The sequence below is a fragment of the Enoplosus armatus genome, chromosome 2 (assembly GCF_043641665.1).
Source record: "Enoplosus armatus isolate fEnoArm2 chromosome 2, fEnoArm2.hap1, whole genome shotgun sequence".
In the NCBI taxonomy this organism is placed as follows: Eukaryota; Metazoa; Chordata; class Actinopteri; order Centrarchiformes; family Enoplosidae; genus Enoplosus; species Enoplosus armatus.
Genome location: NC_092181.1, coordinates 24,484,314 through 24,605,490, shown reverse-complemented (window position 1 = coordinate 24,605,490; position 121,177 = coordinate 24,484,314). Strand labels below are relative to the sequence as shown.

Genomic DNA, 121,177 nt, shown 5'->3' with positions numbered 1-121,177 from the left:
CATCTTGTGCCTTTTCTGTGACACTTATGACGCTTTGTTCCAAAATTAAGAACTTGGGTCCGAGTTCGTTTTTGTCTGTTTGCCCTCGTGTCGGGAAAACATACCCGGCTGGAAAGAGCTGTGGTCGTGCCTCACTGAAAGTCGTTCATCTCGAAAGGTTAACTGCCGGAGTTGGAGAGGTGGGAAGCACAGGTGCAGGAAAGTTTTGAGTTATTTCAGATCTCTGAGCCTTCAGTCTTTTTTTAAACTGTGTTTATGTGAAGAATAAGGAGAGGAAAGACACTAAACTGCAGCATTTTCAGATGGATGTACAGCACAATGTCTTCTTCAAGACAGTTTAGCTCTACATGGCTGCTGCAGAGATTGCATCAGTGACATTTCAGTTACACAGCAGTCTCTCTAACCTAACCCCTGTTAGTGTTTGGGATGGTGTATTAAAGGATATCAATGTAATCCAAATATGGGGTTCTATTTCCTAAATGCATCTTTGCAGACACACTGTGAACTAGTCACCAAGTTTAACATGACCTAAAAGTAAAACTGTACTTTTGAAAACTGGGTTCTAGTAGTACATTTCTTATATCTAATTAACTTGAAAAAGGGGTAGCAGAGAGGTGGAGGGCCTGAGTGAAGGAGGTGCTTCCCCGTTTCAAGGCCATCATTTGTTTTTACAACGGAAAATCCTGTCAAGGCTTCACTGCGTTAATTTGCAGACAAGTTAGACCAACATTGCTCCACACTCCAATGAAAGTCTCAGTCATTACTTTCTCCCCTTTTTACTGTTAAGATCACATGAAAAATGGAGGAGAAAGACAGGGACCCTCATTGACACTTGACAACTCTCCTTCTTCCTTTAGGCTCTTTAGCAACACAGTGAAGATGTTATGAAAGTGCATGAAGGGGCTGTTTGATGAATGACACCGAGACCTTATAGGAGACGTATGGAAAACACATGGTGGCCTGGTTGTGAAAGGATCACAGGGCGTCGAACAACAGGAGGATTGAGTGTGGCTGGAAGAGGAGGAGAAGGAGGAAGAGGAGAGGAAGAAAAAAGGGAGTGAGGAAGAGGAGGAGGAGTGTGCAAGTCTTCCAACCCCAAAGGGCTCGTGAAGCTTCAGAAGACGTGACGGAAAAAGAAATAGAAGATTTCTTTGTTTTTTGGGAAAGTAGAGGAAGGAGACCCTCCAACAGCAATACAAGGGGAAATTCCCACCAATTGAACGAACCACCCCTCGGATCAAAGTGTGTGTGTGTGTGTGTGTGTGTGAGCAGAGCCACCCGCACCTTGAGAGGCGAAGAGAAGAGGAGCTCAAAGGTGGGGAGGAATGTAGGCATTAAAAGCCGCTTGGAAATATGACACTGTCATGTTGCAGCATAACCAAGCAGACCCAAACACTGTCTGTTTTCATGGTAATAACACACACGCTCACATACTGTACACACCTGTTACAGTTCAGTGCTGCAGCATGTCTGTGTCAGTGCGCTAACAGTCACTTGAATGGTTTTATTGTGCTGTGTTTTAAATGGAGCTGTAATGTACATTTCAGATCTGAAACTGAAAGTTGTATCGCTGTTCCATCATATCAAATTATAGTATTGCTTTGCATTGCATCATATTGTATTGCATATCATCATATCCCCCTGTATGATATTACATTATATTGTGTTATTCCTCCACCTAAACAATGACAGAACAGAAATCATGATCAACTGGCCTAAAAAGTATTCATCCGCTTTGTCAAACAGCACCTTCAGCCTTGATGACGTTATTATCATTATTCCAAATCCAACAGTTAAAAATCTGGGTGTCACATTTGACTCTTGATACTTTCCTCCACCTCCAACACAGTCAGATGCAGAAATTCTCATTCGCGCATCCAGACAATGCCAGAACAATGTTCAAAATGCAGCTGCAAGAATTCTTACAAACCATGATTCTGTTCTCAGGTCCTGCCACTTATTACATTTAAACTCTTCACGGATTAACTACTCTGTAATTGGAAGAACTCATCAGACTTTACGTTCCCCCTTATTTTCCCTCTCCTGCAATTGAATTATATAAATGTTACCTTTTTCTGATTTTTATTCCTTGTTTACAACCTTTTCTGTTTATAAGCAATGAAAACCTCTTTGTTATTTGAACGTATATTTTAGTTTTTATATATTTTACATTGTTAGAGTAAAAGTGTATTGAGACACTTTGTGATTTCACCCTCAAAATAAACTTACCTACGATTGTGTTGTATCATGTTGTATTGTAATATAAGATATGTCATACTGCACTGCATTTATTTACAACTCATTGTATCAAATCAAGGTCCCACTGTACAAATCACATTATATCATGTTGTGTCACACCATACCATGTACAGTAGTATCATAACTTATTGTACCACCATGTATTGTATCATGTTTTACTGTATTATATTGCATCACTTAAATCTCATAATGGCATATTGTACTGCATTAGAACATACTTTTGTATTCTATTGTAAAATTCCCTAATTTTACAATAGAACATCTCTTAGTTGCATGTTTTTCTCTGGTTTTCTAACCTTCTATAACAGCAGTGAGCTTCCACCTTCATCTCATTAACAGCAGACTGTCACTCCCTCACTCACCCTGTAAGCAGTTTAACTCAACACAGCTTTTTTTGCACGTTTTCCCTGCAGTTCGTTATACCGGAGTATTTAAATATCAGTTGAGCTCATGACAGATGCCACTGGCACAATATCTGTTTTAGTACACTAACGTGTTATTAGTGTTTTATGTGTGTTCTTATATGTGCCTGTGTTTGCATATGTGGGTGCTTGTGGGAGTTGCTGCCTTCCTAATGTGTGTCAGGTCTTTTTCCTCTTTCATGTCAGATGTTATGAGACACTAAAGGAGGTCAAAAGTCAAACGTCTCTCTCATTCACACACGTTTGCAGTCAGTCTCTCTTATTCTCTCTTCCAACAGTCATGATACGCTGGAGAATCATGAACTCTTCTGGTGACAATAACATCATGTGTTGGAAGGTTTTCTTTAATTCAGATGATGCAAATATGCTATGACATGCAACAGCAAAAACTCCTGCGACATCTGTCTATACTTTCCCAAGTAATGCAGTTACTAGTGGGGGTATAGCTCAGTGGTAGAGCATTTGACTGCAGATCAAGAGGTCCCTAGTTCAAGTCTGGGTGCCCCCTGCATTACACCTTTGGTTCTGAACTGGACTGTATATATAAATTCAGATCAATATACATAACATGCAGAGATGTGTCTTATGCTACAAAAGTGCTTTGAGAAGGTCAAAGACCTAAATCATGCGCTTGATGCTTTTGCTCGACGTCTCCCTCTGGACAACATTTGTTTTAAAATAAGTCTCTGCATCCTGGGGTTTATTGCTGGTTACATTACCATAGAGACAATTGGCAGGTTTGCTCTGTTGAGGTTGAAAATACGAACTATTTACAGCTACCTTTCTAGCCTACCAGAGGTGATGAGGTTTTTGATACTGAAAAAGACAAGAAATCTTTGACACATATGTGGGCACAGACCTGGATTTGGTCGGTGGTGGTGGTGGTGGATTCCCAATCACTGCTTTGCTGATGAATGAGGACAATGTCTGTTTTTAAATAAGTCACGTAAGTCAAGTCACAACCATATTTTCGTACCTCAGTGGTAGAGCATTTGACTGCAGATCAGCAAGATCAAATCTGGGTGCCCCCTAAACTGGCAATATGGTTTTACCTTTACCACACAGTTCTACCGCTCATGTAAGAATTACTTTACTATTACATTGTGTGCATTCACTTGTGTTTTTGTTAAATCCATAGAGCTGGCACAGTCAGCCCACTTCAAGACACATACTTGAATATTGAGATCAAAGCTGCAAACAGAAAAACCCAGAGGGCACAAGGGACCTCTTGATCTGCAGTCAAATGCTCTACCACTGAGCTGCATCCCCACGTGAAAAATATTGCCTTTATCAATCAGCAAAGCAGTGTTGATAGACCCTGATAAACTGGAATGGATGGTTGTGTCTCAGCAGAAGAACAACAAGTACTTTAGTTGTGTTTTTGTGAAATCCGTAGATCTGGGGGGCCTCATGCGCCTCAGCTGGCCCAGTCAACCCAGTTCAAGACATTAAAGCATAAATGTGGGGATCAAAGCTGCCACTTCCTGACTAACAAAAAAGCAATTCAACCTCAAAGGAATCTTAGGGCGTACCCAGATTTGAACTGGGGACCTCTTGATCTGCAGTAAAATGCTCTATAAATGACCTATACCCCCTAATACAGAGAGCGTGTTGCTGCTATCAATCATTGATTTACGGTAGACCTAGATAAATTGGAGAGCTCTGCATCATCCAAATGAATTCCATCAGACTGTTCGAAATGATCATCCCAGTTGGTAAAACACACATTTCTACTCAATCAGGGCAGTTTATTGTATCTCAACCGGCAATTGATGACAATACAGGAGCCCTACATGGTACCTGTGTTTTTAGTTGTTTTTGTGAAATCTATAGAGCTGGAGGCCCATGGGCACAGCCGGCCCAGTGAGCCCAGTTCAAAGCTCATGCTTGAATGTGGTTGTCACTTCCTGACCACCAAAAGAGCTTTACAATAACACATTCAGGGGGCACCCAGACTTGAACTGGGGACCTCTTGATCTGCAGTCAAATGCTCTACCACTGAGCTATACCCCCTACTTCTGAACCATATGCTTTGAATATCTAAGTATTTTATAATAATCATATAATTATCAGACTGTTCATTCTCAGAAGCCTGCTGAGAGCAGTTCAGGTCAGCAGGCAGTCAGAAGGACAGCACATTTAAGTTATGACAACAGGACCTTTCAGGCTGGACTGCAGTTAAAACCATCATCACCACCAGTCATCAAGTGATAGTTTTGATTCAGCTGACCTCATATGATTTCATGGAGGACTTTAGGTCTTCCTGACCACCAAAAGATAATTATTATTATTAACAAAAGCATTCTAGGGGGCACCCAGATTTGAACTAGGGACCTCTTGATCTGCAGTCAAATGCTCTACCACTGAGCTATACCCCCTTGACATCGCATATACATGCTTGTTGATTAACATTGACTGATCACTGAGTCTAAAACTATATTACATGTAAGCTGACATGTGAAAACCGGATTTTTTCTGCTTCTCCCTCCAAGCAAACGTGATTAAGTTGGACAATCATGGACAAAGAATGGACAATCATCCTACATTAGGGTTAGGGTTATCTTTGAATATGCTGTTAAACATATCATGAGTTAGGAGGGGACTAATATAGAGCCTAACAAACTGTTTCACAAGTATTTTAACCAGCAATGTGTATTGATACAAACTAAGTGAGCCAGATGTGCAAACAGGTGTTTGTTCCTCCTTTTAAGAAAAAGCTTCTGCTCTGTGATTATAATCCAATATTCCAGTCAGTCGTATACCAAAAGACACACATTCCTTCTTAATCATCCCAGTTCAAGCCCGAGGCTGTGTGGTATGCTATAACATTTCCTGCACAGCCATTTGAAGGAAAAACCACCTCTCTGCTGTTCGGGGTATATCTCAGCGGTAGAGCATTTGACTGCAGATATCCTTAGTTCAACTCTGGGTGCGCCCTACAGTGGAACTGTCTTGTCCTTCTTGTAAGGATGTGTCACCTTTAATCCTTTCATTTAAGCATGGATCTCAAACTAACTGAGATACTATAGTGTTTGTAACATGCTAAGCATATGTATGAATGCAATGGATATCACTAAATGTTTTTTCTGTTGAATTCAAGCTGATAACAGCCACAGTTCTCTGCAACGACACTGCAACCTATTTAACATTAAATCTAGTTGTACAGGACAGCTCATTGCCTCATTGGGACTGAATGTCTTTGTCTTTGAACAGGAGCCCTACATGCTGCCTGTGTATTCAGTTGTTTTTATGAAATCTATAGAGCTAGAGGCCCACGGGTACAGCTGGCCGAGTCAGCCCAGTTCAAAAAGCGTACTTGAATGTGGTTGTCACTTCCTGACCATCAAAAGAGCTTTACAAAAACAAATTCAGGGGGCACCCAGACTTGAACTAGGGACCTCTTGATCTGCAGTCAAATGCTCTACCACTGAGCTATACCCCCTACTTCTGAAGCATAAGCTTTGAATATATAAGTATTGTATAATAATCATATAATTATCAGACTGAAGGTTCATTCTCAGAAGCCTGCTGAGAGCAGTTCAGGTCAGCAGGCAGGCAGAAGGACAGCACATTTAAGTTATGACAACAGGACCTTTCAGGCTGGACTGCAGTTAAAACCTGTCATCAAGTGATAGTTTTGATACAGCTGACCTCATATGATTTCATGGAGGACATTAGATCAAAACAGTGGTTATGGGATTTAGAAAGACAACCAAAGTGGAATATTATGTCATCTGGATGGACTCGAAACTAATGGTGGGAATAATTGTGACGCAGAAGAAGAAGAGGAAAAGGGAGATTTGGATGGGGGAGAAGGATAGAAGGAGGAAGAGTAGAGGAAGATAATAAAAAGATGGTGAAGGAGGATGTGGATGAAATGATGATGATGATGGTGACGTGGGGCCATACTGCTCAGCCTCCTGTGCTGGAAATTGTAAGTACTGCAGTCAGGTGCTGTGCTGTGGCTAAAAGTGTCCTTTAAATGGCAAATTTATGTCAATACAGATGAAGATGATGTTGTCCAGTCATGCTGTCATGTGTTTATCACTAATCGAGTCATGCTGCTGTACAGGTCCTTATAAAGTCATAACAACAAAACAACTGCATCCGCTGTTGCCACATTAATGAGGAAAAAACGTCTGCTGCATTTCTTCCTGTTTTTTCCCGTGGCCGAGGTCCAATTCCCCCATGACCTGGACACCGGGAAACCGGACACACACACACACACACACACACACTCACAGAATATACCAGTGCTACATAATGTCACGGCTTAGGTACTGTAAGTCGAGACATTTCCTGCTATTTCAGGGTTGAGGGGATCCTTTCACCAACAGTTTTTGCAGTCTCTTCTTTAAAGTTATTTACATCTGGTGTAATTGTAGAGTAAGTTCATCTATGAAAAAATCTAATATGAAATTAATGTTTTCGTGAGTCTGAAAATGTATGGAAGCAAATAATTGTCATAAAGCAATTCAGACCACATAAGTTGAAAACAGCTTTCGAAGTAAAATACTTCAGTGCTAAACATAAATCATTACATTTTAGGGTACGGTGAGATTTATGTTAGGTTAGAGGTAAGGGTTAAGGTTAGACAAGTAGTGGTTAAGGTTAGGGTTAGGGTAAGTCTCCAGGAAATGAATGTAAGTCAATGTAGAGTCTTTCTGAAGTGATGGAAACATGACTGTGTGTGTGTGTGTGTGTGTGTGTGTGTGTGTGTGTGGTCTCACCCGAAAGTTGCTGCTAGACAGTGCTGAAAGCTTGGTGACATGTTTGACTACTTGCTGTGGCTGGTGGGCTAATCACTAACATAGCACTATCCAGCCTCAGAAGCCCAGCAAGTTAACTGGCTGTCAGCAGCTAGCTAGCTTGCCAAAAGCCAAAGTTAGCCAAATATAGCCGGCTTTTCACAAACCAGCTTAGTTAACTTATCTGGAGTCTTTGTGTGTTGTACTCTGTATGAACGCTGTGCAAGCTAATTTACAGATCATGTGTTTTTGTGTTTTTGTGCAATTTTGTTTACACTTTTTTGAGATTTAGAGTTTCATTTTGAATGTTTTGTGTTCAAGTCTTTGTTTTTTGAGGCTGTTTGAAGTCTTTCACTTTCAAAGACCAACAAAAACCAAAATTAAGCAAACCAAAACGAACTATGACTGCAAATCAATCAGTACACATTATTCTTATTCACAATATACAAAAACACTTACTTTGTGTCCCCTGGGTTTGACTTCCTCGCAACATACCTTGAAAATGCGAAGCAGATGTCTCCTAAATGTTGTATCTCAGAAGTTAATGTACCAACATGAACACACTTTTGTAACAGGGCTATACAATAATAATGTAGTTATTCCAACAGTAACTAAAACAATGAATGAAACAGAATGAAGGGTCACTTGGATGGAAGATAATAGATTGTGGATGTATGTCAAGGGAGGTGTGACAAGGAAGTGATAAGTAACTATAAGTTTTGAGTCTGTTGATACATATTTTTTAGAATATCTTTTCACGTTTTAACGTCAATTTTATATTTTAAATGTATGCTTCTTGACTTGTATTACTTGCTTTATCTTTCTTTATCTATACAGTATTTTCTACTTACTATATTTATTATTATGCATCAATATACCAAGACAAATTCCTTGTATGTGAAAACCTAAACTTGATTCTGATTATATTAGTGTATTGAAATGAATGAAAACCAATGGCAGCTTCAAAGATAGGGGCAGTAATGTAAAGTATAGAAGTTAATGAGCTAAATCATGTAAAGCTGTTGGTATGTTCATCCTAACCCTGACAGACTGTGGTTGTACAGTGGAGCTCCGAGGTGTGATTGTATGTGCGAGCCTGTGTTGACCGTCTGGATGTGGGGGTGTATCTGAAAAGCAGCGTGTACTCTCAGTCAGCTCTTCCTGTATAAATAAAAGGCGGTCCTCAGTGTTTCACACTCCTGAACCGGGTGACAGCCGTGTTCCACAGCTGCTCCACGCTCGCTGCCTCATTGTGCTGTTTGTATATTTAGCTGCTCAGATCCACTTCCTCTGCTGTTGACGGTGGGAAAACACTCAACAATACAGCCGTGATTCTGCCCTCCCTCCCTCTCCTTTCCTCTCCTCTCAGCATCCTCCCCCTCCTCCCCCTTTCCTCCCTCATGCCTTCCCTTGACTCAGTGCTCCCTCATTCGCTTTCCATCTCATCAAAGCGTTCTTTGAGAAAGAAACCGTAAAGTGATTCACAGAACCACAACAATGCCAATGGGCAGCCATGTTTTTCCGGATCACACTTACTATTTGATTAACACCAGCTCAAATACAATATGAGAGCCTGTAAAATCTAAATCAAGACCTGGGAGGGAAACACCACCAGATATTACTCATGCTCACAATTTGGCAAAGTTGCTTGCTTGTACTTTACTATTCTTGGATCCATTGTAACGAATCCATTGCCAACTTCAGGGTACAGAACAACTATTTTTTGCACCGGTCATGTTAGGTGGTGGATTCCAAAGCTTACTGCTCACTTTATTTTTGAAAGAGTTCATATACTTGGTGATGCACATGCTCAGATCATTGATTGATGTTGGATCAGTGAGTTTTTTGGATCTCTCAACATCACAAACCCTCTCCAGGACAACCCCTATGGGATTGATCAGACCCCCAGGGATGTAGTGGAAGTAAAACTTAATTGGCATAAATTCCCAGAATACATTATTTATAGATAGATAGATATGTAATTATTGATGGCTTATTTCAATAAATCATTAAAAAAAACAACAGTCAGTTTCATCCTTTGCTGATATGATGATGATAAAGTTCCTCCATGACTGCAGCTGCAAGTCTAGACAATGCAGAATGAAATTGTATTTTCTTTGCCCAGCTATTCATTTCATCATACAATTACGTTTTCTTCATGAATTTATTACCCTTTCACTGTAAAGGCCAACTGTATCTCAGACACTGCCTATTCAGTGTTTGTGTCTCCAAACGCTGAATCGGCGGGGGTGTCTGCATTTTGCAGCTGGTAATCGTCAAAGAATTTCATTAGTCTGAGTTTCAGTGAGAAATGTGTAGTGCCTTGTAATTTCAGATTCCCAACAAGAATGAAGTGAATACATGTATTTCTTTATTTGAAAAATGTTGGATTCTGGCAACAAAACTCATCTAAATGTCACTGTGGTCTAAACGCATCAACTTCAAAGTCTTCAAACTAAAATTAAGCGTCAACGCAATTAAAGATAAATGCAGTACTGGATATGATTTCTCTGGTCACATTTAATTTGGACAATCTACTCTTACTATACCATGACTACTGTGTCAGTGGAATCTATTAATCATTTAAGGTGACAATAGTGTGAAAGGTGAAAATGTGGCTGAACCTGTAAGGGTGGGGGTTAGACTTAGGGATGGGTTCAGGACTAGACAGACTGTATGTCAGATGTATGTTTGAAGATGTGGTCAAGATTACAGGTTGAAGCTCAGGGTCAGGTTTACCACAGTTAGCAGAAATAATTGCAGATTGTTGAGTATGAGGGCGACTGTAGCTCAGGAGGTAGACCAGGTTGGCAATTAAATATAAGGCTGGTTCATATCTCTGTCTGCAAGTTGAAGTGTCCTTGAGCGAGACGCAAGTGATTGAGTTTTTCTCAGTTAATTCAATATCAGAATTTTAACTACAGCACAACTGTTATGCTTATGCTTAAGTAGTCTCGTTGCTTACATAACAACATGTTCATGCGTCAGTCCATCATTTGGTGGACACTTTTTGTCCAAAGTGCAATTAAGTGCATTCAACTCCAGAGGAACAACGTTGTCAATGCAAATTATTAGTGCATCAGAATCTTTCACTACATTTGATTTGTTCAAGTTTAATTTAAGAAATTAGAGGAATGCAATCTCAAAATAAAGGTATCTACTTGTAATGCTTTGAAGAACCTCGAATGATAATGCTTTTCTGAAAATATGATTGATATTTTTGCAAGTTCGTGGTTGTTTGTGGCATGATCATTTGTTGCAGCTTGCAGTTTCCCCATGTTTTGTTTTTCATGACATCACTGGCCTCAGACGTTACTTGGATGTGTAAACAAAGTACAATTAGAGTGTAAACAAACCTAGCAGCTAAAACCAAAGGCTCTCTGCTATTGATCCTGTGGGACTTATCAGGGATGATCTTTGCTAGAAGATCCACTACAGATCTAATATGGCCTGATCTAGTCAGACTGGCCAGACAGCAGCAGAATGAGTTGCAGAGGTCGTGTGTTGAGGTTGTGACCTGAGTTTGAACTCTGGTGGGAGGACAGCGGCTGTTTGCCTCATCCTGCAACTGGCTGCGGTGACAGAGGAAGTTGGCAAGAGGAGAGGAGGAAAGCAATTCTCTCTATTAATTAGATCAGGATATTGGACAGGAAGTTAATTAACACTCTCACACACATGCCCAGTGAGATTTAAAGAGGGAAATAGTGAAGTGAGAGGAGAGTAGACAAAACCAAATAAGTGGAATGAAAATGATTGGAAAGACGCAGCCTTCAAAGGAACTAAAGCAGACAGATAGTCTGACTTGGACTAACCCAATATAAGCCACTTTTACCTCTTTCAACTAAATGTGACTTTCTGAAAGCTCCTTTGATTACTTCTGTATTGGTTGTGTGATCAGGAGAAAAATGTCTTTGTTGCTCTAAAGTCATTATAGCTTCTGAAATCAAAAGCATCAAAACCACATTTATCCATGTCCCATCTTAACACACTTACTAACACTTACAGTAAGCCTCCTAAACAGATTCTCTCCCTCTCCCTTATTTGTTTACTGTGGGTTGCCAGGGTTACGGCTGCAGATTACGGCTTCTTAAATTTCAATGTTCTTTGTTGCAAAAGATGTCTGATTGAAGGACTTTTTAATATTGTTAATTAAATGAGAATTTATGAGAAGTTATTTGATTTGGTATGTATTGAGTGTGATTTAAGAATCAAGAGGTGTTTTTTTCAAACTCCAATACTCAATAACTTAATTGCTGGCTTGGCCTTTTCATGGGATTTGTAGATAAAAATATATTTAGCCTTTATTTCATTTTACTTTAACGAGGGCAACATCAGAAAATACCGATATATGTAATTTATAGAACATTCATACTTTATTCTGCAATTTGGGGAAGTTTGAAGCAAGTGAGTTTGCAAACACGAACACGGACAAACAATTAATTCACAAACATGAAAACAACACAAGGGTTAATGGCAGCGGCCAATCTGTCGCTGCCTTACAATGTCCAACACCACATTATGTCAAAGGTGCAAAATCTATACAAAAACGGCCCCTCTCTTGTACTGCAACTGTTCACAAGTCTTATGGCTTCTGGAAAAAAAAAACTAACTTGTTTCTATTTGTTTAACATGCAGGCAATATAAAACACATTCCTTTCATATGCGTCATTTTGGAGCACTGACAAAAGGCTTACTTCAGTGGTAAGCAAATAGCGGCCCCAGGGCCAGATCTGGCGCTTCAAAATGTTTTGGCCGACTGACGAAAGCTGAGGTCTTCCCTTTTATTGTGTATATCAAAACATGATTTTTCATAAAAATCCCAATAAATATGACCTCATAGCATTTAATACTGCTCCAGTGTGAAGAGAGGCGGCCTGTTGTAACAGTGCATGGTGCTAAAATGATGTCTAATAGAATAACTCATAAATAATATAATTGAGCCTATTTGACCAGAACAGACTTGAGTCAATGACAGTGCTTTTATCCAACCATAAATGAAGTAAGCCACTGCATCTCCGAGCGCACCAGAGACTATACGTTCACACTATACGTTTTTTTTTGTCTTATGTCCTGTTTCATTATGTCTCAACTCAATTTAACTCAAAACTTGCACTTTTTGAAAATGACAATGTTGTGGCCTCCGTGCTTCCCTTGACGTTGCAATGGCACAAAAATAGAGTCTATGATATCACACAGCTGTGACTTCCAGTGTCACACACAGCTGTGCAAGCTGCGGATTTGCTCTACATTATTTCACCTGTTAAAACACAAACACACACACACACACACACACACACACATACATGCATGGTACAACACCTTCCTTTCGGACATACTGCAGATTCCATGTTGCACATCGAGGACTGACAGCAAGCAACACTGTAAACCTGATACCCTTTAAAGTTGTCACACACACACATACTGTACATGTATTATTGAAATGAGGGGTCGCACTTCATCCTGTCAGTGACAGCAGTGTGTCCCCTCAGTCTGTCAGTCACTGCGTACCCTGTGCATGAAGGTAAAAGGTCAGCGTGTGCTTTGGTACGTGTGCAGTCCAGGAATAGCAACACAGGGATGCATGCTTCCTCTGTCTTCCCTCTGCGGGGAGGAAGAATCTACCGTGACCCCCGGCTTCCATGGCGACCCATCCAGCCGTGACCCTGAAACGAAAAACTGAGCTTACTGGAAAACAGTTGCAGTCTTCTTTGAATGTAAGTATATTTGTCGTCTGGTCAGTTCTCAGTTCAAGACAAATCATATTTATGAGAGTGAACTTAACAGACCAGCAAATAGAGACAAAAACTAAACAGCAAACACATGGAAGGTGTTTAGATTGTGTACGCAGGAAGTCAGAAGTGTGTGTCCATATCTTTCTAACCTCTGCCCAATAAAAGACACGTTTCATTTTCACTATACTGAAGAATGTATGTACAGACTAATATGCAAAGTTTGTCACTCGAAGGAGGGCAGCTTTCACATTCCTTTGCTCATTTTGTTGCTGTAATGTTACATCATTGCAATGTTGCGGATAAAACGTTGTACCGAAGAACCATTTGAAAAGTGTAAGCACTTCTTGAAAGTCTAATAATACCATCAGTGCTTTTAGATATTCAAAGTATTTCCGCTTTATCTCCGCGCCATCTGAGTACGATGACCGTAATTTGCTTCCAACATCAGTCAGACCCTTTGCAATCCAAATGTCTTCCGAGCGCAGACGCAAAACAAACCTTATAAGAACCACCTTGTTGTGATGTGCGTGTTACTGTTGCTAGTTGTCACGTTAAGTGTAACAGCAGTGGTGGTTGCACCTCTATTTGCCTATTGTACATTATGAAATTCTCAGTCAAGCATGAGATCTGCTTTTGAGCTCTGGTGTTTGTTTTTGTCAACAGGTCACGTTGACAAAATATTATTCAATGCATATTATTGTCGCATGTCTGAAATGTATCTGTGGGGTATCTTGATGATTTTTAAAGCATATTCTTGGTTTCACGTCTAACACTATCCTAAACTCTTGATGGTTTCTGTATGGCACCCTAATGTGTTTGAGGTTTGAAAGACGAATCATTTGGTGGAGTTGACCTCGTCTGCACAATTCAAACAGCAGAGTTTTCAGTGAGTGTAATAAAGTGATTTTGAAACGCTGTCCTGGGATTGTCCAAACTTTCTGGTCCTCTTTGTTTTGCTCTGTTTGCCAACCCCCGCCCTTCAATCCAAACAATAATCCAAGAAGATTACAACAAACGCTAGTGTTGTTTTTTTTTTTTTTCTTTTGCAACCCCCCCCTCCCCCCCCGGTCTGACTAATAATAAAAATCCTTGTGGGAATTACTGATGATGTAATGCACTTTCTGCATTTTACATTAGAGGAAGAGAAACTAAACTATCCATTGTGCCCTGAAGGTTCTTAATATTCCTCTTAATATTATAATCCAATAAAGGTTGCTTCTGTCTTTCTGGTGTAGTCCAAAGTGTATTCATGGTGAGCTCATTATATTTGAAAGATGCACTTCTTGATCAAATAAAGTCTTTTATACAGAGTCTAATTCAACTAAATCTACATTTGTTATGTTTTCTGCTGATGTAAAAGGTTTGTTTACTTCATCACTGTCTGTAAATAATAAACCTTTGTTTCATAGTATGATCACTTGAGAAAATCACACTGTTCAATTTCCCCAAAAAAGAGAATTTCATTATTTTACGTTATTATGATTAACAATTCGTATCACGGCTCCAAACTTTCCCTTTAAGAGCACCCACGGGCGCTCAGGTCTCCTTGCTCCTAATAAGGAGATGGCAAACCCTGCCTTCAAGAGGAGAGGAACGGGGCCCCTGGCACAAATTTGAGGACCAGAGTCAAGTCAGCCACATAGGAAGTTAGACTTCCAGTAAAAAACTTTCAAAGTAAAACTTTTAATTATTTACCTGCCACATTGTCAGTCATTGTAATTACAGAAACATAAAGTGAAAATAATAATGGCTGAAAGTGATAAATGAACGTTTTCTTTCTGGTTTCATTTCCATCCATAATATGTTCCCAGCATAAATTACGAGCCATGTAACATGGCTGATAGATTATCCAGTCTCGAAATATTTAAGATTAAATGTACACTGTTTTATACCGTCTTCTGGGCTCTTTTCAATGTAGCACACTTTCTTAATAAATTCTGTGTTTTGCCTTTTTTGGGTAATTATTTTCCACATATCACTCAAAATGATGTCAATCTAGTATAATTACCATATTTATTTATCTCAGCCTCTGTAGTCTCAATTTATCACAAACATTTTCTTTGTTTATAGTGCGACAGCACAGTTTCAGCACAGAGATCATCACATTTTCATGCAAATTCCAATATATCCTCTTATTTTGAAAGCCAAATCGCCCAATTTCCGGTATGAATCGGGTTTTCTCTGTCGGACTTGATGGTTTCAAACTTCAGGAGGGGAGGCCCTGTCTCTGAGTGGAAAAGCTGCACACCGATCAAGAGGCAACTAGAGAAGAGCAGCGCGTGGGGCGAGAACAAGCTGATCCAGCGGAGCCGCCGAAGGGAGAAACACCGGGAGAAGGAACAGAGACAGGGAGAGACGGAGTGAGATATGTGCAGGGAGGAGCCATCGATAAGAGAGACGCTTAGATTAAACAGACCTGATATTTGCAGTCAAGTGAATCGCGCAGGGATGAGAGTAATCTGATTTTTGCAGCGGAGCGTCCAGAGAATTACGCACGAAAGCGCCATTCCGAGGTGAACCAACTTTTACGCACGGACCCTTGGAGATGCGTGGTTTCACTTATGAGGAGAATGCTGCATCGTTGTTACATTTGACTGCGATTTTGGAACCGGAGCTCGTGATCTGATCATTTTTGGCCGGAGTTTTGGCCGGAAAGTGTTGCACTTTTGCTGACGAATATTTGTTTGAAAAACCACACATTTGGAGACACATGACATCTTGGAGTCTTCGCGGGGGCTTATGGGACTCTCTCTGACACTGCAGGCTGATATAATAGGAATCGTGTGGCTGTAGCCTTCGTGTATCATAACACCCTACATTAGGCACCTGTCCCACAGCACCCTTGACGTCTCCTCTTGTGAGTTTTCAAAACAGCAATATGGACAGAGTCAGACGTCTAGCCTGCGTGTGAGTCACCGTGAGCAAACATTTGGGCCAGCGGCGCATATAAGCAGTGACACATTTGGAGATATTTAACAGTGCGTGCCTTGCACAAGCGGCCAGCACACGACACCGGGACGAGGCTCGGTGCAGCCGGGGGATTGGACGCCGAGGTGCTAAATGCCCAGCCGGTCGCTTGCGGCTCCTCAGGCTGGGCGGCAACATGAGGTCCTGGGTCCTGCTGCTGCTGCTGGCTGCGCTCTCAGCGGCCCGTCTGCGGCTCGGCAGCGCTGAGGTAAGACCCGGGGATGTGCCGGTAAACATATGACCTCTAGTCGGTGATGGTAAACTAACAGACATGGATTAAACATGCATAGTACTAAATGACGAAACTAAATTACCTTAATAGTTCAGTATCGGAAAATACGTGTATACTATTATGTCTCAAACGACCATATGATGGTAAATTTAGTCAATTTTGATTTGCAGCCTCAAATATTTCTGTCTCTGCCAACTCTATAATGATAAAGGTTGAGGTTCCACTACGTTCAAGTTGGAAGGAAGATTCCAGTGTGTGTGAGACATACTGAGAAAGAAAGATTAAAAAGATCAATATTTTGGACCATTAAGTTTCCACCTGTCTTGGATATCTGATATATCTCCCTGTCTCATTTTCTCTGTCTGGATCTCTTCACTGATCTTTCACTAAACTGGCAATAATGAGTAGTTCTGAGAAAGCTCTTAAAATTTATTTCCCTAGAACATAACAGGAAAAAAGGTTGTAAATTCATGTTCTGACTCACATGTGTCTCATGGTTGAAGTGATATCTCTTGTGAGAATATTCTGCACTCATAGTTTGACAGAGATCATCCCCTGAGGTCTTTCTACTGACGGTGGGCTGGATGATTTGTGTTACAGTTAAGCTGCAGGAAAAACAATGCACTGTTGAGTGTGTGTGTGTGTGTATATGTGTGACAGCCGTCTATAGTTTGCCCTCTGTGACTCTGCAGCTTGTGCCATATGAGGGATCTGTTTCTCTCTGCGGTTCCTTTTCATGTGTCAAGACAGTGATTCTCCTGAAGTGTTTCAAATAAGAGTCACACTGTCAGAGAGAGAGGGAGAGGGAGAGAGGGGGTGAGGCAGGGTGAGGCAGGGTGAGGCAGGGCCTTGGCTGGGAGCCCAGCCGCAGGAGTTAACCTACAGTATGAAGCCAAAATCCATCCATGAGCCCAGCTGCTGTTGACACTGTAACACCAGAATACTGCACCACACTGAGGTCCTGTTGTCACTCCACCGCTGAAATAATTTTCTCTGGGACGTATTCTCTCAGTGCTGTTTGTGCTGTTAACTTATTCAGCCCAGTGTTTCCACCCAACACTACAAACATATGTGAATGTGTTTAGCCGGCAGAAAGCAAACAGAAACGTTCAGGTGACCAAATACACATTGTGCACATAACTCCTACTGAGTATGTGGCAAAAATTGGTCAAATTGTCCAGCAGCAGTGTTATGTGTATGAATGGATGTGCACTTACTTGGGGTTTGCTCTGTGCCAGTGATGCTTATCCACCTGAGCTCCTCATCTTGACATGCGTAACCTACAGTGTTAACTTTTTTTCAAACAAAAAGATGTAACCTTACACATAATGTGGTAAAGTGCCTCTCAAGTCCTTCATTTGGTGCCGTCTCCAAACTGGTCGGTCACGTGGATGAGCTGTCAGGTGACCTCTGTAAAACCTAGCAGTGATAGCTTGTTGGGTAGCAACTATATTAGGCTGTCTAAAACTACCCATGTGAGCATTTTCTGTTGTGCCACCTCTATGGTCTAGAAAGAAACCAGCTGAGCCTGTTGGTAAGAGATGGGGTATGATCATTGGTCTGTGGCCTCTCGTGTTTTGTACACCCAGACATCCACTCCAGCCTAAGACTTAACAACACAACTCTGTGTCCGTTCTCAGCTTTGAGGTGACACCAATGTGGACAGTCAGAGTCTTCGTTTGTGTTTCTTACCACCGTTTCACAGAATCTCTTCCTCAAAGACACCACATCCTGAAACTGTTGAAACCAATGATTGGAGAACTCCTTGACATTCAGAGGGTAACAGTTCACACAGTGCAAATAAGATGCTACAAACACTCTATGGTGCCCATTGAGCAGCTGCAGGCTGCCTTGCACAAGGGAACTGTGACCATTGGGTGTGAACTGGCTGTGTTTGGAGTTAAACCTGTGATCCTGTAGTCTGCACGATATATTAGCACACTTGACTTTGTGTGCATGATGAGTTAAACTGCAGCTTACTGTAGCGCTGGCATCTTTTGGACATCTGACATCTTTTTTTTTTTTATATTCAAATGAACACTGACCTGCCATGTGACCTGAGAGTGAGTCCAACGCAGACTCTGTGAATCTCTAATCCTCTTCTTGTCACAATGTTCAGTCCAGTGATGGAAAAAATGGAGACATCTTTGACGTCTTAGTTCTGCCACATCTGTCTGTGGAAAAGACGTCAGTTCGCACAGTCACACACAGACACACACACACACACACTCTCACACGCAGATTATTCAGCAAAGTCACTACAGGCTGACGTAATAAGTACATCCAGAAAACATTATCATAATTTACGAGGGAAAGATAATTTTCTACTTAGTGTGCAGCTGTTGTGTCTATGAGCAATCCAATCAAACCTTTCTGCTTTCCAATATGTTTACAAACACACACACACACACACACACACTGAGGGTTGTTACGGTTCATTTTTAAATCCATTTAAACACAACTGGAGTCAGATACGAACACATAAAAGCACTCACACACCAGGTCAGACCTCAATTCTGTCATCATCTGCTGTTCAAATGACAATTGTTACATCTACACACACTCACAGTGACACACACACAGCTGATTGGTGGCTTTTGAACAGGTTGTTATCTGACTATTGTCTCTGTGGGTGAGCTTGGATGATTTTCTGCTGCCAGGCTTGATCCATTTTACATAAGAACAACAAGTAATCTGCCAGGGATTTCACGAACGTTGTGTGCCGTGTAGTAGTGTGTGTGTGTGTGTGTGTGTGTGTGTGTGCGCGCACATCTGGATGCAGCTGTGTATGTGTTAGTGGACATATGTGCTTGTGTGTGTGTGTGTGTGTGTGTCAGATAGAAAAAAAAAGCAAAAAAAAAAGCGCAGTGGCACTTAAGAGTATTTGTTTGTAAGCCTCATGTGGTGCAGTATTAGAGGAATATTTGAGTCAGAGAGTCCAGTGCACAGTTTGAAATAACAGGAATAATAATAATAATAAATGATGAAAGTTGATCACATTTACACCTTTTTTTTTAAAAAAAAGAATAGAAAATACATAAAATCACGAGATAAGAAGGTTACAGGTATAAAAAAGTTTGTCAGAATCAGGGCTGTAGAAGTCAGACATTGCAATGAGATAAATCAAAGTTTTATGGACTGTCTGTGTGCATTTCACTGTGTCTGTGGTTGCTGGAATCAAAATAACTTCCAACTTATTTTCAACTTTCTGTAACGACAGACAACAATATTCCGCTGGAAGAAAGTACAGAAAACACTGCAAATATACAATAACTTTACACCAACTTTGATTAAGCGGTGAGACAACACTCCAACACCTCCGTGAATGTGCCTGCAGCTGCTTCACAGTAAAAGTCCCAGCAGCTGGAAGACTTTTACTTTGAAACAGACATGCAGGTAACGGTATCAGCTAGCCTGGAATGCTAATTATTCACTCAAAGTGCCATTTTTAGGCACTTTTTTGATTGTGAAAGATTGTACAGGCGGACTGGACTTTACTACGGCGAAGAGGAAGCCTGAGCTACTCTGAATATTCACTGTTCTGTTAGTGCAACTATCTGTGTTGTGTAGGGCTGCAACTAATGATTATTTTCATTACCAGTTAATCAGCTGATTAGTTTCTTGATCAGTCGATTAATTGGTTTGGTCGATAAAATGTAAAAAAAATTGTGTGAAAAATGCCCATCATGATGTCACTTTACTATGATATAAGACAAAGAAAAGCAGATGGAGTGAGGGAATGATTTGCTTTAAAGGTGACTTAAATGATAATTCTTTGATCAAAGTAACTCCAATCAACCACTTGTTTCGGCTCTATTGTTGTGGTGCTGCGTCTGTGCTTATTGTGGATATTCATATTGCCGTTACATACCTGTAGATGAACTCCCATAGGTTTTGGTGGTCTTATGAAACACTGTGCAGGGAGAGAATTGAGCAGGCCGAGAGGTTTACTGCCCAGCCCTCAGACTGCTCCTCCTCCTCCTCCTCCTCCTTCATTATCGTCATCTCGTCTCCTCTTTTCTTTCCTCCTCTGCCCTCCTTGCTGCTCCCCTCCTCTTGTCTTGGGAGGGGGGGGTCTATCTGTTCTGCCAGCATGTGTGTGTGTGTGAGAGAGAGAGAGCGTACCCACCGAGCTCTTCAAAAGTCTATCAAGTTTATGCGACAGTATGTTGGCCGTCTGCCATCTCTCTGAAGTGTTGTGACAAAACAGTTGTGATTGTGAGTCACTCGTCACACACTTGGATTCAGTCGTTTTGTGTGTTTACTTTTTTCGAGTCTGTGACTCTTTTTTTATTGCATGTTTGTATATGTATGACTCTGTGTGTGTGTGTGTGTGTGTGTGTGTGTGTGTGTGCAGTCAGCTGGCCCCATAATTACATTCCATTACACTTCACCTTTCTGCTCAAACATTCCTTACAATCTCTTTGCCTTCCAGGCTTCCTCCAAGGCCTCATGCAGTGTGTGTGTGTTTTTGCATGAGTGTGTGTGTGCATGACCTCCTTGTAGATCATGACATCCTACCACACAGTCTTCTCCACCCAGGAGCTTAGCTGCACACACTCACGCAGTGTAAGATATGAAAAATGCCAAACTTTCCATAACAACGTGGACCAGAAAAAAGGAATTTACAGGCTACAGAGACTAAAAACAACACGAGAGGCCTATTTTTGTGTGTATGCGTGTGTGTTAGATAGCTGATAAGGAACTTGGTGTCAGATCCATTCTGGGTAATTTAGCTCCTCTGCTCAAACCAGTATTATTAGCTTGTTGTCCAATTCTTGGCCTTTTTTTAACCAGCGGTTTGTTGTTTGTCCATGTGAGTAACTATTTCCTGTCTGTATGTTCCACTCTCTAATTTCTATGTATGTGTTTGTGCATGTGTGTGTATGTGCGATTAACACTGTCACTGTAATGATAGCTTGTTACATAGTGAAAACTGTCTCTGAGTGTGTGGGAGTGTGTGTGTGTGTGTGTGTGTGTGAGACTCTCTGGACAAATTGGGTGGACAGTTAAGTGGTTAAGCATCTGTATGTGACCTGGAAAAGAGGGGGCGAGTGTGTGTGTGTGTGTGTGTGTGTGTGCGTGTGTGTGTGTTTGCTTAACTAGGTCAGCCAATGGCTCGTGAAAGTCATCCAGGTGTCCCGAGCCACCGCCGCCCACAAAACAGACAGACAGAGAGGGAACAGGAGGGAGAAGCTAGATGGAAAATGAACTTGATAAATGATAAAAGACAAAAAATGGACCTCCAGTTGGTCGGAAAACATCCGAAATATGAACAGAATTAAATGATACCTTCAGAAATATCAATATTTTCCCGTCCTTTAAAGACTTCATGTACCATCTGTTTGATAGTAGCCTACCAGGGTTTGACTTGTCTAGATGAATGAACACCAATACAGATACTTTTGACATATGTTATGGATAAAATCTCCTCTCAAATTCAGAAACGTTTTAAGAGATCAATCTGTGTACTTCATCACAAAATTCCTGTAAATTCCAGCTCATTGATTTGCATCATTGCATTGACTTAATACAACCAGAAATATAACATGGAAAGCTACGTTGACAGATTTATCATATTATTATACTTCTACTCTTTTAATGAAGTCGTCTCATTGCACCGTCTTCTTCTGCAGTTATTTAACTGCACATGACTGGAGAATGAACACCACCAGCTGTTTATATCAATACTTGCAAAAAGGTCGTGGATGGAAATGCACAATAATTAGCATTTAGCAGATTTTCTGAAATTCAGTTAAAATTTGTTCTAAATTTGGATGGAAACTTTACTAATAACACCATATGACATTCTGTAAATGTCAAGTCCAGTCAATGTTATTTAGATAGCCCAATATCACAAATCACAAATTTGCCTCAAGGGGAAAATATTGTACGAAAATGTTTTCCTTTTAGATGAATGAGCAGCTTGTTGATGCAGGGTTAAATGCAGGTGTTAAGACCACCCTGCATCCTTAATCCCATCCTCATCGCCTTCATGTCATCACTAACTATAATAACGTTAGCTTCAACAGGTGGCTACAAAGAGTCCAGGTTAACCTGCAGTGCGAAAGTTGGTAGCGTTACCGTTTGGGTTCACATTATAGATTTTGTGTTGAATGACTGTTGATCAAAAACAAAAAGTTGGATGTGCAATCAAACAAACTTTAACGAAGGCAGAAAGTGCTCAGACTGTTCAGACACTGTATCAGTTTTTCCATTAAAATCAATGTGGGCATCTACAACGTGGGGACATTTGCATTCACGAATAACGTTCAGGAATGGAAGAGCACAATATCAGCAAAGGAAAATCTAAGGAGATTGTTCTGCATTTCAAAGTCTAAATCTTCTGACAACCTATTTAGATTTGTTTCATCCCAGTCTTTGGGGAGTGATACTTGCCTACATCATTAGAGGAGCCAAATGTTTACTCGTAAGATACTGTAAACATGTTAACATCCATAGTCATGAATTTTGTATCATGATTGCAGTGAGAAGATGAATGTCTTTACTTTTCTCTCCTGGCATCTCAGAGAGTTATCCAAAATATTTTCTTCTCACATTCTTAACACTCCTTAATTTGTTTTGGCATCTTTTCGGCATATGACTGTATCAAATGATGGTCCAACTGCTCTGAGATAGTATCAACTTACAGCCAACCAAAGCAAAATGTGACACAAAACACTGAGTAATCTGCCTTTGATCTCGACAAAGAAACCACAAGTCTTTCCTTAACAACAACCATTGAATCCATAATTAATTCCTGCAATGGCATTCATTAAACGTTCACTAACCTTCATTGATCTTTTCTTGACATCTGGTGCTAAAGCATGTTAACCTGAGCTGAAGTTGCATTGAAAAAGAGAGAGAGAGAGAGAGAGAGAGAGAGAGAGAGAGAGAGAGGCTAATTTCCTGTGTAACACCGGGAGCAGCAGCGGTGTTTGTGGTTAAACAGACAAGGAGAGAGTGACAACAGCAGCATCAAACACCAATCACAACCATCATTTCCTCTGCAGGAGGAGGTGAAACTGGAGCAAATGTTGACTGGTGATGAAGGAATGAGATATTCTACATCAGCCCTCTTTCTCTGTATGTCTCTCTCTCTCTCTCTCTCTCTCTCTCTCCCCTTCACAGACCTCTTTTTATTTTTCAGAATGGTAAAAACTAGATAAACTTCTACCCCAAATAAGACATCTAGTGTCATAGACACCAAAACTAATTACGAGTCCTTGAGTTTTAGAAATACAGATCTAAAGGGCTCAACCCCTAAATTGGGACACAGCTACTGTTCACTCTGTTCACTCTAATAACAACCAAAACTGTATTGGCATACATTACGATAACAGCAGTTTCAAAGGTAAAGGTAAAAATGCATTACAACTGTTTGTCTATCTGTCTCCACAGGGTGATCCGCTCCCTCCGTCGCTGGTCGACCTGGTGAGGAACTCTCCCATCTCCTCTGTGGACGACCTGAAGCTGCTGCTGCAGCAGGAAACCAATGCAATAGGTACTAATGACCACCACACACACACACACACACACGCTAATAACACAGACATGGAGGAGGTAAGCGTGTGGGTGTGTCTACAGAGGCCTGATGAGATAGGAATGCAGTGAGAGAGAGCAACAGCATACATGCCAAGCTCCATGTTAAGGCAATATTTACCAGAGAGAGAGAGAGAGAGAGAGAGAGAGAGAGAGAGGTGACCTTGGTGTGTGTTGGACAAACTGAGAGAGAGAGAGAGAAACTTCCAGCACAAGGTCACTGCATTGTTCTCCTGCTCTGGATTCCTCTCCAAGTTTTGAAATATGGATATGTGTGTTTGTGTGACAGAAAGTACCCCCCCCACCCCACCTATGCCTCCACCCCCAAACAGAGTCCAAACAAACTCGTGCACATAGTCAGACACATGCACACGCTGCTCGGCGGGTGATTAAAAAATTCATTAATCTTATCCTTCTGAGGAGCCAAGTCACACATACATATATTAATAGACGGCCCTTTGATCATTCCATAATGCATAAATAACACGGTGACATAACAGCGACCACAGAGAGGAACCAACAGAGGGAAGGATGCTCAGAAACAGGACACGAGGAAGTGACTCAAAGTGTATGTTTTTATCAAGAATAAACTTTTTTCTTTTTCTTTTTGCTGAAGTCTGTGAATTTTGGAGTTTCAGCAAGTTTATCAAGGGTCTGAGTTGAGACAGCAGAGGAATGATTCATTTTATGGATGTTTTTGTCGCCATCGTTGTGTTTTATACGATGCCGTGCTGTTTGAGCTCACATTGTCGACTGTTGATCCACCACTTTGGTTCAGACTGAAATATCTCAACAACTATGAGATCCATTCTCATGAAATTTGGTACGGATATTCATGGTCCCCAGAGGACGAACCCTAATGACTTTGGGGATCCCCTGACCTTTCCATGAGGTTGACATTAGTGGTTTTGTCCCAACTTTTCTTTTAGTATCATGTCCAAATACCTGCAGAACTAATGACATTTCCATCAGCCTCAGCAAATAAGCAAACATTAGCATGCTAACATACTAAGTTAAGATGGTGAACATGATAAGCACTATACCTGCTTAGCATCAGCATGTTAGCATTAGCATTGTAAGCATGTTGATGTTAGCATTTAGCTCAAAGCACCCCATGTTTAAGTACAGCCTCAGAGTTACTTTCACTTTAGTTTTTTCTTTCTTCGATTTGTAGTTTCTTCTATTTGAGTTCACTTTTTTGCTATTTCTTCATCTGCCCTGCGCCAATTAAAGTTTCTTTTATCACTTTTGTGTTTTATCACCATGCAAATGTAAACATGACCATGTAAACTTTGTCACATGTTAATACATTAAAGAGCAAGAAATGAATCAGTCTTACAAAACATTTGGACACAGATAAATGCACAGATAAAATTAGAGCGTAGCTTCTGAGAACAATGATAAACTGTTCTCCTTCTGCACCATGCAGTTAATTAGGGCTAACAAGCAACCAAATAACACCTTGTACATCTGTGTGTTGCACACACTCACTCACGCACGCACACACACACACACACACACACACACACACACACACACACACACACACACACACACAGAGTGACCAAAAGCAATCTACACCAGGGATATAATTAGGACTAAGGGGCTACAGTATGAAACATGTGTGAGAGTGCAAACACACACACACACTCACAGTTCCACACATGAGCTATATTTAACAACTCATATCTCTCCTCAACAGTATTCTTGACAGCACTGGGACAAATTGGGGCAGACAATAGCCTAATTGTTTTAGCGGGAGGAGAAAAAATGGTTTCCTGTGTGCAATGAACAATGAGCTCTGCTAAAAACTGCCCGAACAGCTTCATATGCTTTACAGATTTCTGTCATCGCTTGTAAAAGTGCTGGCTCAATATTGCCCGGTTTTCAGACGTTGGCTTTATTAACTCTCTGTTTGTGCTTTACCTCATTCTTTCCCCTTATCTCTCACCCTTCCATCATCTCCCCTCCTCTGTCGTCTTTTTCTGTAGAAGAAGAAGAAGACGAGCATGACATTCTCACAAACCACACCCATGGCCGATACACTCGAAGTCTTGGTAGGTTTACGCATCTGTGCGTGTCCCTTCCTGTGTGCACTTTGTGTCTTTTTTTGCAATTCCTACCAAAAATCCCCCTCTTATTCTCTTCTCTCTCCTTCTCGTTCCCCTACCAGTAGAGGCGCAGCCGGCCCAGCAGGCGGTGTGTAAAGTTCGGACGGAGGTGATGGAGGTGACGAGATCCATGCTGGACCGTCGCAATGCCAACTTCCTTCTGTGGCCACCCTGCGTGGAGGTGCAACGATGTTCGGGCTGCTGCAACACCAGGCTGCTGCAGTGTGTCCCCACCGTCACCTCCAGCAGATACCTGCAGGTATACAGTGCATACAGCTGCAATGAAAATGCTATTTTATTTTTATATTATGCTCTTACTAAGAAAATGTCTCACCATGACAATGAATGATGTTGCTGTACCATATATATAATACCAAATGCTGTAAAAGTTTATTTTATTGTTTTACAAAGTTCTGCTGTCCAAATTAATTGTGCACTGAAATTTTGCATACATTTGCTATATGGTGACATATATCGACATCAGACAAAGAATTTCATAAATATTGTCATATTGATTTCAGCCTTTTCAATGCAACACAAAGGTCCAGATGCTTCAAAAACCTCTGGTTGCAATTTTAATACTAATACTACTTCAAGTGATGGTTTACAGTTTTGGGAAGACTTTACAAGACTTTACAAGATAAGATGCAGAACCTGATTCTATACGTGATATGACAGTTAATTCAGCATTTCATTCTTTAGAAAATTACACAATAATGTCACTGCCAAGTAATACCTTGGTATGAAGCCACCAAATTTCATGGAATTATTAGCTTGTCTGGAAATGTCTTCACCTAGTCAGATTGATTTGCTATTTAAGATTAAGATAGACTTTATTAATCCCACAGCGGGGAACAGCTACAGTGTGTTCAGTTAAGTGAAACAAAACATTCACATTGGTTTGTTGGAGTTCTGTTTGCATAGTTTCTGTTGGATTTTCCATCATGTCTGGACCTCAAACTTCATTAATGATTTACACTTTCTGTGTGTCCGATTTTGTGTGCTAATGTTTTTGCTCTTTCTGCCTCTTTTCCAGGTGATAAAGATCCAGTACATTAACAGGAAAGCCCACTACGACAAAGCCATCATCTCAGTAGAGGACCACGTCAGCTGCAGGTGCCAACCTCCTTCATCTTCCTCATCTTCTTCGTCCTCTTCTTCCTCCTCGTCTGTTCCGATCCATCGCTCCACCATTCAGAGCAACCGCAACCCCAACCCACCCCAACCACAGCAGCCTCCCCCATCCTCCCACCTTCCCCTGGCCCTCCCCCGGCCCATCCACCCCGCTCCACCAAAGACTCAAGCTTCCAAGGCCGACCTGCATCGCCATGACGACCTGAAGCACAACCAACAGCACTACCACCCAGATGAGCGCGAGCCAGTGGCGAGGCAGTGGCAGCAGGGCAGTTACACCCAGCTGGTGCACTGGACGCAGCCCAGGGTGCACCAGGCGCCGACACACGTGCAGCCCGCAGTGCGCCAGCCAATTGTCAGCAGCTGGCCATCGGAAGCGAGGGCGGAGCATAGCATCATGGGAAGTACACAGCAGGTCGGGCACGGCAGCGGGTATGACGGGAGCAGGGAGGAAAGCGGCGTGCATGTAGCAAACAGCGATGGGGAAGCGCATCATCCAGATCACATGCAGAGGCAGCAACAGTTGTTACAGCATCAGCAAAGACAGCAGCTTCAGCAGCAATATCAGCATCAGCCACATTATCCACAGCAGTACAACCATGGAGGAGCGGAGGACCAAGAGCTGAGGACACAATACAGACTCAACGCTCCCCAATCAGACAGTGCCTCTCCGCCTGTCAGCCCAACCCAGCCGTCAAAATTAAAACAAAACCCCAACCCTCCTATGACCACCAATCAGAAAGACTCAGTGACCAGCCAAAAACATACAGAGGTCACAAATCACAGACAGACTGAGACTGAAACAACCAGTCAAAAAGAAGGGAACATGAGGGAGGAAAGTGGATCGACCAATAGTGGGGACACAGCCGGGGCGGAGCTGGCCAATCAGGGGAAGGAAAAAGACTCAAAACTGACCAGAGGGGATGGTCATTTAACAGAGGAGGAGAGGAGACTGAAAACTCTGGAGGCGGTACAGAGGGAACTAGATCGAGAGACTCATCTTCATCCACATCATCCTCAGCAAAGACCAAAACCCACCACATTTAAAACAGGTACCGCTCAACTGTATGAGAATGTGAGTGTGGATGAGAGTTGTTTTAAAGGTCACTAGTTGCTTTTGCCAAATGTGTTTTTATATCAGTTACATTTTTCAAATAGGAGCGATACATTGTGCTGACATAAATGAATCAAAATGAAAATAAGTAACACAATTTTGATTTTGACAATAATTTCCAATTCTTGGAACCTGAATAGATTTACAGATCTTTTAAATCACAGACTTGCAGCAAACAACAGTTCAATCAAAGTAATTAGTAATTAGTTAGCAAACAAACAAAATGCTTACTTGTCAACATTAAGTCAAACTCATATGTTATATGCATACAAATTATATATATATATATATATATATATTATATATAAGTATACCTGCAGTTTTTATGTTAAAAAAAATTACAGATTGGGCCTTTAAGTGTTGGGGCAGTTCAGTGAGCATTGCACTTCCCCCAAACTTAATGTAATAGGCCAGAATTTAAGCAGTAGAGGCCGACATACCCAGTATTGGTCAAGCTCCAAAAACACTGGATCCTTCCTTTCCCATAATGCAACTCAATATTTCGTAATTTCATGAACCCCCCTTACTTGTAAACCACATCACAGGCTTTCTGCAAATATCTACAAATGTGAAGTCTGAAGCCCAATCTGAGATTACCCTGATGACATAACTATGACATCACCAGGGTTATTTTCTCAGACTTTACACGACTGTTTATACAAGGTGTACTCGTCATGACAAGTATACTGATCTATATGTGTATAGTTGGTGGAGTGGCACTTCAAAATAAAAATAGTAGAAGGAAGATGCCTATGTTTACATTGACAGTGCACTAATGTGGCTCCAAGCCAGCCTGAAGAGTAAAAGTTTGTGCAGCACTGAATGCAGGGTGCATCGATGCAGAGTAGAGGATATGTATTACGATTGCTGCCCTTGTCAAATTTAATGCAAGACAGAGGAAGGGGTAACCACCACTACTACTACCGCTACACTGTGTTGGAGCATGCTTTGTAATTTTAGCTTTTAATCAAGTTCCAGAGAACCAATGGGAGAGTTTCCCGTGCAGGAAGCAGCCCCACTGTACATGTATGACTAAACAAGATGCCCACGTGTGTCCTGCTATTCTTCCTTGACCCCCCCTGAGAGCTCTGCAGTCAGAGAGCTGGACTTTCCACTGCTTCATGTTGGACTTAAACCTGCAGGCAGTCACAGGCTTACGTAGACTTCAAGGTTATCAGCTGCCCTTCAGAGTGCAGTTAGAGCCACAACAGGAGCTACACACCCTGTGTTTATTCTTCACTGGTGCTATGTACTGCCATTGAAACCAAGATGAACTGTGGTTCATGTGATTCATTTGTGACATGCTTCTTTATTTAATTTGTTCATATGTTATTATGGGTTTTTGTTATATCGAGTATCGAGTCCTCATACTTCAACGTCAAAATAGGTAAAACAGCAAATAAATGTATTTATTTATTTAGTTAAGCAAAGATTTCTTTCATGATATAAAGAAGCCAATATTTACTGTCGCTACACAATGGGACACAAACCTCAGCCTCCGGTGTCAAAGTCAGATGATTTGTTTGTATATCCATCCCATCCATATTGGTGTCACACTTATTCCTGTCTTGCTGTTGTTTGAATAAATGACCAGTGATGTGATTTTTCTGCTAATCTGTCACACACGACATGTTTGACACCACTTACCAGATTTCAAAGTGCTGTGTGAAAAATATAGCTCAAAACTAGCTGTTTGGTGTTAACTTTTGCATTTAACGTGTCCTCTATCTTCCCTTGGTTTCTTTCAGCCCTCACTACGGTGGCTCCCGTCTCACCCTCAGCCCGTCGGGCCCCGTTTCGACCAGCCTCGCCTCGCCGCAGGAGGAAACACCGCAAACGCATCAGCAAAGCAGCCATAAGAGCCATGATCATGTAGAGCTGCAGGTGAGAGAATGAACCTGAGGGATGGAGGGAGGGGTGGTAATCCTGACCCAATAAGCTGAGGCAGCATGGGGGCATAATGAGAAGGAAGAATGTCCTTTAACCTGGGGATGTTAGTAAAAATGGTGGTTAAAAAATGTGATGCCTTTGAATGCCTACCAGTTGAAGCGACGCTATAGCAGAGCCTGACCTCTGACCTTCCTGGAGGTCAAGGTCAAACTCTGTGAGGCTGCATGCCAGAATATGAATGTGTGAATTTGCAAATGTCTTTACCTTACAGGTTTATTTTCTATGGCATGTATTCGACTTAATTTCTGTGAATCAACATATTTACCACTGCCGTAAAAGTAGCTTGCCAAACATTTCTTCTTCCATTTGGGCATTGTAATAAGACATTATAGGTAGTTCACTGACACTGATTAATTAATTAAAGTTGGTAGAAGTCAGAAGAGGAATGGTTGTAAGATGAATTTAGACAAAAGTTGAAAAAGAACACATTTATCTTATGATTTTCTCTTTCCCTGACAGGAAATGGTAAAACTAACCAAAAGCTTTTGGCCAGACACGTTGAACCAAAGGAATATAGAGAGACAAGACACATGGCATTCTTGAATGTGGGATGACTGACTCTGTGGACGGATGCTGTGGAATCAACGGAGGTGGCGGACACTGCTGCTGTTTTCAATGGACAGCTTTAGAGAAAGTCACCTGTCCTGCTGCGGAGCTGCCGCACAGCGTCCAGCTTCATGGATATCATAAAAGTGCAATCCTATGAACTCCTTGGAAGGGAGGATATTTGTCACACTAAACACTGGATTTCATTAGTATGAACCACAAATCTCATTAACGTGGATCAATGGAAGGTTATCAGACGCCCGAAGCTAGACTGGTGGTCTCTTCTTGCAGCCATTGATTGGCTGCTTAAACACTTCTAGCTCAACTACTGATTGGATCACAAATGGAGGACTTTAACTTGGACTAAGAAGTCATAATTGGGGGCTAAATGTGGAGCTCAAGATGAAACTGGAGACGTGGAGAACTGGATTTCTACACTGGGACGATAACTGGAAACTGGAGAGTGCAGCTCAGGCCTCAATGCCAAACATTACTGTTGTCCTACTATGTCTGAATCTAACTTTATCTAACACTGGAGTAGCCATACACTGATCATACTACATTGACTAGAGAAGTGCTCTACTGTGTACTGTAGCTTAATATACTGGAGAATATCAATAACCTGCTCAGTTTGTACTACTGCCAGATCAAAATGGAATAACAACCAAATGCCTGCCTAGATAACATGCTATGAATATCCACATTAAAGCAAGTCTTAAAGACCTGGCTTTTAGAGATCGCTGTGAGCCAGTTATAGCCAACACTGTATGTATAAATGCTTTTAGAAAATGATTTCTGGGGGGAAAAAGAAAACGTTTATTTCTTAACTTATTTAAAAAAAGGAGGATGTGAAGTCCTCCAGTTCTCAAGTGTAATTATTGTTGCAGACATGTTTCAGATTATAATTATTGGTTGTACAACTGTTACTGTTATGAATGTTATTTTTAATAAAAAATAAAAAATATTCAACAAATATACAGTTTGTGTACTAGTGTTTGAGTGTGCACTCATGTGTATATCTGATGAAATGTGGTAAATGGACATCACAGTACAGTAAATGCATGCATGTGAGTGCATGTGCATATAAAGTGTGTGTGCATGTGTGTTTGGCTGTGTACATGCACTCCTACAGTAGACTCCTCTGCTGGTCTTTGCCCTATGACTGAACGTCCTGCAGCTCTGTCACGCAAGGCAAGGCAGGGGTCAGCAGAAATGTCTGGTTGCTATAGGAACTCGTCGACGGACACGTCAACAGAGAAGTATCGCATGGTGAAAGAGAGACGAGGTGGGAGGGGGGGGGTGTCAGTCCAGGAATGGACAGAAGATGAACGACAGAGAGGGAGAGGGAGACTGAGGGGGTAAAGGCCCAGTTAGGGGTGGAGTGAGCTGAAACATCACAGCAAAGTGAGAAGGAGAGAAAGACAGCAGGGACAGAAAAATAATGGAAATAATAGTAATAAATTAATTGGGCTGTAAAAACATAGGATGGAGTAGAGAGTGCGAGTCAGACGCCTGTAAGAAAGATCATTTAAGAAAGAGAGCCAGTTTAAATGTCATTCTGCTGTGTAACGGGGTTTCCCCTTCAAAGCTAATTTTGGTCAGCAGATTCTCTTCTTTAAGAATGATGACTCAGCGTGTACTTTACCGGCCTTGAGGTACATAAACACACAAACACACACACACACACACACACACTCTGAGACTGCCTGGATATGGGAAATTTGCTATGACGTTGGACTGCAAATCCAACTCACTGTTGACACCTGAAAGATTCAAACCTGAGATTTTGATGAGATTCATGTTATTCAACTTGAAGAAATAAACATGACAAATGTCCTAGTTTTCAATACTGTAACTGCACTGTAACTATTTTTATAGTATCACAAGTCATGCCGGAGGGTGTAGTTATGAGTCACAGTGAAATAGATGGCACAATTAAAACGAGTAAAAGTCTTAATTGTGAAACCTAATACAAAGATGACACAAACTGCACTAAAGTTACAGTTATTACTGTAATAGGGAAGAGGAAGAAATAATAGGAAGAAGAAGATGATTTATACCCAGTTTGTTCCTCATATGAAACAAGGGAACCGGATGGAGAGATTCGTGTTTTTGAGCAACACATGAGCAGTTTGAATGAAGAGGTGAATATGTGCAAGCTTCCAAAACAAGTGACCACTGTCGTTAAGTGTTCTCCCAGCCATCCATCAGGTTCAAAACGACAATAGAAAACAATAAACAGTCCAGAAATCCTTAACTTGGTATTAGATATTTGATGATATTTGATATTTGATTTCAAATGATACATTCTGATTCACTTGGTCTGCTCAAAGTTCAAATAAGGAAGGGACAGAACATAAACATAAACAAAGCATGGCGAGAATTGAATAAAGTTAGACAGAAATAATGTACCCCAGGGGTGCACACACTTTTTCAGCATGCAAGCTACTTATAAAATGACCAAGTCAAAATGATCTACCTACTATAAAAATGTTTATTTATAAATATATTGAATATTCTTTATATGTACAATATATGTTGGTGTACCTTGCATAACTGCATGAACCCATATTGCACAATATAACTCTGTACATTTTTTGTCATTACATTAGTCTGATGACTTGCACTCAATGGAATCAGCCAGGGATGCATAGTCCGGACAGTAGTTTTGCCGCACTTGGCGCGCTTGTACGCGCTTGCGTGGTGACCCATGTGTCTGAAAAGATCAGATGTCAGACTGGCTGCCCTGTATGTCAATCAAGTGACAAACTTCATAGTGAGGATGGATGATAGGCTGACGTCTATTTTTTTAATGCCATGCGATCTACCCACACTACCTTTGTGATCGACCGGTAGATCGCGATCGACGTATTGGGCACCCCTGATGTACCCCAATGCAACATATAAAAAGTGCAATTAATCACATAACATGTTCTTAACTAATAAAGAGTACACTGAGGTACAGGACTGATCATAAAGTTTGTACAGTGACGGAAAGTAACTTAGTACATTTACTCAAGTACTGCACTTCAGGTTAATAATACAAAATATAATCAAAGATAAATGATGATGTATTATCATAGGTAAAAATAAAAATTAACAAGCTACCCAGCAATATATAAAGTAATTAAAATTGGCCCCACCTTTACCAGCTCCAACATTAAAGTGATGTACACATCAGGCATCAATTATAATCCAGTCATATATTTTGTTGTCAAATGGGCCATTCTGCATAATGAGTACTTTTACTTTTGGCACTTTAAGTATATTTTGATGGTATGTTTTACTTGAATGCATGACTTTTACTTGTAACAGATTATTTCTACACTGTGGTATTGCAGCTTCTACTTAAGTAAAAGATCTGAGTACTTTGAGTTTGTACAAATTCTTAGTGAGAGCTTTTGCACGCTACGATGATTGAAACCCAGTGCTTTCCTTTTTGTCAGAAACCAGTCATGAGGACACACAGATTTACTCTTTGCTTAAAGGATAACTTAACTTAAATTTATTTTTGTAGCTTCGACCATCATTTCTACCGGTTATGATAATATCAGACAACAAGGCAGGTTGTAAACAGGTCAACAATGTTGCCATGTTTTCAGAGTTTGTCAATTTACTTGGTGAGTATAAAGGTATCATTAATGACGGGAGTGAAAATAAGACCCCTCTTACAATAAACAGGAATGATCCTTTAACAGTCATTGATTGGCTGCTCCTTCCCTCGCCTGTCCTGAAATGCCCTTTTGTCAGTTGAGAAAATTCTCCAACCAGTTTTGCTGACAAAACTGTTTCAGACACCCGCTGGAAAATAAAAAAAATACATTGTCATCAAGGATGTTTTTCTTAGTTCCTCTTAAGTTGACATTTTTTAAGATTTCCACCAAACAACAGCATGCATCTTTTTTCTTCTCCTTTCCTCTCACTCATTCTGTTATCTATTTTGTTTGTTCTCTCCTTCTCTGCTCGTCTTTTGTCTCCTTTTTTTCCTCCTCTTTCCATGTCCATCTTCCTCCAAAATGTTCCTCTCTTTTTCTTCTTCTTCTGTTCTCTACTCTTCCCTTCTCCCTTAAGTCATGACCCTTGCAGTTTAGTCTGCCAGCCAATAGGCATATAGGTGTGAGGTTGTGTGGTGTAATGAACCAATGAGGGTGAGCCAAAGTTCAGCCAGGTCACCAAGGCCAGACAGACTCTCTGCTACTGATGAACTGATGAACTATGATGTGTGTGTGCTCATGCAGAAGTGTGCATGTGCATGTGGCTGCCTGCCATACCTGCGGTGTCCCTCTGACGAGTGTGTGTGACTGTGTCCGTGTGTTGTGAAACAAATGGAGAGTGTGTCTTCTGGCACGGTGTCCCCATGCGAGCGGCTTAATGAGCTGGTAGCTGGCAGCCAATCACGGTCACCGGCAACCTCCGAGGTCACACCATGGCGTCGTGTGCAAACAGTGCGGTCGGCCCGCCTACATTTGACGCACACCTGACAAGACGCACACACACTTAGTGGAGAGGTCACAGTGGTTAGGGCACAGTTTTAGCAGATAAACACACACAGATGCTCACAAGCATATATGCAGACAGGATACATTCACACACACACAGACAGACACACCTTCCTGACTCACCACTGTGTGTTTATGTTTATGTGTGTGTGAGATGTCATCCCTTTCACCTGACTGACTCACTATGAGCTGACTCCAGCTGAACTTGCACTTACAACACAAACACACAAATACACACCCTGTTCTGCGTCTCATTTTTTTTCATATATCTCACACATTCCTGTAAAATCAGCATAATTATCTGAAGTTTGAACAGCAGGGTAAAAAAAAGACTAAAGCAAGGACAAGAAGACAAAGAGAGCAAAGAGATTAAAACAGAGCAGAGAAAATCAAAAAATCAGGGTAATCTTTCCATTAAGGTTACAATGTAGTTTGCATGAGGTAAGGAAGTCTGTTTGTATACAGTATATTTAGATTAATAGTGACATTTATAATTATCTAAGTTAATATTCTCAGTTCTCAGGTTAGTTTAATGTGAATATGGAACACCTGTGCCAACATGGATTTTCAGGTAGAATAAACAGAACAGCATGTGCACCCGTGTGGCTGACTATCTGCATTCCTTTTGAGTATATCAAACTCTACATTCTTCTTCACAGAGCAATTTGGCACCAGTAAAAGTCTTTATCTACCACAGGACAAGGCTCGTAGAGGTCACTGTGTGTAAGAGTTAAATCCAGGCAGAGTGTAGCTTTTTAGCTGAGCAAAGCTCTATTTCCAATTGACAACAATGACCTTTTCCCTGTGCAATGTTGTGTTTACATGTTTGGTGTAAAAGTCCAGTGACTCAAATTACCATGAGTCACCGTAACGACTCATGTAACGAGAAGCCATGTCATGAAATGTTTATGTTAAAGTTAATATTCTTTAATTGATTCTTAAATTATCCAAGAATATTTTACCAGCCAAACAATGTGATGTCTAAGATTTACAGCACAGATGCTGATTTTGACTTTGTTCCCAATAGCCTCCGAAATTCCCACAGCCTCCTAAACTTTTTCCTTCTGCTCAGTGTTGATGTTTTGAAATTGAATTGAAATTACGATGATGATGATTTAGCAGTTGGCCACAAAGGACCAATAACAAAAATTGGTGTTTTGTCAGTATTTACATGAGGCAGGTTTTTTGGTATCTTGTTTCTTCTACATCCACTAGGCAGTCATTGAGGTAGTTCAGCAGCCAGCAGCAAGGTTGTCAGGTTTTTTGGGGGAAGAATAGGTGGATGTCATCAGCATAGAGTCGTAACAACTGACAAAATCTAACAAAAATCTGTTTTTGTTAGCGCGAGATCACACCTACAGTCGGTCTGACTGAACACGCCATTAAAGGTTTTATTATTTAGGTTAATTTAGGTTAATTTTGATTGTTTTCTAATTTGTTTCTTGACAGTAAAAAGTCACATGGACTCAGATTTAGTTCATTTGTTGGACAGACAAACCAGTAAACCTTTCGTACTGGCAGGTTAGAAATTTTGGCTCAGTCTGCCTCTTATTGTGACAGACTGTGTCAATATTATCTGTCTGTCTCAACGGGGAAGTGAATCTCCCTCACTCCGTTTGTTTCACTCTCTAGAGGAAATCCAGAAAACCACCCCACCCCACTGACAACACACTCATACACACAGACACAGCCTCCCTCTTCCACAATAGTGTTGTCATGTGGTGAGAGTGTGTTTGTATGGGCAGGGCTAGTAGTTTGGTCTCCCTGTTGTTTGCTGTGGGGGTGTTGTGGCTCCATGTGCGGCCTTGTCTAACCTCCTTCGCTTTGTCCTCAGTCCGCCCTCTGTCACAGGACTCACACATGCACACCCATTTGCAAGCATTTTCAAATGGCTTCTGGGTTTGTTATGGACACTAGCTGAGAAGATGGATTTGTCTGTATGGAAGCCGTTGTGTTTTTCATTTGAAATCTGAACGTTTGTGTTTCTGCATTTGTCAAACTGCCCCCTGACAAAGCCCTTAACTACATACCTAACTCCAACGCTTACTTTACTTGAGCTGTTTTTACATATTCTGGGACAAGCAGGTCTCAAGTCAAGTTTTAAGTTGCTGATTGCAGGTAAAGTCACAAGTCTTGGTAAGAAAACTGCAAGTCAGTTGCAAGTCTTTCGGGGTTCTGAATACCAACCATAACAATAACATGGCAGTGGTTTTATACATTGCTGAGACCAAGTCCTTATAATGCAAAGGACTACAAATTAAATTAGTTAGGTCATGAAAGGCTTGTCCGATACTGTCTTTTTCAAAACTTGGAACTTGCCTTGAGGTCTTTAGAGAGTCAGGTCCTAAGTAAGCCAAGTCTCAAAGTAGTCGAGTCCAATTCTCTGAGAAACTCTTGACATTTACTTACAGGGCACTTGGTGTATTGCCCTAATCTGCCTAACTTGTACTATAAAAGCTTTGGCAACAGCTCAGAAATAAAAAATGCCACCAAATTCCAGGCATGTACAGGGTCAGGTCCCAAGTCAGTCTCACAGTAGTCAAGTCCAATTCTAGTCTCAATTCAATAATTTATGTGACTTAGATCTGTTGAGAGTCCAAGTTTCAAATCTAATTCCAACCTTCACTCAACAAAGTCTTAACCACTCAAACATTCCTTTAAAGAAGTGAAGACCGCCCAAAATGACCTCACTTTCCAAAAATGTCTCAATTCAAATTATCAGGTCCTCCCAAAGGTTGAAAAGAAGTACAAAAGCACACACACAAAGTACATCTCCATATTGCTCCTTATTTGTCATCATTCTAGCTTCACACACAATAGCTTGGTACTCAGTCTTCCCGCACATCGTCCTGCTATTTCCTGTTATTATCTTACAGGGAGCTGAAGTCATAATTACTGGAGTGTATGTGTGTGTGTGAGAGAAAATCAATAGAGAGGAAGATCATTTTCTCTTGCAGCTATCTGTCACACTCAAAATCAATTTTCTCTCCCACAAACAGAAGAAAGACAAACATTCTTGCTACATTTCTGCACATTATTGGATAAACACAAAAAGCATTCAAGGATATTCTTTTTACTTATCTATATAATGGCCAGAAGGTGTCATAATGAATATGTTCTTTGTCCATAGGGAAATTAACTTTCCTCCACTGGCAGCTCAGTTCACAGGGTCAGAACAGGGTTTTGACCATGCCCTCATGCTCGGGCTGAAAATACTTGAAGAGAGTTTATTTGCTCTGGGACCCGAAGTAAGTTGTTCATTAACCCTGATTTCAGTCCTTGGAAAAAAAAGCTGGAATGGCACAAGAGCCAGCAGATCCCCGGGACAGCTAGAAGTATTTTAAGAACGAGTTTATTTGTCCCAGAGCTCTTGGTTACGGTAACTAGGCATTAGCTCATTTCCAGATATCCAGTGAGGTTTACAGAAGTGAAACGAGAAGTGCATGCTCTCTATTTCTTCTCCTCGTCCTTTTGTTAACGAAGAAGTGCAAAGATCCATTTTTTTCCCTCCTATAATCCCTCTTTTTTTTTTATCATGCTCTTCTCTTCACGCTGCTCTGCACTTGTCCTTCACATGAAAACTGGAGAGAAAGAGGAACTGTTCTTTCTTTCTAACCAGAACTATATTTGTCTCTGTTTTTTGGGGGGATGTGGTGTAATGTGGCACCCATGTTGCAACATTTTGCATGTACTCACATCCTCAAAACACACACACACACTTTTCCTGATGGTTTATTATGCAGAAATCTCATCATTGAATTTTTTTAATGACTAAATAATCGAAAATAACCTTTAAAACTTCCTGGTCATATCAGTCATTTGGTTCATTTTCTTTACATGGAGATGTAGTGTCTATTTGTTGTGTGCAATCTGAAAATCTGAAAAATATATAATATATATGAATAATAAATACTAAAATGTAAAAAAGAAGCACACAATGGTGACTGATCATCTCCCGGAAATGCTCAATTTAAGATTCATGAATTTGGTTCAAGCTGTTTCTGTTGATTATGAATTAGAAGTTACTAGGAAGCAAGATAGTATACTTTGACCATTAAATAAATATGTAAGCACTGAATAGTATTTATGTCCTATTATGACAACAAAGACATGGAACATTCTCACATTGTCATATACATAATCTCTACATGCTTTTATGTACTTTTGTTCTTGGGCTGGTTTTCATGGTTTGGGCTAAACCCATCAGTTCCAATGAAGGGAAATCTCAATGCTACAACATACAATGATATTTCAGATAATAGAGTGTTTTCAACTTTGCGCAACAGTTTGGGGTGGGCCCTTTCCTGTTTCAACATGACAATGTCTGTGTGCACAAAGCCAGGACCGTCAGAACCTGGACGCCAAACATCAACACGGCACATATTCTACAGTCACATAATGTATTCCACCACTTGAGTTGGCCGACTTGAATTGGAGCAAATCCCTGTAACCAGGTTCGAAAATCTGGTGGGAAGCTTCCCAGAAGAGTGGCGCTGTTATGGAAGGATACATGGTTTTTGTAATGAGATGTTCAACAAACACATATGGGTGTAATGATGTCCACATACTTTTGGCCACATTACTGTGTGTTATCTTCATCAGTGATGATCAGATGCCTAACAGGCTGGGCCAAGAACAGATTTAAAAATCTTTTCTTTGTGCCTGAATCAGAGTGCCTTATTTTCAAATAACACTGCTGCAGTTTGACTTCCTTACCTTCGTCTTTTTTTTACCCAATCACCTCCTCATCACTCACTCTTTGGTTTTGTTATCAGTCTGTCTAACACTCAGCACTGTCACTCTGTAATGACCCTGATCTCTCTCTCTCACACTCTGTCACTCTCTAATCCGGTGTTGTCCTCGCTGGCCCAGTGGTTATTATGCTGTGGCTCAGTTGCCCTGTCATACCCTTTCCTTATAGGACATGTGTGTGCATGCGGTGTCCCATTTTCTGTGTGAGTGTTTTCTCTTTGATTAAAGAGGGCTCAGTGCTGATTCAGCACGTCTCGTTGGTTAAACTATCAACGATCGAGTCACACACTATTAAACACGTGAATTTAAGCCCAGATCCAAAAAACACGAGACCGCAGCTCTGTTTACGAAATACAAAGAGTGTGTGTACACAGTGTGTGTATAAAAACAAAACATTTACATATAGATATTGTATAGATATGATTTTGAGTGCACAAAGTCAAATGTCTGAATTATGTCACGTGTGTCTGTGTGTGTTCATGTGTGTGTATTACTATATTTGTGCATAATTTTGTGCCCACTTTTGTGCATTTCTGGGCACGTGTTTGTGTGTGTGGTGCATCTCTACTGTTTGTGTACTTGTTCACATGAATGTTTGTGCACTGTATACTGTATTTGCGTGTGTGTGTGTGTGTGTGTGTACGTACATGCGTGTGCCTGCATGTCATCAGTGTGAGGTCAGTCCAGTGGAAACTCTGACAGTGGAGGTGTGCCACAGCCTTGGAGGCTTTAGCTTATGTAAGAAGCCAGGTGTATCTGTTTATTACACACGCCCAATGCACAAACACACACACATATAAACATAAATGGGATTAACACACTCTGGGTGATGTAAGACAAAGAATGAATGTAATTAAACAGAAGAAGCTACTAAAATACTGTCTTTTTAAGTGTTCCCCATTTTTCTTCAAAGTTGTTATTAGCCCCTTCTTCTCACCAGCCATTCTGAATCTTCATCAGGGATGTGGGGTTAATACTGTGGTCGACAACGACAAATGCGCAATAACGGCTTAAAAAAGGTGGAACGTGCTTCAGAAACGATGCAAATTCAAAAACACACATGAAAACCCTGAACAAATACAACAACGGAAAGGTGCTGCAGAAAGCCAAAACTAATACATTAAGAGCAAACACGCTGCAAATACAGAAACGATGCAAAGTCAAAAACACACAAACCCTGAAAACAAATGCAACAGAAAAACGCTGCATATCCAGTCAACACAACGGAAGTGCTCCGGCCTCTAGGGGGAGCACTAAGTGGAACGGCTTGATTTTCAGCCTGAATGAGAGAGAGACCAGATGAGGGCACGCTAACGCTAGCTACATAAATCTGTTGCTCTTTTATAATATTGTAAAAGGCTACGGCCAAATCTAGTTTGTGATATGTCGCCTCTTTACTCCACTTTTCTCCCCGCTTCAAAAACAAAGTTGTCGGCCACCGCAGGTTAAAGTGAAATTATGCTAAATGTCTAACAGGCGAGACCGATTCATTGTGCAGAGGACAATACCATCTCCTGTGCAGAATGCCATTTCTCATCCCAAACATGGACTAATAGAGGGACATTTCTGATTCTATCAAACACTTCAAACTGATCATCAACCTTTAACACTTCACCACTAGATCCAGTCGTTATCTCTCTGACGGCTGACAGCTGAAAAATACGAAGCCAGGCTTTTCAAAAACGTCACAAGTCAACACTCAACATCCTCTCTTTCTTTTACCCCCACTGCAGCAGTGCCACCGCTCCCCCCGTTTGTCTGTTTCTCTGGATGTTGACAATGGCATTTTCTGTGAGCAAGTGACTAAGACTCAAAGAATGTGAGTCTGTGTGTGTCCCCCCCTCCGTACTGTCACAGGCTGTCAGGGCCAGTGAGAGAGAGAGAGAGATGAGTCTGACAAAATGACAGCAGGACTGTATTTCAGCCTCCCATTGTGACCATGTTGGGGTCACGAACCTGGTGTGCCTGTCAAGAAGGAGAGAGAGGGGGAGAGTCAGAGAGAGAGAGAGAGAAGAAAGCAAGGTTCATTTGAATGCTCAAAACGGGCAATTCAAGAAAGTCATTGTTCTATAGCCCTTTTTCTTGTCTCGATAAATAATCATGTCAAGCAACATTTGTAATACATTATTAAAATAAGGTAACTGGGAGAAGAGGAGAAGCAACAAGTCTTAAAAGTGAATCACATGGTTGCCACATTAAAGCTGAAACTTTTCATTGCCATGTGGCATTTTTCAGCCACACGGCAGCTGAACAACCTGACATGTTATCACCTTATCATAAGGTTGTTATGATGAATGTGTTAGCAAACAGTCGCCTATTTACACATCCAACAGACACAGAGCAATCAGCATATTCTGGAGTTGTGTCTCTGTCCACTTGATGAATGTATGTTCAATATGAACTCTGTTTTTTGTCCTGATCTTCAGCCACTAGATGCTCCAGTTTCTTCAACAGCTAGTAAAGTAGCTAACTTTGCCATTTGGCGCTGGTGCTAACGTACATTGAATTTGTCAGAGCTTAAACTTCACTTATACTGGACTTCATTTATATAGCGCTTGTCAACATTAACGGTTCCCAAAGCGCTTTACAGATTAGGTCTCATTCACCCATTCACACACACATTCACACACCGATGGCGACCGAGCTACCAACCCGCTCTACCCTGCTCTACCTACATCAGCAGTGCTTACCACTGCACCACCATGCCAACCCCAGAAAACCAAAACAATAATCTTAAAAACTTGTGGTGGTAAATCTCTCTGGGATTGTCACTAGGAGCACCACTTCCACCGTTCATATTCATTTTTAATATAACAAAATATTGATCAATAACCAGCGATGCACTAATGAGATCTATTGGATCTGTATTGACTCCAACACTGACCTTATTAAGTGGATCAGTTATCGGCCAGACTTATCCACATGAAATACTTAAGCTATTGCTGTCCCTCATCACTGTCCCTCATCATGTTCTGCATGTGCTTCACAATAAATGCTTTTCATTTTCATGTTCTTTATAGTAAAACCGGAAGTGTTAACAAACCCATTTGCCATTAGCTAACGTTATCAAAGACTGACTCAGTGCAGTTTTTTATATTGCTTTTCTTTTTGTTGGGACATCGTTGGGAAACATTTCCTGGATGAGGTAACACACCATTTTATTTTATTTTTTATATTTTTGTTGCATCTCTACCTTTGTTGGACAGTAACAGTGTAAGTGGCAGGCAGGTAACATAGGGAGAGAGAGAGTGGCACAACATGCATGTCTAAAAGACAAATACTCTAAAGAAGTTTTAAAGAACCTTTTTCATTATGTTCCAATGCTTCTACCTTCTAAGTCTCTAACTAGTTTTAAGGTCCGATAGTGTTTCGTGGTGATTTTTATGCTAGTTTCAAGAAGTAAGTCATTTTTGCTTAGCACATTGTCAGATGTATATGTACGGTATGTATATATACACACATACACAAGTAAATTCCTCTACAGATTACACAATATCTTGCTTGTTTGAAGGAGAGAAAGAAATATATCTTAACATGTGCATGTCAGTTCATTTTACTGCCAAAATACATTAATACCTGCATAGCTACAGTGTGTTTGTACAAAGTGGGCATGTGTGTGTGTGTACAGTGTGTTTGGGCTCACGTATGTGTTTTGCAATTGGAGCATTGGTGTTTTCCAGCTCCTGAGACAGGAAGTGCTACCTTAGCAACATGAGGAAAACACAGGAAGTGCAAACTGCGTGCCTCGAATTCCAGCGTTTTCTTACACCAGTGATGGAACGAGAGCCAGAAGCAGAGAGAGCCAGAGAGAGAGAGAGAGAACAATGAGCAGCTCACAGTTTCACCAAAAAGACACAAATGTTCAAACTGGAGGGCTGGAGTCACACAGATGGCTAGACACATACAAAAGGTCAATTATGAAGCTGTGGAAAGAAAAGACAATTATTGAAGGCATGGGCGAATACGCACATATCTCCAGAAACAGTCGCAGCAGGAATGTCAATCCTGTCTCACAGCAATATTAAACCCGATGCACACGTCCACGTGTGCCTAAAATTTAGACAGAAATCCTGAGACTTCTAATCCAGATCAAAATAAAACTATCACCTGGAATTTTGAGCAGACCAACATTTCTTGAAAAATCATGAGCATCATATATAAAAAGAAGATTCATTTCATTTTTGAAGACAGAGATTGATTAAGGTTGTTGTACTGATGGATTTGCACATAGTGGTAGCCCATTGTTATATAAAGAAATATACTGATTTCATCTTGTTCTACTGTAATAGAAACTTTCCTTCCTTTGAAAAGTGCAGTTTAGGAACTTTGCCCAGGGTCAACTTGACTGATGAGAGTACTCACATTAAAGTCCTCCACGTGTCCCTGGTCTATAATGTGCAGAAATGAATGCAGAAATAGCTGCTGATGTTGGATTACTGTTGAAGGTGTGAGTGAAAAATACTTCATATTGGTAAAAATGCAAACTTGGAAAATATATCAAGTCCTGTGGAACAGACCGACATGAACGTAAAGGCCAGGATAATGGACTGAGATGAAAACATAGTTGTACTCCTGAAACCTGAAATAGAGCTAAAACAAAGCTGTAGCCGCTATTCCTAAAAGCTTTAAGCTACGAAAAGGTCTTTTACTGTCAGTAAAGTATTTTTGACTGTATGTTTACTTCCAGAAGATGAGCTTGTCCCCTCAAGGTGTTTAATCATAACTCAAGCGTGAGCTTTAAAAGTAAACTTTCCTAAATCTTAAACATAGATGCTTATTTTTGCCATTTACCACATTTGTTAAATGTGTTGATCAGAATCTTTTAATTTCATCTTTGCTGCATGGATGCATGTGCATTTCCTCTTGTGCAAATGACATATGTGGTCCACTGTTTCAGGGAACTCATGTGTTCACACACACACGCACACTATGTACGTTTCTGACCACTTCAAAGTGTGGTTTGGGTGATCGGATTCTCAGTACGTCTTTGATGCATTTACACCTGTATTTTTAGCCGTCTGGCTGTTATCAGATCATCCAAGACAGATTTTAAGGGCAGGTCTGAACAGTGACTGTGTTCACCAGTAACCAGTATGCTGATCTCCCAAAAACCTGCTCTATTCCCGCTCTTGTTCTCCGTCTTTTTCACTCAGTGCTGTGTTCCTACCTCCTCCTCCTCCTCCTCCTCCTCCTCCTCGTGGCCTTGCACCACCTCTCTCACCCATCTTCTGCCTCTCACTCCATCGCTCTTTCTCTCCTCCTCTCTCTGCCCACTCGCTGTTTGTCAACCGGGTTTGTGGGTGACGTTATTATGTTGGCATAGATTATGCCGGGCCAAACACTGGCTGGATTTACTCCCCGGCTGCTGCAGCCGCTCCCCTCCCTCTCTCCATTCTTATCCTTCGCCTCTTTCTGAGCTGTCTCCCTTCCCTCCTCAGCATCCCTCTTTCTCCCCCAGCTTTCAAATTCTCTCCTTGTCTTCCTCCTTACTTTTCTATCTCCTTCCCTCATTTTCAAATTCCCTGTCTCTACAGCACTCTGTCTCTCATTATCTCACTCCCCCTTGTCTCCTCTTCACCTCCTCTCTACCTGTTTTTCTATTCTTTCCTCCCACTCTCCTGGCTCCCTCCCTGTCCTCGTCTCCTTTAACTGCCCATGACACCTTTCACCTCTCCCTCATGGCAAGAAAAAGTGTGGACACCCGTACATTACACCCATACGTGACCATTTAATTCCAAATAATATAAGACGAAATAAGATGATATGTTTTTCTGGAAATTACATTTAAAAAGTAGGGGTCATATTATATTTGAAGACTAGACAATTATGTATTCACAGCATCAGATCAGTTCAGTTAGTCCAGTTTAACCTACAGGAGTTTCTTGTGTCATAATGTTTTGCTGTCAGGGAGGAAATAAATTCCTGACAAGTGAAAACGAGGGGAAAGAGTCTCCTGGCGTCTTTACTGCAGAAACAGATGCAGGGACAGAATCCTCTATCGAGCTGCCAAGAATTAGCAATATCACAAAATGTCACGATGGGGCTCAAAAAGACTGAGAGTCTCTCTGAAAACATCCAGAAAAAAGTTATTCTGATCGCCTCCAAGAGCTCGACAAGAACGTGTCAATATGTGGCTGATAGACAAGCACAAAAGGTCGCTTCTCCTTGGACTAATAATGTCTTAGGGAAGTTTTCCCTACAGGACTTGTCTTAAAGTGTTTGTTGTCTTCAAAACGTCTTCCAAAAACAGCTGTTGGGAGCACTGATGTTAGGTGATTAGGCCCACAGTCAAAGGTGTTGGATGGGGTTGAGGTCAGGGTCTTCCCCACCAAACCAAACCAAAAATACATGAAAATATGCGGACAGCACCACTGTCTACATACTTTTGGCCATATTGTGTTTTTACCTTTAATCTCCCTCACTTTCACCATCCCCGTACCATGCACTTTAAAGCTCTTTGAAAAAAGTTGTTCTACTTGGCCTGCTCTCGGTACCTGCATCCCTCTCTCCCCTGTCCTCCTTTCCCCCACCTCCCTCGCTCTCTGTCTCTCTCTGTTCTGACAGTGTGATCCATGGGGGCATTATCTTTCCATTATCTGTCCATCCCATAATCGTTTCCCTCACCTCGCCAGGCGTCTCTGGAGAATATTAATCAGCTCACAGACAAGTCTAATCACTGCTCTGGGGCTATAACGGGAGCTGCAGTCCATCAGGCACTAACCACACACACAAAGACACACATGCAGGAACTGTTTCCAATTAGTCTGTTACTCCCTCTTTCTCTCCCTCGATACACTGTGTTCACATAAATCATAAAATAAAAGGTTTAGCACACACAAATGAGGCTATTATAAAAACTCATACAAAATATGCATTCCAACAAGTTATATATTACATTACCGTGGTGGGTGGTGTAAGTCAGGCAGACGTAGCATCAGTTAGTGTTCAGTTAAAAACGGCAAGATGGTTGGCCAAAAGATTGCTGAGATTCATGCAAGCGGTCTGGCCACAACCAGGCAAAACATGTTCAGATTTAACACCACTTTACAGAAGACATAAGAACACACCACTTAATAAGGGGACACACGTTACAATTGCTGTGCCAATTATAGTTATGATGTGGGTGTCACATAGAGCGGCCCTGTTTGGTGTCAGTAGTACAGACAGTCTGATACCCACTGAAGAACATCTGAACTACAGGGAGTATCTGAACATCTTTACTGAGCCCAATTTGGTGATTTTAGGGTCTGTAAATGCAATCGGCTTGATTTGACTTGATAACACAGCAAGTCAAGGGATGTTAGGTTTCCAAATGGTTCCAGGAATACCACAACAATTTGTATTGGTGTTTTATTGCTTTTATTTCAGTTTACTTTGACTGTGTCAGGACCTCAGCCCCATTGAGCATGCATGGGACGAGGGGGAAAGGGTTTACAGCAAGACTGCAGCCGTCCTATTTGCAGCAATGCATTCATTTTGCATCTGGCATCTTGAGAATCCATGTCCAGATTCCCAAATGAATGCTGCTCTGAAGGCCAGATGAGACACAACATAAGATGGGTGTACCAAAAAAACTGGCCACTCAGTTGTACATACTGTAACAGCAAGGATGCATATATACATATCTGGTTTGGGTTTTAAAAACTGATAAATGTAATCTATTTCAAGGACACTGCAGAACTGTTAAACAACAGAAATCTCTTCCAAATGTGTGTAAAACTGTTTTGAGATCTGCCCTTTCTCTGTAATGGCATCCTTTTTCAACTGTATTTTACTTTTTTAATATCAAGATTGTTTTTTCATTTTCATTTTTCAGTTGTTGGATATCTATCAAGACATCAAGCCAATTTCATCCCATAAATCCTTCTGCAGCATATTATTGGAGTGCATTTTAATCCAAATAGCAGAAGGAGAAAAGGGCAAAAGATGAAAGAATAGTGTGTTTTTTTTCTCCCCAACAGACCTCTTTTCTTCCAGAATGATCTTGATTATGAATGGCTGCCCTGAGGAGGATGAGAAGAGGAGGAAGAGAGCAGAGAAGAGGAGGAGAAAGGGGAAGGGATGAAAGGAGGAGAAGAGTGGAAGATCAGAGGCTGAGTAATGTTCGCCACGGGAGGACACGAGCACTAAACACACATGAAACTGTGAATGTCCACATGCATGTGCTTGCTCACATAAAAGTTATGATGCAACATACAGGCACCAATTGCCAAATGCGCAGTGGCCACATTACTACACACACACACACACACACACACACACACACATCATGTTAAGATATCGTATGCAGAGGCATCTTAGGCAATCTCCAAATGCTCTCTTTTAAACAGGTTGAGAGAGGTGGAGGACGAGTTCGGGAGGGGTGTAGCGTGAGGTGGGATGTTGTGGAAAGATAAGGGATGAAGGGTTATGTGAGGAAGTATATGTGTGTGTGTGTGTGTGTGTGTGTAGGCTATAAATCCCAAGGGGGACTGCAGCAGACACAGCTGTTTCACACCCGTCCAGATGTCAGTGGAGAAGGAGAGACAGAGTAACATAGAGAGGGAGAGAGACATGCACAGACGTATACTGTACACATCAAAGACAGGAGAGTAACACACATGCATACACAAACAAACACACACACACACACACACACACACACACACACACTACAGATGGTGTTAGGACTCATTGAGAGCATCGGAAACAGCTTTGAACTCAGTGAACAAGCTCTTCTTCCTCACTGCAGTAATGGTGTTGGAGACACAACCATAGACTATAGCATACAGTAGCTGCTGATAGAGGCTGTTGAGAACTGGCAGGCCTGTTAATGCCACCTGTAATAACTCAACACCAAAATCTACTTTATTGAGAGAGACATGAGCAAGTCCAGTCTTTGCCTTTCAGTTCCACATGTTAACTTGCTCTTTGCATTAAATATAGCTGGAGGAGTTTTTGACTACTAATGGTGTTATGGAGCTCTTTATGTTTTGATTAGCAGGCCCTTGTTTAAGTATCCCGTGCTCTATTAGCATGAGCATTTTATGTCTTTATTACATAGTATTTATTTATTACATTCTGGTAGTACAGAGATCATAGAAAATGTGGGGAAAGAAAAATTGGGAAAGGTCCCCGGATGGACAGAAACCAGGACCGTTGCTGTTCATGGCACCTAAACCCTTAGGCCACCTGGGCTTCCCACAATACACCTTCCTGAAGACAGCTTCATGCTATTTCAGATGTTTGTGGAGAAAGAGAGACAGTTGGTGGTAGTTGGTGGTGGTAACACACCAAGACCAACAACATTCTGTTTTCAGAGATTACACACACAGTGTTATCAACTCCAGCTCTTCTTTCAGCTCAGTGGATCTGCTGGTTCTGTTGAAGAAACAAAGCTCTGTTGTATTTTATGATGGCAACAGGCACTTCAGCTCCAACAAGGCGTAACAGCTCTGTTTCCACTGAGGGTCTGACACTAAAAGGGAACAAAATATTCACCACCATCTAGTCACTGCACCACTATGTTCCATCAAAAGCAAAATCATTTAGGCGCGTAAGCATCTACATACTTACAGGAAAGAAAAGAAAGGCAAGACACCAATATTCACACTTGAAAAAGTAAAACTAAATGCCATCATAATTATTATTTTCAAGTGCCGCCATGCATGCATTCATTCAATATTGCATGCACATGGACTAGACAAACTGCGATGCCTTAATGGACCACAAAGCCAAACAAAAGATGGAGAAGCCGTCAGGACGACACCAGCCGACCATCAAACCTGATGTCTGTTCAACTGTTCAAGAGTGAAGCGTCCCATTTATTTTCTCTGAGAGGTGCCGAAGCACTTGCCAGGAGTACAACGGGATCACAGATGGCCAGGGACGTGCAGGCAGGAGCTCAAAACTTTGACTTGAAAGGGGCTGAAAATCTTGGCACACTAAACACTGACACCTGACATATTTTAGTAATTTAAAATATGTCAGGTGTTTGCAGCTTTAATATTAGTCATTTGTGATCTAAACTGCATCAACCATGGAAGAAAGCGGTAAACTGTACTTGGATTCACAGCATGATTGATCTGCCCACAAGCAGCTCTCTGTGGGAAGCGTCAGCGGAGCCTGCTAGCCTTGTCGCATTTTATACCTGAAGACAGGCAGCCTGAAACACAGTGCCTCTGTATTTCTGGACAGATCGGCTTCATAGATCTCAGCCCGGTTTCTCTTTCCTCCAAAGACAGTGTGACAGGCAGTGTCACAAAACAGGTAGTTGATAATTGCACTTTGGTACAGGTTTACAACATAGAATAGGTTAATAAACACAGATTAAACGATTGCTATCAATCCATTTCTGAAGACCCTGTTACGGTGAAGCCAGTTTTGTCAGCCCTGCATATGCCGGGCCTACGTGTCACTGTGTCCTATTGAAAGTGTTAAAAGCTGTGGTGGCAGTGGAAGTGGTTTGTGAGTGAAAGAGGATCCTTCTCCCATCAAGGCAAGTTGTTGATAGGGGGTGAATGCACTTTGGCTAACGTCTTTCCTTTACACACACTGAGGGTATCACTAAAGAACGAGTGTATCTATTTCCCTCTTCAGGATGTTTTGAAAGTGAAAGTGGAGCCTTTTCTGTCTTTTTTCTTGTGTGTATACGGTTATACATATACTCAGACACACACAAACACACCAGCATCTTAACCCTCATCTGTCGCCTCTTTAAGTGGAAATGTTAATGTGGTGCAAGCACAGCTGCATGCTTGAGGCTTGTAGTAGAAGACATAACACAAAACACATAAAAAGGTGAGAGTGGAGAGTCTCCTCTTTGAACCATAACTGACATTTTTAAAGAGTTTTTAATACTTTAATATGACTGCAGGGGTCTATATGAGTTTCTCAAGCAAACCTTTCCTAAGCATGCTACTGAATTGCAGTATTTTAGACTTTTGAGTGTGTTTTACTACCTTCCAGACAGCCATTGGTTTCTGTTCACCTCAACACATCACAACATTAAGAAAAGCTTGTAGAAACCGCGGGCGGGTCAGCCAAATTGCAAAGAAAACTTATTTTCTCACTTTTTTCCAGTGGTATCTAGCCATGTGGATAGTTTTTTTGATTCATTTGTTTAGAGATTTAGAGATATCTATCACTGAGATGTCTGCTGCCACTCCAATTTGATGGAGGTTAATGGTATTTCATTAATATTAATTATTATATTAACAGCTTGTTGCTAGCCAATCCACACTCAGACATTTGGAACAACTATATAAAAATATTATTTATTTTAAATCATCATCAAATTCTAAATAAGAGCGATTAATGAAGACTGAAAAAATCCTCACATTTGCTGTAAGATTCAGTCTCTGTAAAGAACTTTAAGACTTACAAATTGGGAGAATATTGGGTAACATTTACATTACTGTGGCACACAGGCCAAATCTGGTCTGAGGAGGTTTATTTCAAAAGACATTTAGAACAGATGCTAGAAAATTTGTAGAAGCCAGACTCCAAATCAACATTTTGTTCTATTTGCAAATTAAAAATAAAACAAAAATGTGGTCATTTGGTCCTGCATTGTTTTGTTTTTTTACCTCACATTGCTAAAAGACAAAATAAATGATGTCTCAGTATTTGGCAGAAATTTGAATCCAGACATCAGTAATCATTATCAATGGGAATTGAGTGGCCATGAAGTTATAGGACAGTTAATCTATAAAATCACTTCCAACAACAATATTGCTGCAGAGTCACTCCAGTGTGCAGTTTATTCCTCTCTGAAAATCAGATTATATGCTGACGATGAGATTATTTTCATGAACAAAGCTTTACGCCTCAACCTGGCTGAAGGGGAACAGGGTCAACATGTGGTACTTCTGGTTATCCAGTGGCAATATAAGGATTACAAAAAACCTAACCTAACCCTAACCCTATCTACTGCAACACAGTGTAGACACAGCTTGTTTGGCACCTGAGTTACTACTTTAGTCTAAAAGGTGAGATAGTAACATGACCTTTTCATACTTTATTTCTTGTTGCTCATTCTGATGATTCCTGATGTTGTTTTTAATCCATATGCAGCACTTTTGGTGTCTGTTATTTGGCTGTTATCATCTGAGAATCACTTGGTAGAAGGAGGTTGTATCAGTCAAGTTTACCATAGTACATGATAAGTATGGTGCATGGCAGGTTGCACACCAAAGAGCTCCATTGTAGCATAAGAAAATAAGTTATGGATTCAGCTGTGTCACTGTGAGGCAAACCGCAGAAACCAAAATCAAACACATCTCGGTCGGGGGCGCAGATACTCAACCGCCCCCAAATAACACTGGAGGTGTGAGTCCTTCAGTAGTTTATCCACACAGGGCCCATCAAGGGCAGCAGCTCCTTGTACGGGCAAACCCTAATTACAGTTTGGACCGTCATGAAAAAGCTTCCGCTCTGACATCAAATACAAAGTCATTGAAGTACAAAGGCTTTCATTTTTTCCTTTGTTTCAGATGCCAGCACAGCAGAAAGAGTGGAGGACCGAGGAGGAAACGGCGGAGAGATAACGGGATTTGGAAAGAGCCGGCAGAGAGAGAGAATTGGACAGAGACAATAGCGGAGACAAAAATGGCACAGCGAGACAGGCGACAGACAAGAATGAACAAAAAATGGAAACATGATAAGAATGATGGATGTAGAAAGAAAGAAGTACACACACACACACACACACACACACACGCACGCACACATCAGATCAGTGGAAATGCCATTAAGGTTGGATGTGGAATAAGCATTAAGAGATGAAGCAGATCAGAACAATGAAACACACAGAGACAATTCACAAACTTCATGAGCAAATTATCCCGGTTTCCACTTTAGCAGACTTTAACAGTCATACAGTGTGTGTGTGTGTGTGTGTAATTTGGAGGGACTTTTCCTAATTGTTTTCCTTTCTCTGTCAGTTAGACCAGTTAACAATGGTCTATTCTGTGTTGCAGTGGACAGACTGACACACCCACACCCATGTCTGAGCACTGTCCCGAGTGTGTTTGAGAGAGTGTGTGTGTGGGCGTTGGATATTTTTGGGCCGTTTATTCTGATGACAGTGATGGTATGTGATGATGATAACAGTTTCTTGTCATGCGTTTATGTGTGTGACAAAGAAAGTTGGCGTGTGTGTGTGTTCCTGTTTGTCAGTAGATCGGACAGACAGTTTATACAGCAGATCCTGTGGAGGTGAGGATGTGTGTGTGTTTATGGGTGTGTTTCTGTATGTGTGTGCGTTTCTCCTTCACATAATATCCGCTTCTACCTTTGTACTTTGCCTCCAAATTTGTCTATGTTTTGTCTCCAAAAATGGACATTAAAATGGTTGAGAGAAGGATGACGAATGTCTGTCTCATTGTTGTGCTTTGACTGACATTTTCCCTCCTATCTTGTCCATTTAAAGAAAATGTAAAAGCAGAATTGGCTTATAGATACATTTTAACATCATTAAATTACATTAATTTTGACCCAGCATAATTACAAAAGAAGCCAATGAAGTTTGTTACTCTCTATCGAAGTTCTTATGGAGCAAAATTACATTAAAAATTAAGTTGAAAAATACAATTTAATATACTAGATAAACTGCACAAATTGTAACCTAATTTCCAAAACATCTGCAAAAGAAAATTCATGTGCGTTTCCACCCACAACTGTTGCTGGCAGCACCAATTCTCCAGCGAGGTGACATTAAAGAGAGGGTGCAATGAGATGACTTAAATAAAAGAGCTTCAGTCAAACCTCAAATGATGTGGAAAACGTGATGGAAATGTGGCATTTAATGTTCGTTTCATGTATTCATTTGCCGCCATTTTTCATCTCTTCAGTGGAGCCTTGAGGGAAGTTTAAGTGATGTGCTTTTATGTACGTCATGATTTATCTGCTAGGTTCTTTTCCATTGCACTTTGTCACATTTTATTTTTATTGTACACCAACTTTTCCACCTCAACCAAACGTAAAAACGTTTTGGGGAAATTTCAACTTTTGTTGTCTTGAATTTCTGCTGTTTCCACTCCGCAAATTGAAAATGTTAATAAAAATAGCTGTGTGGTAACACATTATTCTTTATTTGTGTCAATATAATTGGATTTCCATTGGATGCATTTGATATTTTGTACTACTACCACCTATTTGGCAGCCTGATTGCTTTATGGAAACAGAACAAGGGCACTCTTTTTCCAGCACAAAGAGCGAAAGCAGTCATTTTCTTGCTGTGATGAATGTTAAGAGGAATGAAGAGACAGCAAAATCACTTTCACCATGCCTGTGTAGAGTCAACTAATTCATCCAGTACGATGTACTAACTCGAAATAAAGCTATCAACTAAACTTTTAATGTGAAGTTGAATACATTTCACAATTCATCCAAATCAAAACTCTTCAACTTCAGAATGAAATTAAGTGATTTGTTTATGTCAGGTTGACTCTTGACTCTCAGAAAAGCTAATTACAGTCATTGATTTGACAAAACAAAAGTTAAGAGGGACAATGATAAAAGCCAGGAAAACAGAAATATCCCCTTTGCAGCAGGAAGCAACAAGGTTTATGGGAAATGTAGTCTTAAACTGGAGCAACATTTATGAGTGTGAAAGACCAAAATCAATTTTGTTAATGTGTCTTATTCCAAGCTTTCTCCATAAAATGCTTCTATTGTACGTGCTACAGGTCAGCCAGAAGCTCGTAAACTCCTTAGCTAGTAACCTATAATAAAGAGGTCAAAGGTCACAGCCACAGTGCCCTTACAGTGTGCACTTGTGATCCTCATGGATGGAAGAGAGGAGCAACAAGAGGCGTGATTTAATTTCTAACGAAGTACTTTTAGATTTTAGAGAATTTTTTGTTCTTTCATTTCTTGTCAGAAGTTGATCTTTGATCTTATTCTAAAAATCCCCCCCAACTCTATCACTCATGCACAAACCCACACACAAAATAATCAATTTGCCTGGCTTACTATAATCCTGGAAAACAGATGTGTTACTGTAAATCTCCTGGTGTAGCCTCTTTTCATTGTTGTCTTGTACATCAAAAGTCCCTCTGTTGCTTTTTTAACCCTCCCTTCCTTCTCAACCCCTCACTGTTTTTTTTTCTTTTTTTCTTTTTATTTCTCTCCCTCCGCCCACCTGTCTCAGCCCCTTACCAACTAGTCTTTCCCCCTTTCATATCTGAGAGAGAGACAGATTTAAGATGCAAGCAGAGACAAAAACACACCCCCTGACACCGACATACACACAGTATCCTCACACCAACATCTCAGGCCAAGTTCTTGACAACAGACTCCCAGCAGTCTCTGCCTCCTCCACAGCTTCATAATTGACCTTCTGTGTGTGTCTGGCCATCTGTGTGACTCCAGTCGCACTGTTTGAACATGTTCGCTGTGAGTGCTGCTCACTGGTCCATCTTCACTTAATTTCTTTGCCCTCTCTTTCTCCTTTTCTGTCTGCCTATCCCTTCAGCCCCTCCAGGCCTAAATGGAGATGACAGTATCGACCAATTTCTCCATACAGTACAAACTCCCCTCTCTCCTCCTCTCTCCTCAGATGGGAAATTCACTGTTATGCAGTTTTACCCAGTCATGCTTCTGTTCTGACTGCAGTAGGGTGTCAATCATATATATTATTCATTTTGGCATAAAAGAGGGGCAAAAACTGGAGGAAGATCAAAGGTATAAGAAGAAATAGCTTCGGTTACTTCATTACAAACACATCATTATAAACTGTCATGAGGCATAGAGGCGTCAGTGTCATGTGCTGTAATGTTCTGACTGTATTTCTGTTACCAAACTCCCGGAAACACAAACAAAGCAGTGTGGAGGGCGGTAAATGGTAATTTTGTTTTCTTCTCTGAGAATCTAATCTGTAGGAAGCTGCTAATGTTGATGATGGTAATGGTCCTGATGCTGACGACCTTGATGATGATGATTTTGTTGATGAAGATGTACTGTGCCTCTGCAGCATACAGTCATCTGACATCTGCACAGAGTAGACCAACGATGCCCCCCTGTGGCGAGAACCGAAAAGTCAAGCGGAGAGAAAATGTGGCTGCAAAGGGTCTTTGATGTAGGATTCACATGTGAGGTGAGCACTCACACATTTTCTTACCTTTTAATCAAATCATAAGCAACAGTCCACTACACAGACGGATGCTTTTTATTAATTGGAAATTGGATTTGTTGTACTCAAAGTTTTTGTTTAAGCATTTTTATTTTCATTTTTAGAGGCAGTTTCAGAACTGAGGTTCATCACAGCTTCGATTACTTCTTCTGACAAAAGAATCAATTAATCTGTCCAATCAGGTCACTTTTCAGGAACTCATGTTTTTGTTTTTTTTGTCAATTACCTGGTGATACTGACCAATTACAGTCTAGCTAATTTATTTTATTTTTAAACCCAATTAAGGGCCTTTAAAGGTTTTCTCTGTAAAGCCTTGACATTAATCTAAGGGTTGTTTTAATAACAAATAACATTCATCTGTCATGTGGTTTTCTCAACGTCAATATATTTAATGATATAAGCATCTAAGATGATGATGGTGATTGTGACCCTGCAGCACATAATTGTCACACACAGCCCAAAGCAGTTAACCAGTGCTCCCTTGTGTCATAAGAAGACAACATGAAGCCAAACTCACAGAATCAAGTCGTGCTAATGACTTGATGAGTTAAATTCATTTGTGAAAATAATCCATCAAATATTAATGGGACTGGATGGAAGAATGAACAATAAACTGTTAGTGTTATAGTGTATGTGTTATCTTGAGTCCTTATTACTGCTCCATGTTCCAGATTCCCCTCTCTGCACTCCAAATATCAAATGCACTCATGTTTTATTCAATATTTATAAGTCTGTCTGAAGCATGTCAGTGTGTGTGTGTGTGTGTGTGTGTGTGTGTGTGCTAGCAGCATGACAGATCTCTACATGATCATAAATGTGGATGAGGAGGGTGAATGTCTGCCGGCTGGAACAGAATAAGATAAAGATGGATTGAACTCATCGTCGAAAACCAGGAGCAGACGGACCGATCCATCTCTCACCAGCCAATGTGTGTGCGTGTGGTGATAGTGTACATTTCCAAATTTAGAGACCAAGAGAAAACATATATAAACAAAAGCATTCGCACATCTGCTTGTTTATCTTTGTTTGGCTCTATGTCACCATTAACAATCATCCATCACTCTTTCATCTGTAGAAATAAAGCACAACACTGTGCTGCTGCTGCTGTTTTGTAACCTGTGAAATCTCACCAACGTAAAATCCTGTAGACTGTGAATCAGAGGTTACTGCAGCAATTAACAGCAACAGTTACACTCTGCAGCGTCAGCTGACTCTGCAGTACCGTATACAGTCCAATGAGAGGCAGCACTTCACAGCACTACAACTGATATGTGAGAGGATCAACGCAGAGGAGAGAGGGGTATTTTTTTTTTTTTGTCAAATTACTGAGACTCCTACTTATCAGATGAAAGATAAAGATGAAGTTCTAAATTGTGCTCTCAGGGTCAGGAGCTTTCTTTGATATAATTCATCATGAAAATATACACTTGTGTAATACACTGGGTGATACATATCAGCAGGTGATGTAACTGCTGAATTGACTGAATGATAAGGCTGGAACGAGGCTGCAAGGAGAAAAATATGCACAAACTGGCTGAAGGCCTCAGTATGCTTCAAACAAAGTGTTTTTCTAACAACAAAAAAGAACTGTAACTTTTTGAAACAGACAGTCTGACAAGTTCACCCCACTTGGCGCTGCGATTGGCCGAGAATGAACCAGAGAGGAGAATTAATGTCGTCTCAACCTCTCTATGACAGCAGACTTTTTGGCTGTCTTTGAGTGTGGCCATTCAGAATAGCTTTAAACACTTTTGCCTTTAGATGTGTTTGAACAAAGCATTGCTATTTTGTTATTTTGTTCCTAGTTCTTTTGCAGCATACTCTGACCTTAAAGGGGTACTCAATTTAGTATGGCACTCAATAAAGTTGAGGGACCTATGAGAGGCAGATTAAAAAAAGAGTGGTTGAAATAAATGTGGCAGAGGCTGAGATATGCTGACTTTAATTTCCTTGTATAGATTAAGCCTCAAAAACTGGAATTTACAGTTCCCAAAATGCACAATAATGTGTTTTGTTAGACCCTCTCTGACTGTAAATCAAACTCCACCCTTTCAGTTTGTAATGTAGGCGTTTCGTTAAAGCAACAGCTTCATATTATGTAAGGATATCATGAACCTTGCTATTGTTGACAGGGCACTAGCTTGACAGTGAGCGTGTAGGAAGTTGATGTATCATTGAATTGATGCACCAGCAGACATAAATCAAACTGAGGCTGAAATCACTCCCTATTTAGGGAGATTTATTGACATAGTGCTCTCAAAAATTCCCACAATGGAATAAAAATAAGTGGTAAAAGAAGTCCATGGCAGTTCCTCTAACAATCCCACAATGCAATGCTTCGGATTTTGTAGATAGATATCCACCATTGTGCAACTCAACAGCTGTCAGTGATGACATCAATTATGACTCATAAGCGTCTGAAATCTCAATTTCAATGCTAGATTAAACCATTGAGTGTCTATTACACAGGGAGTAGTGAATGCGTAAAATGAGGGAGTGATTTTAGACACTGCTTGAGATTTTAGAGCAAATTTTAAACCTTCACAAATAGCAAACAAAAGGAATTCCCTCTGGATTCACTTTTGTAATAAATTTTCAGAGCTGTTGCTGGAGACATCACTCAACCATCCTAAATGTGGACACTATTGTGCACTATGGCACAATATTCCATATAATTATTCCAATCCATTAACACTGCACTCAAATTAAAGCAATTCTCCAGAAATCTTAAAATCATAAGCAGCTTGGAAGGTTTCAAATAATATTGTGTCTATTTCATTTTCTTGGTTTTGTATTGATGTAGCTTATTTATAATTATTTGGTACAGACCCAGATTAGTATAATAATAATCTGTTTAGAGGGCTGTGAAGTAATGTTGTTATATTGATGCATTCATTTCTGAGTTTGAATTAGTTTTGTTAACTGAGTGACGAGTAAGGCCAAGCACTGTCCAATGAAGCACTGAGGAAGAGACTGATGTTGTTAATACAGTGAATAACTTGCTGAGTGGGCGATGTAGGTGATGATTGTATTGCATTGTAATGGACTGTATTATTGTTTTTGGATTAATGTTTTTGTGTCATCTGCCGTCCTGACCCCCCCCCCCCCCCCATCCACAAAGGGACCATGTGGTTTAAATAAGCAACTATGCAGAATTAATGTGGGACAATGCTACACACTTGTCAAAGCATGCTACTGTAAATGTTTAATAAAAGTTCAGCCCACCTTATACAAAAAGCTCCAAAAAACTATTGTAAAAAGCTACATAACTAAAACTAATGGCAGGATCTACCGTATCAGGACATTTTAAATGGATATCCTCTTCACTGCAAAGCTCTTCCAAAAGCAATTTGGATCTTAAGAGTGATGTGATTTTGGAAAAAAAGCAATCTCCCAAAACAACTGCTGTGAAAAACAGCCAGAGCAGGAGCAGTAACTTATCAGGATGTGATTTAACTACCCTTTGTGCTATTCTGAGTGGATACCTACTGTAAGTGGAAAACTGTTATTCCAGTAAGTGAAGATTTATACTACTGTTGAGTTGCTAAATGGGAGACATAACAAGGGAGAGAGGAGAAGAGAAGGTGAAAGGAAGGTCAGGGAGGTAAGGGACAAAATGGAGGCACACAGGAACCAGGGTGGGGAAATTAACACCATCCACAAACCACATGTTGGTAAATTTAGGCCGAGTCTGTTACTTTTGTCTGTTTCACCAGTCACTCAGGAAGGTGACCAACCAGCTTTTCAAGGGGAAACTCTGACATGAAACCCAGTAACTGCACTAATTGCTTCTCAAATAACGACTGTGTGGAGATGTTTTCTAGCTGACCCGACTCTCTTACTCACTTGTGGAGGGTAAAGGTCAATAAGATGAATTTCCCCCTTCAGGATCATTGGGTTTTAGGCTGAATAATCATGGGGTTTAAACAGTAGATGTAAATTCACTAAACTTCTTTGCCGGATCATCTATGTTGTCTTTCTATCAGAGCATTTGATCACATTCTTCATTCTCGTTGTCTGTTACCAGTTAGCCTGTTATGTGGCTGAAACCTTTATTCATTTGGCAGGTGTTTTTGTTCAAAGTGAGGTTCAAATGAGGCCACAGTACAACAAGGAGAAGCTATTGAGTACAAGTGCCATCATGCTCAGTTTCAAATTCATCCTGACACAAGTGTTTATGAATTTGAGTCCAGTCTGTTGCTACTTTCTCCAGACTTTGACTGTGCAGTGTTGCCAAGGATGGAAACAGCAGATCCAGTGCGTCCACATGCCAGTACAGCAGCTCTCACCGCACTCCAGCTGGTGTCCTCTGAGCCCTGGTTTCTTCCTGGGCAGGCAGAGATTTTGCCCTGTGGCCAGGTCAGTCCACCGTTCCAGGTTACTTTGTTATATTCCAGTTGTCTTTCACTTCTTGCTGGTGATTCCCAGTGTTTTCCCATCAGCTAGCCCTCTGCCTGTGTCTCACTCTACTTGCTACCTCTTACTCACATCTCTTTTGGCTTTTTTCCTTGCTGGCACCTCCACTGGCTTGCATCCCATCTGCTTCACTGCTGGCCCACCTCTTTCCTGTGTCTCACACAACCTCTGCAGTCCTTTTCACTGACTCTAAAATCCTGACGTTTCAGATTCCTTCGAGTTTCCCTCGGTCCACTGTCAGCCTGCTGCTCAGGTTAACAAGCCTTCGGCGAACCAGTCAGACACCCGTCACTGGTTTTCAGCTTGTCACCTTCTAGGGTTCATGTTGACTTAGACATGCTACGTCCAAATGTGTCACATTACCTGAACAGCCAATATCCATCCATCCATTTACTTTACAGGGCTCCGCTGAGACCTTAAAGAAACCTGGGCCCAGCTGATTTTGCTTACTCACTGTATTACAATATACAGAAACCTATTCAGAATACAAAATCAAATGTCATTCCTTTATTTCCATCTGTCTCCGAACTACTTTGGCATGTGCCCCACGTTTCACTGACAGTTCATGGTGCATGGCTGGTTCGTAGGCTGACATGACTTTGGCCCTAATGACATTCATTACGAGCTTAATTAGATGTACAACAGGCCGTCGTGGCAGCAAAGATGAATGTTGATAATTAAATTCTGGGCAAAGGTTGACTGGAGAACATGCGACTTGGATAGAGTCTGCCCTTTCTCACTGAGTGGGTTATGAGGCATAGAGAGACTGAGGATGACAGACAGGGAGATACGGAGCGTGAAAGTGACAGAATGATGCAGTCACCCTCAGTAATAAGATTAATAATTAATCATCATTAATCAAGATTCACCAAAACCAGACCAGGTATTCTTGCAGTTGTGTTTTCAAAGTTTAAAATTGGTTTTAAATCAGTGTACGTTGATGGTAGAACACACTGCTAAGGTATACAATAGCATCTGTCCTGTTATTCAGACCAGTGGAGATATCTGGGTTAGCACATTAGCCTCGCTGACATTCCATTTATAAGTATATAAGCTTACAGCTTTCTAACCTGGTGAATGAATGAAATAATTGCCACCATGGCTATTTATTTATTTGCCAGTTAGCCAAACGACACACAAATTATAATGTTTTTTTTTACTTCACCTATTAAAGCAGAAATACGTAACTTTTAAATTAACAGATGGACGGTTTTACCAGACGGTTAGAGCTGTATTTATCTTCTCATCTAACTATTGGCGAACAACCATATTTCACAAACATCCTGTTATAGGAAATAACAGGATGTTTGTGAAATATGCTTTGTCAACATCAACAAACATTTCTCAGCTCCCCTTAAGCTTAATAATAACGGTTATAATCATGATGTTTTAATAAACGTTAGGCAATTCAGTCTTAAAAGTTTAACCTAAACAAGGAGATTATTTCTGACTCTGGAGAACCACCGTAGCAGCAACTCCGATCTGCCACATTGTCCGTCAGTGAGCAGTGTCCTTGAACAGGACCTGAAGCCTCGCGTGCTCACTCAGCGTTAAGTTTCCCTGGATGAAAGCATCAGCTAAGTGGAAAACGTGACAGTGGGTTAAGACCATGGTGGCGGCAATGGGCTCTCAACAAAAACAAAGCAGTGACTGAAAGCAATCACAAAGCTGCATGCGGCAAAAGCATTAACATATGCAGTAAAGAGTGATTGTGGTCATGAGGTACAGCTGAAATCCTAAAGTACCTCATAGTGTTTATTTCACTCCAGCTCTGCCAAGGTCAAACCAATGTCGCTGTGCTCGTCAATCACTGGAAATCTCACTGGCTCTTTCGAAATTAAAAAGACAATAGATGTAATTGGAAACAGAGTGTAGAGAGTATATAAAGTTACCACACAGAAAAAGTGGTTTATCAAGGACATGTCCCCTTTCCATCCATTTAATTCCCCCTGTACTTTAATTCTAACTTCAAACTGTGTGTGTTCACTGTCTTAACATGAGTGTATTTGTGTGTGCAGTGTCTGTTGCTTACCTCTTGAATTATAGTGATGTGCATCCAGGTCAGTGCCATGTAGGGCAATGCGCTGAGTCTCACAGGATCAGATCATCACCAAAAAACCCATTAACACCTGAAAAACCACCATTTACACCAACATGTGTCCAGGGATCCCAGCTGTTTTTTTAGGGCAGAGAATTAACTGTCTTTTAGCTATTCCAAAAGAACTGTGGCTTTGGACAAAATACGTTGGATTTCTCCCCAAACTGACAATAACATGTCTCCTCTCAGTATAAAAAACATAAAAATATGTATATTTGCTGTCTGCACCAATCCATCAGAGACTCAACATGCATATGTTCCTTCTGGATTTGTCATTTTTCCAATAATACAAAAAATACAAAATACACACTCGAATACTCAATAGCATAAGGTTGTTTACACTTGAGTGTGGGCAAGTATCAGTTGCCTCCAGTGCGATAAGCAACTTTTAAAGATGCATAACTTCCACAGTGCCTGCAAGAGGTTGTTAAAAGGGAATATGAGGGGAATAACTTTGCATTAGAGATGAGGAAAAACTGTCCTGCCAGCAAAGGCAATACAGTATTTGAATTTCCAGAGGCGAGTGTGAATGAAATGCAGACACATGGATAAAATGTGAATGCAGGGTGTGAGCGAGACAGAGCCCTGGGCGATAGACTTAAGGGTCCAATTTTAAGTTAAAAGATTTTCTCCTGTGGCACCAAATTAACACTAAATAGCTGTAGTTGGTTGATCAATACTCAATGATTGTTTTGTTTAGGAAAATTTAGATTTTGATCCCCCCTCACCTGTCCAAAGGCGCACAGAATTAAGCAGATTAAGTGGAGGCTAGTTGTTGAGGATCCATTAAGAAAGAGGTGGAAGGGTCAATGCAATTGCAAAAGGGCCGCAACAAATAATTATTTTCATTATCATGAGAGTGAAGACACATATCTATGATAGACATTCTAAATGCAAGGTCCAATTACTTATTCCTGGAGCTTTCGACTGTACCCCATGGCCTTCTTCCCATATATCACAACCTGTTATCACGTGACCAAAGTACACCTGAGCAAGTTCCATACTCAGAAGAAGACTGTGGGATACGGTTGAAAGCTCCTGAAATAGTAAAATGGACCTTGCATTTAGAATATATACCACATTGGATTAATTTGTTGTTTTTCTGTGGTTATTTTCCCGATCAATCAATTACTCTTTTTGTCTATAACATATCAGACAATAGTGAACATAGTCCCAAACCTTAATGTGATGTCGTCAAATTGCTTGTTTTGTCAGACAAACTGTCCGGAGATTCAGTGACAGAAAACAGAGAAAAGCAGCAAATGTTTGGTATTTTGCTTAATAAATTAGGAGTCTCTTATTGTAGCTGAATCACTTGCGAATGTGTCAGTGGAGATCTCAATCACTGTGTTCGAGAATCTCTAAATGCACATAACATTTGTACATGCATATAGTCAAAGAATCATTTAATTTAAATAGCCTTATTATAACTATTAATTAATTAAATGGGTTTATTTAAGTATTTATCTTCAAGAGCTAGAATAACGGCCATAACTCCGAGTTTATTTTGACCTGAGCTGAGGCTCCCAGGCTAACACTGGGTATACCAGGCTGTGTACTGCTCTGCGGCAACTGATAGCAACAACTTCAGACGAGAAAAACACGAAAGCATGCAAAGCGTAAACATTTTATTAAATTAGTTTATTACTGAGTGAAATGTGTTGGCCATTAACTGTGACACTTTTAACATGAAAGAGGCTGAATGAATGGAAATGACAAACCGCAAACAGGCAACAACAGAAATAATGTTCACTTAGTCAAGTTCATTGTTTTGCTATAAGAATACTACATATCTTCTCTCTCTCACGCCTCAGCGTTGTAGACAGAAAGGTCAGAGGCCATGGTCACGTGCAGTTCCCATGGAAACTGATTGACAGGTCTCTTGACTTTGCCCTGCTGACCTCTGCTCTCCTTGATCATCAGCTGGATGTCCTCGTCGTCGAGGATACGTATGAGGTCGCCCTCTGGGTCGCGGTAATTCAGGGCGATGTCGTCCATCTTGAAGACGTTCCTGACGAGAGACAAAGACAGGGAGGGAATGAGATGTTTTAAATGATGTGTATTATTTGATACTAATCATAAACGTAGTCTTTTCAGAAAATGATATGCAGTACAAAGTTGCCATGTATGCAATGTTCCAGGTAAACAACTAGCAGACGTTGGGGTCCCATAAAGATAAGATGTGTTCCAGGAACACAACTAGCAGATGTTGGGGTCCCATAAAGATAAGATGTATTGTTGTTTAGTGGTCTTCTTTGGTATGTGAAAGGTCATTCTGAGAGGTCTCTTTTCCTGACCCCTCGACAGGAAACAGAACTTTACAGACTCATGTTTTGTAGTAGAACCCCATGTATGCTTAAAGGTATAAAAGACGAGCTTGAACAGTGTTCAGGGCAGCAGTACTGATTCGGCTACGGGTGCTGTACAGGTCAAGATGCGCATGCCTGTTGATCCTGATCTTTGATGCAAATAAAGAATATTATGTGAAAAGTCAGTATCAGCGGAGTTTCCTTCCATCATCGAATCATCGTCTACATCTGGGGAATGAAGAAGAAATTGACGACATAAACCCCAGAGACGTTTTTGCTTTTAACTTTTAATACATCACAGCAGTCAGACTCAGGTTTAAACCAAATTGAATTACGTCTTTTTCGCTTGATGTTATGCTTGATACAAAAAGGCACGAGAGGCCATTTGAAATGTAGCTTTCAACATGTCATTTAAATGTCTTCAAACACATGTAGAGTAATAAAGACGAGACTTGAACAAGCAGCGACGACCAACATTAGTGCTACTAATCAAGCTTGTTTGAGATGGAGTTTTGTAAACGTTACAACTGCAGTATCAGCTGTTTAATGCACCAAAATCACTTTAAATGTACAGTATTTGTGAGTCAGAAGCTTACTCAGTTCTCTGAGGACGATGAAAGAAACAAAACCCAAAAGGGCATACAGAGAGGAAAGATCCACAAAAGCTTTTGTTTTATATTTGTTTAATCAAGCAGTAATAATAATAATAATAAATAATAATGTAATGTGTGAGTGACTAGTAATCTATGTATTAATTTAGTAACATTTCTTCCATTTCTGTTGTTAGAATTACTATTTTATGATTATGATTGTATTATTATTGTGTGGGGATTCATATTCAGACTGTTCTATGAGAATAAACGTGCTTTTATATGTTTTTTTAATATTAAGTAGTTGTTTACTTTAATGTTAAAAGCAATAAAAATATTTAATGACGACATTATAAGAAAGCCCTGCACCCTGAAGGAAACGACTGCCCTCATAAGGCCTTTGTTGATATATTACAGTTTAATTAAAATTTTGCTGTGAGAATTATCACCAAGAAAACGTGCTGGACCAAAGGGAACGGGTAATAAGTGCAGATATGAAGTTTGACAACTGCAAAATCTTCTCTATATTCACATTATTTTTTTTGCATGAACAGATAGTAACAGTAATGTTTGTGTCCAGGAATTAATAATGGAAAGACACAGGAGAAACAGAAATAGAGAAACACACTTTATGAGGTTTTCTATAAGATTCCTGGAGGCACAACATGATGAAGTATCACATCTGATGAAGGACACGCAAAGAGATATTCAAAGTCGCTTCCTGCCACCAGCAACTAAAGGACAAGTGGTATTTTGTCTTTAGAGGACATGCACTTCCAATCTGAGTATAATGTCTCTTAGCAGCAGTATGGTCACAGTGTGTACAATTACATCATTATATTGTTATTCAGTTTGGCAAATATTTGATGGTGGTGGGGGCTGTATCACCAGCAGCAGCATTGTTCAAGTCTCTCTCTGCTTGCATCAACTGGGTGGGATGAAATGTCAGAACATAATTAAGTACTTTTAAATGTGTTAATAATGTTAATAACACTCTTGCAAACTTAAAAAAACACAAAACTGGTACCAAAGAGCAAAATCAATAATAATCACAAGTTAATGTGATGTGATGTTATGTGAGAGCTTATGAAACTCACAATTTTAGACTCATTTATACTTGTATGTTGTTATATTTTAATTTATTTCATTATCTGGTAGTTTAGCAACATTTTCAGTTGCTACACTCCTTCCTCACTATATCTTTGATTCTTCCTCTTTCCTGTTTTACACGACGCAGCCCTCCTCTCTCTTCTCTTTTCCTACTTGCCATCTCCTCAGACCTCCTCCCCCACTCCCTTTATCAGTGCTAAGCCATATTAAAACTCAAGACCAGGGTCTCATCCATCCTTCTCCAGGGCACAATAGGCCTGAACTCAGAAAAACAATAATGAGCAGATAAGCGGAAGAAATGAACTGATTATGGGAGGGCTAATCACCATAGCGCTCACCTATCTAAATTACCAGATAATGAGAGATAGACGGAGAGGGAGAATGAAAGAGTAAAAGACAGAGAAGAACAGATATGATAGTGTAATGAGCATATGCATCCGGTCATGGTGGTGCTGTGGGGGGTGGTGGGGGGAGTCGTAGGTCCCGCAGGAACTAATTTGACGAGCGGTGATGATTGGCAACTGGCAATTTGCAGGTTTGCGGTGCACAGCGGCTAAATATGCTGCCCCTCAGGGCAGGCCGGTGAATTAATGGACTTTTACTCATCCTTGTTTGCTCTGGAATTAACACACAAAAAATACGGAGGGAGTGAAATGATGAAAGTGTGGTGACAAAGGTCATCGGCACATCTCCAGGAGAAACACTAGATATGGAAATCTTCTCTGCTGTGCAACGACTGAAGAACAAAACACTCTAATGTGTTATTTAAATCAGCATCTCTTAAAGTCTAATTTATTAAAATGGCTTCAACAAAACATGTTAAACACTCCACAAATGCTTTACAAAGCTGAGGTCAAGGATTACCAGTCAACAGTTTGTGCTTTTTCATTGATGTAATTCTTTGACACAAAGAACAAGAAGTAGTAGAACTGGGAAAAGGCTTACATAAGATTGTTGATGTGATTATGATGTGAAGATTTGAAGGTTTTCATGCGAAAATAGTGTAACGGTCACATGCTTCGCTGCCTTCACTTCAAGCTTTCATCAAACATGTCCGTTTTATGTTCCATTATCACATTTTTTGGATGGTGTTTTAATTCACTCACAGGTGTGAGGTTGCATACAATCATTTTCCCCTCCACAGCCAAACAACAGTCAGCTCTTAGCACCCACAAAAATTGATCCTCACATTTCTCTCAATCACCATTTCCCACATGAGTGTAAATGAAATAAAAACATGACATAAACCACACAAAAACGGCCCCAGGGCTACTAAAACAAAGCGACAGCAAGTTACAGAAAGGTCTAGATTTTGGTGAACACCTACCTCATACGAGACAGTAGGTCCTTGTACGTCGGCTGGATAGTGAGGTTCTCTTGTACGCACACATCTCTGTCAGAAGGAACACACAATCATCTCCTTAAAGCAGATTTACAAAATAACGCCAGCCTGAAAGATTCACTCCTACAGGTATAATTACCAGACATGTGACAATGAAGTCAACAAGTACACTCAATAAAAGGTTTACTGTTGGATTTCATCACATCCAAAAAATATCTGACTGAAGGCAATTAAGATTAGAAATCCCTCCAATGTAGAATTGCTTTGTGCACAGCATTCACAAGAACACATTAACAGTTAAATTTGTTATTTTATTAACTATTGAGGGATATGAATACTCCCTGGCGTGGAGTGATTCACTTTTGATTTTGCTGACTTAAAAAAACCTTTAATTCTGAGGGAAAACAAAAAAGCATTCAAGCTGTTACAGAACTAATCAAAGTAAATTTTTAACGGCCCTTTAGCACTAGTTTGGATCAAACTGTACAGTAGATCATATCAAACCTGAAGTCTGGGGTGCTGAGTTACCCCTAACTTAAGTTTCATCACAATATGTCCGGTTACTTATGACGTAAGTGTGGCATGAAATGGTTAATGGTCTGTCTGTCATATTCAACTCATCCAAAGACATATTATCTGAAGTTGACACTTTTCACCTCCTCAAAACGGGACCATTTAACAACAAACATCCTGTTAACTCGTCAGTATCAAATTATTAACCGCTCTCACATACACACACTCAGCCACCCTTCTACACAGACCTGGTGTCGACTCCGGAGGGGGTGAGCAGGAAGCAGCGCAGACAGCTGTAGGTGTTGACTTCGCCCTCACCCTCTGTGTCGCTCTCTGGGAGGGGCTTAATGATCTTCACAAAGGATTGTGGAAAAATACCAGTTTGATTGTTCACTGTGCCCTGAAGAGATGACAGGAGGACAGAAGAGGAGAGGCGAGAACAAGGATCAAGAGGTGATGAGAAACAGCAAATGGGTATCATCGCTCCAGAGGATGGAGTGATGAGGGACTGGTGTGATGATGATGATGATGATGGGTTGATCATTTAAAGAAGAAATGCAAGAAAGCAGCACGGACGTGCATCTAGAGAGAAGTTTTCCAGACTAATTATCCTGTTCATAATATCCTGCCTTTTTACTACACCCCGGTGTCTGTGTTTGCGTGTGTGTGTATCGCCATGAACACACACACACACACACACACGGCAGTACGAGGCAACACTTTCATGTAAAAACGTCCATGTGATCAATCAGACAACAGTAAAATAAGTTATGATTTGGATGAACAGTCTGAGCGCACATGCTTTTTTCAAGAGAAACCTTTCTCTGCATTAACGCCTCATAGCTGCTCAGTTCAATCGCTCTCTTTACTGTTGAAAACTGAGCACCATCAGTGCAACAACTGGAGGAGAAGTCTGTCTCTCATTGGCAGCTTCACCAGGGTCTAGAACATTTTGAAATGGGGAGGGCCAGACTGGGGCACACACTCAAAGGAGGGGGGCACGTTTGGAAAACAAGTAAAAATGTGTCACGACTGCTAGTTAGAGCTGAGTGTTTGCTCAGTGTAAGAAAAGCCAAATACACAACCTTACATCTGATATGTCAATAAATAACCACCATTTGTAACTCCAAACAGCCATGAACAATAACAATGTGTTCTTTTTTTCATTTATATGCAGAGGACATGTGAACTCAGTGAGAAGCTGCAGCCGAGGGATTAGTTTCTCGTTTCTACAGCTTTCAGTTAGCTAGTCCTACGCACAGTTCATCATTTTAATAAGGTCTGGGTTTAAAATCAAACCTCTAAGTCTCGGTTTTTGGCCGCCCCTCACATACATCAAATAGAAAGTATTTCTCTGGGAACCCTGAGAAACTGTTCAGGTTTCTCTCCACTGGTGTGTTTGAAACATTTACCTTGATGCACCAGTCTGCCAGTTGGATTTGTCACGTTTTCCACCCACAGCCGCTCTGTCCACTGACTAAATCAAAGGCACTCAGTCAACTTTTCACAAGTTGTAAGTGTTGCATTAACCTCACCCACCCCAAAAAACAAAACGCTTACTACTAAGCATGGATGCAAAAAAGAACAACAAGATAGAGCTTTGCGGTGTTTTATAAAGGTTATTATTATCAGGCTTTTTCGCTACGATTTTTGGATCTCTCTAGAAAGCCAGGGGCAGGATAAGTGCATCGTCCTCCTCCTCCATGTTGATTCTCACTCTCTCTCCCACCACATCAGCTTCCACCTCCTCCCTCTCTCCCACTCACCCACTCCCGGCTTCTCTCTCACACTCTAATCTCAACACCTTACACATTTTTATTCAGTACATTTCCTGATCTTTCTTTAAGTTCTCTGTCACAAAGCAGACTTTCTATGACAACTTGCCAACACCAGTGTTGCATTTTTATGTTGAGCAGCTAATTAAAATGTCCCACATCCTGTTTCTGGACGACGACTTACATGTGACACTTGTGTGTAATCAGGGCATTTTGTTCATTAAGTAATTGTTCCTCTAAAGGAAACTGGAGCAGGGCACCTCCAATCACATCGGTGGAGATGCTTTGTGGTCACTCTTCTCAGCTGCTGACACGATTTTTAATCTTTTTTTAGTTTTATTATATTCTGTAATTAACTTTTTGACTGCTGCAACTTGTGAAGGGACTATTTCATGTATTTCAGCTGCATATTTTAAACATTTGGCAAGGTAAAAACACTCTCAAGATAAATCATTAAGCAAAACAAAGGTAATATACATCCATAGCCAAACGTATGTGGACACTCAAAGCATGCAACAAAGTATGCAGATATGTCAAGATCACACCCATATATGATTTTTGAATATGTCATCTGCTGCTATAACAGCCTCCACTCTTCTGGGAAGACTTTCTGCAAGACTTTGGGACCTGGCTGCAGGGACCAGGCTCACATTAATGGCTCACATGATGTGGAATCATCAGGCCCGGCTTACAAGCGAGGCTCCAGAATCAGAATCAGAATCAGAATCAGAATCAGAATCAGAATCCAGTTGATCCCATAGGAATTGGATATCTAATATGGACAATATCTTTGTCCATATACTTTTGGCCATCTTTTGGAGGAGATGGAGAGCAGGTGATCGCACATCCAAAATCTCCCTCTGTTCTCCTCATTCGCTTTTCATTCAGTATTAATTTATCCCCTCACGTTTCCCTCCATCTCTCTCTCCCTCTTTCTCTTTGTTTCTCTCTCTCTCTTGCCCCGTCTCTTCCTCCATCGCTCTCCTCTTTCCTCTTTCCTTCCTTCTCCTCATTCCTCCCCTCCACCATCCCGATAAAGATGCCTCCTTCTTTCTTTCATTTTCCATTTTTTTCTCTCTCTCCTTGGCTTATGTCTCCTCTCCCCCTCCACCTCTTCAGTATCTCCATCCCTCCCTCTCACTCTCATCCGTCGTTCACTGCCTTCCACTCTCCCACTCTTTCCCTCCCTTTCTCCTTCTCTCCCTCCCTCACTCTCTTTCTCTCCCCCCTCCCACTCCCTCCCTCCCTCTCTCTCTCTCTCTCTCTCTCTCTCTCTGTTCTTACCTCCAGCCAGTCTGCGTTGACTCGTTGCAGCAGGAAGATCACCTCTCCCCTCTTCAGGCTCAACTCCGCCTTGCTGTTGCCGCGAAAGTCAAACATCACCTGGGACACACATACAGACACACACACACACACACAAATACAGAAGAAACCACACACACACACACACACACACACACACACAAGTCAGTGAGAGGTGAGAGAAACAAGAGAGGAGAGAGACGGACACCCTCAACGCAAAGAGAGAAGAGACGGTGAGAGCAGACAGGTAAGACTTAACACACTTTTTGCTGATGGAGAACAACGTGTGAGCGAATAAGTGACAGAAGAGATGCTGTATCTTTCTCAGTTTTGGTGAACTTAAGCTTTGTGAGCAAATCAGATAATTGATACATAAAGGGAGTTGAAGTTTGGAGCGTAAGAAGACCCGTGTCTGTGTGTATGTGCATGAGTGTGTTATTGAGCAACAGAGAGTGAAGGGATGCGAGAGAAGACAAAGATGCATTTATCTACTTGAAGAAGTAAAGATTTGTGAGCAAGAATTGGTAAGAAAAGGAGAGAGATGTGTGAGTGAGTGTGAAGGAGAGAGAGTGAAAGAAAGAAAGCAGGGAATGAGAGAGAAGGATCATTTCAATGTGTTCAGTTATGGAGCCGCTCTGTCTGTGTGCGTATTTACTAGCAATATGCAATATGTGTAAGTGTTTGAAAGTGTGTGTGTGTGTTTGTGTGTTTGGGCTGCAACTAATGATCATTTTCATTATCAATAAAAATGTCTTGTTTTGCTGACAGACAGTCCAAAACCCAAAGCTGGTAAATTTACAACAATGTGAAATAGAGAAAAGTAGCAAATCCTCCCATCTGAGAAACTGTAACAAGCAAATGTTTAGCATTTTAGCCTGATTAGTGACTTAAGTGATTGATCAGATATCTAAACTGTCGATCACTCTTGACTAATGTATGCAGCACTTCTGTGTTATATACTGTACTTGCTACGAATAGATACGCATTTTTGCATCTGTGTAAGTTTGCAAAAGAGTGTGTGTGTGTGTGTGTGTGAGTGTGAGCGTGAGCGAATGTCTGTGGGCGATGAAGTAAAAAGCATGTACGAGGAGTTTGCAGAATTGGTACAGCCTGAGGAGATGCTACGCTGCAATTGCAAGGGTGTATGTGCGTTTGAGTGTGGGTGGGGGGGTTGGGTTGGATGCTCGACCATCCTGGTTAGCATCAGTGCATCTGGAATAAAAGCCTGCCAGAGCTGAATTTGCATTTTAAGTACAACTCAGTAGAGTCATTACCGATACTTTAAACCTATTCGTGTCCTGTTGCAAAGAGACTCCTCGAACAGACAGATGATAAAGTAGCCTATTACACACACACACACACACACACACACACACACACAAAAGCCTTTGCAAATGCACAACCATACGCACACACATGCTACAATAATCTTTTCACTAGTAGTAGTACTTGTGCTGTGTAATGACAACATATTGAATCTGATGTGCACATGTAGATCCAGAAGCAAACATGTGCACACTCTTGCCAGTATTCATCTGCACACAGCAGCTTCACACACACACAAGTTGTGTTATCAATATCACATGACAAAGAAAGAGAGAAAGAAAGAAAAAGAAAGAAATTATATTGGACTAAGAAATTGGGGAGAGAATTACAGCCACAATCACTCGAGACGGTGAAACTAAAAGAGAGTTGGAGAATCAGGAGATGTACAGCGAGACCAAAAAAGAACGAGGAGCGGTTAAAGCAGTGGGAGGGAGGTGAAGAACAGGGGGAGGAAGAGGAGGAAGAGGGGGAGGAGGAGGAGGTGGAGGAGATAAGGAAAGTGAAAGTTAAACTGAGGTGCAGGGCTGCAGAGGGCTGATAGATCGCTGCTGGTTTCATGTGGTTGTTTCAGAGCGAGTGACTCTGTGTGTTAATCCTCACAGGACAGTGAGTGAGTGATGCCTTCTTGTGCCATGAGTGTAGAGATAATGAGCGAGATACACCTCCAGTTATAGTCCTTAAAGCTGGACTAATCGATGTTTTCACATTAACTTTAGATCAAATGACCATGTGTAATGTGAGAAGTTTGGCTCGTAGCAGTGAACCCACAGATAATCATGGACTCCCCTCAGCTCTGCAAAGTGTTTCAGAGTCATTTAGCTCATTGTTTTGGCTTTACGGCTTGCAACTTTGCTGTTCTGGTCCAGTCTCACCGCTCTCATCAATATTGTTTCCAACCACAGCGGGCAGCTCAGCAGTTTTCACCAAATGACTGACCAGCTGGTGAACATAGTGGAGCATTTAGCAGCTTAAGACCCAGATATTTCCATCAGCAGTTGGTTGAGACCAAAAACAGAGCTAAAAGGAGAATGAATATTGGACTTACATTCGCTAGGTGGACACAAACACAACTCAGAATAGACTACTGTTTGCTAACATGTTGGCTATAACAGTTCTATAAGGTGATAATATTTACGGCTAGTTGCGCTGCCCCAAATGGCCAAAAAAATTTATGCACGTCAAGATTTCAGTCCTGGTTGATTTCGTTTTGTAGTGGTAACAGCAAGCGTGCATGAAAAATACAGGTGTGTGTCAACCACTGGGGGCAGCAAACACACTTTTTTTTTTACAGCTATTCAGAAATGCAGCAGAAGAAGAGCATTTAAGAGTATCTGTTTACAACTCATCAAACAAATCATGAGCTGAGAGGATTCATCACATCACGCTGTTGTCAGAAAGAACAAAAGAAAAGACAGAGGACAACAGCTACAGTTCCTCTTCAGCATCAGCCTTTTGTCTTTCACATCACCTCCACTATCTGTACGCATCCTTTCCCTTGTGTGTGGGTACGCAATTTGAATCCTGCCCAGGAAAGGTAGATTCAGCCTTTAACAATTTAAACTATTACTGAATGGAAATATATTGAATGTCATGGCTGAAAAAAAAGCTATAGAGAGATAGTTTGACATGTTGGAAATCTTAAGGATTATACCTTTAAAGTAGGCTATATGTTCAAGAGTTTATGTGTCAGTGTGCGAATGAATGACTGAGTGTGTGTGTGTGTGTGTGTGTGTGTGTGTGAAAGAGAGAGAGAGAGAGAGAGAGAGAGAGAGAGAGAGAAAATGAGACAGAGGCTGATGGCAGATTAATGAAGCTGGGGAGAGAGGGAGCTGGCTGGATTAACAATCCATTGAGATTACCCTGACCCTGAGGACACACACACACACACACACACACACACACATACACACACACACACACACACAAACGCCAGCACACACACACACACACACACACACACACACACACACACACAAACGCCAGCACACACACACACACACACACACACACACACAAACGCCAGCACACACACACACACACACTCTTTGAATTCAGGGCTGCTATTTTTAATGTATTATTCCAGACGCTGTTTTATTATAGTGCTGACCCGCCGCTGGCTGTAATTTGTAGATGATGTGAAAATGTGTTGGAGGCGATAAGCTACTATCTCCAACACAAACACCAAATATGATGTGACAAAGCAATTCCCCCTCTCTCTGTACCTCCTTTCATCTCTCTCTCTCTCTCTCGCCATCTCCTCAACATCATTGCTCCACCTCTTCATCCCTTTACTTTTACTTGTCTTTTTCCCTTTGTCTCTATTTCACTCTGTTTCTTTCGTCTAATTTGTTCATTTTTCCTCTCTGCGTCTCTGCAAACAGTTTAGGCAACTAATCAAGTAGCTGACTTGATGAGTGAACTATAAAAACTCAGTGCTGTGGGAAATACAGTAGTTGACTGAGTGTATGCCATTTAAACAGCTGCATAAAAAGAGTAAAAAACAAAATAACTTCACGTTGAGAAAAGTAAAATATTAAAAGAGGTGAAAAGGAAAAAAATATAGGAACTTTTGTAACAGTGACACATTTAGCAATTATTCACATTGCAAAAAACCTTACAATTTGCTAACAACAATAACAAATACACTCATACGCCAACTCAAAGTCCATCATAAAACACTGTTAGCTGATTTCTGATAGCAAGGGGAGCGTATTTTGTCTTATTTTACTCAGAAGCTTTGGTAGTAGTTGCTACATGAAGAATTTAAATTGAAGACGACGGTCAAAGAAACATGCAGATTTAAGTTTTGTACATCGACTTACAACAACTTGTACAGCTGCATCGATTCTACCTACGGTATGTAGGAAAATGACTTCCAATTTTAATCCCACCTACAAAGCTCTGATTGGTGGACTGTTTGATTAGCTGGGAAAACAGCCAATTACCAATTGGATTAATTTAAAGGCCCTGCACGAACCCACAGGTGTTTTTTGTTATTTGATGTGCTTTACGTGATTGCATCAACCAATAACAATGTTAAGGTGTAGTTAGTCCCATCCTAACAGGTGCAGCAAAGCTAACAGTAGGATAAGGGAGATGTCAATCAAACAGTTGGTCCACACCCATACACACATGAGATGTCAAAATAAATATTATATTAATAAAAGATATTTATAAATGAATAAATATCACCTGTGTTGGTGTACAAGGTGTGCAGAGCCTTTAAAACTCAAAGATGCAGGCAGCAGTTCAGAGGTTTGAAACCATGTTTTTAAAATGTGGCCAGATGTCGAGATCTGTTGCTCCAACCACAGCGTTTGACGGACTAATAAACAACGCAATTCTCATGCAAAGTCACTACCTTAAGAGCTTGTTTCTATGATTCACCATTTTGCAACGTTACCCAACAGCCTTGCTGGATGAAATCTATCATAGACGGAGAGACACAGTTCTCTCTACCAACAGCGGTATCAATAGACCAGAATGCATTGCAGCCACAGCTTGCGTCCTTACAAATCTGTCTTTGGTAATGTGTGAAAAGCAATGGCCTCCTCAATGACATTTTTGTAATTTGACCGGCCATGCAAAGCAAACAATAAGATCATTCTGTCTCCTCTCACTATATTTATACTGCAGTTTATCCAGAGCAGGTATTTTGTGTTGGTGTACCTCATGTCCCCAGTAAAGGGCCGGTCTCTAAATGTAGCCACACAACCCTTGGGTTCAGCCAGCCCCGGGAGCAATCATCCGGTACAATTAGACTCGCGTCGACCCTGCCTTAATGAGCTTGTTAAACCCTCAGCTCGTTAGTCTGGCAATAGGGAGGTGGAGATGAGAATTTAGTTTTTTTTTTTTCTCTCCCTGACGTTTAATGAAAGTGTATTTTTTTAAGTAGATGGCCCACTTCCTAGAAGGCCTGGAGTGAAAGATCATAGGAGGATATGCATGTATATGTATATAAGAATGAGCACAGGTTGCAGAAGTTGTGTGTGTTTATCTGTGTAGGTCACTTTTGCTTCTCAGCTGTCACACAGGGAAACTACAGCAGCAAATCCCAGCAAATCCCATGTTCTGCATTAATATAAAATATTACATGTCTACGTATTTGCCTGCCTTCAAATTGTGGACATTTTGCATGCATGTTAGTTAGATAAAAACATCAGTGGGTACACTGAATATCGGATTATGATAATCCAACCTCAACCTGATTATTGCAATTAAGTATAGGTTTATCAGTGGTAGCAGTTAAAACACATCTTTGGCAACTTAAAGATGCATTCATAACATTTTTTGGCAACTAGGGAGCAGAAGAAAGAAACTGACGCTTTATCAACTCATACAGTTGTTGCTCATGCGTTGGCAAGCAATTGTATTTTTAGACATTCAGCAAACGTGGAGCAAGTCATATTTCTGGTGAGCTGACATTTACTCTTTTGGCTCGGGTTTGGTCCCCACCAACTCCTGAGAAAATATATCTCCTTAACTGCTAAATGGTCTCTCTCTTTGTCTGTCTGCTGTGTAGTGCCTGGCAGGCAGGGTACAGTGGGTTTATCAGACCTTTTCTGCTGGAGACAGCCTCCTGTGTCTGCTGAATACAAAGCTAATGGGAGTGGTACAATTCTCAGCAGTTTCATCACTGGGACTCACCTTTTACATTAGACATGGTCATTTGATTTATTGTTAATATAAAAGAATACTAGTGGATGAGTTGAGTCTGTATAAACCCAGTTAACTGGAATAAACACACACGCAAAGACTCACTTAACCTGCTGACTTATCATAGTATCAACCTCACTGTTTAAACCATATGAGTACAAATATCCAGAGAGGTAAACTGGTAAAAAACAACGCCATGACACTGTTGGCCTCAGATCTTCTTCTAAACTCCAGTATCAAACCTGCTGAACCAAAAAATGTTTCATCACAATGGCTCACATCCACATTCTCCAATGAACCTTTTACTGCACAGTTTCAGTTCATACTACAGGTAAAAGTAAACCATCTCAGTTGTATGGTCATATTTCCTCCTGGTGAGGATAAGTGCTAAGTGTACCTGCATATCAGCTTTTTTTTTGCTTGGGTAGGTCTTCATCTAAAATAGGATCCAATTTCTGCTCTAATGGCTCCCTGCAAAAGAATAAGGGCTGCACCTCGGTCGATTAAGGCCTGCTTGATTTTCAATTTTCTAATTTTATGGGCTTTTTTCTTGCATTTTTTGCACTCCATCTTTTTGCCTCTCGAACAGACTACCTTCCACATGCCTCTTTTCTCTCCTTTATCTATATCTGCTTCTTTGTCTCTTACTCCCCAATTTTGTGACATCAGTCAAACCAGCCCTCCAGCTTGTGCTTCGTCAAAATCACGCTAACCGAGAGTAACCTGCTCCATTGGCCTTGTTTGAAGCTCATAGTGCCACAGCCAACAACAATTATTCACCACACTGTTTGGGGCTAAGCCTGAGCTAATACTAAGTGGAGTGGAATGAAGTGTAGTAGCGTAAACGCTAACGCTTGCACCAGCTCTACTGTGACAAATACCCACACTCTCCTCTTATCCATCAGGCTCAGACCTGCCATTGATCATTGTTTGGATGGAGTTTAACAGCCACTTCCCTGCACTGAAAAAACACACGGCAGGAAACACACAAACACACAGAGGAGCACTCATTTTTCTCAGAGAGAAAGAGAGAGAGAGCTAAAATAAATGTTGAGTAGGCTGGCTGCTTCGTGAGTAGAGTACACCAATGTTTTACTTCTGTGTGGGAGAGAGGGGAGGCAGGGAGAGAGAGAGAGAGAGGGAAGGGAGTAAAATGGAGTTGTTGCCCTTAGTTTGGCAATAAAACACCACCATCTATGTAGTGCAAGGTTAGGAAAAGGTAAAAACTTTTGCAAGGGGAGTTCAACAGCTGCAGAAACACATACTTCACCGGCAGACAAGTAGTCACATTATAGGCGGCATACAGTGTAGACACAGCCACTTACACAGCTGAGCACGCTACAATAAAATCTCCAGCTTATCGAGACTCTTCTGTCTATTGAGTCGAAAATCAGAAGTAAAACAAATCTGCTCTGGCAGTATGCAACTAACGATTATTTTCATTGTGGATTAACCTGCTGATTATTTTCTTGATATCAATTAATTAATCGTTTGGTCTAGAAAACATCAACACAAGATTAATCATTGCAGCTCTAGTACAAATATTTCACCCTGTCTCCAATACAAACCTAATTGTTTCAAACATTTTTTATAGAAATGAATAACAAGATTAAGGAAAAATGTTTATTTACATACTTTTTTTAAAAACTTGTTTTAAAGCTACAACGTAGTGTATGCACATCCAAATATTGTATCTTGAGCATGGGCTAGATGGCAAAAGCAAATCAGTCTGATTTGTACTATTAACAGTAATACTCCTACACAAACAGTGTTTCACACAGTTACTTCAAGGCACTATTGGTTTATTTAAAAAAGAAAAGGCATTTGTGATGGTTGTAACTGAGCGTGAGGCCTGTTTGAGTTTTAGACCTTAAGAGTGAGGACATTTTTGGAAAGTGAGGTCATTTTGGCCGCTCCTCATCCTTCAAAGGGCTGTTTGAAGGTTTGTTTAGGATTAAGGTAAGATTTGTGGACAGGCTAAGGTCAGGCATTTGGTTGTGGTGGTTAATGTTAGTGTTATGGGTAAGGGAATGCATTATGTCTATAAGGAATAGAACGTGTGTGTATGTGTGTTCAAAGGTCAGTCTGGGATTGTGCTGACTGTACGAAGAATAAAAGCCAGTGCCTTGCCTCCTTGGAGAATTTAATTGGCAGGTCATGACCACTTTAACCTCTGCTCTGACTGCATTCCCCTCCTGCACACCTGCATCTGAACCACGCCAGCAAACACACACCTTCTAGGTAAAACGACCATAGAATATAAACACTGTTTCTCTTCCCTTTTCCACGGCGTCGGGGCAGAGGGCGTGAACAGAATAAAAATGAGAGGATGTGAAGGAGAAGGAGGGGAGGGGGATAGAGGGATGAGAGATGGTCGCAACCTTGAAAAGAGACAGAGGGAGGGGAGAGGAAAAGGAAACAAGGACAAACTTAAGGGTTGTTTAAGGGGAAGGGAGAGAATAGAGAGGAGGGAGAGGGAGGCTAATGCAAAAGGAGAGATGGATACAGAAATTAAAAAAGGAAGTGAAGCGAGGCGGGAACTATTGATGAGGTCAACGGAGTCACGGGTAAGAGGGTGCAGAAAAAATGTGACACAACTTTTAACAAATGAAGTCATCCGTATTGATTTGTCACATCAGTCGATGTGTTTGTGTATGTTGTTCTTTTTTAGTGTGTGTTTTTTTTTTATGTGTCTTGTTTGTGAGTCTCAAAAAGTTATGCAGTGCCGTGGGCAGGACTGTGAAAAGTTGTGTGTGTGTGTGTGTGTGTGTGTATGTCATGATATGCAGTCAAGCCAAGGGTGCTGACAGGATCACATGGTATTTCTCGGGGTGATGTAGTGCATTCTGCGTGGTTGTTTCACTAAAAAGTTACTCTGTGGGTGGCCATGGAGACTGTAACCAAAGCAACAACAACAACAAAACGGTAACTACACATACCTCGGCCCTGGGGGAGGAGAAGAGGTCCATCTTTGGTTTGACTGTCTTTCTAAAAGACGAAGAGGGACAGAGATAAGACGACAGATGTACTGTAAGTGAAAAGGTCCTCTCCCACATAATGCTGCAGGTGTGATCAGTTAAAGGATGCATTATCCCTTGATGTCAGATCAAAAATCTGACCATTTAAGGCCTTTTAAAGTGTGACATTTTGACCACTAATTATAGTTCCTGTCAGACCAAATCTCTGTATTCTTACCCATGCTGGCAGCATGGCTATAGAGATAGCAATGTCGGTCCACCAATTCAGCCAGACTGAAATGTCTCAACAACTGTTATCTGGATAGCCATGACATTTGACATTCATGTTCCCCAGAGGATGACTCCTGATCATCCCTCTAGTTGGATGTTGGATGGATTGACATGCAATGCAGACATTCATGAATGTTAATAACTCTGGTAATCATCAGGTCAAACATTTCAATTTGTCCAATACTTTATCATACAAATCATCAGTCCCTTCAGCCTCAGCTGTACTTTGTGTTTAGTGCTAATTAGCAAATGCATGCTAAGAAGCTAAACTACGGTGGTGAACCATAATAAAAAATTATACTGCCAAACATCAGCATGTTAGCATTGTCAATGTGAGCATATTAGCATGCTGGAGTTAGCAGTTAGCTCAGAGCACGGCTGTGCTGTCCAGCCTCACAGAGCCATTAGCACGGCTGTAGAGTCTTGTTTAAATACCCAAGAACTAAAATACATCATCCTCACATATTTCAGAAAAATAAGTGCAGTGGTGTCTGAGATAATACGTTAAGAATATTGAACTAACTACTTCATTTTGGGTCAGCATAACAAAGTATTGCATTTAAAATATTTTAAAATATTGGAACTATATGAAAAATTGCATCTGGTTTCTGGGACGATGAGATAATCAACTATGTGGCAACGTTGGAAAGAGGAAATGTCACAGTTCTTTGTAATGTTCCAACACAAAAACTGATTCCTGTTGAGAGAGTCCCCCTTTACCACATCTCCTGCTGGTGTAATCTGACCACAGGGAAATGGGCCTATCAGAAGCCAGAATCGCTGTTATGAATGAGGAAGTAGACCATAAATAGGGTAATATGTCTCTGTGGAGTTTTCTCAATGCCGAATGTATGTATCATTGCCTCTATTGCTTCCTCGCTACTTAATCCATCTATGATGTGAGGGAGAGAAGGAGGGAGGAATCAAGGCAGCACTTATTTGCCAAATGGGACATCATAACTCAGGACAGCCTTGTGTTCATTTAACATAAAATATTAATGACTTGTTGCACAGCTGTACCACCTGTCACTGGGCTAGAGGGTGATTGTTGTCTATTTTAAGGCCTGGTTTTACAATGATGCAATGTAATGCACTGCTGTACTAAATGCTGTATCTCCACAGTAGATGCTGTGTCTCATAGATCCACTCATACACAACAAACTGCTAGTTATTCAGGACTGTTTGAGTCAAGATTAAAAAAACAATACTGAATTTCGCTTAATTAGTGATACAAAATATGTATACTTGCTTCCATTCAATTTCTTCTGTGTAACAGTCTAAATGACCTCCAAGAGTGACAAGAGTCGGGTCAGAGTTATGTATTTGTCTGGTTATGTGGTGTTTTATTGGTGTACTTGTTGTGTTAAATAAATTCTGTTTTTGTCGTTTCTGTTTGTCCTCTTCCTGTTTCTACACATCTTACCTGGGAAAAACCTACGCTAAATTCAAATGACCCGTTTGCATGTCAAGGTTTTTGCTTTTTGGTCCACTCTCTCCCATCATCTTCCTCTTTTTAGGGGCCTATCATGTTGTAGGAAGCCTCCCTTGATCTCACTGATCCTCCGTATTCATGGTAACTTTTAAAAGGTAAAGGAGACAATTTCACGTCGTGGTGATCAAAATGCCTCTGATACTTCACAGACAAAGGTCACATTTTGAGGGCCTCAGTTGCTTTTACTGAGACCCTGCAGGATTTCTAATCAACGAAGAAATGTATTCAAATCAATTTAGGGCACAAACAAGCCCTCAAATGCAAACTGCAGGTGCTTCAGCTTTAAACCTGATTCACCAAGGCTGGCACCTTTGCACCCTCAAACACACAGTATAATTGGAGTATTTTCTCCTCTGATCTGAAGCTGAGATGACTTCTTCATATTTAGTTACATGTACACTTGTGGCCGTGTGCTCAAGGGGTCCAGCTAACTGCTTAGCATCATTTCCAGTCACTCTCTTTCTGCTTGTTAGCAATGTGTGCAGGGGAAGAAGGGGGGGGGCTTACATTTTGCGGGTAGGTGGGCGGAGACGCCTGAGGGCTCGCGGTTTGTGTTGGCTGTCCTGGTCCGTCTGGTAGAAAAACATCCTGAGAGCCTCGTCGAGCAAAAACCATGTTGGCAGACCCAGCAACCTCTGGCAGAGAGGAGAGAGAGGTAGAATGGGGAGGGGTTGGATAACAGGAAAGCATAGAGTAAAGAAAGATCAAAAGAACAATAATGAGGCAGTGTTTGAGGTAGAAGATGGGGAAGACAGGTGGATATAGAGGAGAGATGGAAAAAGAGGGTGAATGGTTAGAGAGGTCCGTGGAGACAAGAGGGGTGTGAGGAGGGTGGGAGTTTGATGGAAGAGGAGAAGGAGAAGTAGGGTGGTGGGAGATTCGAGCGAGAGGGGAGGAAGGAGTGGATGAAAGAGAGGAGATGAAGCGAGAAAGATTACAAGTGCAAGGCGAGCGAAGGCGAGAGAGTGTGGCAAAGTGAGAACCACGTAGGTTGCGGGAAAAAAGAGCAAAGCAGAAAAGAGAAGTGAGTGAGTGGGAGAAAGAGAACCTGATCGTGTTTTTAGCGATGGAGCAACACTGAAACATGTCAAAAGTCCCACAACTACAGTCAGTCAGACGTGATGTGGGCACAGGGCAGAGCAAAGAGAAGAGAGCAGCAACGCCTACATGTTGAGCTCGATCTGCAAACTACAGCTGAAATATCCGAGTCAGTGCTTATCCACCTACAGCATCGTTCAGCCCACCAAGTTGTAGGCTTCTGCACTGCATGCGGCAGAAGATACCAAGCATGCCGACAACTCAACAACCTTTGTGCAAAAGAAAAGACTGCGCCGTGCATGAAATTAAATGTGATTACCTTCACGTACGTGTTGAGTTCAGGGATTCTGCTCTCTGCAATCTCCTGCTTGTTGCCAATGAAGACTTTTCCTAAACAGAAGAATGATCACAATGAAAAAGGTGCAGGAATAAAATCACCAGGGGTGAGATGTATAATCACTGCCTACATCATTTCCCACACATACTGTAAACTGGTAACATGCAGAATGTGCACACTTCACACATACTGTACTTCAGACCAGGCGAACAGACGTTTTTCTAGCGCGAGCTGAGGGTGCTATGGTAAAGTAGAAATGGAAAAATAAGGTGATAGACTGAATCTAATGTGCAATGGGTTTTTTTTAGGCTCAAAGTCAAATTCACTAACTGCATACGATTTGCAGAGATTTTGCAGATTTTGCATTTAAAGACACCCTGTGGAGTTTTTGGCATGAGCACAAGGACGCACCTGCACCTATACATTCCTGTGCTGTTCCACTTGTGGCCGTAACATGCAAAGAAGCTTAGCAATGTACCAACAAAGGCTAATGAAGCTACTAGCAAGCAAACATGGCACTACATGACCAGCATGACATGGAAACAATACACAATATTCAAAATTTTTTGATATTTTTACATTTTGGCTGATGTTTTGAAGTTCATTTTAGTGGAAGGACATTAATCTATTTGAAGCTGTTCTAAATCATGATTGATTACTTGTGTGAAACTTGACAATGATGACAGAGATACAGTATCGCTGCCAATGATAGCCTACAGGTACATGCGTGATGATCTAATGAGTTATTGAAACTATGGTATAAATAGTATATCGGGATGTTATGACCACCTTAGAGCATGTTAGGCCTTGTTAGAGAAGCTCATCAGTGCGAATAAATGAAAGTTATCTTTGCCATTATATTAATTGAGAGCCTTTTGGAGCAGACAGAGGTATTCCTATGCAAACAGTTGATTAAAGGCCTGTGTAAGTCCATCTACGGCTGACTGGTAGTGGGCTTCTACCTGTGCACACAATTTTATTTTGAGTGTGATTTATAAAACAGAACCATCCATATGCATGGCTTTATAAATCTGATAAGAGAGTATGTATGACTATTTGTGAATACACAGAGATGTATGCATCTGGCCCTGAGAGTCTGTTCTTTTACGTTTCATTTTGAAGTAAGAGAGAATGCCATATATCGTAGCAATGTGTGTAGTTATTAGAAAATTTTAAATCGAAACCATATTTATTTAGTCCCAAATTAGACAAATGCTCCTCTAAAACACACATCAATCTTGAGAGTGTGGACATCTTACCCTTTATCCCTAAGATCAAAGCAAGTCCAGTCAAACATTAAGAGGCACAGCGCAGACTCCTAATGCTCTAAATCAGGCCCCTCAACAATTCATCCAAGGCCATCTAACACTGCTGTTAAATCAAATTTAGCACAGTCTTAATGACCCTCAGCCACAATATTCAGCCCTCTCTCCTCTCTCAATTTCTCTCGTCTCATTCACTCTTGAGCACGATAACTCACTCAATCTACCGCAGACGCAAATTCATTCCTTTAGTCACTTGATGAATCATTCACTCATCCGCTCACCTCTTGCCATCTGCTGCGGGTTTTCACTGAATAAAATGGTCTTCTGACCTTGAATCTATTGTAGAATAGTTTTTATTTTTCTATTACAATAGCTATGTTGCATTTAGCCCAAAGGCTAACCTGTGATAAAACAAGATAATAGGAGAGGGGAATCTATTGCAGCTGATATATTAAGATCAATATGATGGAAAGAGACTAAATTCGTTTCCATGTTTATTTACATCTTGTATACTGACAATTTGTGATATATTGCGTACCACTGAAAGTAAAATTAAACAAAAAAGAAAGTCTATCATCAAGATATTTTTCCATGAATTAATTGTCATTAATCAGAAGTTCGACCTGCATCCTTTTTTCGCTCCTACCCATCACCCATGCTCGCCTCTGTCTCCCTCCTCTCTCTCCCCCCTGTCTGTCTTATTTCCTTTCCATCCTGATGAGATCTGGCACCGCAATTAAACCCATCAGATCTAATATTATCCAGCAGACTCCTCAGTGGCAGATGCTAAATCAGAGTTTGTAGAAAAGTAGAACTTTCCCAATATAGAAAGTGACAATGAGAGATACTCCCTTAAAGTCTATAAAGAATTTATGTAAAAAAATTCTTTGGTGCTTGGGCATGTGTCTAAATTATTTATGCTTTCACAGAAAAAAATCAAACATGTAACTGAAATTAATATATCTATAATGGGTTACTTTGAATAAAATGTCACAGAACACACAATATAACATGCACATGTAACAGTGGTGCATAAAAAGCATCTTTCCTACTGCCTTATCTTAGTGTCTGCAGGTCTCAAAGCAGCCGCTGTACCACTCAAAGGTACTTGTTAAGATGATTGGTACACCATGACATAGTGTTTCGCCATTATAGATGAATTATAAGAAGGACAAACACCTCACAATCTTAAAAAGTAATTTTACAAATGCAGTTTTGTACAAATTCTACAACCGCTGAAACTCACACTGGAACACACACTCTATATGTGGCAAACCCCCACTCATCTGCTCCTCTAAGCAGGTTGAAACAAATGCCAAGAATAAGAATCATTTGTACCTTTACACCCTCTCTGGCACACAACACATACTGTAAACAACAAGGGTAGGAAGAGACACTGAGAGCAGCTGAGAAAGCAGTTCAGAGATCAGGGAACAGCAGAGGCCTCGTTTTAATGGTTTGGATTGGATGCAGTACTGGCAGAGCTCCAGCCATAAGACAACACCACAGGTGCATCATGAAGATGAAACACATGAAGTTACTTTGAAAATGTAACTCTAGAATACACGAGTATTACATCAATAATATTGTCCACTGGGCCCTCGTGTGGGGTTAATGACACCCGACTAGGACCTCATGGCTCTAGGGAGGGCAATAACCACACAAAGATGGTGATCATGGTAAACATTAACTACTAAACATTCACATATCATCCATCTGTGTCTACACAGGATGCGTTCAGGCTCAGTACTGAGCGTAGGTCTTCCGTGTTTTGGCAGCGCTCAGAAACACATCACTGTAGTTAGGTGCGTAAAACGGAGAAAGAAAATAGACTTGAATAGTAAAAGTAAGTAAAACATGAGCCATTGCGTGGCCTGTGTAGACAGCTGGATTGTTTAAATAGATACGTATCTGTTCCGTCAGCGGCGCGAACAACGCCATTACTCCTGTTCTTTTTACTACATGACCTGAGAAATTAAGGAAATTAAAATGATGACTGATTGTCTAAGAGATAACACGCTTACTAAGCATTACTTTTATTTATTTAAATGCATTTTTACTTTGGGACTTTGGAGTATCTCAAAATGTAATCAATTATTTTCCTTTTTTGTGTATCTGTGTAACATGACTATTAGGCAATAGATGTGATGATGTCGGCGTTCTTGTGATCAGATTACTGGGTTTCTGTTGCATCAGCTGTATATAACACATGACATTAAACCAAATACAGTGTTTAATTTCAAACATTGTTTACAAGTCGATAGCTAAACTAAAGCCATTTGAGTTTGAACAGAAATAAATCTGTAAGCGACTTAAGTGTGATTACAGTGCAAAGCAGCGTAACCTGATTCACCATCTACAAGTAATTTATACACTTACACTTACACACACACAAACACCTCACTCTGTCCTCATCTTACCTAAAATCGATGGTCTGAGCCAACCATTCAAGGCCTTGAGGCTTTTATTGGTGCAGATGTTGGTTTCCAGCCTCCGATAATCAATACAGACAGACTGACAGCGGCTCCCAGACAGACTTATGGGAAAACAATGAGCTGCAGAGCAAAAGTGGAGCCGTCGGGCAGGTGAGGACAAAAGGACAAACACAGACATCCTGCAGCATAGCCAGTGACTGAGGCCTGAATGTATGTTGTCAGGTGAAAATCTTTTATGTAAAGTCTTAATGACTCATATTTTATCTTAATTTAAAAGATTGCATGGTCTGCGGATTCAGCCATTAAAAAAAACCCACTAAATAAATTGAAATTGGTACAGTGGTCAAGCTAAAACTGCTTGTGATGCAAGCATTTATCTCTGTGTCAATACCACACAGAAAAACTGTTGGGTAATTACTGTATTTATCATATTAAATGGGTTTGTGACTGGACTCTTGTCTCCCATCTGCAGACCTCCGTCTGCTCAGCCTGACTTTGAGCTTTAAACAGCACTCTTCAGTCTGAGGCTCGTTATAAAGGCTCGTTGCACTGGCTGACTCTTTCTAATTTAAAGTTTCTGTTTGATTGTGGCCGGTCCCGGTGCTTCCTCCCAGCACTTAATCTTCTTTTACAGCTCTCGTGCATGGGCCAATGACTTTCCTTCTTTGGACTTTAAGCTTAGATTAATAAATGTCCACACATGCTCTGTTGGGAGTATTTTTTCTATCTTTCTTTCTCTTTCAGATTTCTCCTTATGCAAGTCAACTCCTGTGGGTATCAATGTTTGATAGTTTATAGTATTTTCTAAAAATCATGCTTTTTCTTAGGCAAAAGTAGGTGGTCAAAGATGCACTTGTGTCTACAAACTGCCTTATCCTTAAATCTTCAGGTGTCCCTGCGGCTCAAAGGAGGCCAAGAGTCTATAAAAGGGACTATCATGCAGAGAGAAATATATTAAAGAAATCAAAAACTACTTTCTCAAAATATTTCCAATAATACGTCAGGTGTATGATGATGTTGTCCACAACTATTTGAGAGATACCATACGGTACTGACTGAAAGGTAAAGCTCTTTGAGATGCAGCAACCTGTATCTTTGCACGAGAGGTAGGTAGACGTGCCCAGTTAGATTTGGATTAGTTGGTTTGGATACAGGGTCCTGGCCCGAGATCACCATTCACATTTATATGAAGCAAATTCAGTGTCTCGTTATCTTCTGTGCTCAAGTGAAGATGATGATGGTGGAGGAAAGGGACACCGTGCTAGAGATTTCCATGAGAACGCTAGGATGTGTAATCTCCTGCCAAAATCAAACACCACCAACCAAATATCTTATGACCTGTTGTTATAAACTGGGTTATAATCATAAACCTTGTGAAGGTGGCTGATGTTATGCTTTTTGTGTGAGCCAAGAAATCAGTGATTCTGAAGAACCTTGGCATCCAGTCGTTCATTAATCACAGCGTGTTTGTAAAGCTTTGACCTGGGAGCGAAAGTTATTGCAAAAAAGAGGATGTTTGGGTTCTCTGCCATCACGTACCTGACAAGGATAAGCCACTTGAAAGCAGATCAATGGCTGAATCTCTCTCTTTCATCTCTCCCCAACCCTTACCCTTCAACATGGCTGTTTTTCCTTACAGTTCGTCTCTGTTTTTTTCCCCCTGTGGCATTAATCTGCCCTTCTAACCATCTGCTCTTTTCTGACTATTCAGAATGTCACTGTGGATTATACTTACTTATTACAGTCTTCTGATATAAGGTTTTAAACTGACCTTGTAGGATATAGTCCTCAGTGGCACTATGATGACTGATGACAATGCAGAGTTTTTGACATTTAGCCTGACAACATGGCATATCTAAAGAGAAAGAGTTTTATTCCAAAATGCTTTCAAAACCTTTTGGGGAGAGAAATTATTAAGGATGTTTGTAAAGATGCTAACATTTTGTCTGTCTGAGCTTTAATGCATTGTATCTAGCTAAAATAAAGCCATTAGCCATTTCACTGCATGTCCAAGTGAAAATTAGTGTGTGTGAATGTGAAAAATTTATATGGGCAAACCAGTGGACTTGACTTGAGAAGTTATAATAATACACTGAGTCACTAAACTAATGAATCCGTCATTTCTACTCTTTTTCTTATCAGCAAAGAGCAGTGCACAAAACATTCAGGTAGCACCTTCTCATTTTCAGCCGGCGCTGACTTCAATGGTTAAAATGACAAACGTCGCTGACGGCAGATCATACCAGCTGGCACTATTTCAAATGTTGATTCTGTGATTAACTTGATGTCGGACCAAAATCAAACTTGGCTATGGTCGGATTTGCGTGCTCTCTGCAAGCCAGTGTCTGTACTCAGCCAAAGATCATTTGTGAGGGATGAAGCTTCACTCTGTAACACAACTGTACAACCACACGTGGACACACCACACAAATGTTTCTGTAGTTCCCACAACACCGACAGAGTGATACGTCTTCTCTCTAGCTTATCACGTCGCGTCAATTTCAGTCGTCCCATTCTCCCAGTAAAGCTGTCGATCATGTCATAGCAATAATTTAAGCTTATAAACTTAGCTTTGAACCAGATCCTTCAGTATTTGGATGAAGAAAGCGATGAAAAATAAGTTGTGCCAAACTTAGAGGGCCACAGCTGTTATTTCAATGAGTCAGATAAATATTTAAGCAACATTATGGTAAATATAAGGATCAGCTCAAACTCAGATCGGGACCAAACGAACAGACATTCTTACTCATTATGCTTTCCCTAAACAATTTCAATACTGAATAAATATTTTGAGAGTAGGTGTTACCCTCCAGACAGCAGATATTTCACTGGAGAACTAGTGTTGTAACGCAGCATTTTCAGTGCTCAGTGACTTCACATTATTATGCAGCAACATGTGCCTACAATATGCTGTCACTATCCCCTCGTGGCTTGAATAGAATTGGATTTTATGGAAAGTAAGTTCACTAGAAACTGGGGCTAAATTGTAATCAAATCTGTACGGGCCACAACAGTAATTAGTCTTTGCTATTCTTAATGTGTTTTTAAATTCCTCAAGCAAATCCAGTCATGCCTCAATCCACTCTGAACTGGAAGGGTGTTTTGTTTGATTTACGATATCTGACACGCCAAATCTATGTCCAACACATGTAGCAGATCCTCACTTTGAAAGCCATGTTCAGATGGGCGTCACTTCCTCCAGCCACAGGGAGAAAATACAGCCAGCTGTCACCATGTACCCAGTCTGTTCCTCTCCATATGCATGAAGTAGAGCAGAATGAGTGTGAAGGTGATTTGAAGGTGAAGGTTACAGACTGACAAGGCAGAAATGATGCAGTGAAGTACAGTGTTCCCACTGTATTCAGTCAGCAGCAATGTCCCAACACAGCAAAATCACTGTCATCACTGCGAAACTTGAAATTACAGTCGGCCTGCCGACTGCACTCTATTCTCACTAAACAAGAAAGAAATGCAACACTGACTATTGAAATTAAAGTTTTCCTTATAGTGACGCGTCCAAAGGATGATTTGTTTGGCAATGTTACGGGAAAAACAGCGATAAATATGGGATGATATCAAACAAAAATAGCTAAAAAATTATAGAATTATATAAAAAAGTACTTAAAATGATCATAATTCTCAAAAAAACATTTTTACTTTTAAATTATTGATCTAGTTTCTAGCACGTTGTTGTTATTATGCTCATTCCAGAAAAAAAGCTGTTGTTGTTTTGACATTTGACCCCTGATGGCCATATTTAAGCTTATTTTACTGTTGCATTGCTCGCGCTAGTTAAACTCCTACAGTCTAAAATGAAAATTGTAAATAATGCTTGACATTAAAGTAGCCGCTAACTTCAGCTGACAGTTAGTCTGGAATCTGTTTTGCCTGCTGCTGTGGCGTCTTCTTCTTGTCGTTTCTCACTTCAGTCAGGTCAGTTGAGTAGGCGGTCCTTCAGTGTGGCCCAGGACACATTCGCGTTCACACTGCTAAAAGACTCAGACCACCTCCGAAAGTGGTCTGAGTGATCGGATCTCAATGCGTCCTCAATGGGTCATGAGTGCATTCACACCTGCACTTAGAGCAGCCCACTTGTGACTGACAGGCACAGTGTGTTGGTGGGGGAAACACTGCACAGCGGTTTGATAGTCCACCACTCACAGCATAAAGTAATCCAGCAGGAAGCTGGAACAGCGTTTTTTTCACGCAGTGCTGCTGTCTGTATGAAAACGCCTGTATGGAATCAATATTTGCTGCGGGGTAATGTATGTCTCTCCGAGGTTGTTCTCTCAAAAGTTAAACTTGCAGTATGTTCAAATCAGAACCAGCTGCTGTATTTTGGGCCTTCAGTCCATGTCGTCTGGATTTCTAAGGAACATTTTCAAATGTTTCCCAGAAATGTATTTAGCAGCTAACCCCTAACCCACCAATGAATCCTTTCATGTGGACAAAGCCCAACATGGTCAAAAGACACAAGTTACCTTGTTGCCAGGAAAGAAAGTTAACAAAATTGGAACTCAGAGGCCATGACCATGACATAGTTTGGGTCAGAGATTTCCTCATGCCTGTCAGACTTCAAAAGATCAAAATCAGAATCACAGGGCAAAATGAATTGTCCGTCGAGCTGCGAGCCCCTGACAGACTGTAACGTATTTGAACAATGTGAAATCTGACACTGTGTTGAATATTGTGACGTGTCTGCATGCCGCTGCAGTTATCAGTGCTGTGAACACACACACACACACACACACACACACACACACACACACACACACCTGGAATAGAAGGCAGGATGCAGGTGTTGGGACCAGGTCTCTCTGGGTCTTCAGGTGAGTATCGCGACTCGAGGATCTGGTGGAGGTTGAAAAATTCTCTGTACCTCCTGTAGATGAAATACTTACTCCCTCCTTTAGTCTTCACCTCAGTCACAAACAGCTGGGGGGGGGGGGCAGAGAAAGTTGAATGAGAGAGAGAAACTGATGTGCACTCATTCAGTCATTTTGTGATATCTAGGCTCAGTTAAAAGTTTGTGGTCATTTTGTAAACTTACAAAGTAGTCAATGAAGCCTTTCTTCTCCTCAATATCAGCAATGATGGCACTGATAGGGATGTTGTGAGGCAGCTGATCGAAGTCACTGAGTAAAAGAAATAATCTGGTTAGAATATTTTAGACATTTAAGCCACAACTTCTAAGGTTCTAAGGCAATCCCATTTCATGACGGTATGTGCATGTATATAAATGTTTAATATATGCTTAATATATTAAACATTTTCAAAGCAGACTTGGTCAGATAACTCAAGAGATACAGTGAACCTGCTGCATATTTTGCCAATAAACTGCAAAAGCATTCTTTTTTACTTATCTGTTACATGTATTTTGCTGCAGTTCCTTCTTTATCAACGGCAAAAAAAACACAAACAATAAAACTAATAATACTACACTAATAACTTGTTTTATAGAAACAGTCAGGAAGCTTCTGCAAACGCTGCGGATGGGCTGAACTGTCGGCGTCTAGTTTCATTACTCAGTTCTATATTAGACGCAGCGGTCAAAGAAAAAGTGAACTGAGATGTAACCGAACAATAACCTGATATTAGTAGGTCTACAGGAAATAAGATCAAGAAGCATTTATATTCTATTGTGCTGTAAAACGGCGCTATCGAGCACAACAGACGCATAAAGTCTACGTGACTTTTCACTGACATTTATTCCGTCAAACAAACTCACCTTTCGTCTCGTAACTGCTGCGGATGCGACATGATGTTGCGCACAGTTTTGACTGCAGACAAGCGGAGAAACTTTCACTTCTGTGCGGAGGAAAGCGCTTCTTACACAGGACTTTCTGAAGAGCACACACACACACACACACACACACACACACACACAGCAACAAACACACTGCAGGCTGCGCTGACTGACTGCGTGTGAAACTGTCTGCGGGCGGAACTGTGCGGAAACAGGCAGCAGGAAGCGGGAGTTCCCTGAAGAGACCATTCGGCCGAAGTTTAAGGGCGAGGGCGGGGAAAGCGTGTTGAACGGGGGGCAGGTGGGACGTGAGACGCCAGGTATGAGTTTAAATCTCTATCAGCTGATGATCAAACAGCAGCAGACAACAAAAACATTCTCTCACTTATGGCTATTTTAGCATGAACATAATGTGGGTTTACATGCTGCCTCTCCAAACAAATTGGTAGTGTGTTTGTGTGTGTGTGTGTGTGTGTGTGGTGCTCAGAACACTGAAAGGATATATATGAAAAACTTCAAAGCAACTTGAATTTCCAGATATCATGTCCTGGTGATCATCCACAGACCCCAGTGTGAACAGGAACTATATACTGATGAAATAGAAACAGAAAGGCCATTCATCATGTCAGAGGCTGAGGACTGAAAACTACATATGTGAGTTAAATGAGAAATGTGTGATTTGGGTGATCTGCCCCTTTCAATTTCTGTCTATTATGATGAGCACAACCTCTGCAACGATCATTCAGCAGTCAGCAGTTGCTGTTGGTACATGCGGCTTTTTGTCTTGCCACACAGGCACACAAACTGGTAATGTGCCAGTTCTGGAAAGTACGCAGTTTCACTCGGATTAGCCACGGGTGTGTCCACACAAAAGGTACCAAAAAAAGAAGATGCTAAGACCCGCCCTCCTAGCCTAATAGCATGTCAAACTCAAAATGCTTCCTCACTTTCAGACACGTGGTGCAGATTCACCTGGAAGTATTGAACACAAAAGCGTTAAAAAATTTACTAAATAGCTGTTTTTGCAAACCAAGTGGCTCGTCCCTATAACATACCAGTATGCGGTGATCACTATATTGCCAGCTGTTATTTCAGAAGATAATGTGATGGATGTGAGCAAGTCATTTAGTTTCATATTGTACCTTGTTTTAGAGGCCACTGTAACAAAATCACCTACTGTAAATTGGTTTTTAAAAGCAGGTTTAAAAATAGAAAAAGTTGGGTCACATCATGCCCTGGGACTCCCGAAGCACTTCTCAGGAAGTGGCCTTTCGCTGATTATTTTTACAGGCCTTCTGTTTTATTTGAGTCACACTTCCAGAGCTGTCTCCTCCAGAGTCTGTGCACACCAGCGGTGCCACATGCACCATCTTAAACGTCAATAAATCACTCCTACATTCAATTTGACTGATTACTGTAAATACTCTGAACAAGCAAGATGGCTGTTGTCTGTTGGCAGCCTCGTCCAGCCTCCCACACTCTATCACACAATGGAGGACTGTCAATTTATGTCACACAAACAAAATGCACAACCATCTCCAGTTTAGGTATTCTATTTTGAACACAGTATTAGCTTGCACAACATACTGTAGAGCTCCTTTTCTTCAATGACATATAGTAAGGGATGAAGGATGTGTAAACAGACAGAACTAAAAAGTCAAAGTCAAATTCAAAGAGACAGAGTGAGCCCTCTGAATATCTGAATGGAGACAAGTACAGTTCACCAGCTGCTCAAGCAGACTAGTCTGTTCACATTCTACACATTCCTAAAACTCCCCAATGCTGCACTGGATGAAACGTCACTCTTTGCGGTTGACGTAGTGAAGATGTAGAGGTGGTACTTCAAACATAGCCCTTAGTGATGACTTTACACTCGAATTTGTGAGCTTCTTTAGTAGCTCTGATTCCTGGCGCTAACCATCATTCAGCATCACTCTGAACATCTCGTCTCTGTGCTCTGGACAGACACTGCGGGACCTTAAAGCTTGGACTGTTTGCTGTTGCTGTACTTTACGCCTTAAGACCTTCATCTTCTCTTGTTGCTTTGCAAGGTCATGTGTGAATTCACTCTTGGAGAAAACCACTAACTGTTGGTTATCATCTGAGATGTGAAGCATACAAGGAAGATGGCAGAGTATAAAGAGCGTCACTGAGCAGGACAGTCTTTTCATCTCCATGGAGATCAGTTAAATTGAGTACCTGCAGTAGATTCTAACTGCAAGATTAAATCTGCATTAACTGATTTCTTGACCACTTGGTGGCAGCAGAACAAGCTGGTAGAGCGAGCTGTCCACTAATCCACAAGGTCGGTGGTTTGATCCCCGGCTCCTCCGGCCCACGTCTCAAAGTGTCCTCGCTCAAGTTGTTCCCGATGGTTAGGTCAGCACCTTGCGTGGTAGCTCGCTGCCATTGGCGTGTAAGTGTGTGTGTGTGTGTGTGTGTGAATGGGCAAATGTGAGGCAAAATTGTAAAGCACTTTGGATAAAATTTACAATTTGCCATATTATTGCCTTATAAAGTTGCTATGGCAAATGTGCTAGCAAACAGTTGTTTATCGACACATCCACTAAATGCAGAGAAACATTAGCATTCATTTAGAGTCGTGTTTCAGGCAACCTACTGGGCATATTATGTGCAGAAGACTGCCAGGGATGGAACAGACATGCAGAAAGATTCTTTCTGGTGTATCAGAAGAGAGGACATCATGGGTGATGTGGATGAGAATTTGTGGCCAAATGCAGAAGGCACGGTTGACTAACACTGATGTGAACTTTCTTTTTGTTGCAAAGAAATAAAAGATACTTCAAAGAGTATATAATAAGTGTGCTGGCAGACAAGTGTTGTCAGTGTTCTGGTACGAGAGTTGCTCCTGAGAAGTGTGTGTTGCATTTTGGATGTGAGATTAACTGTTGAGCTGAGCTGCACGTCTGTGTGAAGAGTTTTGAAATTGTGAACTCGTATTGAGAAATGTAAATGAAAATAAAATTGATACCAAAATCTATTTTTTCGATTTAGTTTTACTAAAACCGATTAGATGAAGTCGTTTGTCCAGAAAATTATGAAAACTTGCGTGCATGACTCCAGTGGATTTTCTTGTCTCGCCAGTTTGTCCAACTCATCGTGGCTAATTTATGCCTCAGCTGTTCTTTGTCGCCTTCAGATAGTAATCTAAGGTGACAATGGTTTCATGTTAGCTGCATTAATTCATAATTAACGCATAATAGAAGATAATTTATAAGAATTGCTTGTATAAACATTGCCAGCACTTTTGCTAAATAAAGTCTGTTATCAAGCTTCTGACTGGAGGGATATTGGTGGGATCAACATGTTCATGTGTATTACCCTTTAACCTGCGTTCAGGAGATAATCTGTCTCCTCCACATATTATATCAACGTCAACTCTTTCCTTGCACTGACATTCTTCCTTTCTTCACTCACTTCTTATCTCACCTGAAACAGAAACTACGCATCCTCCAAATCACTAGCGTTACATTAACACAAACACTTCATGACACACCCTTGTTTTGTAGTCGACAATTATAACTGCACACAGACGAGGGCCGGTGATTGTTGAAATGAATCTGAGGGGAAATGATTGCAATAAAATCTGAGGGCAGAGTTCCAACATCTGTGGTGATTAAAGCCTACAACACTAGATGTCAGCAAAGTTGTTGCTGTGCCAGAGGTTTCTGTGTGTGTGTGTGTGTGTTTGTGTGAGCGAGAGAGAGAAAGAGAGAGAGAGAACAACCATAATTTAATGTCTAATTTAAAATGGTTTCTTACGTGGTCAATTTCTTACTGATTGTGGTTGTGATTTCTAATCAGTCTTGATCCATCTGATCTCTCCTTGTGACGTCAGTTCCACCTCAGACTGTCTGAACACTGTCATACTGTATGTCAACATATCACACGCGATATCCAGGCTCAGCTAACCAACCGCTCATACCTGCGATTCTCACATAAAGACAGAGAATCCACGGCCACTTTAAAAGCTTCAGTACTGCACCGCTGCCTGTTTGCTTTGTAGCTACAACACCTGAATCACTGCGTCGGTGACCACATACACTGAAAGGTTTGACTTACTGCAGTTACATGCCTCAGTAGATCAAACAGGGTGTGTTTGTGTTGTCTTCTCTGGGTTATGTTCTCTGACTTATTGTGTTCACTGAGATAAAACTGTTAAAATGAATGTTTCAGAGATGTGACGTGGTCAGGTTACACTCAACTTATTAGAGTGCAAACTGTAGAAACACAGTCAACTACAAGAAAAGAGGCACGGAGAGAGAGAATGTAGGAGTGTGTGTGTGGAAAAACTGTGTAGGTGTGAACATTTGCTTGTGTTTGTTATACAAAGTCAGACTGCTGTAAGTGATTGTGTGTGTAAGAAAAAGACAGAAACAGAGAGTGCAATAGAGTGTGATGGTGCACAAAGGAGTGTGTGTGTGTGTGTGTGTGTGTGTGTGTGTGTGTGTGTGTGTGTGTGTGTGGCACATATTGACTCCATATCTATTTTCATGCAGCATGAGATGGATTCTTTGAAATGCTGCTCATATAACAAAACATTGCCAGCCATGAATTGCAGAAACATTTTTCAAGGGTGTATTTATCTTCAAGGTCAGGCCAGCTGCTGGAGTCTGTTGTGCTAGTGTTTGTGTCTGTGTGTGTGTGTGTGTGTGTGTGTGTGTGTGTGTGTGAAAGAGGGCTTGTGTGTGTGTTTGTTTAGCAGGGCGTACTGTAACTGTGTTTGTATTTAGTTTATTACATGTTAGCTTTGGAATACAGTTTTGAAACAGAGGAACACTGTACAAAATCTGCTGATGAAATCTAATAAGCCATTAAGTTGTCAAGACAAACGGGTTCCAAAACACACACACACACACACACACACACACATAAACACACGGAGAGAAACACAAGAAGTGAAACTGACAGAAAGTCTCAACAAACACACAGCTTGTGTTTACCATGTTGACAGCTGGTTACCATGGAGACATCATGAGGGAAGTAGAAAGAGGATCTAAGTAATAATAATCTAAATACAGAGACATGTCTGACTCTGTTACTATAATAACAGTTTTTACTGCTTCAAAACTGGCAAAAAGAACATTTAAATGTTTGTTTTTAAGTGACTTAAACTCATATAAGAGCGTGGTAGACAAAGTTATTGTGAGACAGTAACTGGGAAATCATATTAGTATGTATTCTCTGCAACAGTGATCCAAGTCGCTTGCCGTAGTTGAGGAATTGAAAACACAGGGGGAAAGAAATGCAATTTAAGCTTTTAGACAGAAAGAGTGTTGGTGCTGCTACTAACCTGACATTACATAATGTTTGTTCTTCCAACAGAACTAAGAGCTGAGGAACATTTTCATTACCTGCAAGTAATAATAGTTTGGTGTTACTTTATGAAGCACTTTTACATATTATATGTTTTAGATTTAGATTTAATAATGACTTCAGGGCATAAATGTTTTGTCTCCAGAATCGATAGAATGTATAATGACCAGCAGGAGGAAACACTGATGTGGTGATTTGATTGACATATCTAGGTTAAAACATTTCTTGAGGTGACATATAACTGTTGCTTTGACAGCATGTAATGATTATGATTCAGTGTGAAGCAGGCATCATTGTAAAACTGTTGAAATAACAGTTTTGTGTAATCTAGACAACAAATTTAGCCCCCTTTTGACCTGGATGCCTGGACATCTTCCAACCAGAAACATGCTTACTGCGAACATAAAGTTACACACAGTTACACGTACATGTACGAATATCTACCGCCTCTGGAGTAGAGTTGCCAACAATCACAAGGAGATGGTTTCGAGGTGCAAAGTATGTTATTGCTGTGAGGTATTTGTTTATATTGTGAGGTTCAAATGACAAGTTTAAGTGTAATGAACAACCTGGTACAATGTGTTCATCCTTTATGTTTTATCATAGCGTAGGTTACGGTACCGATGCTACACCCACACAGGTGTTCTCACTTACATCAGACCTCTTCTCAGGACTGTGATGGCATCTTCAGACTCTGCTTGACTGACATCGCCCTTCTTTTAGCTTTGCTGCACCTGCATCTTTAGTCTCTTATTGGTGCAGTGAGTTTGGTGATCTCACATAATACCCAGCATATAGCTCTGCCCAACTTTGACCTGAGCAGAAGTCTATTTAATCAAAATAACTGAAAACTATGGCGAGGGTTTTCAGGTCCTTTAACATTTGTGGTATCTAAAATAGACAGATACCTTCTGTCTATAGCAACGGTATAAGGAGCTGGACTCCTGATTTATGTCTTATCCCAAATATCTCTCAAATATCAACTCAAGCTCTAACTCAGCGTTAAGTTTAAATATATTAATTTATGATTTTCTCACTGCAGAGATAATGCCAGTCACCCACTGTGCCTAAACATAGTGCACACTAAACAATCAGCATGACTAACTGGAATCTACCAGGGAAATGTGGAAGATTGGGTGTCTCATTACTTAACAGGTTGGCTGTGTAACAAGCCAAACTCCCAACAACTTGGTGCATTCCTTTTAAAACTCACCATCTCCCACACACGCCCACACACACCAGCCGTAACATTAGCACTAAATATACCACCATAACCAGTGCCTGCAGTGCAGTCATGCACATTTGGCAATGAGTGGGGCTTCCTTCTCCCACTCTACTGTACATATCAGCCTGAACTGAACTCATGAGGTTGTGAGGAGTGCTGTAATTAAGTCACCACCCTAAATTGAGGATTGCAAACTCCTTTAGCGTTGGACAAGTTACTTGAAATGTTTTAATCAGTTACTCATTACTTATTATTTACTAATTATGCAAAAGTAAATACATCACATAAGCAGATACATTACATTACTTTCAATGCAGCTCTGCCAAAGGTTTCTTTAAACAACTCCAAAGCCTTTACACCTGCACGTCACATCTTCTGTTCCTTTCTGACTGCCTCCCAACACCTCCCCTCCTCCTGCACCAAGCTGACACGTCCTGTCTACTGAACACACAGAGATGAAACTGATATCAACCTCCATCAAACTCACAGTAAGACAGCAAAGATGCCAACCCCCAAAATGTCAAAGTAACCGAGCGTTAGTGAGATTAGTAATTGTAATTAAATCACTGAATTTCAAATTGTAATCTCTTTCACCACTAGGTACTGTAACACGTCACTAAATAATGCGTTACTGCGCAACACTGTTTTCGTACATTGAGCCTTTGGCACCTGAAGTTGAGTCTAAGAAGTTGAGTAGAACTTGAGGGGATTCATGCTTGAACAAGAAATATTTACAAGTCACATCAGAAGCCGCTTTATTAAATGTGTCTGTCCTTTTGTTTTCTGATTCTAGACCAAAAATGAACAGGTGTCACTCCCAAATACAGCTGTTTCATCAACGGTTATGTCGTTGAAAATAACTGTGTAGGCTTGTAGTTTGTACTGATGATAAACCACATGATATGCTACAAATTAAGGTTTACACTGAAAACGTGTGAACCCTCCTTCTTAGGTGACTGAGTCCTGACTGTACGAGCACACATCCCATCTGCTAATGCTCCACAGAGCCTCCTGTTAGTCCAGGCGCTGGGTTTCCCCATGTCTGTTTTTAGGGCTAATATCTGCTAAACTTTGGGTGAGCAGACAAGGGATACCCCAGTACATCAGTACCACACACACACACACACACACACATTCACATACACAGCCGTGGCTTGTATCCACCCCTGCCATGACTTAATGCGCCACCTGTTGCTGAATAGCAAGTTGGTCATGGTCTCTTTCTCTGCCTGTCACTGTTTTTCTCCCTTTCTATTTTCTATTTGATCCGTGAAGCACACTGTGTATCTAATACCTATTTATGCATCCAGTGTATGTATGCATCTATCTGTCCATCTTTGCATGGACTGCTTACAACCATGAGCAGAAAAACAATAAAAGGCTTTCTGATTATCTCTGTTCCCCTCTGCCTGATTCTGTTCTCCAGTGTTAATAATATTGTTACTCCTTCATTATCCCCATTATTTCTCTGCCTCTCTTCAGTCTTGTCCTTGACAAACTCTTGGCCTGCCTCTCCTCATTTATTGCCACATGTAATTTACATGAACCCATCCATATGTATCTCCACATCTCTCTGTCTTCCTCTCCTGACCCTGTTATCCTCATCACCTGCCCCGCCCTCCCATGTCCTACGATGCTGGAAAGCTGACGAGGGGTAATTCAATAGAGAGGAGAAAGCAAAGAGTCTCAGGACAGGTTACTGAGAGAACAGAGGGTCAGCACAGGACAAGAAGAGACAGACAGGCAGACGTAAAGACAAGCAGACACGTATTCGCAGTTGAGCAACACAGCTCCAAAGCTGTACGTCAGGAATACGATCCCTGAAGTGCTATTGAAAAAGGTGATTACCGGCTCTTGGCTCAAAGTGTTGCAAGATTTCAGACTCCTTCTGACACATAAAATTTGCAGGTGAGTGTGATCCAGCTGAAAATATGATATTGAGTGCAATAACTAAGATGATTAACCCCCCCCCCCCCCCCCCCAAAAAAAAAAGGGGATTGCTAGCTAAAACTACCTCAAAAGCTTCAACATGCAAAACACAAATAATTTACTTTGGGGTAAAAAAAAAGAAATGCCTCCCCTTGGCCTTTTGTTCAGCTGGCTGCAGCCTTGTAACAGCTCATGTGGCTCTCTCTTTCTTTCTATCTCTCAAACATGCACCTACCATAAATGAATTTCTCTCTCGGCCTTGACAAGCGTAAAGGCCAAAACAAAACAAAAGATAAGCAATAAGAGAGAAAAAAAGAAGGAGAGAGGAAGAGACAAAGAGTTACGCAAGCTGTCAGGGTTCTGACAGGATAGAGATTGACAAGTGATAAAGGAAGTGGAACAAGAGGATACGGATGGAGAGAAAGAGGAGCAAGTTTGTTCTTTGATATAGAGAGAGGGAAGCTGAAGGGACATGGACGAGAGATTAGGAAATTAATGGACAAAGTTTGAGCGAAAGAGATGAAAGGAGAGATACTGGGAGAAAGGAAGTGAAGAGTCGAGGTTGTTTGGGGTAAAAGAGAGTACATACAACTTCAGCACGGCTTTCCCTCGGAGGAATCAGAAACCCAGCTTAGCAGTGAAAGTGCCTTTCCGTCCTACGTTGTACAAGTTCAAGTTGAGTAAAAAATCAGGCTTTTTTAAAGAGGGGCTGAAGATGTGGGTGTTAGGCTTTTGGTGTGTGGGATTTTTGTGCGTTACAGGAGGGTCTCTTTAAAGCATCTTGGGTGCAGATCTCCATGACAGGTTAAAAATCACACTTTTATAATATGACCTGGTACATTTGTTTTATATGTTTACACATCCAGCAGCACAGAACAACATTAGCAACATCAGTGGTTTTTGTTCTGTAAATCCAATAGTCACTCTCCTTTTAGCTCTATTTTGGGGGGTTAGGGGGGGTCGTAAAACCAAAACAATGAGCTGAGTGAATTTGTCACTTTTCACGTGACACATTTCATCCACTGTTAAAATGTCTCATAGTTTAACGCATTGTTCACCTACAAGTTTAGAACACCAACGTCTTATGTCTTATATAAACATTGGTTACTTTTCAATTACAAAGTTGATGGCTAGAAATAATTGTTGTTTTTCCCCATTTTTTATTTTTTATGTTTCCTTTCCATCTTAATTATTCATAATGAATTTAATTTATTTAGTTCAGAGAGGTCTTTGTTCAAGCTTTTGGCTTGCTATATATATAGGTGTATGTGTGCATATATGAATCTGTACAATACAATTTTCTTTGATGTGCAAACAAAACAAATTTAAATACATTATAAATTCTTACAGCACACGTTTTCAGTCTGTACAGCACAGCACTACTGGATGTTTCGCCCTTATCTTAAACCCCCGTCTTAAAAAGTTTGACAAAATAGTGGCAACTGTGGCAGTGAGAAGACACCGGCTTCATAACACGAAGATGACAGAATAAATCAAAGCAGATAAGAGTAAAAAGGATGGATGTGTGAAGAAACAAAAGAAGAAGAGGGTCACGCAGGGAGGAGATACAGTCTGAGGGCAGTCAGATAAAGTGGTATTATTAATAGGCCTGTGTGTGTGAAGCGATCGCACTCCAGGGCAAACGGTGTGTGTGTGTCATGTCTTGACAACCCCTTCTTTCTCAAAATAGAGAGAATACTGAGAGGTGGGGATGTGTTGTGTGACTGGGGGTACATGGGGTAAGTGTTATTGTATCCTCCCTCCCAACTTGCTCATCTCACCTCCATCTCCAACCCGTCTCTCTTCTCTCTACTCCATTCTCTCTCCATCACCTTTCCTCTCCCTCTCCCCTCTCGGGTGCACTCATCCACCCCTTCATTCAGGTAAGACAGAAAACAAATATTAAATGTTGTAGCAGAGAATAGTTCTTTGAAAAAACACACAATAGAAATCAGAGGTCTGTCAGGTGCTTTGGTCAGAGACAACAATGAGTCCTGGCTGGAATGATGATTGCTGGGGTTACATGTGACAATCAGATATGCTGCAATTGAATGAAATACCTTTGCTAGGCGTATGAATATTTAAGCTGTAGTGAAACATAATAATGAAATATGTTGAAGATGTAGCTGAAGCTGAAGCTGAGTTTATAGCAAGAGTGTTTTAGGATAAACCTCTGAGTCAATGTTCTGCTAGAAACTAAACTGACTCAGAAAATTAGAGGCATCGTGGATGTAAGTTCGTCCAAGATTATAAAAAAGCATGACTTGTGTGATCAATAAAAACACTGAGGCATATATCGATCAGTAAAAACATGATATAACACCACATCATAGAATATTGGAGTGCCACCATTCTCATCTTTTTGGTTTAGACTGTCTCTTTAATTCTCAATAAACCTAATCTTCCAATAAGTCGTCTGTAGTGGGAGCTAAATATTTTTCTGATATCGCAAAAGTTTCCTCCTATTTTTTCTAAAAGTTTGTTCGGTTTAATGTTGGATCTTATATTTCTTACATCCCCGGCGCGCTGCGATGTGTTGTTTCCTTTGTATTGTTTTCTTCTCTGCAGTAGCCTGTATCAAATGACGGGTAATGTTAGGAGCAGGTGTTGGTCTAATGGGTGCTATCTTGGCTCATGTGTCACCATGAACAGGTGTTTATGCACAGTGCCATGGCACGGTAGCCGTGACGTTAAGTACAGTAGTTAATGGTAATGCATATTCTAGATGTTTTTCATTGTTGTTACAATATTGACTGGGCCCAGATGCATAATGAGGCTACCTGTTTTAATAAAATATACTTTATAAATAATGCACCTGCTGTGCCATGATTCTCTGCTGACTCTGCTGTCAACAGAATTTCAATCTTGAACTTGCAGACATCTTTTGTGCTGTAGACTGATTAGGCTGACTTTCTGGAGGTCTCTTCTGCCTCCGTCGGGGGGAAAAAGTAGATCGCGAACGCAGAACTGAAAGTTTAACATGTAATTTTTGTTGTTTATTTATAGCACACCGACAGACACAAACAGACTTTGTCGTTTGATGAATAAACAAGCTATGGTATTACAGCGGTCATATTTGTTCTCCGCAGGACAGACAGCAGTCATCGTTTCTGCATTGCAGTTTTTCTTTTTACATTTTAGGCTACCCTGAGGAAAAGGGAATGGGCTCAAGGGCCCTTTCGGTTGCTGCAAATGCTGATAGAAGCGTTGGCCTTTTGATTACAAGACAGTTTCTTTCACCACGGCTCTCATCTGCAAACCTCAAAGTCAAAGCTGTTTTGAAAGAACCTGTGAACTTTACATTAGGCTGAAGGAATGCTGTCAAACATAGGACTGCCAGGGATGACTGAGATGCTTATGTCACGATGTACGTGAGTTTTTACTACAATGTTAACAACACTGACAGACCAGAACTGTCAAGGTTTGTTGTTGACAGATAAAAGGTGAAATTCGGTATCCAAATGACCTTTGTGTCTTAAGCAAACCAAAAGACAATAACCTGAGACAGATTTAGCTACTGACATCAAGGCTTTCTATTTGTAAGATATTATCTCATAGATGGGAAAATGTTTGGACATCTCAAGATATCTCAAAAAACACAAATAGATCCTCACTATTTGCTTTTGCTGCCAAAAAATGTACAGACACAGAAAGTGGAGAAGAAGATTGCACAGAAAGGAAGAGGATGACTAGTATCTGTTTTCATCAGTCCCTCTGTCCTTAGGTCAGGGAGGGTAAATATGTCGTTGGGGTCACAACACAAACGAGCTCAGTTCTCTTCTAGGAACAAACACATTCATCAAACATCTGTCTCGGCAACACAACATTTGTTCCCGGTGCTCTAAACAGAGGACTCTGGGAGCCTTCAGCTCAGCTCTGACATCTATTGACATCTACGGGGTACTGCAGTGTACTGCAATTGGGAGACATTTATATTATTTGGGGAAACATGACAACAGATCCACTGACCTCATTTTTCAGCAACATCCAACTTTACATTCATACTACATACATAGCCCAGTCATCACACAGTTTTCATCTGTAATACACTGCATAACTGACATATATACACTATCATATTAACGTGTGTAAATGCTGGCAAATTTGACACTTATTAAAAATAAAAAATCTTTATAGAAGAAAATCAGGAAAATATCCACAGAATTATTTAAGCTAGGTGTTATATATACATACTATATACTCAGGAGTCACAAATTGCATTATTCAGGGACCACATTTAATACTGGAAGACATTTGACATTCTCAGTAAGGACTTCGCAGTTTGCATATCGGTAATATTTGTTTGGCTGTGGATGTAAATTTGATGCCATCCATGTCTACGTGATATTATTGTATTACATGTTGCTCTTGTCACTATTGTTCCATGTCTAATGTTTTATACAGCATAGATGTAGTCAATTGTTAACTTAAAACTAAAATTGCATTTCCAAAACATTTTGCATTTTTCTGTTTGTAAATTGGAAGCAAAGACCAGTAACAGCAACAAGGCAAGTGGCGCAATCCTCCAGTCAGATGTGCAAGTGCTAGAGTCTTGTGTTATTTTATAAATAAGACACTGTGTCTGTCCAACAGAAAGATGTAAGTTGGCAAAAAGAAAACAAGATCAAAGACATGTGACTGCAGATAAAGAGTTTTAGAGGAACAGACAGAATTCACATGAATAAAGAAGTAAATGATTTGTGTGCTTGTGTATGTATAGTTGTACAGTTAAGATATATGTATTTGTGTTCCCTTAGTGTAAATACAGCCAGACTGTATTTATGCCCATGTCTTAAATTCTAAACCATGGCCTTTGATCATCTCCCCTGTTGTGCCAAGTTCCACTGAGGCTGTCTTTTGAATGCCTGAATGTAATTCTAACAGGTCCACCGGGGTCAAAATCCTCTTTGTGTATGTTTGCGTGTATGCCATCTCCAAACAGCAGACTATATTAACTTCCTCATCATCTAGTCCTCAAGTATCTCTTGCACTGACCTTTAGTTTATATTCTAACAACCAATATGTTCTCAGACACATCTCAACAGTTCACATTTGGCATTTAGCTTTTGTACCAAATGCTCTGCTCCCATGTCGGCTGTTGCCCACACTGAAATAATGTTTTTCTATTTCTAACTTTGTACCTTTTATGTCTGCTCTGTCCCTCTATACAGCTGACAAAATGTCGATGACAGATCTGTTGAAAGCTGAGGAGATCAAGAAAGCTCTTGATGCCTTTGCAGGTCTGTAACAGTTGCAGAGTCGACGTGGTATTCTCAGCAGAAACAGACCAACAAAGTTCCAGAAGTTAGCTTTGGATATTGACAGACCACCAATCCACACACATTTTTATCTCTTCAAACCAGTGTGTAGTAACAGTTCACACAGTTCCACAGCTTGTGAACAACTGGCTGTGATAGAGTTCATTATGCTTTCTTAGGCTGATCATACAATTATACAAAATACAAAACATTTCAAATAGTTGAATGTAAAGGTAGAAGTTAGAGCTGTTTGATGGTTGAGTCTGTACCTTCTGTCTTGGCTTTTGTAGCAGAAACATTCGACCCTAAAAAGTTCTTTGAAATGGTGGGAATGAAGGCCATGTCAGGTGAAGACGTCAGGAAGGTCTTCCAGGTTCTGGATGTGGACGGTAGCGGCTTCATAGAGGAGGAAGAGCTCAAGTAAGGAACTCACAGACACAAAAACTCACATAAAGGAGGCTAGGCCTGCTTAAGAGACTGCATACCATATAAATTCTGTGTCATGTGTTCATTAACGCTGTCCCACAGTGATCCTTTTCTGCAACACCCTGTACTTTTCACAGGTTTGTACTGCAGGGCTTTTCCAAGGAAGGCAGAGAGCTGACTGACGCTGAGACAAAAGCATTCCTCAAAGCCGCAGACAAAGATGGAGACGGCAAGATCGGCATTGACGGTGAGAGAACAGAGCAAAGTTGCATTACATTGCAAAGTATAACAAAGTTTATGATAAAAAAAAAGAGTAGGTAGAGAAGGTAGAGGGTGGGGAGTATACAGTTTAGCATGTGGGCTGAAGGTGGGTTACTGTAGCTCTGCACATCCAACCTCAGAGAGAAATCCGACCTGGATTTTAGTTGCTATATGTGGGATTTTTCACAATTTTAAACCAACGTTTCTATAATTCCTGTTGCAAAGAGGGTGTTGCTACTACTACTACATCTATAGCAAAACAGCATCTGGTAGCAGAGAATACGCATTCTGAGGAGCTAAGCTAAATTAAAACAATGCAATTTCGACAGTGGAAGCTGGGGTCAATTTTGCATAACCTAAAAGTAAAACATGGCTCATTTGATTACGGAAAAGATCATGTTTGAAAATGAATGCGCAAAAAATCTTTTGATTGCATTCGTCCATCTCTCAATACTTCTTGACTTTCCAGCCCAAAGCCCATTTGTTCATACTCAATATATATGTCTTTAAAAAGAGGTTACAAATATATAGTCTCATTTTTCATTAGCCGCATAAGTAATATTTACTGCAGTGGGATGGTGAATGTGGGATTGATTTAAAATAAACTACAGGTCATGGGAATGAAGGAACATCCAGTGCAAACGAGTGGCTCATTGATGTGTTTTTTATAGTTTTTGGACAATAATGATGCTTTATGGCACAGAGGAATAAGGTATGTCAGGCTATGGTTACAGAGATGATACTTGTTAGTTGGATCAATTCACTGTTGGTCTTTTCATTTTGACATGGAAATACAGAATATTGCCAGCCTTATCCTTAAGCTGCAGGTCAGTAGAGTTTGTGTCACTGTCTATGCAAATGTTTTCATTTTCATTTTTCTTTTTCAGAGTTTGAAGGCTTGGTGCATGAGTAGGGGATAGCTGAACACCCCCTTCTTCTTCCTCCTCCTCTTCGTCCCTGCATTCATATTTTGTAACTGCCACCCTCAAACTCCTCTCACCTTCCTTGGGACCCCACACATGGAGTCAGACCAGGCCTGCTCTCTACAAAACACTACAGAAGCAGGCCAACAGGGAGTTACCATGAGGAGGAAAAAACAGGCATAACAGGCACCAGTTTCATTTTTAATTTTTCTTTTTTTATATATATATTTAATCACACATGCTGTATGAGTTTCAGAATCATTCTTAATGATTTCATGAAGATAGTTTGTGGTCTCAAAACAGGTGGTACTAGTGTTGTAGATGGTGTAGATGTTATAAAGACTTCTTAAATCTTAATTTCCTTCCTTTGTGTATTTCAGGTTGTGCATTTTGTCTGATTGGTTTTACTTCTAGATGTTCACATATCAGTGCACTTTCCTCCCACTCCTCTTCCTCATCCACCTTCCCTGACCTCACCTCCTCTCCTCTATCCCTCCTCCTCCTCACTCCCTGCCTCCGATCAGATGATGTAGTAAATAAAATGATATATATGGAGAGCTGTGAAGAGAGAAAAGATCTGAGTAAGAAATGATAATAAAAAAAACTTGAGTAATAACTGTCTCTTTACTTGTTCCTCACAATGGACATAAAACTCACAAAACATAACGCACTGAACATTGCAAAACATGTCAATCACAGGAGGATGAAGAGGATTACGAATTTACAATCACAAGGCGAGAAGCTGAGGCCATGAAGGAGAAATATTACTGTCATGTGAGAGATCCAGTGTGTATCGTAGTGTATTAAGGATGAAATATGAAAGTGGCCCAAGATTTGAGAGGATTACATTTTTAAGTTCAGATCTGTCTGAATTCTGATTTGGGACACATTTACTTCTAAAATGAGGATAGCATGAGAGCAAGACACATGACAGCGTAAGCAAAAAAATAAACATATGCTATTATCAGCTTGACTTGCCTGGATTTAGATGAGAAGATCAATACCATGTTTGTACGCTAAATAGATTGCTGGAGTCAGCTGCCAGGTAGCTTAGCTTAGCATAAAGACTGGAAAAAGGGGGAAACAGCTAGCCTGGCTGTGTCCAGGGGTAACAAAAATAAAAAAGGCGCTGGTAGGCGGATTTTGTTACCTTTGGGCAGACTCAGCCTAGCTCTTTACCCTTGTTTCCAGTCTTTATGCTAAACTAACCAGCTGCAGACAGATCCTCTCATCTAACTCTAACTCATCTACTGCAAGAAAGCGAATAAGCATATTTCCCAAAATGTCAAACTGTTCCTTTAACATTTCACTATAACAGACAAACAGACCTATCTATATAAAAACTTAAACACTGTACAAAGAGTTGATTAAACAACTGTTTTAAAAGTTTATGGTTACTTAATCTTAACTTACACTGTACAAAAAACTCACCAAACCTTCCTCTACCTCTCTGGCTCAAAGCCTTCACATTTCAGAGATGTCATTACATTCTCCTGAAACAAAAATGTATATCCTGCCTCCATAACCTGATCTGGCAGCCTCGGTTACAAACCCTGCCTGTATGAGTGCTGACGGATCAGGGGATCCGAGGAGCAGATCTGTCATTGGTCGTCGTGGGGCGAAGCTTTACAGTGGCGAATGGGTTGGTGCCTCTGAAACAAGAGGATGACGAAAGATGAAACACAATACCTCACAAACTCAACCGTTGTCTGCCAACACAAATAAACCACATACACACACATACACACACTCCAGGTTGGGAAACTAACACCAGTCTCCAGCCAGAGGATGGTAAATGTTGACTGTGCAGGCTTAGTGAGCATGCTTCAGAGGTCCTCCATTTTTCAACCCATTTTTTGAGGTTGATACTGATGATCATTTTCTTTCTGTATTTAAGCCTCAGTTTGTTGCACAAAATGTTGCCAAACTCAGATGAAAAACAAGTGAAAAAATGCCATATGCATAGTGGCAACCACAAAACTAATGTGCATCTATATAATACATGCACCTGCACTTTGAACATGATCACTTTAAATTTGTGTGAATTATCCAATACCTAGAATCTATCCATTTGATAAAAAACATCCCCAAAATGTATTCAGTTTTTTTCTTCAACTGTATTCTTGTTGAGGTGGGAAATCCTCTGAAACAGCACATATGGACACTTACATGATCATGCGTACTTGTATGGAATCAAGTCACTGTATTGAATTAGGATAATTTCAGTCAAATTATTTCCAAGATACAACAATAGCCAATAGATAATCCTTAATAAAATGCAAAAACAGGTACTAGAATTCATCCAACACTGAATCAAAGGAATGCAAACTTCCAAACTTCAATCCATACACACTGACAATTACCTGGGAAACAGTGGGTTTTCAGGTGGCCCATGGGGTGATAATGCCTAAGAACAGAGAGGATTGCCAATGTGAAAACACCAAAACAAGTGAAGTGGGATTAGTGTACCAGGGTTACAAGACAAGACAAAAACATTGTGCCATCCTTTGAGAGTGAATTATTTTCATTAGTAAACCTTTGGTACCTGGACATCAGATGGTAATTCACCCCTCCTGTCAGGGAGGGGAGAGATCGGTCGAAAATCTGCAGAGCCCCTTCTAAGATTCTGACTCATGGGAGGAGGCGGCGGTGGGGGAGGAGGTGGATGTTCGTTGTAGCTCTTTGTCTGACTGGGCTTTGTCTCCAAGGCTGACTCCAGCTTCTTCTCAGGGAGAGGAGAGATCGGCTGGAAGTCTACAGAGGCTCTGCGGTTGGGTGTGGCTGGTGGCGGGACATCTCCATAGCTCTTGCTCTCTGATTGGTCAGTGTAGGTGTCAGTGGGGTCCAGCAGATTGTTCATACTGTGGCTTCTTAGAGAACCACCACTGAGGGGTCAAAGGTGCACATATAGGAACTTTTAGAGATTCATAACAGGACACACACCTGGAATATTTTGGTGAAAGATAAAAGAAAATAAAGCCTCCTTTCCCACTTGATCCACAAGCCTATATGCATTTTCTTACAGAGCAGCAATCTAAATATGCATTTAGGTACTAGTACAGCAGTCTGTGAGATGATGCCTAGGTCCAGTTTTCCAGGTGAGGGTCTCTCTAAATCCAAGGTCAACCTGTCACTTGTACGTTGTATACTACGGAGGTGGATTGTTTCCGATATCTAAAATTCTCTGCAGAAATTAGCTGTGCAGACTGACAGTAATTCCTACCTTGTTGCTAAAGTGCTGGAGAAGTCCTCGACAGGAGCCACATAAGCAGCGGGGAACCAGCCCTGACTGGAGGAAATAAGACAGACACAGATGAGGAATCAGCAAACAAAACAACTATAGTATTGTTGGAGTATATATTGTAAAACATTCTATCAGACAAAACACACTCGGCTCGAGATTAATGTACAAGAGTGTCTATGAACGTCAAATGTCTGCTGTTATACAATGTTTCAGCAATGTTGTTTCACGGTACTCTTTTGTGCTGTTGCCAAATGGAAACTTACAAAAACAACATTCAGATTTCATCTCCTAGTTTAAAGTGGTCAAAATGAATAGCTTTACTGCCTTATAGCATAAAATGACACTTGTACATCTGTGCTGCTTTGTTGAGCTGCTGATCAATACCCATGACTCAACTACTACATTGAAAGGTGCTGAGATTTCTCTTTTCAAAACCCTCTGCCTCTTTTCTACTTTCCAAGGCCATCAACCTACTGGCCATACAAGTGAGTAATCAGCATTGAGACATTTTGTTCTCATGATAACTGAAGAAAATTGCAGAATTGTTACCATTTCCATTACATTTTACGTTGTATCTCATAATTAGTTAGTTCACTGACAATTGTACAAGAAGGAGGGAGAGGGCTAAGAAGCAACGTGAAGCCAGAGATTTATCATTTGCAATTCCTTCTGGTTGCTGACAGTCATAAATAGTCACAGATACATTTCCATAAGAAAACATGTAAAAACCATTCATCTATGGCTCCTGCACCTGCATGCATACAGATACGCTTTCTTTCTCAGCTACCCACCGCAGGCTGCTGTCAGTGCGTCCATACAGCCAACCATTGCGCGGCTCCAGGACCAGAACGGTGACAGTCTCTCCCCTGTTGAAAGGTAGAAGCTTTGGGTTGGATGAGGAGGGGTGAGACACCAGGGCTCTCATCGCTCTCCCTCCACCCAGGCCGAGAGATTCCCCCACTGAGCTGGAGCGAGAGCGGCTAGGGAGGGGAGACGGCGCTGGAGGGGGGAGAACAAGCAGAGGAGAAAAAGGAATAGGATGGATGGAGAGAGAGAGAGACATAAAACATTCAGGGAAAACTTTGCTACCTCATCCTTAACGTCATTATTTGACATCAATGCAAGAGCTATTATGTTAATTTAGGTAATGCCAATGTACAGAACAGTATCTACTGGGTGTGTAATTAGTCTAATGCTCCAGAGGTAAATACATGTTTAATTTTAAAGGCTGTCAGAGTGTAATCAAACATTAATTTACAACAATCATATTTCCACCAAGTACATCCTTCCCACCTCTAGAGGGCACTCTACCGAGCGCCTGCTGCTCTCTCCTGGCCCAGGACATGTCTTCATCTCTGGCTACTGTCTGCAGCAGGGAACTCACTGAACCTCGCAGCTGGTCAGAAGCAACATATACAGGTACATTAACTGCTGCGCCCACTCACTTTCAATTATTAATACAAATCTAGCACAGCAAGGTTTTTTGCTTTCAGCTGGAAGCTTAAGGTTTCTACAACTGATAGACCAGCTGGGGTGGTGCTGGATTTAGTTGGATCATCTGTTCAGAGCCACAGTGACTTGCTGTCTGAATGTATACAAAACCTTTTTAACCCATAAGAACCCAGACCCATTTCCCTTCAAAGGAAAATTATGGGGAATACATCACAGACCAAGTGGACCACACTGAAGACATTTCTGATGGGTTTTTTTTATACTACCCCTTAATGTCAAAGATCTGTGATGTTACATGTACGTTACATTGGGCGTTTATGGTAAATTTACTTGTTTTATTGTTCTATATTAATTTGTTCCAGAAATATGGTCAAAACAGGTTGACTGTATACAGGACACACTATTGAAGCATTTAAATCGTTAAATGGGTTTTTAACTTACCTTTCGTATCAAAATACAGGCTTTTTGAAATGAGTTGCTTCCCCCACTTGTGTTTACATGTCACACCACCATTTTGAAAAGGTCCCGACCTGTCACAGTCACATGACTGTGACATGACCACCACACCAGGATGTTTCGTATATGTCGCTTAAGGACTTAATGAGTTAAGATCAAGCACAAAGCTGTATAAGGAAGATTCTGGGGCCTTTGAAGTGTGTGTTACACTGGTGTCACCATGGGCTCTTATGGGTTAAACAGAAATACTTGTTTCAGTCACTAAGTAAATAATTGTGATCCCTTGTATGAAATTCAACACTTCCTGCAGATGATTTATATTCAGCGGCCCCTTTATTAGATACAACTATAAAATCTAATGCAATCTTTACAAAGATAATAATTTTTAATCAACACTGTCAGAGAGGTATTGATTTAACTACATGTTTATTATTGAGGTTGGAGTTTGCAGTTGTGTTCAACTGGACAGCATTATATCGTGTCAATAATAAACATATAGTTAAATGAATACTCTCTGACAGTGTTTGTAAAGACAACATTTATGGCTGAGCTGTTGCATGAGATTGCATTCGATTTTACAAGTGTCGCTAATAAAGTGGCCACAGAGTGCACAGTAAAAGCCTTTCAGTGCAGTGAATAAATTACGAACCCTGAACCACTGGACGGAAATGCCAGATCAGATCAAAAGAGGGAGGGAAAGCTTCTTATTAAAATATAATACAGTAGTATACTGACAAAACAAGGGAGTTAGATATAAAGGACTGTGCCTTATAATATTCTGTCTCAAATAAAGGCCTGTTCTCTCTAGTTGATTATAACAAAGGCCCTGGCCCCTATTTGATCATTTATGGTAGTTTCAACACAGCACAGGAGTGCAGTTTTCCATAAATCATGTCACTGTTGCTATGTACAGAGACTGGTGCAACATCCCAAGCCAGTACTGGCTGTCTGGCGCTTAGAATACTAATTAACTGAGTATAATGTTCACATTGGATCAAAATAATTGACTAAACAGCGCAATGCATTGGTACCTGCGCCTCTTGGTCCAAATGGGTGGGAGTTCGAGGTCTGGACCCCCTGGTGTCATTCACTTTCTCCTTCCATCCATCTGCCTTTTGCTGGAGAGATGCACCAGTCTGAAAACAGATGAGAGGTGAGGACCTCATTAAATCTCAGCCTGATAAACAGAAACGCTTCAGACAATGAGACGTGAATTTCATCAGATAATCAAGCAATTAACATGCTATCACATGGCCAAAGACAACATGGCTGAAAGAAAACATGTAACTGTTGCAGAGACAATGACGTTGATGTGGGTAAATTTGGCATCAGCTAAAACACATCTTCACCTGGCAATGGACTGTGCATTAAAAGTCATATTTCATAATCATAATGTTATGAAAATGTCTGTTTATTCACATTCAAGTAACTTTCTATGAATATTCACATCTCATAGAGTCCTATTCAGCTCTAATCGACTGAATAATTCCATGCAACACCTGTATCTGAGGTAAAGTCTCCTTTTTTAATGTGTACTACAGGGAATGCACATTAACCAAAAGGCTTTTGTATATATATATATATATAATACTTTTGTAGTGCATTTCTCGTTATATATTTTGCTCATTAGAAATTTTGAGTTTGCTTACTTTTTGTAAGTAGCCTACACTTAGCCCGCTCTGGTGCATTTTAGCCTTGCCACGTGAGGAGGCAGGCTGCTCTTGCTTGCCCAGTTGTTGTGTGGTGCTGGAGCGTGTGCGTGTATACCTTGTTTATAAGGAAGAGCAGTGACTGAGTGAGGCCACAGTGTTTCTCTGCAAGGAACCGATACCTCCTCTCCTCCTCCTTCAGGATCTCCTGCTGGCTCTGCCTCAGGTACAGCATGTACTCACTGTTCTCCTAAAAGCACACACACATGCACACAGAAGTGACATATTACAGAAGTATTGCTACTGGACTGTGTGTGTGCATGGACGTACATTGTGTACAGCATATCTCAGTGAGTTTGTGAACCTGCGTAGTGTTTATGTGTGTATGTTTGTGTAACTACCAGAGAGTCTCTGTAGGCTCCTCGTCTGAGCTGTTTCTCCAAAGCCTCTGCCTGGTTCCTCACCTCCAGCTCATACACTCTGCGACTACCCTGCAGCACAGGAAACAGTTGGATTTAAGAATCTCTGCTGCGATAATGAGAAGTTTTCCCAAATTTGTTCACAAGCATTTTCTACAAAAATCTCACTTTACAGACAGTTTTGGACTAACCACCTCTCAACTGAATCTGGTCTTGACTGACTTAACCTAAGAATTCAGACTGCAATGGGTATTTGACCTTCCCTCCATTTGGATTACAGGTGGTGCTGTATATAAATTCTGGTATTGTGACTGTTCTGCAGAGCACGAATTAAAGTGGGTTTGAGGTTCATGTAAATGAGAATGAAATAAACAGGTCAAACATTGTTGGACAACCAAAAAGAAAAAGTTATTGGTTAATTACAGTGGAGTTCTCTTGTCTTATTGGAGGATATGTGAAGATACATTTACTACATACTACCATTAATGTAGGTTAGTTTGAGGAGAAATCATTGGGAAAATTGCAGCAAATGTGAACTCCACAGTACACTTTACACATCAGTAGCTTCCATATGTTCAGCCACAGAGTAGGAATGAGCCAAAGTATCGAAGTATTTATGTGCAAAAATATACTCATGAATATCTTACTGGCTCTCTCTCTCAGAATGTTCTTTCTATTCAGCCAATAACTTGACAAATATTTATGAATTTAGAGAATGAAGAATACACAAATAATTGCAATGCTACAGACCTTCTGCTGAGTACATGTAACAGAATAGCTGCCTAATTGTTACCATGAACCATAATCCTAAATAGCCCGGTAACTTTCCCCACCATTGTCCTCAACTCAGCACAGTCCTCAGAAGGGTAGATATAAAAACAGATGCTTTTCCCCTCTGTAAACTCACATCAATGTACTCCTCATCCAACTTGACATTCTTCTCCATGGCTTGCAACACCTCTATCTGGAACCATCGAAACTGTAGCAGGAAGAAAAGCAACGTCCCTGTGATGCAGCCATGTCATTGTGGAAACTGCCACCTTGTTCAAACAGTAGTTTTCATTACCAGGTTGTTTTGTTTGACTACATCTATATGCAAATGTGCTCCGTCTTAAGGCCAACTTTTTAATCAGAGGCCATGTTTTGCTTATTCACATCACTGAAAGCCACTGCAATCAAGCGCAAGGGTTCGAGTGGCACTCAGAATTTTAAACAAGCAGTGAAATGCGAGCAAGAACCCATCTCCCAGAAGCTTTCTGTAAATCTTTTAAAACTCTGGTCCACCAGTTTGTAAAGACTCAAAAGTGATTCTATCTGCATCCTACACATCTTTCACTTAAACAATACCTTTATGTTAAAAGTCAATTGGGTTTAATAAAAACATAAATTGTTTTGGCAATTGGGGTTATTATTTATTCAAATATGACCAGATCACCACTAAGCATAATTACAAACCACTGAAAACATTTTAGACTTTTTGTTCATTTCTAAATAATTAATAATACATTTTTCAAGACAATTCAATTGTAAGATATAGCCAGCATTTCCAAGACTGTTGGGGACTGAAGACATATACTGACCACTCCCTCCATCTCTGCGGTGAGTCTCCTCTGCGTTTCCGATATCTGGATGAGGACATCCCCTGTTTAAAACAAAAACACTTGACCAGATCAACACACATCAAAAACCTGCTGTCACAATTTAAAATATCAAAAAAGTCTATGATGCTTTAGGAGGTTTGAACTCTTTCTGTTACATATTGTTATATTATCATCTATTTTATATATTTTATTTGTACTTGCAACAAAATGTTAACAACAAGAAAATAGCCATTTGAAGAAAGAATGTGAAATCTCTCATTTGAAATCTAACACTCATTTTGTGCAAATTTATGTCCATTACAAAAGAAAGGCACAATATCTTAGCGGGAATGTCAGTAATTTGATATATGATTTAAACACAATTCAACACCACTCAAGTCATCTAGAGATTCTTTTGATCTAACCTGCTGGACTGCTAAGATGGTGGAAAGTTAGCCAAGCCTTTTATATTATGGGTGCCTCTGGTCTTGTCTATTGTCATGGATTGTGGTTGAGCTAATGAATTGAGTGCAGCTGAAAGACTGTCCCCATCTATAATTTAGAGGCCGTCACTCAATAGGGCCCCTGGTCATGCTGTGGCTCCCTGACCTTCTCAGTTAGCCAACTTAGCAGAACCACGAGTGTCATGCAGTGCTAACACGGGTGTATGAGCCCACACACTCCCAATGGTAGCACAATGCTAATTACAGCTTACAATGCTATCACACATACCCGGGGTCAGAGTGAAAGTGACGCTTGTGGAAAACATGCATGCACTCAGAACTGCGCACATTCACGCACAAATACACATACATGAGCACACACAGACATATACAAGAGAGGATAAGAAAGTGCAGTGGAAGGATGTAATCTTAAGGTTACTGAGTGTGTGTTTCGTATTTTATAATCTGGGATGCGTCAGTATGATTGGGCTCGACATTAACTTTGCAGAGGACTTGGCCTTCTCTAGAGGACCATTCTGTTTCTGTAATGAATGCAATAAATGAATGGTGACAAAGATGTAACGGAAAGACTGAGTAATTAATCACACATACAAACACACACACTTACCAAGAGAGCGAGATGAAAGCGTGTGAAGGGCCTGGTCACCCATCTTAGCCACAGCGCTGAAGTAGGCCTCACTGCAAACAGCTAAGGCTGCAGGGCACACACACACACACACAGACACACACACATACACACACAAATGCACAATAAACTACAAGATTTTCAAATACTTAACATTATAAACCTTTGGATTCACATCACAGCCCGTTAAACTGCTCCTAATTGGGTCAAACAATTCTGCCTAAATTCATTATAAGCACAAGCCTTGCACTGCTGACATGTGATATGCGATTTTGGTCTAGGAATAGCCCCATGTCAGCTGGTATAGTTTTACCACGCTGCCTCGTTGCACTGTGACTGACGGCCTGTTCTTGTTTTATCAGGCAGAGAGGTGCATTAATGATACATGCTGCTCACCCAATTATCGACGTAACACACGATAAAGATTGGAGAAACGTAGACAGGAAGGATTAGTGAGGTCAGACAGGTAAATGTAATGGGATGCACACAAAAGGTTCTGTTCTAAACTTTGATACCTCATGTTTTGACAAAAACAGGTTTATATTCTGCTCCTTATTGTTATCAGTACTGAAATATAAACTTAATTTTACATATTTTATTACATTTTAAGTATGAACTTTATTTTGGCTCACTACTCAACGTATCGCTTTACTGTACGACTGTATGAAGCAAGCCCTGTGACTTCTAGCTTCAGGTAAAAGTTGTGCTTGTTCACAAACACTAAAACTTTCAGCGTTACAAATCATCTTTCCAGCAACTAACAGCATTACAGCCTACAGTATTGTGTCCTCTGATTAACATTTAATTGTGTATTACGTATTTTATGCATTAAGTGTAGTAGTACATTTGGCCCATCCCACATGGGATTACTGTTGTTTATCAAACATAAAAAGTCTAACATGCATCTTCTTGTAACACATATGCAAAACTGAGAGAAAAAAAAATCGATTACAACATTTTATGTACTTCTATACACTTTCAAATAACATATTTATGTGTCTAAATTGACAATTTAACTTTTAAATGTAAATTAAAATAACCAAAATGTCTATCTCATACACACAGGCGTGCACACACACACACACACACACACACACACACACACACACACACATCGACCCACCAGTCACTCACAAACTCACTCACCTTGGAAAGCTTTGACATAACTGTTTCCTAGAGCAACAAGCTTCTGTAGGCCAGGATTGAAGTGTTCCATCAGGTTCTTCAGTGACACACACACACACACACACACACAAAGAGAAATACATGCAAACCAACCCACCAAAAGACACAATTGTTACTTCAGTGGTCAGTAAACACACTAGAATTTTAAATCTGATAGATACTCACCCAAGTCACTCCGGCCAGGCCATGTTTAAATATACATCATCACATACATCATCTCCCTCCCATTTGAAATAATACATTACAGCCCATGTGTCCACACCATGAACAGAAACCAAAAGTAGAGAACAAGGAGACAACATAAACTCACCACATAGACAGTTAAAGTTGACCTGTGCAGCTGGTCACTGGTGGCTCCAGACATAGTGAATAGTTTCAAGGACAGTATGAACTTCAAACAAAGAAAAAAGCCTAAAAAAAATGAATGTCAGAGACAAAACAAACTTCTGTAAAGAGTCTGTATTCCCATTCAAACTTCTGGAGAAGTTTCCTCAGGTGTTTTCTTTTATCCTTTGTGTATCAGCTTCTGAAGACAGAGAAAGTCACCTTCACTGCAGTCCCACTGTTCCTGCTGTTGTTCAAAAGACCAATAACACCTGTCTGACAGAACGATAGTGCTTTCCTCCCTCTCTCCCTTTTTCTGTCATCCGTTAACGAGCTCTTTTACCCCCTTGTCATCAACAGTTTTCGTGGAAAGAACGAGCAAGCGAGCGAGGGGAAAAGGGAGTAGGTGCCATCGATATGACCGGGCCAGGTAAATTATTGATTGAAGCCCTGAAAGGAAAGGAGGACAGCCAGCTGCCCAACTAGCTGTGACGTACACTCACACCTGACCTCGACGCGAAACAAACTACTGCCTTATACAGTTAGACAAAAACTATTAGCAACACTTGCTCTTTATGCCGAAATATCTATAAGAGTCAATCACATCTTACAGGTACATCTGCTTCACAAGACTAACATATCAAATATCTATGAGCTATATACTGTAAACCTCTCACACACCAAGAACATGAAAATAATACAAGGATCACCTTCTCTGCCCATCAACAGACCAACATATTGAATCCACATGAATCGATCTCTGACTCTAGTTGTCCATCACAAAGAGGAGAGGCGAGTTGAAGAAAGGCAGAAATCCTCACAGATGATTATAATTTAATTCATAACAATTTTGCGAATAGTGCCAGAATCTGATGTATATACATTTATGTTTCCTTAACAAGTTTAATTGTCCTTTTTATTTTTCAATTTACCTTTATCAGTCAGCTTGTGTCTATGAGTGTGATGAATTAATCACAACAATGCCACGCTACATATGGTCAGTGTCTGAGACAAGTTATTTAAATATTCTTATTTAAAATATGGAGAAAATAATTGGGAAATATAGACTGGAGAGAGAAAAAAACATCAAGGAAACAAGTAAGGACAATACCAAGTTATGATGTATACTGTACATAGTGCTGTTATTGGGACTGAAAAAGAAATGCATGATAGCCCAAAATGTGGATGTTACTGAAAAATGTACATCTAACATTGACTGTCTTGACCTGTTTCAAAGGCGACTTACAGATAAAGTAATATTTTAACATTTAGGAAAATTATTATTGTCACAGAATGCAAA

At 40.7% G+C, this 121,177-nt stretch overlaps 3 protein-coding genes and 4 non-coding genes across 7 annotated transcripts; 2 read left to right on the top strand and 5 right to left on the bottom strand.

Moving 5' to 3' along the window:
* The first annotated feature begins 3,117 nt into the window (after positions 1-3,117).
* trnac-gca (transfer RNA cysteine (anticodon GCA)) lies at positions 3,118-3,189 on the top strand. The gene has a single exon. It is a non-coding gene; the product is annotated as a tRNA-Cys (tRNA).
* Positions 3,190-4,622: 1,433 nt separating this feature from the next.
* trnac-gca (transfer RNA cysteine (anticodon GCA)) lies at positions 4,623-4,694 on the bottom strand. Its single transcript has one exon. It is a non-coding gene; the product is annotated as a tRNA-Cys (tRNA).
* A 293-nt stretch (positions 4,695-4,987) lies between these two features.
* trnac-gca (transfer RNA cysteine (anticodon GCA)) lies at positions 4,988-5,059 on the bottom strand. The gene has a single exon. It is a non-coding gene; the product is annotated as a tRNA-Cys (tRNA).
* Positions 5,060-6,051: 992 nt separating this feature from the next.
* Positions 6,052-6,123, bottom strand: trnac-gca (transfer RNA cysteine (anticodon GCA)). The gene has a single exon. It is a non-coding gene; the product is annotated as a tRNA-Cys (tRNA).
* A 58,167-nt stretch (positions 6,124-64,290) lies between these two features.
* ncf4 (neutrophil cytosolic factor 4) lies at positions 64,291-93,203 on the bottom strand. The gene is made up of 10 exons (XM_070913229.1): positions 93,103-93,203; positions 92,425-92,509; positions 92,150-92,309; positions 83,657-83,727; positions 82,807-82,934; positions 80,499-80,547; positions 71,560-71,658; positions 68,749-68,900; positions 67,973-68,038; positions 64,291-64,647 (listed from the first exon to the last, which is right to left on the bottom strand). Exons 1-10 carry the CDS (start codon positions 93,132-93,134, stop codon positions 64,440-64,442), a joined length of 1,050 nt encoding a protein of 349 aa, XP_070769330.1. The 5' UTR covers positions 93,135-93,203; the 3' UTR covers positions 64,291-64,439.
* On the top strand, positions 92,167-109,055 carry pvalb7 (parvalbumin 7). The gene is made up of 5 exons (XM_070913241.1): positions 92,167-92,203; positions 106,783-106,851; positions 107,160-107,289; positions 107,433-107,542; positions 108,444-109,055. The coding sequence occupies exons 1-5, from the start codon at positions 92,167-92,169 to the stop codon at positions 108,467-108,469; spliced, it is 372 nt and encodes a 123-aa protein (XP_070769342.1). The 3' UTR covers positions 108,470-109,055.
* A 1,000-nt stretch (positions 109,056-110,055) lies between these two features.
* On the bottom strand, positions 110,056-119,917 carry baiap2l2b (BAR/IMD domain containing adaptor protein 2 like 2b). The gene is made up of 14 exons (XM_070925258.1): positions 119,864-119,917; positions 119,515-119,590; positions 118,351-118,437; positions 117,280-117,341; positions 116,607-116,678; positions 115,682-115,771; positions 115,399-115,530; positions 114,663-114,767; positions 113,017-113,119; positions 112,515-112,722; positions 111,703-111,768; positions 111,025-111,364; positions 110,843-110,886; positions 110,056-110,131 (listed from the first exon to the last, which is right to left on the bottom strand). The coding sequence occupies exons 1-14, from the start codon at positions 119,915-119,917 to the stop codon at positions 110,056-110,058; spliced, it is 1,515 nt and encodes a 504-aa protein (XP_070781359.1).
* Positions 119,918-121,177: the final 1,260 nt, after the last annotated feature.

What these genes read in the sequence shown, in the direction of transcription:
- pvalb7 (XM_070913241.1), top strand. Translation starts at nt 92,167, where the DNA reads ATGCAGGTGTTGGGACCAGGTCTCTCTGGGTCTTCAG. An exon ending in AGCTCTTGATGCCTTTGCAG is followed by an intron (nt 106,852 to 107,159) that starts GTCTGTAACAGT and finishes TGGCTTTTGTAG; the next exon opens with CAGAAACATTCGACCCTAAA. An exon ending in ATAGAGGAGGAAGAGCTCAA is followed by an intron (nt 107,290 to 107,432) that starts GTAAGGAACTCA and finishes TACTTTTCACAG; the next exon opens with GTTTGTACTGCAGGGCTTTT.
- ncf4 (XM_070913229.1), bottom strand. Translation starts at nt 93,134, where the DNA reads ATGTCGCATCCGCAGCAGTTACGAGACGAAAG. An exon ending in AACTCAACACGTACGTGAAG is followed by an intron (nt 82,935 to 83,656) that starts GTAATCACATTT and finishes CCTCTCTGCCAG; the next exon opens with AGGTTGCTGGGTCTGCCAAC. An exon ending in TCTCCTCCCCCAGGGCCGAG is followed by an intron (nt 71,659 to 80,498) that starts GTATGTGTAGTT and finishes TGTGTGTCCCAG; the next exon opens with GTGATGTTTGACTTTCGCGG.
- baiap2l2b (XM_070925258.1), bottom strand. Translation starts at nt 119,917, where the DNA reads ATGTCTGGAGCCACCAGTGACCAGCTGCACAGGTCAACTTTAACTGTC. An exon ending in CCGCAGAGATGGAGGGAGTG is followed by an intron (nt 116,679 to 117,279) that starts GTCAGTATATGT and finishes TTCCTGCTACAG; the next exon opens with TTTCGATGGTTCCAGATAGA. An exon ending in CGCACTGACAGCAGCCTGCG is followed by an intron (nt 111,769 to 112,514) that starts GTGGGTAGCTGA and finishes TATTTCCTCCAG; the next exon opens with TCAGGGCTGGTTCCCCGCTG.